Source organism: Haliotis cracherodii, unplaced genomic scaffold, assembly GCF_022045235.1.
Source record: "Haliotis cracherodii isolate W230 unplaced genomic scaffold, xgHalCrac1.p SCAF_21, whole genome shotgun sequence".
NCBI lineage: Eukaryota > Metazoa > Mollusca > Gastropoda > Lepetellida > Haliotidae > Haliotis > Haliotis cracherodii.
The window spans coordinates 5449704-5593882 of NW_027266277.1; the positions used below are offsets into that span (position 1 = coordinate 5449704).

General features: G+C 43.2%; 7 protein-coding genes, 1 long non-coding RNA gene and 1 pseudogene across 9 annotated transcripts; 6 read left to right on the plus strand and 3 right to left on the minus strand.

Annotated features, from left to right (window-relative positions):
* Nucleotides 1-11551: 11551 nt before the first annotated feature.
* On the plus strand, nucleotides 11552-13858 carry LOC139470840 (cholinesterase-like; annotated as a pseudogene).
* A 4887-nt stretch (nucleotides 13859-18745) lies between these two features.
* Nucleotides 18746-21294, plus strand: LOC139470780 (cholinesterase-like). Its single transcript, XM_071253071.1, has 2 exons — nucleotides 18746-20291; nucleotides 20946-21294. Exons 1-2 carry the CDS (start codon nucleotides 18799-18801, stop codon nucleotides 21172-21174), a joined length of 1722 nt encoding a protein of 573 aa, XP_071109172.1. The 5' UTR covers nucleotides 18746-18798; the 3' UTR covers nucleotides 21175-21294.
* Nucleotides 21295-23730: 2436 nt separating this feature from the next.
* On the minus strand, nucleotides 23731-27821 carry LOC139470766 (uncharacterized). Its single transcript, XR_011653782.1, has 3 exons — nucleotides 27679-27821; nucleotides 25826-25920; nucleotides 23731-24095 (listed from the first exon to the last, which is right to left on the minus strand). It is a non-coding gene; the product is annotated as an uncharacterized lncRNA (long non-coding RNA).
* Nucleotides 25893-33629, plus strand: LOC139470765 (cornifelin homolog). Of its 2 annotated transcripts, none has more exons than XM_071253053.1 (4): nucleotides 25893-26148; nucleotides 30736-30981; nucleotides 31531-31667; nucleotides 32531-33629. In XM_071253053.1, the coding sequence occupies exons 1-4, from the start codon at nucleotides 26142-26144 to the stop codon at nucleotides 32621-32623; spliced, it is 483 nt and encodes a 160-aa protein (XP_071109154.1). In that variant the 5' UTR covers nucleotides 25893-26141; the 3' UTR covers nucleotides 32624-33629. The 2 variants fall into 2 exon arrangements, with proteins under 2 accessions (XP_071109154.1, XP_071109153.1); XM_071253052.1 differs by lacking the exon at nucleotides 25893-26148 and adding an exon at nucleotides 27270-27921.
* Nucleotides 33630-38895: 5266 nt separating this feature from the next.
* On the plus strand, nucleotides 38896-41196 carry LOC139470909 (pyrethroid hydrolase Ces2e-like). Its single transcript, XM_071253236.1, has 2 exons — nucleotides 38896-40489; nucleotides 40658-41196. Exons 1-2 carry the CDS (start codon nucleotides 38943-38945, stop codon nucleotides 41037-41039), a joined length of 1929 nt encoding a protein of 642 aa, XP_071109337.1. The 5' UTR covers nucleotides 38896-38942; the 3' UTR covers nucleotides 41040-41196.
* Nucleotides 41197-42885: 1689 nt separating this feature from the next.
* Nucleotides 42886-45658, plus strand: LOC139470869 (pyrethroid hydrolase Ces2a-like). The gene is made up of 2 exons (XM_071253188.1): nucleotides 42886-44671; nucleotides 44904-45658. The coding sequence occupies exons 1-2, from the start codon at nucleotides 43128-43130 to the stop codon at nucleotides 45283-45285; spliced, it is 1926 nt and encodes a 641-aa protein (XP_071109289.1). The 5' UTR covers nucleotides 42886-43127; the 3' UTR covers nucleotides 45286-45658.
* A 2454-nt stretch (nucleotides 45659-48112) lies between these two features.
* LOC139470712 (cholinesterase-like) lies at nucleotides 48113-51331 on the minus strand. The gene is made up of 2 exons (XM_071252977.1): nucleotides 49703-51331; nucleotides 48113-49423 (listed from the first exon to the last, which is right to left on the minus strand). Exons 1-2 carry the CDS (start codon nucleotides 51208-51210, stop codon nucleotides 49354-49356), a joined length of 1578 nt encoding a protein of 525 aa, XP_071109078.1. The 5' UTR covers nucleotides 51211-51331; the 3' UTR covers nucleotides 48113-49353.
* Nucleotides 51332-66085: 14754 nt separating this feature from the next.
* Nucleotides 66086-85572, plus strand: LOC139470710 (vigilin-like). The gene is made up of 25 exons (XM_071252974.1): nucleotides 66086-66143; nucleotides 66227-66299; nucleotides 67813-68028; nucleotides 68375-68483; nucleotides 68626-68741; nucleotides 68933-69139; nucleotides 70034-70249; nucleotides 70418-70624; nucleotides 71604-71711; nucleotides 72700-72804; nucleotides 73719-73797; nucleotides 73906-74045; nucleotides 74246-74464; nucleotides 74699-74785; nucleotides 74984-75115; nucleotides 75642-75860; nucleotides 75979-76065; nucleotides 76575-76709; nucleotides 77105-77323; nucleotides 78219-78360; nucleotides 79286-79440; nucleotides 81330-81569; nucleotides 81790-82011; nucleotides 83067-83285; nucleotides 84237-85572. Exons 3-25 carry the CDS (start codon nucleotides 67861-67863, stop codon nucleotides 84462-84464), a joined length of 3759 nt encoding a protein of 1252 aa, XP_071109075.1. The 5' UTR covers nucleotides 66086-66143; nucleotides 66227-66299; nucleotides 67813-67860; the 3' UTR covers nucleotides 84465-85572.
* A 2924-nt stretch (nucleotides 85573-88496) lies between these two features.
* LOC139470713 (galactokinase-like) lies at nucleotides 88497-108485 on the minus strand. The gene is made up of 7 exons (XM_071252978.1): nucleotides 108226-108485; nucleotides 104291-104480; nucleotides 98026-98287; nucleotides 96254-96444; nucleotides 94600-94750; nucleotides 91294-91456; nucleotides 88497-90606 (listed from the first exon to the last, which is right to left on the minus strand). Exons 1-7 carry the CDS (start codon nucleotides 108385-108387, stop codon nucleotides 90535-90537), a joined length of 1191 nt encoding a protein of 396 aa, XP_071109079.1. The 5' UTR covers nucleotides 108388-108485; the 3' UTR covers nucleotides 88497-90534.
* Between the last annotated feature and the right edge of the window lie 35694 nt (nucleotides 108486-144179).

The window sequence follows — 144179 nt, forward strand, 5'->3', positions numbered from 1 at the left end:
TTATCAAATGATGTACTTTATCATCTGAAAAATAAAATATGGTATTTGAATCTATAGCCTTCGTCTCCGTGAACTTTATGCCCATTTTTTAATATTTCGTGAAGATAGGTACAGTTACGTAACATTTGCATATATAGTCATATTCAGATATTGTCTCTACATATATGTAAGGGCAAGCTTCTTCCCTTTGTTTAGTCAGTATGTAGCTGTCCCCCTGGCTATGAATGTGGGACACAGGCTTTAGGGTTATATATGAATCTTGTTATCATTGTATTTTAATGCGATTTGAATATTATTATTTTCTATCGTACTTACTTATTGTTTTAAATGAGACGTTTAGATTTAGATGTCACCACAAATTACAATTATTGCTTGTACGTTCAACACAATTGACAAATACTCTAAAATATATGACTAGTAAACCATTAAAGTACGTTGAACAATATTATAATGTAAATGCCAAATTGATGTATCCAGGATCAAGTAGAAGATATATGAACAGCAGCGCTGGGAATTTATTCAACAGGCCCGTGAAAAAAACACTGCTTTAGCTCAATGTTTACCTCTCCTGGCGGCCATTATGCGACGGCCGTCTTACACAAAACCCGCGCTCACGTCTACAGGTCTCTTCCGGTGGTACAGTAATTAGTATAGCCCTCTCCCTCAAGTGTATCCTCCAGGATATATATATATTCTACTCTCATTAATTAAATGCTGCCCTTTCCCAGCGTCAAGGCCATGGAGCTGAGACGAAGAGGCCCAACCATCATAAAGTAATTAGGGTCCAATAAAAACAATGCTCCACCAAACCTCATAAACATGATCACTGAAAGTCGAACTACAGACGTTTAATGTCAAATCACAAAAAAAACATTTGAATAGAAATAACATGTAACAGGATCATGTATTCTCTTTACACCATTTTTCGTCAGGAAATCAAAAGTTATCTCCTTGTTACCACATCAAGGTTCAGCTGGACATGCCCATGGGTCTCCTTTTGGTCAAAAGTTTGTTCCCCCTCTAATGAGTGTGACACGCGTTGCACACGGTATCACACGCGTGGCGTATGGGTTCCACACGAGTGACCAACGGGGTGCACACGGGTTGCGTAACGCCTTGCCCATGCGTGTAAGACTTTTTTTAAGAAAACTAATTCCTGTAAAGAAAAGTACACCTTTATATATGATATACGGCGAAACAGGCCGAAAACCTCTGTATATTACTGTCATGACCAGAATCATCACTTTTTGGGGAAGATTGCTATCTGGAAAAGCCACCAAACTTCCATTAATTGTGTATAAAAATTTGTATTATAACTACACTGTAAATAATCAACACCAAAATTGGTTACAGTTTGTTAAACATATTCTTGTTATGACAGGTAATAACAATGTTTGGATAAATCAGTCATTTTCATCAGTTGATTGGCTTACAATGTACATTTGTGATTAGAACTTGTTTGGAAGATCAGTTTATACAACGGTGGAATTCTGATGTCACAAATTCAAATAAAGGAAAATTTTATAAAGTCATTAAAGATAATATCTCACTGGAAACATATCTGTGCAGTTTACCAAAACGAATGTACATGTACATACCACTACTACTTTTCAGAACTTCTTGCCATTATTTACCGATTGAATGTGGAAGCTGGAATCACACCCCTTTATTAGATGGAAAGTGTACTGTTTGTAAAAGCCAAGACATTGCGGATGAATATCATTATATTTTTAAATGTGAATATTTAAATGTGAAGACAATTATACATACCAAAGACTCTTATTGTACATCCATCTATGTTTAAACTTCAACAGATGTTTCATTGTAAAAATAATATCTTCTTCAAAAAATTATCAAAATATTGTAAAATAGTAATGGCTACATTTAAATAACTATTAAAGCTGACATCACTATTATACGTCGCATCTCCTGTTAAACCTCAACATGCTACTTTTTGTAGCCTTTGCCGTAATAAAGTTCTGTTCTGTTCTGTTCTAAGGGGAATGAACTTCTAGGCAGTGTGTGTTTGTTTGTGTGTGCGTGTGTGTGTGTGTGTGTGTGTGTGCGTGCGTGCGTGTGTGTGTGTGTGTGTGTGTGTGTGTGTGTGTGTGTGTGTGTGTGTGTGTGTGTGTGTGTGTGTGTGTGTGTGTGTGTGTGTGTGTGTGTGTGTGTGTGTGTGTGTGTGTGTGTGTGTGTGTGTGTGTGTGTTGGGGGTGTGTGTTGGGGGTGTGTGTTGGGGGTGTTGTGTTTGGTTGGGGGGGTGGGATTGGGTTAGGGTCCGTTTCCAAAATGTTGTATGCGAGCAACAAACTGTTCAACTGCGACTTATGGATACACACTCATTTAGTATTTTTAGGCATCAAATGACTGACCCAGGGCAGACTGACCCTGTATTACAGCAGCTGACCAGGAACGCTCCACATGGGCTACAACTGCATCATCCACATCCGCAACTATTCCAGGATTGCCAAGAATATCTTACCAGCCGGTATGGAAACGGCTTCTAGAGCTAGAGTCAGAGGTTTAGTATTCACGCAACGATATCGTCAAATTAAGCAATCACGATGTATGCTTCATCGAACTGATAGGGCTGAGTGGTGGTTCTGGCTGTACTAATTCCAACTTTACAAGAGTGTAACAAAGGAATCTTCTTTTCTAAACATTCATTGAGACTTTAAATATACAGTAAGTCTTATCCACACCAGTAATTTGGTTATGCCTTTCTTTTAGTGAGGAAACTGTATAAAACTGTTAATGCTGAGCTGTACCCGCTCTACATACATGTACCACTAACATCATCAGCCCTACACACCACTCACTACACCAAGGTGATTGCTGTACCCGCCCTACACACCACTCACTACACCAAGGTGATTGCTGTACCCGCCCCAAAACACCACTCACTGCATCAAGGTGATTGCTATACCCGCCCTACACACCACTCACTACACCAAGGTGATTGCTGTACCCGCCCTACACACAACTCACTACACCAAGGTGATTGCTGTACCCGCCCTACACACCACTCACTACACCAAAGTGATTGCTGTACCCGCCCTACACACCACTCACTACACCGAGGTGATTGCTGTACCCGCCCTACACACAACACTCACAACATTAAGGTGATTGCTGTACCCACCCTACACAATACTCACTACACAAAAGTGATTGCTGTACCCGCCCTACAAAGAACTCACTACATCATTGTGATTGCTGTACCCGCCCTACACACCACTCACTACACCAAGGTGATTGCTGTACCCACCCTACAAACAACTCACTACATCAAGGTAAATTCTGTACCCGCTCTACAGTCAATTCACTACATCAATTTGATTGCTGTACCCGCCCCAAAACTCCACTCACTACATCAATGTGATTGCTGTAACCGCCCTACACACCACTCACTACACCAATTTGATTACTGTACCCGCCCTACACACCACTCACTACACCAAGGTGATTGCTGTACCCGCCCTACACACAACTCACTACATCAAGGCGATTCCTGTACCCGCCCCAAAACACCACTCACTACACCAAGGTGATTTCTGTACCCGCCCCAAAACACCACTCACTGCATCAAGGTGATTGCTATACCCGCCCTACACACCACTCACTACATCAATGTGATTGCTGTAACCGCCCTACACACCACTCACTACACCAATTTGATTACTGTACCCGCCCTACACACCACTCACTACACCAAGGTGATTGCTGTACCTACCCTACACACAACTCACTACATCAAGGCGATTCCTGTACCCGCCCCAAAACACCACTCACTACACCAAGGTGATTTCTGTACCCGCCCTACACACCACTCACTACATCAAGGTGATTGCTGTACCCGCCCTACACACCACTCACTACACCAAGGTGATTGCTGTACCCGCCCTACACACCACTCACTGCACCGAGGTAATTGCTGTACCTACCCTACACACCACTCACTACATCAAGGTGATTGCTGTAACCGCCCTACACACAACTCACTACACCAAGGTGATTGCTGTACCAGCCCTACACACCACTCACTGCAAAGAGGTGATTGCTGTACCAGCCCTACACACGACTCACTGCACCGAGGTGATTGTTGTACCCGCCCTACACACAACACTCACTACGTCAAGGTGATTGCTGTACCCGCCCCAAAACACCACTCACTACACCAAGGTGATTGCTGTACCCGCCCTACAAAGAACTCACTACACCAAGGTGATTGCTGTACCTACCCTACACACCACTCACTACATCAAGGTGATTACTGTACCCACCCTACACACCACTCACTACATCAAGGTGATTGTTGTACCCGCCCTACAAACAACTCACTACATCAAGGCGATTGCTGTACCCGCCCTACACACCAGTCACTACACCAAGGTGATTCCTGTACCCGCCCTACAAACAACACTCACTACACCAAGGTGATTGCTGTACCCGCACTACACACCACTCACTCCACCAAGGTGATTGCTGTACCCGCCCTACACACCACTCACTACACCAATTTGATTCCTGTACCTACCCTACACACCACTCACTACACCAAGGTGATTGCTGTAACCGCCCTACACACCACTCACTGCAAAGAGGTGATTGCTGTACCCGCCCTACACACGACTCACTGCACCGAGGTGATTGTTGTACCCGCCCTACACACCACTCACTACACCAAGGTGATTGCTGTACCCACCCTACAAACAACTCACTACATCAAGGTGATTGCTGTACCCGCCCCAAAACACCACTCACTACATCAAGGTGATTGTTGTACCCGCCCTGCACACCACTCACAACATCAAGGTGATTTCTGTACCCGCCCTACACACCACTCACAACATCAATTTGATTGCTGTACCCGCCCTACACACCACTCACAACATCAAGGTGATTGCTGTACCTACCCTACACACCACTCACTACATCAAGGTGATTCCTGTACCTACCCTACACACCACTCACTACATCAAGGTGATTGCTGTACCCACCCTACACACCACTCACTACATCAAGGTGATTGTTGTACCCGCCCTACAAACAACTCACTACATCAAGGCGATTGCTGTACCCGCCCTACACACCACTCACTACACCAAGGTGATTCCTGTACCCGCCCTACAAACAACACTCACTACATCAATTCGATTGCTGTACCCGCACTACACACCACTCACTCCACCAAGGTGATTGCTGTACCCGCCCTACACACCACTCACTACACCAATTTCATTCCTGTACCTACCCTACACACCACTCACTACACCAAGGTGATTGCTGTAACCGCCCTACACACCACTCACTGCAAAGAGGTGATTGCTGTACCCGCCCTACACACGACTCACTGCACCGAGGTGATTGTTGTACCCGCCCTACACACCACTCACTACATCAAGGTGATTGCTGTACCCGCCCTACACACCACTCACTACATCAAGGTGATTACTGTACCCGCCCTACAAAGAACTCACTACACCAAGGTGATTGCTGTACCTACCCTACACACCACTCACTACATCAAGGTGATTGCTGTACCCACCCTACACACCACTCACTACGTCAAGGTGATTGCTCTACCCACCCTACAAACCACTCACTACATCAATGTGATTGCTGTACCCACCCTACACACCACTCACTACATCAAGTTGATTGTTGTACCCGCCCTACAAACAACTCACTACATCAAGGCGATTGCTGTACCCGCCCTACACACCACTCACTACACCAAGGTGATTCCTGTACCTGCCCTACAAACAACACTCACTACATCAAGGTGATTGCTGTACCCGCACTACACACCACTCACTACACCAAGGTGATTGCTGTACCCGCCCTACACACCACTCACTACACCAATTTGATTGCTGTACCCACCCTAAACACCACTCACTACACCAAGGTGATTGCTGTACCCGCCTTACACACCACTCACTACATCAAGGTGATTGCTGTACCCGCCTTACACACCACTCACTACATCAAGGTGATTTCTGTACCCGCTCTACACACCACTCATTACACCAATTTGATTGCTGTGCCCACCCTACACAACACTCACTACACCAAGGTGATTGCTATACCCGCCCTACACACCACTCACTACACCAAGGTGATTGCTGTACCCGCCCTACACACAACTCACTACACCAAGGTGATTGCTGTACCCGCCCTACACACCACTCACTACACCAAAGTGATTGCTGTACCCGCCCTACACACCACTCACTACACCGAGGTGATTGCTGTACCCGCCCTACACACAACACTCACAACATTAAGGTGATTGCTGTACCCACCCTACACAATACTCACTACACAAAAGTGATTGCTGTACCCGCCCTACAAAGAACTCACTACATCATTGTGATTGCTGTACCCGCCCTACACACCACTCACTACACCAAGGTGATTGCTGTACCCACCCTACAAACAACTCACTACATCAAGGTAAATTCTGTACCCGCTCTACAGTCAATTCACTACATCAATTTGATTGCTGTACCCGCCCCAAAACTCCACTCACTACATCAATGTGATTGCTGTAACCGCCCTACACACCACTCACTACACCAATTTGATTACTGTACCCGCCCTACACACCACTCACTACACCAAGGTGATTGCTGTACCTACCCTACACACAACTCACTACATCAAGGCGATTCCTGTACCCGCCCCAAAACACCACTCACTACATCAAGGTGATTGCTGTACCCACCCTACACACCACTCACTGCATCAAGGTGATTGCTCTACCCACCCTACAAACCACTCACTACATCAATGTGATTGCTGTACCCACCCTACACACCACTCACTACATCAAGTTGATTGTTGTACCCGCCCTACAAACAACTCACTACATCAAGGCGATTGCTGTACCCGCCCTACACACCACTCACTACACCAAGGTGATTCCTGTACCTGCCCTACAAACAACACTCACTACATCAAGGTGATTGCTGTACCCGCACTACACACCACTCACTACACCAAGGTGATTGCTGTACCCGCCCTACACACCACTCACTACACCAATTTGATTGCTGTACCCACCCTAAACACCACTCACTACACCAAGGTGATTGCTGTACCCGCCTTACACACCACTCACTACATCAAGGTGATTGCTGTACCCGCCTTACACACCACTCACTACATCAAGGTGATTTCTGTACCCGCTCTACACACCACTCATTACACCAATTTGATTGCTGTGCCCACCCTACACAACACTCACTACACCAAGGTGATTGCTGTACCCGCCCCAAAACACCACTCACTACATCAAGTCGATTGCTGTACCCGCCCTACAAACAACACTCACTACACCAAGGTGATTTCTGTCCCCGACCTACACACCACTCACTACATCAAGGTGATTGCTGTACCCGCCCTACAAAGAACTCACTACACCAAGGTGATTGCTGTACCTACCCTACACACCACTCACTACATCAAGGTGATTGCTGTACCCACCCTACACACCACTCACTACGTCAAGGTGATTGCTCTACCCACCCTACAAACCACTCACTACATCAATGTGATTGCTGTACCCACCCTACACACCACTCACTACATCAAGTTGATTGCTGTACCCGCCCTACAAACAACTCACTACATCAAGGCGATTGCTGTACCCACCCTACACACCACTCACTACACCAAGGTGATTCCTGTACCTGCCCTACAAACAACACTCACTACATCAAGGTGATTGCTCTACCCGCACTACTTACCACTCACTACACCAAGGTGATTGCTGTACCCGCCGTACACACCACTCACTACACCAATTTGATTCCTGTACCCAACCTAAACACCACTCACTACACCAAGGTGATTGCTGTACCCGCCTTACACACCACTCACTACATCAAGGTGATTGCTGTACCCGCCTTACACACCACTCACTACATCAAGGTGATTTCTGTACCCGCTCTACACACCACTCATTACACCAATTTGATTGCTGTGCCCACCCTACACAACACTCACTACACCAAGGTGATTGCTGTACCCGCCCCAAAACACCACTCACTACATCAAGTCGATTGCTGTACCCGCCCTACAAACAACACTCACTACACCAAGGTGATTTCTGTCCCCGACCTACACACCACTCACTACATCAAGGTGATTGTTGTACCCGCCCTACACACCACTCACTACACCAAGGTGATTGCTGTACCCACCCTACAAACAACTCACTACATCAAGGTGATTGCTGTACCCGCCCCAAAACACCACTCACTACATCAAGGTGATTGCTGTACCCGCCCTGCACACCACTCACAACATCAAGGTGATTGCTGTGCCCGCCCTACACACCACTCACAACATCAAGGTGATTGCTGTACCCGCCCTACACACCTCTTACTACACCGAGGTGATTGCTGTACCTACGCTACACACAACTCACTACATCAAGGTGATTGCTGTACCCGCCCTACACAACACTCACTACATCAAGGTGATTGCTGTACCCGCCCTACACACGACTCACTACACCAAGGTGATTGCTGTACCCGCTCTACACACAACTCACTACACCAAGGTGATTGCTGTAACCGCCCTACACACAACTCACTACACCAAGGTGATTGCTGTACCCGCCCTACACACCACTCACTGCACCGAGGTAATTGCTGTACCTACCCTACACACCACTCACTACATCAAGGTGATTGCTGTAACCGCCCTACACACAACTCACTACACCAAGGAGATTGCTGTACCAGCCCTACACACCACTCACTGCAAAGAGGTGATTGCTGTACCCGCCCTACACACGACTCACTGCACCGAGGTGATTGTTGTACCCGCCCTACACACAACACTCACTACATCAAGGTGATTGCTGTACCCGCCCTACACACCACTCACTACACCAAGGTGATTGCTGTACCTGCCCTTCACACCACTCACTACATCAAGGTGATTGCTGTACCCGTCCTACAAAGAACTCACTAAACCAATGTGATTGCTGTACCTACCCTACACACCACTCACTACATCAAGGTGATTGCTGTACCTACCCTACACACCACTCACTACATCAAGGTGATTGCTGTACCCACCCTACACACCACTCACTACATCAAGTTGATTGTTGTACCCGCCCTACAAACAACTCACTACATCAAGGCGATTGCTGTACCCGCCCTACACACCAGTCACTACACCAAGGTGATTGTTGTACCCGCCCTACAAACAACACTCACTACATCAAGGTGATTGCTGTACCCGCACTACACACCACTCACTCCACCAAGGTGATTGCTGTACCCGCCCTACACACCACTCACTACACCAATTTGATTCCTGTACCTACCCTACACACAACTCACTACATCAAGGTGATTGCTGTACCCACCCTACACACCACTCACTACGTCAAGGTGATTGCTGTACCGACCCTACACACCACTCACTACATCAAGGTGATTGCTGTACCCACCCTACACACCACTCACTACATCAAGTTGATTGTTGTACCCGCCCTACAAACAAGTCACTACATCAAGGTGATTGCTGTACCCGCCCAAAAAAACACCACTCACTACACCAAGGTGATTTCTGTACCCGCCCTACACACCACTCACTACATCAAGGTGATCGCTGTACCCACCCTACACAACACTCAGTACATCAATTTGATTGCTGTACCGGCCCCAAAACACCACTCACTACACCAAGGTGATTGCTGTACCCATCCAACACACCACTCACTACGTCAATGTATTTTCTGTACCCACCTACACACCACTCACTACGTCAATGTGATTTCTGTACCCGCCCTACACACAACTCACTACACCAAGGTGATTGCTGTACCCGCCCTACACACCACTCACTACACCAAGGTGATTGCTGTACCCACCCTACACACCACTCACTGCACCGAGGTGATTGTTGTACCCGCCCTACACACCACTCACTACATCAAGGTGATTGATGTACCCACCCTACACACCACTCACTACATCAAGTTGATTGTTGTACCCGCCCTACAAACAAGTCACTACATCAAGGCGATTGCTGTACCCGCCCTACACACCAGTCACTACACCAAGGTGATTCCTGTACCCGCCCTACACACCACTCACTACATCAAGTTGATTGTTCTACCCGCCCTACAAACAAGTCACTACATCAAGGCGATTGCTGTACCCGCCCTACACACCAGTCACTACACCAAGGTGATTGATGTACCCACCCTACACACCACTCACTACATCAAGTTGATTGTTGTACCCGCCCTACAAACAAGTCACTACATCAAGGCGATTGCTGTACCCGCCCAAAAAAACACCACTCACTACACCAAGGTGATTTCTGTACCCGCCCTACACACCACTCACTACACCAAGGTGATTGCTGTACCCACCCTACACAACACTCACTACATCAATTTGATTGCTGTACCCGCCCCAAAACACCACTCACTACACCAAGGTGATTGCTGTACCCATCCTACACACCACTCACTACGTCAATGTATTTTCTGTACCCACCTACACACCACTCACTACGTCAATGTGATTTCTGTACCCACCTACACACCACTCACTACGTCAATGTGATTACTGTACCAGCCCTACACACCACTCACTACACCAAGGTGATTGCTGTTCAATTTAATTCACGTAAAAGCAAGCGAACACCGCTCGCATTCTCGCATAGTCATTTAACCGTAGACACAGGGTTTTACCTAACTTGAACTACAAAGATCTACAGCCCATCGCAGAGGGTGGAATGCAGGAATGTACGGAATAAACAACCAGCTCTGTGACTTATCGTGACAGTCAACAGCAGTCTGTGCATTTACTTTACATGTATTCCACAAGTCACGTTCAGTGACAACAATGGGAAGAACTCTACTGTTGCCTTTGTTTGCGTGTCTCCTGTTGCGTATTACAGTGTTAATGAATGTAGATGATTTGTGGGGTAATTCTGAACAGGAGTTTTCATATCTTATAATATTAGTCAAGTCCACAAATATTGAAACTGGAGACTACATACGGTATTTGGGCATACACACGTTTATATTATCTCTCACTTAAGACACTTTCCCCAAGTATGAGTTCCGTGGAGTGTGAACCTTCTGACGTACGGACCTCCCCCTATGAAGCTCACAGTGTAATGAGCTGAAGCAGTGGAGTCAGTTTTTACACAAAGGCTGCAGATGTTACGTCTATTATCTGAAATGAAAATATGATTGTTGTTGTTATTTAGCATATAATGCACAATAAACTGGAGAAGTCTAGACTGGCCAAAGTATTGTAGAGTTGCTTGGGGATTTTCAGATATGTTTGTTCCAGGTTCTAGATGAGAGACTTGTTTTTTAATCTTATTAGAAAGACAAAGTCTGTTTTTTCAAGAGGATCGTGTGAGCAATAAATTCTACAAATATCAGAATACTCCTCCCCTAGATACATATTCCGCTGAACTATGATTGAGCACATTTTGTTGGAGTAAGATAAGAAACGTCACCGGTACTGATAGGTTATCAGCAGAGAGCGGTACCATTCAGGTGTGTGTCGTACACATATCTCGAGAATGACACAGTGTATTCTATATCTTCTCCTCTTTCTCTGTTATGCTGAGGCTGCTCCTCTTATTTCAAGCCCCTGGGGTAAGATTCAAGGAGTCACCCAAACCTCACCGACCGGCAAGACGTACAACGCCTATTATGCCATACCTTATGCTCTCTCTCCAACTGGAAAACTTCGGTTCCGACCGCCAAGTCCACATCCAGATGTTATAGAAGTCTGGCAGGCCACACAGTATGGCCCAGTTTGTAGTCAGCAAGGTTTTGGCTTTGAATATTCCTTCGAGCGAGGACTGTCTGACGTTAGGCGTCCATGTACCAACATCCGGAGGTTCTGGAAAGTCTGTTATGGTTTGGATCCATGATGGATCGTTTACGACGGGCGGTGCTCCACTGTATGATTCGTGGAAGCTGGTGACAGAGGAGGACGTCATCGTTGTGGTTGTCCAGTACAGACTGGGTGTGTTCGGATTCCTCTCAACAGGCAACGCTGAAGCTCCGGGTAACTTTGGGTTACTTGACCAGGTTCTCGCATTGAAATGGGTTCAGAAAAATATTGGATCATTTGGAGGAGATCCTGACAGTGTCACCATTGTCGGGGAGTCTGCGGGGTCAGCTAGCGTGTCCCTCCATACCCTGTCTCCTGTGTCCAAGGGACTCTTCAAAAGAGCTATAATGCAGAGTGGAGCTGCCACAGCATATTGGGCGAATGACAAAAGATACAGAGAGAAGCTTGACCAAATTTCCTCAGCCGTGAATTGTTCTGGGATGGCGACAGACAAGCAGACCGTTGCCTGTCTAAGAGGCCTACCTGCTAGTGTTCTTCTCACGGCGACGGATGGAATGGATTCCGAGCCTGTTGTTGATGGATATTTCATGCCAGCTGATCCTGCTACCTTGATCCAGAACGTAACGTACCTCACAGATCTAGGGTTTTATTGCATGGACGCATTGGTTGGTGTCAATAACAACGAGGGCGGGCTACTGCTTGAGAACGCTAGATCTTCCGATGCTCGAGATAACACGTCCACTGCTGAAACACTGAATTCAACATACGTTTACGACAAAATACTCATTCCCAATATTTTAAAGTCAACCCATTTGTATAACGCCATTTTGGCTGACATCTTATCATACGAGTACACGTCACCGCGAACAGAGAACCAGAAAACCCTCGATATCAATGATGTTCTCCACACCTAAGGTGATGTCACATTCGTCGCCCCTGCAGTCGCGTATGCCCGGCGACACTCCGACAACAGAAAAAATGGCGGGAGGGGCAAAACCTATTTCTACTATTTCAATCATTACACATCATTCTCTGCAGGAAGTGGCACACAGGGAATGTACCATGGATTTGATGTATATATATGTTTGGCCTCAGTACAAAATCGATATCTTTCTTCAGACTCTTCGGACTCATCACAAAAGATGAAGAGACCCTGTCAAACACATTTGTAAACTTCCTGACGCCGTTTGCTAAAACAGGGTAGGTACATGAAGAATTACAGACAGTTATGCACTAGTTACACATTGATTGATCCTCTTAATTTATTTCTTCACATCAGTACATGCTTACTGAAATATATTTCAAACTGATAATATATATATATCGATTTTGTGGTGGGGTGGGGTGTTCAAGCAAGATGTTTCGGAATGTCGTGTTCGTGGAGAATACTGTTCACACAAATGTGTCGGATTTCAGGAACACTGAACTCTGTTTAGGAATACCTAGAGAATTTAAATATGGGACGGACAGCGACGAAATAATTATTTGTGAAGCTTGAGGTCAATATTCCATTCATAACCCGCACAAGACATGTAGGCCATGGTGTTATTCTTAACTTAACTTACACTTACAGCTGTAATCAATAATATCTTATCACTGGTATTTTACACATGTTTGTATTTTCAGCTTCTCTGATCAATTTTTAAACTTTCTCAATATTCGGCAAAAGATAATGGTATCATTTCGAAAATGTAATTCGTTGACACCGGTAATAAGGTCGACGATGACAAATCAACGTAACACAAGTATACATGGGGTGGTTTGGTAGTAGAAATTCCAGTTCAGCCGTGCAGCTTCCCCTGGGTGGTACATGGAAACAGTTTGACGGCCAGGATGAAGCCTACCTCTCCTTCACCACCAACATGACCCTGGAGCATCACCTGCAGGCTAAACATGTCTCCTTCTGGCTCCATCTGATGCCGGAGCTCTTTCAGCTCGAGCGGGCTAAACTCACGGCTCCAGGCATCGGACACCAAGGCACAGACATGATGGTGGGGTGACCGCGACCATTCAATAATAAAACCGCTGAATGACTTCATGCCGTGTAGGTTTGTTTACGATCAATTTATATCCAAATCAGGATCTTGTAGTTCACGAGGAACTGTATTAAAATTATAACGAAGGGCACGGTGTTTGGTCATACATAGTAATAACATGCATAGTTAATACCTCTTACAAGGCATGATTATTAACACAAGGGACTTCTCTCATCTACCCAATACACTCTACAATCGACAACTTGTGACGACAGAGGATAACTTACACAAATGATGTGTCATTAATTATATTCATGCAGACATGTTGCTCTTCGTGAGTTGGAATCTCTGTCTAGATTCCATAAAAGAGTAATATACTATACTTCTATATACTGCCTGAAGCTGACCTACCACAAGTCAACGCTGGGTGAGTGAAGGTCTATCATTTATAAATACATTCCGCCGATATCCCCGCTGAGCATTAGACATGTTTCGGTTTCCTGAAACTATCAGCTGGATTTACATAATGTCCTTTTGGTATGTTATCCTTACCGAATGAATTCCTTATGACTTTCAAGGCCTTTCTCTCAGAAACGTCAAACTCTGATCAAGAATGCATATCCCGTTTAAACCAAACAAAATCCGAAAATGCCCAAGCAAGTCCACAATAAATTTGCAAGTCTAGATTCCTTCAGTTCTGCAAAATTATAACATTCTCTTGGCTCCGTTTCGTAAACTAGTGAAATGTTGGTCCAATGAAATACCGCCCGTGTCTGAATAATGCAGACATTCTTCACAGTGTCAGACAGGAGATTGTAGGAGCGCTTCACAATACCCGTCTTTCTCAGTGCAGTTGTTCAATGTGAGTCAAACCGTCTATTGAACTGTCACCAATTAAAGCGAGTGGCTCCGATGGTTTATCAACGAATGGACACTTAAATTGAACTCCCCGCAAACGTCAGTGTTTAGGGTGTCCTTCACCCACGTTATTTGTATTTTCATTATCTCTCCACCAGTGTTGCTGAACTAAACCATGTTAGAAGTTCCGTGTGCCTACATGAGCGTACTTATGTACATCACAGTTTATTTTCAAGTCGTGTCACGGCGATGACACCAGCATTGTTTGTGTTGACAAGGAAGGCATATCGAAGTTCTTGTGAATTTTCACTCTTTGAAATGTAGCATGTTTACATAATTATGTACACATGATAATACCATTCAAAAGACCCATAATAGCGGATACTTTCAATGTGTTCAGCGGATGTTGATTATTTGTTTCAAACACACACTGCTTGCATGTTGTGCTGGGATAACACCAACCAATTTTAAACAGAGAAATGGTATCTTTCACATGACAATAGACCTTACCTTACGTCTACGTGCTTGATACCTGTGTGAGATCGAAATGGCCGCACGTTTTTTCTTTTAGGGTTATATTTTAGTATGACCAGAAATCTTCTGAATATATTGAATATTGGCTGTCCGTTATTATCAAACGATCTGCACTTGTGGGAGGAGAAATGATAGAACCCCAAAAGAAAGTTAATGATAATAATGTATTACAAAGTGAAAGAAAACAAAAACGGATTTTTAATTACATAAACCAATGCTAATACTACTGATACTAAATTAATACTAAACTAATACTTATGCAACTATTACACGACAACTAAAATACTACACTTTTAATACTACTATTAACTCTCCACTGCTAATACTAAGACTAACCACTATTACTATCCACTAAACTACACACTAACCTCTACTCTAATACTACTAATTATAAATATATTACATATCTACACATACAAATTCCAGTACAATACAGGATACAGTTCAGGTATCACACATTCATCTGTTAATTCAAGTCACAATTCAACTGATGATGTTCACATACACAGTATGACACAGAAGACACATACAAAGTATTTTGCGTGAAAACAAAATGTAATGGGGTCCATAATAGCGACATTAGCAGGTTCAGGACAATAGGTACTCATTCACCTGTCTTTTCTGTCCAGTCATGATTATCACAATTGTCCTCCATGACAAAAGAGTTCACTGGCGTAGGTGGTTAACGTCTATTATCATCCAAAACTGGCTCCCACGGGAGATATCGGTTGGATGAGACCAAGCGATATCTACACTGTAGATATCGCTGCAATGAAATTACACCACAATGCTTTGCAGACCATTGTGACGTCACTGGTTACCATGACGTCACAATCAATTGACATCACTAATGGCTCTGCTACTGAAGCTGCTTGAAGTACTTTTTACACTGAAGACACTGCTAATTACTATCTACAAATTGAAAAAGTTGAAAGAATGATGTTGGATGATAAATAAAATCTCACCCTCGTGTCTTTTGATATCAAATATATCAATACTCGTTGATAAAAGTGGCAAAAACCCTCGGCAAGCCTCGGAATTTTTCCACTTTTATCAACTCGTGTTGAAATATTTGATATCAAAAGACACTCGGGTGAGATTCTCTATTTACAGTTCATGTTGAGGAGATATAGTATTCCCCGCAACACTTTTATACTCCACCACGATTGGAGTTTCGTATTTGTCTCCCCCCAGACGGTCCCCCTCTGTATACCTGTGTGGCTCTCCGTTTATCCCCAGCGTGAGACGAACTGGGGTGGTCCGAGTATCATGGTGTGGGGTGGAATGGGTCCTGCACAGAGGGACGGCCCTGTGGTCTTGAAGAACATCGGTCCAGGGAGACGCAATGGTGACACAGCAGCTCGGTACATTGATCAAGTCTTGAGACCACACGCCATACCTCATTTGACACGTCGCCGCAAGTCGCCGCAACCACGAGTTTCAGCATGATAATGCCCATGCCCATACTGCGAGATCAACACGAGACTTCCTCCAGCAGAATGGCATGAGAACCATGCAGTGGCCTGTCCTCAGACCCGATTTAAATCCCATTGAGCACCTGTCGGGCGAGATTCAAAGACGGCTGAATGACGTCCGACCAAGGTCGACAACTGCAACTGAACTGCGTCAGGCGTTCCTCAGAGTGTTGGCACAAGTACCTATAGCCTTCATCAACCGCCTCATACATTCCATGTATCGACGTTGCATTGCAGTCATCAATGCACATGGCGGACACACGAGACACTGACTTGTGATGTCATTTTCTCAGAGACTAGTGTTTCACTTTAAGAACATTTGACACTTTCATTTCAACCTTAGTGATCAGTTTTGATTAGTTTGATCTTTTTAATATGTCTCAAAGTATGTTTACAGTGTTTGTACAAATAAGGTTTCTCATAAATCTATCCATGGTGACGTTTCTTTTGCGGTTCAGTGTACATTATATATATAGAGATCTCTGTTATGAATGCATCATAGTAAAAGCTGAAAAATATTATAACGCTTTGTTACAATTTTACTCCACAATTACCTTTACAATACTCGCATAATTTCAGTATTTACTACACAATTACCATATGAATAAACTACACGATTCTACAATACACGAAAAGAGTTTGTTTGTATGTTGTTAAACGCTGCACCCACTAATATTACAGCTATATGAAGGCCGTCTCTAAATAATCTAGTCTTGACTAGATAATACAGTGATTGACATCATGAGCATCGATCTACGCAATTCGGATACGATGGCATGCGGCAACTAAGTCAGCCGATTCCGTTAATCGCCTCTTATGACAAGCATTGGCTAGATGGATACAAGTTTATACAAGCATTTATATTTTAAATAAATATGATCACTTAACTACTTTTAATTTAATTCAGTGTTTTGGCAATGTTAGTTGTTTATTGTCTGTCATTTGGCCTTTTTCGTATTTGACTACACACTGAGGTCATTTCCAATTTTCACCGCTAAAATGTAAACACAAACTGAAAATTGTAAGTTCAGTGCTTCATAGGATGATGATGAGTATTGGTGTGATGATTCTTTTGATAGTTTTATACTCTTTTTATAGAGTGATTCTAACCCCTTCATATTCACGTTTTTTTATGTAATCTCGAAACGTAGATGAAAGTGTCATCTGTAAACGTAGATGAAAGTGTCATCTGTAAACGTAGATGAAAGTGTCATCTGTAAACGTAGATGAAAGTGTTATCTGTAAACGTAGATGAAAGTGTCATCTCGAAACGTGGATGAAAGTGTCATCTGTAAACGTAGATGAAAGTGTCATCTGTAAACGTAGATGAAAGTGTCATCTGTAAACGTAGATGAAAGTGTCATCTGGAAACGTAGATGAAAGTGTCATCTGGAAACGTAGATGAAAGTGTCATCTGTAAACGTAGATGAAAGTGTAATTTGTAAACGTAGATGAAAGTGTAATCTGTAAACGTAGATGATACTTTCACCTACGTAGATGGTACTAGTATTTTATGGGCGTCCAAGTCAAAGGATACCGCACTGGGACTTAGTGCCAAAACGTCAACAATACTTATTCCACTAGTGACAACACTTTAAAATACTCCCCGTTGCGTTGATTGAAGCCAATGACATACAATGTAAATGATTTCTGGAGAAATTCTGGACAGAAACGTTCACCTCTTTATGATGTTTGTTAAATCTACAAATAATGTTACTCGTGACTGAAAGGCATTTGAGCATACATGCGTCCACATTATCTCTCACTCGCACTATATGAAAGAGTGTTATAACGAAACATTCCTTGTAGTGTGAACCGTCCGACGTACGGACCTCGCTCTGTGAAGGTTAGCAGTGTAATGAGCTGACCCATTGGAGTCAGTTTTTACATAAAGGCTGAACATGTTAAGTATATTATCTGAAATGAAAGTGGGTCGTGCACACAGTAGTATTAGAATATTCCTTCCCTAGATACATATTCCGCTGAACTATGATTGAGCACATTTTGTTGGAGTAAGATAAGAAACGTCACCGGTACTGATAGGTTATCAGCGGAGAGCAGTAGAATTCAGGTGTGTGTCGTACACATATCTCGAGAATGACACAGTGTATTCTATATCTTCTCCTCTTTCTCTGTTATGCTGAGGCTGCTCCTCTTATTTCAAGCCCCTGGGGTAAGATTCAAGGAGTCACCCAAACCTCACCGACCGGCAAGACGTACAACGCCTATTATGCCATACCTTATGCTCTCTCTCCAACTGGCAAACTCCGGTTCCGACCGCCAAGTCCACATCCAGGTGTTATAGAAGTCTGGCAGGCCACACAGTATGGCCCAGTTTGTAGTCAGCAAGGTTTTGGCTTCGGCATTTTGAATATTCCTTCGAGCGAGGACTGTCTGACGTTAGGCGTCCATGTACCAACATCCGGAGGTTCTGGAAAGTCTGTTATGGTTTGGATCCATGGTGGATCGTTTAAGACGGGCGGTGCTCCACTGTATGAGCCGTGGAAGCTGGTGACAGAGGAGGACGTCATCGTTGTGGTTGTCCAGTACAGACTGGGTGTGTTCGGATTCCTCTCAACACGCAACGCTGAAGCTCCGGGTAACTTTGGGTTACTTGACCAGGTTCTCGCATTGGAATGGGTTCAGAAAAATATTGGATCATTTGGAGGAGATCCTGACAGTGTCACCATTGTCGGGGAGTCTGCGGGGTCAGCTAGCGTGTCCCTCCATACCCTGTCTCCTGTGTCCAAGGGACTCTTCAAAAGAGCTATAATGCAGAGTGGAGCTGCCACAGCGTATTGGGCGAATGACAAAAGATACAGAGAGAAGCTTGACCAAATTTCCTCAGCCGTGAATTGTTCTGGGATGGCGACAGACAAGCAGACCGTTGCCTGTCTAAGAGGCCTACCTGCTAGTGTTCTTCTCACGGCGACGGATGGAATGGATTCCGAGCCTGTTGTTGATGGATATTTCATGCCAGCTGATCCTGCTACCTTGATCCAGAACGTAACGTACCTCACAGATCTAGGGTTTTATTGCATGGACGCATTGGTTGGTGTCAATAACAACGAGGGCGGGCTACTGCTTGAGAACGCTAGATCTTCCGATGCTCGAGATAACACGTCCACTGCTGAAACACTGAATTCAACATACGTCTATGACAAAACACTCGTTCCCAATATCTTAAAGTCAACTTATGGACAGTATGACGCCATTTTGGCTGACGTCATATCATACGAGTACACGTCACCGCGAACAGAGAACCAGAAAACCCTCGATATCAATGATGTTCTCCACACTTACGGTGATGTCACATTCGTCGCCCCTGCAGTCGCGTATGCCCGGCGACACTCCGACAACAGAAAAAATGGCGGGAGGGGCAAAACCTATTTCTATTATTTCAATCATTACCCATCATTCTCTGCAGGAAGTGGCACACAGGGAATGTACCATGCATTCGACCTTCCATATATGTTTGGCCTCAGTTCAACATCAGTATCCCTCTTCGGACTTTTCGGACCCATCACAAAGGATGAACAGACCCTGTCAAACACATTTGTAAACTTCCTGACGGCGTTTGCTAAAACAGGGTAGGTACATAAAGAATTACAGACAGTTATGCACTAGTTACACATTGATTGATCCTCTTAATTATTTGTTCAAATTTATTTCCTAAAATATATTTTAAACATAATATACAAACTCTCTTTCCGTTTCACACACATTGACAATTTAGTAGCGAATCAATATTGACAAGGGCAACACATTTTACATCGATTACAGGGAGTCCAGCAAGATGTTTCGGAATGACGTGATCGTGGAGTTAAGTGTTGACAGAAATGTGGTAGGAATACTGAACTCCTCTGTTTAGGGATCTCTAGTGAATTTAAATATAGGACGGACATGGCGAACAAAATATTTGCGAAGCTTGTGGTTAATATTTCAGACAAAACCCACACAAGGCATGTAGGCCATGATGTGATTCTGCAGAAGGGACATAACTCACAGCTGTCATCAATAATATCGTATCACTGGTATTTTACACATGTTTGTATTACCGGGTTCTTTCAGAAAATGTCCAACTTTCTCAATATTCGGCAAAAGATAATGGTATCAATCGAAAATGTAATTCATTGACTCCGGTAATAAATTCGGCGATAAATAATCAACTTAACAATAATCGTAACAGTGATATATTATGACAGCGGATATATCCTGGTATACAGGGGGTGGTTTGGTTGTAGAAATCCCAGTTCAGCCGTGCAGCTTCCCCTGGGTGGTACATGGGAACAGTTTGACGGCCAGGATGAAGCCTACCTCTCCTTCACCACCAACATGACCCTGGAGCATCACCTGCAGGCTAAACGTGTCTCCTTCTGGCTCCATCTGATGCCGGAGCTCTTTCAGCTCGAGCGGGCTAAACTCACGGCTCCAGGCATCGGACACCAAGGCACAGACATGCTGGTGGGGTGACCGCAACCATTCAATAATAAAACCGCTGAATGACTTCATGCCGTGTAGGTTTGTTTACGATCAATTTATATCCAAATCAGGATCTTGTAGTTCACGAGGAACTGTATTAAAATTATAACGAAGGGCACGGTGTTTGGTCCATCTTGTGTGTGGTCATACATAGTAATAACATGCATAGTTAATACCTCTTACAAGGTATTATTGTTAACACAAGGGACTTCTCTCATCTACCCAATACACTCTACAGTCGACAACTTGTGACGACAGAGGATAACTTACACAAATGATGTGTCATTAATTATATTCATGCAGACATGTTGCTCTTCGTGAGTTGGAAGATTCCATAATATACTATACTTCTATATACTGCCTGAAGCTGACATACCACAAGTCAATGCTGGGTTAATGGAGGTCTCTCATTTATAAATACATTCCGACGATATCCCCGCTGAGCATTAGACATGTTTCGGTCTACTGAAAAAAAGACAATTTCTTGAAAGTTTAAACGGCTTCAAACGAAGAGCAATGTCACTTTTCAGTTAGAATCAAATCGGAATTTTGACGGTTATCCAGTCAAAGCGAATAAAACGAGGTCAGCCTGTCTGACCTACCGATTGTGTATATTAACACCTGTCTTTACTCAGGGGGTAAGACAACAGCACAGACACATGCCCTCTCACAGTGACAAATAGGGTATGGATATGTAAACATTACCTAACTCTCTCTAAAACTCGGATCCAGTGTTAGTCCATCAAATAAGCCAAACAAGATCCCTAAATCCGAAATTCCGAAAATACCCAAGCAAGTCCACAATATTCGTGCAAGTCCAGATTTCATCACTTCTGGAAAAGATGGGATTCTTTGGGCTCCTTTTAGTAAACTATTGAAATGTTAGTCTAACGAAATACCGCCCGTGTCTGTATAATGCAGACATTCTTCACAGTGTCAGACAGGAGATTGTAGGAGCGCTTCACAATACCCGTCTTTCTCAGTGCAGTTGTTCAAGGTGAGTCAAACCGTCTACTGACCTGTCACTGAGCGAGTGGCTGTGATGTTAAACAACGTGTGTACACTTAAATTGACCGCCCTTAAATGTCAGTGTTTTGGGTGTCCTAGCTATACCCATGTACGTCTTCGCTTGCTCATGATCTTTCAACCGATGTTGGGAAACGAAACTGATAGAAGTTGCGTGTGACTGTCAGGAGACATATCAGAGGAACTAAAGTTGTATCCATTGCTGAGTCCACAGACATTCTGCACCTGTATAAGATATGATAAAATAAATGCGAGTGTAAATATACATACACCCACTAGGGGTACAGAAGCAAATTAAACTCATTATACAGTATAACAGTCAGAAATATATGATACAGTAATCAAAATAAGTAAAGCAATGTCAGAGTGTGTAGTAATGACACTGTGCTGGAACTCACACAGTTAGGGATCTCACCGCATTTCAAACATACTGTGTTTTGAGTGGGCTGAGAGGGATGAACAAGATGGGCTTAGTGGGGATTCTAAAACAGTGATTCCTTTTGGAGTTATGAGCTGGAAATAATAACTTAAGCTTAAAGTAGTGTTGAGAGAGCAGTTAGGCAGACGTGGTGTTCATCTTCAGCCTCTCCTGGGTGGCACAGCTTCCACTTGATGGGCACTGAGAGGCTGTTTGATCAAAGCCTGCCCATGGTTCTTGTTTCTGACTGAACTAACATCAGATATAATTTCAATAATGTGTTACTATTTGTTCCCACAATTCTCAGCAAGTGTGTTTTGTCGTGTGCTGTAGATTGCGATGTACCATTATAGTAGATGTCAATATATGTGTTGTGCAATAATTCATTTATCTTGAGTTTTAACATGCCATTCTTGTCAGACTGATAATGCATAATCGTTGTCATTTTGTGCTGACACGAACGTTTTGAGTTGGTCCCCTGAAACGACACTTCCTCCGTCATAGCAGCATATACATGTTTGCTATTATTAAATTGTTTCATCAGGATATAATATTTTAAACATTGTGGTGAAGATATTTATCGTAAGGGGAAATAGTCCTTTTTCACTCAATGTTGCTTGTTCATCTTGACACTTTATGACGAGTCTTTGGAATCTTCATAAGGGTATTATTACATAGCAACTTGTTCCGTATGCCTGTATTAATGGAGATCTGCTCTCCCCGTACTTCACATTCATATGTGGCAGGTGGCATCACCAAGGCCCTGTATATTAATAGTAAAGACTCTGCTTGTAATTGAGTATCTGTTGTCAAGCTATTTGGACAGTCAACCAACCATGCCTGACGTCTCCTCTCACGTTAGCTTGTTTGAGGGATCCATTCCGGTGAAGTGATACCCCTAAAATATGTAAGACTTAAACAAGTCAATACAACAATTTAGGTTTGCTGAGGTTAATATTCAACTTCCTGTCATCACCGAAGATTAAAGGATTGTCAACACTAGTTTATTGACATTTTGTAGAATGTGATAACAATACAAGATCACCAGCATATAGTAAGTAGGCAACATCTTTACCATTTAATTGAAGATTTGAAAAGGCACAGAAGGATAGATAATCTTGCAGGTGATTCAAATAAAGATGTGTGGGACTACACACACATATTGCTATCCTCTTGTGTATGATTGGATGGATTCAATCACACCCTTCTTTTTTTGACAGAATAGCTAATTTCAGAGTGCATACTAAGACATTGAAGATATTTCCATTTAAACCATAATTAAGTGATTTATGTCTAAACCATCTTTTCAATTTGAGCCAATAGCTTTGGAAAAGTCCACAAAAAGGCATTAAATTTCTTCGTAGTTTCTTTGCGTCGACATCAGTGTATTGAGATTGAAGCGTTCATTCGTAGGACGGTGACAAGTGATCTTTCACTAATCCCTCACTGCGACGTCTTGCGAATTTTTCTGAAAATCATGCAAAATTATTTACTATTTCCTTTCCCGGATTAAACAAATAAGTGCATTTAATTGTCAATACATATGCTTTTCTTTACGCTCTCAGTGGTCGGGTATTTCAATGTGCGTTGTTTCTGTTGTTGGATTATAAGCATGCAATCAAACTGAGGGGTAGTCCACATGGAACGAACAATTTCAAGGGTACTTACAAAGACATCACTGTCAGATATAAATCGTATTTCGATCATTCAAACGCCTCATTTTAAAACGCAGAACATATTCCGAGTTGATTTGTTTTTTTCAGTCAATTCGTGTTCGACAATGACACCAGCATTGTTTGTGTTGACAAAGGAGAGCGTAAAGTTTGAAAAAGGAGCATGTTAACACCTGTTGCACATGCTAATATCATTCAAAAGATTAATAATAGTTGATATTAAAAAATATTAAGAGTTTTTAGTGAATCCGAAACAGAATTATTCAGAGACTTAAAGTGATCTTCCCATTCAGCCACTGGAATATCTTGTATATCTGTCACACCGCTTGCTGGCTGCTGTACTTCACAACACAAATTCTACATGTTAGAAGAATAATGGAATTCTTTGATCACGAGTAACACGATACGTTTATATACAGAACAAAACTACATTGAAATAGGGCAATTCCGCAACACTGTCATATTGCATTGCAGGGTAATTATGAACACATGGGAAAACACACTTGTGGGCCGCCGGGGGGCAGACAGACTAGCAACAGACAACCACGTGAGGAAGGTGGAATCAGACATATGTTCCAGATTCCAGAAATGTCTGACATATCGCACGTATGCTGTGCTTTGTTTGTTAATAGGAAACATCAATGTTGCATCGCCGCGTAAGTAATGTAAAGCACTGAAACAGTATAAGTATCTGAGATCATCAGTTCCAATATTATGTCTGCCTTGTGCCACTTTATAAGAGAACATTAGTAGAGTAAGGGACCAACAACGCATTTCCGCCGTACTTTATTTCACAGGAACAGGTTTTAATCGGTTTGGACCACCCGGGTTCAGCTACTGCTCACTCTGTGTAACGTGTTTCAAATTCATGTGTGGTATAATAACGGTCTTTTTGCAAGATGGCATCGTGTCTTTAGACTCTCTGAAATGACAATTCTTACAGAAAACACAGCTGCTAAATGTTGTCAGTGAAATGTAAAAACAAGGAGCTCAGAGACTCTCTTCATTTTCAGAAGACTGCAGTGAGGGGGAGGGGTGGGCGGGTTGAGAGAGAGAGAGAGAGAAGAGAGTAGCCAGCAACCTAAATGCCTTCAATCGTCTTCATTCCTCAAAACAGATATTATAAGATATTGTATGCAACTTCTAACACGGTCTTTATCTGCCTAGATTTTAGTTTAGCAACATTCGGTGACAAGATAATGGAAACATAAATACGAACATGGGTATAAGGCACCCAAAACATTGACATTCCTCTTTGGTGGAGGGCCGCCCTACTAGAACCAACACACTGGGGTCTTTCATTCATGACAACCAAGTACATCATTATGTACAGCAACATCTGAGCGGCGTTAGCGGACAATCTTGATAAATGGGAACCATCCAAATATGTCGGATAGATAAAATAGTTCAAAGATAAGCACCGCGGCTACTGTGACGAGTCTTGTTTGAGAACATAACACCTCCCTCATTAACGCCCGACCAACCTACAGAGGAACATTTTCACACACCGGGGTGCAATACATACCAGCCTTCTCATATGTACTGAGGTGTACCCAATGGCTGGCGCACGCGCTCACGTGCGAGGCAATCGCAGACTCTCCTTCCGGTTGCTGGTATGTTCTGAACTGGGCCAAAGTAATTGAGACGATTTTAGTGTGCGTGAAGCTTCGAAACTGTGGCAGTATCAAGTACTTCACCTAATTTACCCTCTACCACAACGCTAGCCTTATGAGAGGGTTCTGACCAGTAACTAACCGCAGACAAAAAGGTTCTAAAGCAGGACGCTTAAAGGAATTGTACATCAAAAGCTGGATCCGTAATTTGAGGAATTTATACAAGAAATGAGTGGTAAGACATATATTCTTCTCACTAGTGGTTCAGTGCGTGCCCACTGCCCACAGCGGACGTGTATTTCTATGCGGTGATGGGGCAGGATGTACACACGAACAGTTCTCAGTGATTCTACCACAGGGAGAGGGGCCAACATTTCGCACCCATGTGTGTTTCGCCTCGTTCATTTGATGTGTGTTTTGACATTAATACAAATATTGTATGATTTATTGGACAGCTGTGTGTGTGCTGGCACTGCCTCGGGTCTGTCGTCGCCTGCACTTAGCGGCAACACAGAACGGCCTGATTTGGGGTTAAGAAGAAAGAATGTTGAGTTAGCAAGCCGTCCATATTCAGAAAGATAATACGACAATCGGTTGTATCAGTTTAATACTCTAATGAAGATGTTATTAAGATGTGTGTTTATTAGAGATGACGATACGTGTCAACAACAAAAGAAATACACGAATGCTGTGTCAGTAAAACCAGTACTATTTATATACTGGTAAGATAAGATAAGATAAGATAAGAAAAATTCCATTACGGGACAGATGCATTTTTTTAAAATGACAAAACATTATGATTCATATATACATATATACAGACATACATACATGTTTGATGATATTATACATAAATGTCATCGGTTCATTACGATCAAGGGGTATATATTGCTTGAAGTGATACACATAAAAACAAGTGCAATTGATGGCTTCAATATTTTAGAGAATGTAGTGAAATAATTTGTTTTCATGACTGTGGGTGGACATTTACATTTTGTGTGGATACTTTTCCAAAGAGTATATGTCTTGAGTGTGTTTGGTGCAGTGAAGTGTGTTGTGTTTTTCGTCATCAATGATTGAACATGTAGAGCATAGTCCCTGATGTAGTGGGGTTGGTGGCTTTGTATGTCCTCCACGTTCAATATTTAATTTATGGTTACTTAATCTTAGCCTAGAAAACTGCTCTCGATATTTTCTTATTTCACAGTAACTGAGATAGGGTTCTTATTTTATTTCATTTTTAACTATCCTGTATGCCCTGTGTGTTATTATCTTTTCATCATCCTCTCTTATAAAGTATCTGGAATGAAGTTGAGTCTTCTTCTTTGCAAATGTGTTCGTTTGTGTATAATTATGTATCTGCATTGCCACTGAAGAAAATGCACATTTCATGATATAACTGATCCAAATGCGGGAATACTTTTATTAATTTAATAGTATACATTCAATTATATAATGATAGATATTTTCACATGGATTAACACATGCACAATATGTTTCTTTCTTCAAACAAACTTTAATCATAGTATAATGAAACCCAATTGTGTCGTAAAATTAAATTTTATGGACTTATGTCCAACATCTTGTCTGATTCCTGACATGAAGAAGGCAGAGTGTGCAAGTTTATATACTATATACTATATTTATGACAATGTAAATAGTAAAATAGGTTTTTATGTTTGGTCGAATAATAATGCTTTAAAGTTTATTAAACGAATACAGAAATCTTCGGGTGAATAAGTAGGTAATAAGAATGTCAAATTACCTCAACACCAGGCGACATTCACTGATCCCCGACGCTACTGTAGTGGACAGTGACGTCATTGCATCTCCTAGCACCACTCAGAACAGCGTGCGCTATCAGTTTAACGCCTATCAGCCGCGATGGGAGCTTAAGTTGACAACAACCATGACCTCATGCAGAATATATACTAAATGACACTGTACACTATATCAATGCTGGTTTTGGAGCTGCTTCACGGGGATATGTGTCACTCTATGGATAGCGGTATGTGTTGGGATCAAACCACATCCTGCATGTCGTACAACTGGACAGAATCCCGACTGTTTTAGGGGCGTCATAACACACATGATAAATGTCGGATTGTGTCCAATGTGAAGCTGATTCGGTCTGCCATGTGATCTTTCATAAAATGTCATGCATCCCTTCTTAAAGTTCAAAAATGGATTTAATCATCAAATGATAGCCCATGACCTATGGTATAATAGTAGTTTCAGCAACGGTGAATATATTTGTTTCGTTTTGTCCGGTTCGACACTTCCCATTTAACAAAGTGATGTGTGTGCTTCTGGGTCATCGTCCCGAGCAACTGGAGTACTGTCGCCAGGGCAACCGGAATCGGTCAGTATTAAGCTAAGGGGGGCTTGGGGTATGTTATGGGGTTCATGTACACTTTTTGTAGATAGATAATGAATTACATGTGAGCAAACGTACGAACACGCGTGTGTTATTGATTGTTTTCTGTCACACAAAAGCTTAATCAATTAATTTCCGTTAATGGCAATGTTATATCGTTACATACTGCGGTATGTTTATGTGTCCATTTCTACTACAAGAAATTGGAACAATACCTTGGCACATTTATACCTCCGCGTTCCTGAAACAGATTCTACTACGCATGATCCGTGTGTGTGATGCCTTTACCACGCGCGTTGGCGAGAAGGTGCACGGTGACTTAGCTCTCAGTACGGAATGTCAGACTAAATACCATGTTGAAAGTGTGTGCACACTCGGGAAAATAAGTTCTATTTCTTTGCTAGAGGCAGTTTCGTGTTGATGACGCAGAACAACAGTGAATAGCTTCGTCTTAAGATCTTATCTATGTAGTTGCCATAGAAACGGGTGTATTTTATTTGCACTCGCTTCCTTTCGTCCATTGCTCATTTCCAATCAGTGCTAATTTACCTCCTAGCCTCTAGCATCTCTGTATCCTAGCATTCATTCACCCAGTGAAGGAGTAAGTATACTCCGAAACGTTGTGTTCCTCATAATAGAGAAGTTGACATCCATAAAATTTCTCTCTTGTGGTTATCACTTCTAAATGCCATTTAAAGACTTGAAACAACATACATAAACACGGAATCATAATGACTTTAACATCATTGGTTGCCCCAGATCTGTATTCTGAAAGATATTCAGCAACAATGTATTTCCGCATTATTTATCGAAATTTAGCATTTCTATGCGAAATATTCGGAAGGTGAGAATTTTTTTATTTCGTCCCTATTTTTAAAAGCGTTGGGGCTTGACTCCCAGCATGGCGTGAGACGGCGATAAGCTTGCATCCGCCGCGCTCTCATGTAATATTGGGCAACAAGCACACTGACTGCTTTGAGGCAAGGATCAAAGGCCAAGTTGATTTTCAGATGACTTACAGTGTTTTGCCGGTGTCAGATGACTGTTAGCACCGTGGGTATTTATGGGTGATGAAGGCCGGTGCTTGTCGTTGTGGGAAGTTCAGTGAGAAGGAGGCGGCCATTTGTTGACTACAGCTGACCGGGAAGCGACATGCCAGGTGACGGTTGCACAGAAGTAGTTACGTCTCTGTGAAATACAGTAACTCACAAAAATATGTTACCTGCCATGACAACATGTTATTTGGTCGTGAAAGTAAACGTTATGATAGTTTACACATCGTGTTTCATTTTTGGGGGTGGACTCTTCCCCCCATCCCACAACCCCACCCCACTGAAGGTACAAGTGCCCACCCCCTCCTCTTTTAAATCATGAATCCGCCCCTGGAATAACAACACCTGTCTGTCCATTTGTCTGTTATTAAGATTTTATAAGCAAAATCATGACACTGAAATGCAAATATTTAAACTTTCCTTAGTTCCAGTGCCTTTTCATACAAGAAGCTCAAGGAATGTTAGTAGCGTGCTGTTTTCAAGAGGGTGGCTCTAATCGTTTTTCGCAAACAAGCGACAGCTTTAACTCCTCTGGTTGTGGGTTGGTAGCACATCCCGTAGGACGCCATATGCTAAAGGTTTAGTGCTGTCCAAAACTAATACAGTAATAATCTCTTTTGGGCTGAGCATGCAGATTCATTGTTTTCCATTAGTCGGAACTGTCCAGTAGCGTTATCTGCATCCCTGGTCGCGTCTTGGAGCACAAGTCTTCACTCCTCCCCACCTGCCTTGGGACTAGTCAACGTCCGCCGCACCCGGTATGCAGGTCGTGGATCATTTGCCTTCCAATGCATGCAGTTTAAAAGTACCTCATTGTTATATGTTATATGTGTCTTCACACAATACGTATATGGCATACACATCATATTGATAGGTTAATATTCATTTTAGGTGATATTCCTGAACTCCATACACTGGTTGGAACCTAGTCCTGCACCATGACTGTGAAATATATTTAATTTATGAGAAAAAAACACAGTCTGAAAACGTATACAAATGTCTACCCAACTCTAGCTAGCTCTATTCCACAATCAGCATGGGGATTTTTTTTAATGTTTAGAGTCAAGAAGGGTTTTGTGTAATATAAGATTTCATAGACTAAATGTTAGTCCAGCTGGTACCATGAAAGCTCGATATCTGTCTGTCCCTGCTACCACCCAGAGAGCCATGAAAAACACATATCTTACATTCTGATGGAAGATATCAGACATACTCATCTTGATGTCAAATTAACAGTTGTGAAGTGTGTGACCGCGACCTCTGGACTTCTGTCACTTTATCTCATATCATGTGAACGTTTACCCAGCTGCGGCCTCATTCCTTTACAACAACTATTTTTATCGAGTTTTTACTAAATTTTTAATTTTTTTATTTTTGGTGTTATTGTGTGCAGTGGATGGTCGAGCTTCCCCAGAGGCCTGGAACCAAAGTCGAACCCCGACTGAAGTCGACAATGATCTCGACGAGAGGTCTACCGCTACTCCAACCACCCCCGACCAAACTTCCATTGTGACGTCACAGCCCCGACCAACGCCGAAGAAACTGACCCGTGTCCAGTTGTTGATGCCCGCGGACGATTCCTGCAGTGAACGGGAATGGACGTCAGGGCTGTGCCAGTGCAGCAAAGGCAGACGGAACTGTACGCAGCCTTTCCACTTGTCTGTCTTTCAGTGCCTGAACCATATTATTTTCGCTTCCGCCCACCCCGTTCTGTAATGCAAAAGCCCTAAGTGAAGCATGTCTAGATTATCTTCAGGTTCTGTATCACCCTGGGGCTCCTTTTCAGTTTAAATGGGGTTATTTGTTTCTATCAAAATTATATGTTTTCAGAGACCAAACGTTAGTGTACCTTTCCGCGTATCAGCAGTAGCTGTCAGAACTGCATCAAACAGTTGATCAAACAGAACTGCGTCAAACACTTTTCTGGATTTGGAACTTTTCTGGCCTGTGAAAAATGTCGAAAAGCACCAAATAAAAGTGGAATAATTAAAATGCTGTTCCTCATATCATAACCATGCATCTAAATACCACATTTAAGGGCGGAAGGCTACCCGAGTGGTTGGCCCGACATGCTGAAGACCTGGGTTGGATTCCCCAAATGTAAAAGTGATATTCCTTGGATATAGCTTAATGCGACGTAAACACATTACTGACTAACAAGACTGTACGAGCCCATGATCTGTTGCAGGCTGCATGATGAGCTGCTGCTGGGTGTATCACCGGTACATCATCGCCACCAGGGTCGGGGAGACCCCCTTCATGTCACTCATCCCTTGCGCAGCCTTCGCCCTCAGAGTCAAAGTCAGAACGCTCTTCAGCATCAAAGTAAGCGCTAATGCATTTTGCTTTCCGTAGTATTCTATTCAGTAGCTGCTACTTGACTTACGCCACGTGCTTCTGTATTTAGCGTCGACCCCGGCGCTGTGGGATTGTCTGAGTCCTCACAAACTGTCTTGGTCGCACCCAGATTATGTCGCCAACAACGGTAGTCTAATGAAACAATCTTAGTTATGCAAACAGTAAATATAAAATAGATACACATCGGAACCGGAAGCAGAATATATTACACACTGTCTGAAATCAACAATAATGACCAGGGCCCTTTCACAAAGCGATCTTAGCGCTACGATGATTAAAACCAATGTTGAAGTATGGGTGTGTCGATCACCTTAGGGCTTAGCTCGCTGTGTAGAATGGGATCAAGCTTTGGATTTGTTTGTCGCCTTACGCCGCACTCAACAACATTCCAGCTATTTGACGGCGGTCTGTAAATAATCAAGTCCAGAGGTTGACATCATGCGCATCGATCTAGGCAGTTGGGATACGATGACATACGAGTCAGTGAACCTGACCATCTCGTTAGTCAACTCTTATGATAAGTTATGTCATAGTAGCCTTTTTCAGTAAGCATGGGTTGCTGAAGGCCCATTCAACCCCGGATCTTCACGGGTTCAAGCTTTAGAAGAGTGATTGAAATGTGTTTAGGTTCTCCACGTCACAGTTTTGTTTTGTCGGAAAGTTTTGTTTTATGGTATTGAAGTGAGTGAAAGAGAAAAAGGGTGATGTCAGTAACTGCCTCACTCACCCTCATGTTCATTAATTCATGCTCACATTGTCTCTCTATTCTCAGGGCCTCACTCACTCCTCATGTTCATTAAGTCATGCTCACATTGTCTCTCTATTCCCAGGGCTCAATTCTTCAGGATTTTTGGACAGCTTTATGTTGTGAACCGTGTGCAGTATGCCAGATGACGAGGGAGCTTGATGACGTCGGACTATGACGTCATCAACTAAGCATCCAATGAAAGTGTTTTTTTAAGATCATTCAATCACTTGTAAAGTATGCAATGCCAGCATGGAGCTTTCTGAAAGAAGTTTGTACAGGGACTAACGCCAAGGGCACATATATGCCTGTTGCTGGCTTGGTACTTCCACTGAGGCTATGCGAGAGACTAACACCAGCGAGCGTCAAAATGTCGACAAGAAGACGACAGTACTCGAGAAATCCGTAATTCAACAGTGTCCGTCAATATCACCGCATAGTTGGAGAGTAGTTATGTAAGCTCGCTCTCTCTCAAGAACATGTGACATTTTACTTCCATTTGCATTGTACATTCATTGTTAAAGATATACAAATGTGACGTTTGAAACATACTTCACCCTATAGAAAATTTAGAACCGTCACGTCATGACTTCCACTTGTTCAATGGCATCAACGGCGCATCTGACTTCTTAAATAGATCAAGCAGAAACAGAACTTGCTTAATTACCTTCGAATGAGATAACTAAAAAAAGACCTGTGTGAGTGTCAGTAAGTTCGGCTAATGCTATGAAAGCAGCTCAGAGTTTTGCTTATCTTGTATGAGTGGTCAAACTACGCTTGGTCTTTTACGGTTTCGAATAATTCGGGGACAGTTGATGACGCGTTAAGACATAATCAGCGTCCGTGTCACCGATACCGCACATTACCGCTGTCATCTGACGAATGTAGCTATGGAACAGTTGTACGAGGAACAGTTTTCCACGCTACATTTACACTGTCAGTATTTGTTCCGGGTGGAACTACTTCCACATGGAACTGATGATCGTTGACAGCTGCACCATGGAAGCTGTACGCATCGTCAGACTCGCCTCCTTTTGTCATTGCTTCAAGTAGACATTATAAATATTAAATGATTGTAATCAATTACTATATGCAAATTTCAAACAATTAGCTCAATTTAAAACGTCATTCCCCATATTATTCGATGTTATTATTTATTGTACAAGATCTCTTCAGTGTCTGTAGACAAAATTTAGATAATAAATATACACTTTTCAAATAAAGTGTGAAACAAATCAAGTATTGTCTGTTTTGTTAAACATATTCCATGCTGGGATCGTGAGTAACTTCCTGTACATTGTGTTCGCTGTGATGTCAGCAACGCAAGCTGCGTATATAAGTATCCATCAGCTTTCCGCCTAACCATGAGATTAAACTAGTCACATTCGATTGCTGTACAGTTATGTTTGTGTCAATTATATTAAGAAGATGGCTTTAAGGTTCGAAAATCATAGGGAAGGGAAGTAACTCCTTTGAGTCTGAGGCAGTTGAAGTCAGCAGCCATATAATGAGATATGTTGAGAAATGAAAAGTCGTCGGACCGCGTTCTGTTTTGTAAACATCATAGGGGACCACGTACGGGGTTGGCTGAATGGACCTGAGCCGAAGGATGTCTGGTACACCTTTTACAGCTCATATGTGTTATAAGTACAGTTTTCTCCATGTTTACGTGCTGCATTTCAATCAAATACACAACTAGGCAGTATATTTCAGCAGGCTTCACAATTACTAGGTATTTTCTATTGATGATAGGCACACAGTTTTCAGCAGAAGTACCAGAATTAGTGAGTCATTACTGTTATTTCCATCACTGCTTGGTATGAGTTCGTTTATTGTTATTTCTTCGCGATCAGTTTTCTCCTCACTGAATAGCCTTCTATAACTGTTTCTTAATTTGCAATATTGAGATAATTCGTTAATATCCCCACTTCTCGTTAAATTGTTCACATGCCTCGTCACACCATACAGCTTGATCATCCTGTGTAGCATTGCAATGCTTAACTTGTAGGCCACTTGCCTCGTCACACCATACAGCTTGGTCATACCGTGTAGCATTGCAATGCTTAACTTGTAGGACACTTGCCTTGTCACACCATACAGCTTGGTCATACCGTGTAGCATTGCAATGCTTAACTTATGGGCCACTTGCCTCGTCACACCATACAGCTTGTTCATCCCGTGTAGCATTGCAATGCTTAACTTATAGGCCACTTGCCTCGTCACACCATACAGCTTGGTCATACCGTGTAGCATTGCAATGCTTAACTTATGGGCCACTTGCCTCGTCACACCATACAGCTTGTTCATCTCGTGTAGCATTGCAATGCTTAACTTGTAGGCCACTTGCCTCGTCACACCATACAGCTTGGTCATCCCTTGTAGCATTGCAATGCTTAACTTGGAGGCCACTTGCCTCGTCACACCATACAGCTTGGTCATCCCGTGTAGCATTGCAATGCTTAACTTATAGGCCACTTGCCTCGTCACACCATACAGCTTGGTCATCCCGTGTAGCATTGCAATGCTTAACTTATAGGCCACTTGCCTCGTCACACCATACAGCTTGTTCATCCCGTGTAGCATTGCAATGCTTAACTTATAGGCCACTTGCCTCGTCACACCATACAGCTTGGTCATCCCGTGTAGCATTGCAATGATTAACTTGTAGGCCACTTGCCTCGTCACACCATACAGCTTGGTCATCCCGTGTAGCATTGCAATGCTTAACTTGTAGGCCACTTGCCTCGTCACACCATACAGCTTGGTCATCCCGTGTAGCATTGCAATGCTTAACTTATAGGCCACTTGCCTCGTCACACCATACAGCTTGGTCATACCGTGTAGCATTGCAATGCTTAACTTATAGGCCACTTGCCTCGTCACACCATACAGCTTGTTCATCCCGTGTAGCATTGCAATGCTTAACTTATAGGCCACTTGCCTCGTCACACCATACAGCTTGGTCATCCCGTGTAGCATTGCAATGATTAACTTGTAGACCGCATGCATCGTCACACCATACAGCCACATGCCGAAGCGCAGGTTTGTAATGTCTCGGTAATTGACAGCGAGATCGACGTTCGCTGTCAACAACTGAGAACACTGATCAAGGCTAAAGGCAGACAGCAAATCAAACATCTCAGCATTGAAAATAACACTAATGTGATTTTTCCATCTAAATCTTGGTATGTTCATGTCTCTTCTTTGCGGTCCTTATTTACATTTCTGTCAACACTGTTTAACACTTTTTGGAAATTGTATCAAAACCATGCACATTATTAATACAAAATAAAGTCAACCACACTTGTACCATTTTCCTTAACACGTGTAATGTACCTTCCATATCTCCAGGGAATCTACCATATAGCATTTGAATTTACAGCATAAGACTATGCGGTCCTTCATGTAGTCATTCCATACATCACCTCAAGAAATGTACAAGTGTTATAGTTCATATTTCCAAACCTGAAATAAATCTATTGTTATCGTTCAAACTATAATCATAAGCGCCAATGATGAGCGCACTCCGACTGCCACGCCTCCTCTGCAGTTAAAATATCCGGGACTCGAATAAATGGAGATACCCGGGAATGCAGACTCAATGTTCCCATTTCGAACAGCTGCTTATGATTTCGTGAGGTCCACAAAATGTCAAAACAATGGCAAATAATAAATCCATTATCAGGTGTCAATGCTTGGATTGCATCGAATCCGGGTCACCTTTCGGATTTTTGGGGTCTGTACTTGTCAGCTGTAGCTGATGCTCTTCACCTGATTTGTCTTTTGGTACAGGGCTGGACTCCACCCCAGCTCGCAACAACAAGAATACGATAAATACCGTGATACGTGTAGCCATGTAGACATGGCAGCCCTCTGACTTATTTTTTTTGTTTGTTTGATGTTTAACTTCACACTCCAACTATATGACAGCGGTCTGTAAATAATCCAGTCTGGACCAGACAATCCAGTGATTGATATTATGAGCATGATCTACGCAAACTGGGATACCATGGTGTGCATCAACCATGTCAGCTAGCCTGACCACTCGATCCCTTTAGTCGCCTATAATGACAAGCATAGTCGCCTATTACGGCAAGCATGGGGTGCTGAAGACCTATTGCAACCCGGATCTTCACGGGTCCCGACTTATTTGACACAATTCCACCACTAGTGCTGTAAAGCTGCAAAACACCCAAGCTTTGCACGAAACTGTTCCGTGCAATTCCCACTGCACATTCGTTTGAAAGATAATACTTTAAACGTGTTAGGTGGGAAATCCACGGAATTACATACCATGTCACCTCATCAATGGGAAGATATGATAATGGACGATCGATGACTTACCACACGTCACATAGCCAACACAGCATGTATCTCTCGAAGAGTGGCTGGATATGACGCGAGGTATATGACGTCAGTAGAACTACTGGGTTTGACGCTCAGTATATAACGTCAGTAGAACTGCTGGGTATGACGATCAGTATATAACGTCAGTAGAACTGCTGGGTATGACGCTCAGTATATAACGTCAGTAGAACTACTGGGTATGACGCTCAGTATATGACGTCAGTAGAACTGCTGGGTATGATGCTCAGTATATAACGTCAGTAGAACTGCTGGGTATGATGCTCAGTATATAACGTCAGTAGAACTGATGGGTATGACGCTCAGTATATAACGTCAGTAGAACTGCTGGGTATGACGCTCAGTATATGACGTCAGTAGAACTGCTGGGTATGACACTCAGTATATAACGTCAGTAGAACTGCTGGGTATGACGCTCAGTATATGACGTTAGTAGAACCACTGGGTATGACGCTCAATATATAACGTCAGTAGAACTGCTGGGTATGACGCTCAGTATATAACGTCAGTAAAACTGCTGGGTATGACGATCAGTAGAACTGCTGGGTATGACGTTCAGTATATAACGTCAGTAGAACTACTGGGTATGACGCTCAGTATATAACGACAGTAGAACTACTGGGTATGACGCTCAGTATATAACGTCAGTAGAACTACTGGGTATGACGCTCAGTATATGACGTCAGTAGAACTGCTGGGTATGATGCTCAGTATATAACGTCAGTAGAACTGATGGGTATGATGCTCAGTATATAACGTCAGTAGAACTGCTGGGTATGACGCTCAGTATATAACGTCAGTAGAACTGCTGGGTATGACGCTCAGTATATGACGTCAGTAGAACTGCTGGGTATGACGCTCAGTATATAACGTGAGTAGAACTGCTGGGTATGACGCTCAGTATATGACGTCAGTAGAACTGCTGGGTATGACGCTCAATATATAACGTCAGTAGAACTCCTGGGTATGACGCTCAGTATATAACGTCAGTAGAACTACTGGGTATGACGCTCAGTATATAACGTCAGTAGAACTGCTGGGTATGACGATCAGTATATAACGTCAGTAGAAGAGCTGGGTATGACGATCAGTAGAACTGCTGGGTATGACGTTCAGTATATAACGTCAGTAGAAGAGCTGGGTATGACGATCAGTAGAACTGCTGGGTATGACGATCAGTATATAACGTCAGTAGAAGAGCTGGGTATGACGATCAGTAGAACTACTGGGTATGACGCTCAGTATATAACGTCAGTAGAACTGCTGGGTATGACGTTCAGTATATAACGTCAGTAGAACTACTGGGTATGACGCTCAGTATATAACGTCAGTAGAACTACTGGGTATGACGCTCAGTATATAACGTCAGTAGGACTGCTGGGTATGACGTTCAGTATATAACGTCAGTAGAACTACTGGGTATGACGCTCAGTATATAACGACAGTAGAACTACTGGGTATGACGCTCAGTATATAACGTCAGTAGAACTGCTGGGTATGACGTTCAGTATATAACGTCAGTAGAACTACTGGGTATGACGCTCAGTATATAACGTCAGTAGAACTACTGGGTATGACGCTCAGTATATAACGTCAGTAGAACTGCTGGGTATGACACAAGGCATGTGACGTCCGTAGAACGACTGGTTGAGGCGTCACATTTAAAACACCGGGAGGGCAGCCAACCCCAACCGGTATCAATCGACAGGCTGTGTTTATGATAAAGATAACGATAAAAAGGTCAATATTTACTAATACTTTGGACTTCAGGCTGGAAAGGACGCTCCGCCCACCATGTGTCCAGAGACGATATCTCACGTACACTTCCTGCCAGATTACAAGTCACCTGACTCTCCCGTATACACACGCATGGTACACACCACCCACGCACGCATGATACAGGGCCGTGAGAGTAGATTGTGCGGACTGTGTACAGTGCGAGCATAGGTCATTATATGAATACAAGTTTCACATCTAAATCCCTGCAACACCTTACTCTCGTATACGTTACATTATAAATTTTCCGAACAGTGATTACAGAAAACGACATTTCGCAATAGTCAAGATCAGGGTCAAGAAGCACAGGCGAGGAGCGACGGGATAGTAACTGATGAAAGTCAGTTTGTTGTTCGATGTACCAAACTTTTCATATGGATCAGCTGATTATTGTGGCCTTGTTGATCCTCCCTGTGATGGGGAGGGAGGCACCAGTGATAAATGCAACCTGGGGACGTATACAGGGCGTCACGAGAACCAGTAGAGACGGACTACCTTACTTTGGCTACTACGGAATCCCGTACGCGACACCTCCAGTGGGAGATTTCAGATTCAGAAAACCCAAAGCACATCCAGGAGTTTCTGACATATTTAATGCTTCCAGCTATGGACTGCCATGTCTTCAGCAATCACCAATGCTCCCTCTGAACATCTCCTTTCCAGCCATGAGTGAAGACTGTCTCACCCTGAATGTGTTTCTGCCCAACACAACTGAGGTATCGTCCAGCGTGCCTGTGATGGTCTGGATCCACGGGGGAGGGTTTGTGTATGGAGCTGCTTCTTTGTACGAGCCTTGGCAATTGGTGACAAAAGGTGACGTCATCGTCGTCACCATCCAGTACAGGCTGGGGATATTCGGATTTTTCAGTACCGAAAATGACGTCGCACCTGGTAACTACGGATTATGGGATCAGCACCTGGCACTCCAGTGGGTCAAGGACAATATTGAAGCGTTTGGTGGTGACAGTAGCAACATCACCATCATTGGAGAATCTGCAGGGGCGGCGAGTGTCGCGTATCACGTGCTGTACCCTGAGTCAAAGGGGTTGTTCCAGAGGGCAGTTCTACAGAGTGGAGCTGCCACGTCTCTCTGGGCGATCAACAGACATGTCAGATTTCAAGCGTCGTATATGGGATACATCTTAGGGTGTGATAAAATAAGTAACCAACGAGCAATGGTAGACTGTATGAGGAAGAACGATAGTGCGTCAATTTTAGGTTATTCCTACTTTGGAGGGACACCAGCCTACGAACTAATGCAGTACACGTGGGTCCCGACCATTGATGGAACCTTTGTCAAAGACGATCCACAGGTATTAATGAGAGACATCACTTTCTTAAATACCACATGTATCAAGGACATCGACGTAATGGTAGGGGCTAACAACAACGAAGGGGGACTTCTGCTGACGACAGCTCTAGCATTCGACAAGGCGTATGGCTACACATACGCAACCGATATCTTCAAGCAGAAGGAGTTTGATACAGATATTCTTCCAACAGTTACATCATTGGCATTAGCAGCTTTCCCTCCATCCATCAATGATATCGTCAGTGTGGAGTACACATACCCGCGACCACCATCTGACGAGCCCCTGCCTCAACAACAAGTGCTTTCAACCTACGGTGACCCCAGCTTTCTGATACCGGGACTGCTCTTTGCCAGGACGCACGCATCGTTAAACACCAACAGGAGTTGTTATTTCTACCTGTTTAATCACTACCCATCTTTCGCCAGAGAGAGCCCTGTGAAAGGTATGAGCCATGGAACGGACACCTTGTATCTGTTTGACCTGGACCCGTCCACAGTCAAGATACTTGGCTACACAGGGAACCTGACGTCAGAGGAGTATGAGCTGGCAGAAACATTTGTCTCTTTCATTGCTGACTTTGCCAAGACAGGGTACGTAACTGGTCTTAAGTAAAACATGATCCTTTTTGCACCATGACAATGGAATAACAAATGACCTTGTACTTATGCATACCCCAATATTGTTACATTCCCTCAATTGCGAGGAATGAACAGTCCTTTATTCATCTGTATTTCAAAGTATTGACTTTATTTTCACAGTGACCCCAGTCCTACCTTTGAAGAAAAACTTGGGCAGGCATGGCCCGAGTACAAGATGTACGACCAGCGTTATCTGTCCTTCACAACAAACATGTCACTAGGTGACCACGTGTACCCCAGGCGAGTGACCCTGTGGCTGGACATCATCCCGAACCTCGTGAACATCCCGACTACATCTACAGCTTCCACGTCATCTACATCCACTACAACAACATCTACATCTGCCCCTACATGGTTCGGGCTAGACCCTCACACGGCCGAAGTGACTATCCTGGCCCTCATCGTAACTCTGTGTGTCGTCGGCATGTTGCTGGTTACATTAGCAGTGTGCTGCTGTTTGAAGCGGAGGAAACACGGAGTGGAAGGATATGCACTAACATGAGACCAACAGATCTCAGGGGTATTTACAGCTTTGTGTCAAGTTTAGATCATGAGGCCGATAATCAGTTGACGATCATGCTTATAATAATATTACTGGACTACATTCAACGAGATGGTGGGATTGTAGCAACTTGATAATTCATTCTGTCAAGCATATAAAGGAAATACAATAAATCTAGCGTGTTTTTCATCAACCAACAAAAGACGTCATTATATCAACTCTAATTTGGCCAATAACATTGATGTAAAGTGTTCCTGGTCGACGTGTCAATAATAAATAGCGACAATGTTGTTTCTTTTGGGGAGGGTTCCCAAACAGTCAGAATTAGACATCAGTATGCAGTCAAGTCGTGCCCCTGGAACATGTACAGGCTATTTTACAGGCAATGACGCTGGTCCTGGGGAAGGAATGGGGCGAGGCACACAGAGCCGTCCTAGATATATAAATGTTCATTGTCTCACCTCGTGCCAGATTCGTTCACTGCTCTATATAACAGCATCCGCTTATGTTACACAGTAACAGCTGTACCTATGGCATCTCTCGGCAAGTTTTACAATATTAGCAAAGGTACACCAAAATGAACTTCACACACTGTAGGGTACCCCATGCACTGAACGCTAGGTATATGACGTCAGTTGAATTCCTGGGCATGGCGCTAGGTATATGACGTCAGTAGAACACCTGGGCATGACGCTAGGTACATGACGTCACTAGAACTCCTGGACACGACGCTCGGTACATGACGTCAGTTGAACTCCTGGTTATGATGCTTTGTATGTGACGCTACGTGTACGAAGTCGGCAGAACTAATGGAGATGACGTCAATAGACCCCCTGAGCATATCGCTAGTTACATGGCGCCTTAGGAGAACTCCTGGGTAAGACGCTAGGTATATGACATCAGTAGAGCTGATGGGCATGGATCTAGGAATATGACGTCAGGAGAACTGATGGGCATGACGCTAGTTATATGACGTCAGTTGAGCTGCTGGGTATGAAGCCAGGTATATGACGTCAGCAGAACCAGTTAGTATAACAGTAGATATATGACGCCAGGAGAACTACTAGATATGGCGCTAGGTATATGACGACAGGAAAACTGATGGGTATAATGCTAGGCATATGACGTCAGGTGAGCTCCTGGGCATGACGCTAGATATATGCCGTCAGGAAAACTGCTGGATATGAGGCTCGGTATATGACGTCAGGAGAACTACTGAGCATGATGCTGGGTATATGACGTCTGGAAAACTGCCGGTTATGAGGCTGGGTATATTACGCTAGGACAACTTTTGTGTTTGAGGCTTGGTATATGACTTCAAGACGACTGCTGGGTATGAGGCTCGGTATATGACGTCAGGACAGCTTCTGGGTATGACGCTGGGTATATGACGCAAGGAAAACTGCTGGGTAGGAGGCTTGGTATATGACGTCAGGAGAACCGCTGGGTATATGACGTCAGGACAGCTAATGGGTATGAGGCTTGGTATATTACTCTAGGACAACTGCTGGTTCTGAGTATGGTTCTATGTATATTACGTCAGGACAACTGCTGGGTATGAGACTCGGTATATTACGTCAGGAGAACTGCTGGGTATGGCTCTAGGTATATGGCGTCAGGAGAACTGCTGGGTATGCGCTAGGCTTGTACTGCTTGTATGTGTACAGGCTGTGTTTCTTAATCCGGAAACAGATAAAGGCTGGTCAATAAAGGACCATCCCCGCACACCGTGTGTCAAGAGACGATGTCACGTACAAGCACCTCTAAGATTACAGGTCACGTGACTTTATTCACATACAAGACAAACACCAACCACACCGTGTATAATACAGTGCCGCATTCACAGTGTAGATTGACGTGGCTGTGTTCAGTACCAGTATAGCTCATGATATGAAAGTAAGGTACACATCTAAATCCCCGGAACGCCTCACTCCCGCATCCGTTATCAGTTTGTGTGAACAGTGAGTACAGAAAGCGACGAAATGTCGTAATGAACAGTAAACATCTGGGTCAAGAAGCACAGGCGAGGAGCGACGAGGAAGGTTACTGATAAATCCCAGTTTATTGTTCGATGTAGCGGATGATCAAATGGATCAGCTGATTATTGTGGCCTTGTTGATCCTCCCTGTGATGGGGAGGGAGGCACCAGTGATAAATGCAACCTGGGGACGTATACAGGGCGTCACGAGAACCAGTAGAGACGGACTACCTTACTTTGGCTACTACGGAATCCCGTACGCGACACCTCCAGTGGGAGATTTCAGATTCAGAAAACCCAAAGCACATCCAGGAGTTTCTGACATATTTAATGCTTCCAGCTATGGACTGCCATGTCTTCAGCAATCACCAATGCTCCCTCTGAACATCTCCTTTCCAGCCATGAGTGAAGACTGTCTCACCCTGAATGTGTTTCTGCCCAACACAACTGAGGTATCGTCCAGCGTGCCTGTGATGGTCTGGATCCACGGGGGAGGGTTTGTGTATGGAGCCGCTTCTTTGTACGAGCCTTGGCAATTGGTGACAAAAGGTGACGTCATCGTCGTCACCATCCAGTACAGGCTGGGGATATTCGGATTTTTCAGTACCGAAAATGACGTCGCACCTGGTAACTACGGATTATGGGATCAGCACCTGGCACTCCAGTGGGTCAAGGACAATATTGAAGCGTTTGGTGGTGACAGTAGCAACATCACCATCATTGGAGAATCTGCAGGGGCGGCGAGTGTCGCGTATCACGTGCTGTACCCTGAGTCAAAGGGGTTGTTCCAGAGAGCAGTTCTACAGAGTGGAGCTGCCACGTCTCTCTGGGCGATCAACAGACATGTCACGTTTTTGTCAATGTTTGTTGGAAGCAGTTTAGGTTGCCTCGGTGATGGCCCTGATATAATGAGTAGACAACAAGCAATGGTAGACTGTATGAGGAAGAACGATAGTATGAGAGTGTTAGCCTTTTCGTATGTTGGAGGGACACCAGCCTACGAGCTAATGCAGTACACGTGGGTCCCGACCATTGATGGAACCTTTGTCAAAGACGATCCACAGGTATTAATGAGAGACATCACTTTCTTAAATACCACATGTATCAAGGACATCGACGTAATGGTAGGGGCTAACAACAACGAAGGGGGACTTCTGCTGACGACAGCTCTAGCATTCGACAAGGCGTATGGCTACACATACGCAACCGATATCTTCAAGCAGAAGGAGTTTGATACAGATATTCTTCCAACAGTTACATCATTGGCATTAGCAGCTTTCCCTCCATCCATCAATGATATCGTCAGTGTGGAGTACACATACCCGCGACCACCATCTGACGAGCCCCTGCCTCAACAACAAGTGCTTTCAACCTACGGTGACCCCAGCTTTCTGATACCGGGACTGCTCTTTGCCAGGACGCACGCATTGTTTAACACCAGCAGGAGTTGTTATTTCTACCTGTTTAATCACTACCCATCTTTCGCCAGAGAGAGCCCTGTGAAAGGTATGAGCCATGGAACGGACACCTTGTATCTGTTTGACCTGGACCCGTCCACAGTCAAGATACTTGGCTACACAGGGAACCTGACGTCAGAGGAGTATGAGCTGGCAGATACATTTGTCTCTTTCATTGCTGACTTTGCCAAGACAGGGTACGTAACTGGCCTTATGATGATGTCATGGTTTCATTTCCATAATCATCATGTAGGATATGTCATCAGCCGACACTTATTAAGTAAAACATGAACTGTTTTTTCCATCACAATGGAATAACAAATGACCTTGTACTTATAAATACCGCAGTATTTTTACATTCCCTCAATTGCGAGGAATTAACAGTCCTTTATTCATCTGTATTTCAAAGTATTGACTTTATTTTCACAGTGACCCCAGTCCTACCTTTGAAGAAAAGCTTGGGCAGGCATGGCCCGAGTACAAGATGTACGACCAGCGTTATCTGTCCTTCACAACAAACATGTCAGTAGGTGACCACGTGTACCCCAGGCGAGTGACCCTGTGGCTGGACATCATCCCGAACCTCGTGAACATCCCGACTACATCTACAGCTTCCACGTCATCTACATCCACTACAACAGCATCTACATCTGCCCCTACATGGTTCGGGCTAGACCCTCACACGGCCGAAGTGACTATCCTGGCCCTCATCGTAACTCTGTGTGTCGTCGGCATGTTGCTGGTTACATTAGCAGTGTGCTGCTGTTTGAAGCGGAGGAAACACGGAGTGGAAGGATATACAGTAACATGAGACCAACAGATCTCAGGGGTATTTATAATTGAGCTTCAAGTTTTTATCACAGCCAAATAATCAGTTGACGATCATGCTTATGGTGATAATAATGCACTCCATCACCTATATATCCCACTGAGCTATGCTACCCCAGATGAAAGTACACGATTTTGTGTACATCAAATTGATTTCTTTAATCACATACCAACAGAATAAAAACTCATATTAGTGAAAAACTTAATATATTTGTCGAAAACCTCAAGCACCACTGGGTCTAAAGATGTAAGGATCGACAACAGAATGATAGGCATTGCTTCCATGCATCAGTAGCTGTGACATCCCAGATACAGTCGTCGGTTGCAGCATCAGGTGAGACATCGGATGGACCATATGGGAGCCTATTGAATGACTCGAAGTTCGTTGTATTGTTCTTTGGGTTTGGGGGGGGGGGGGGGGGGGGGGGTATTTGAAGAGAATGCGCAGTTAATTTCCATCTCTACGTAAGCTATAGCTCAGGGCCTGTTTTCGGAAGGTTCGAGATAATCAGCAAGAATAATACCGGCATGTCATCGGTAGACAACTTTGTAAAATCATACGGTAATCAGAAGATTAACGAATAAACTTAATCGTCCCCTTGATGTGGATTTACCGTTATCTGGGGAGAGTGACAACCGTTCTGGGTACAACGTTTGCCAGGGCGCTGTGTCCATTGATGATGCGACTGAGGTGATCACAGAATGTTTCCAACGGTGCAAGTCAACCTCACCGGCGAACTTCCTCAAAGACATGGGGATCATAGTCGTCACTCATGTTGACAAATACTTGAATATATCGACCTGTTTGTGTACCTCAATGCTTTTCTTTATCGGGAACGTGTTGTGGTTGAATTTCTGAAGCTCCATACGCACTCTTTATGTCCCACTGTAGCGTATCTACATTTTCTTATAATACATACCCTTGACACATTTGTATTTTTCACTGTGGAATGTCGTGAAACAGGCATCTCTCTGTTTAAGAGTTCGGAATAGTGTTGGATTCTGGCAGGAATTTGGGTTTTAGGTAAGTATCCCATCCGCAAGTCAGGATGTAAAATGCCTCGAATCGCCGTCCTGGTGTTTTTGTATAGGTACAGGCAGCCTTCTAGAAACTGCCCCATCCCGAAACTTCTAGAACGTCAAGAAGTCAAGCATACACGGTATAATATTCATTAAATATTCCTTCGCTGACAAAGTTATCTATCACGAGGTACAATCTTGTCATGCAGTCCTTCAGCTACATATACTGCACAGTAAACAAGACTGTGAGGTGCATACACAATAAAGATTCAAGGACTGAAAACAACCTCACATAATTGACAATTTGAAATGATCCATCTTCACTCATCAATCGATCATTAATAAAATCTACTGCATGCCCTCTTTTCACAAATGCGTATATCGATGTTCACGAGGTCAATCATTGGAGTGTCTGGTCCAGACTCGATTATTAACTGACCTCCGTCATGAGTGAGCGAGTGAGTGAGTGAGGTTTTACGCCGCTTTTAGCAATATTCCAGCAATATCACGGCGGGGGACACCAGAAATGGGCTTCACACATTGTACCCATGTCGGGAATCGAACCCGGGTCTTCGGCGTGACGAGCTAACGCTTTAACCACTAGGCTACCCGACCGCCCCTCCTCCGTCATGAAGCTGGAATATTGCTAAGTGTGACTTAAACAACAAACAAACATCATGGTTCGACCTTTATAGTCTTTTCAGAACACCAGTGCAAAAATATAGAGAGTACCAATCACTTTCAAGCTACTCACTTTAACCATTTCACACAAAAGATTTAGCATCTACATACCATAGTTATTGTCGCCATTTGAATCTGTTGAAAATGATCCACAGATGATGCTGGAGTAGCTGGTAGTTTGGAGAAAACATTGAACATTTCAAAATGTACACGTGTTATCTTGATGAACAATATGCATTCGAATGAAGTCAGTGGAGCAACAGGGGTTGTTGACTCCGTAGATTTGTTCATGTACATTATGATCAAATGTATAATAAAGTGCAAAGACCATGTTATCATATCACTTGATGACATGCATTCGCCTTTATTCTTGGCTGTTTCCGTGCATTTTCCACATGTTTATTTTTGTGCCAGGAACTGCTGCCATTTCATACGATTTACTTTCCTTAAACTACAGCTATCATATGCAACTGGGGCTTATAATAAATATTGTTTATTATTTATGCAAGCCTTGTCTTATTTGTGGTAAATATAATCATTCAGCTTCATGCCTTTTGTTTCTGCCATGCAGAAGCTCCGTGTCTCAGGTACATTTTCTCCCGTTAACTTTGCCCTGCATTAAATAGTAACGTCATAATTATGCATTTCTGTGTCATCACATATGGTGGGGAATTTTGACGATCTGCGTCAATGTGTTCTTGTAATCCCAAAGGTTAATCTATCTGCATATTGTTATGAGGACGCCATTTTAATTTGTCTGGGAATGACTTGGGACGTTGCTCGTTATATCCAGCACTGGTGTGTCCTGTCTAGACTCGATTACAGTCAAACACCTTTGTGTCTAAATTACAGTTGTCTCGAAGTTAAAGTTTGGTCCCTACGAATTCCTTCTTTATTCATCATTTTCGGGTGTGCTGAATCTCGGATAACTCGAAGTATTTACGTGTCAACATCAACACAACGGTGTTCGACTGTATGTGCAGGCCTCAGTATAGAACAACAAACATAATAAATAAAACTTTCATAATCTTGTTGACACACGTTAACCTCTCGTTGTACATGATGTTGCCTCTTGAATGTCTCTTACAGAGGAGGGAGAACCAACCCGTCGTTCTTACAAGCCTGACTTGATAGTCGCCCTGGCCCAGATCATTGGTGACATGAGGATGAAGTGAGGGTCATGATTGTTATTTCATACAAATAACAAGAAGTGCCTCATTGTCAGTCCTAGAGAAGTTTTGAAGTTAAAAACTGTATGTGATTATAAATTTGAGGACGACGAGTGGAAGTTGTTTATCGCACCATACAACACAGCATCTCAGGGTTTATTCTCCCTGCAGTGTTTTATTGTACGATCAACAACTCGTCGTTTATTTCTTTAATGAGATATAAACATTAGGTACAGGCTGTTTAAGGATGTTAGGAAAACGTACACGGTTGAAACATATTTGCCCGTATTTAAATAATGATGACGATAATGTGACGACACCTCACCTATGCAGGCATTCTCAAGGCGCCCAGGACTTCGGTCTCTTGAAACAATTACTGTTCCTGGGTTGGCCAGGTGGATCCCCGTGTAGACATGGGCTAAATCAAGACCTGCTGGGATGCTCGTTAACTCTGTGACATCACTGACATTGACACCTGAGCTGGATATACTGCTAGAAGAGTTGCCCAGCGCAGGAATGTTCGCTCACTCTTGTACGACATGTTTTGTGATATGCACGTATCCATTTTACCAAATTCCTACAGCTACTCCCCACTCTTTTATCGACTCTTTCATTCCACCTACGGTCAAAATCATTTGACATACATAAAACTTTTAGTGGTTTTAATTACCTTCATAAATATTCAGTGCATTTGCCTATGCTTGGATACTTTACTGTACTTCAATTTACCGTTCGACCACAATATCCACGTTAATTATATCAGAGATTCTATCATGAATGGGCCATCAGAGAATTTTTACAAGGATAGTCTCTAAGGTTTCAAAGGGAAATGCTAGTTTTAGTTCCACAATATCCACGGCTGCCGGCGATATGTTCATTCAGTAGAGAGAGAAGCTCTGTTGGTCGTGAGAGGAACGACTCTTGATGCAAAAGCACGTTACAGTTACAACCAGCACAGGGGTCAACGCGCCGGGTGAGGAGCCCATCACTATGACTGCAACTCTTGAGTTGTCAGGGCACCCTGGTGACGGTGGTGACGATGTTGGGGCGGATGAATGCGTTGTTGGTTGCAAAACTGGCGATGGCCCTTCATTCAGCCTTGGGACAAGATCAAGCCAAAGCGAGGCTCTTTTGGAGTAAAGGTGACGTCCGATTGACATATTGACGTTGAAAGACAGATATTATTCATTTGAGACGTCAAACTCAGGCCATGGCATAGCTAACTGTGTCTCCAGCACTGAATTGGGATCACTGAAACAAAAACAACTTTAAGTAAGAGAGTAATTATTCACTGCACAAATATACAAACATGTCACAAATAATGATTAAAGAGGTTTGTTTCATTATCAGCCACCACAAAACATGGTGTATTCTTTTATTGCCCGGGAGGTTAGCTAGATAGATACATTCTATAATTCCCGGATTCTGTATCTTACATGCCTATCTGAATTATTTAGGAAGTGTATACAAACAAATACACATCTCAAGCAATAATCATTTCAGGACAATAGCAAAGCTGCACACACTCACCCCGATTTTGCAAAGGCCCCGATGAATGCTGTGAAGTTGTCCGCCAGCTGATACTCCTCACTGGTGATGTTTGTATTGTTTGGGTCCAGCTGACCAAACAGATACCGGATGTCCATACCGTGCACCATCCCTTTCACTGGAGAGTCTCTTGTGAACGACGGGTAATGGTCAAATAAATACAAGTAGGTTTTCTTGTCTGCCTTGAATATGTAATGAACTCTGGAAAACAATATGGCTGGCACGTAAAATGCCGGATCTCCGTAGGTCTCGAAGACCTGGTACTGTGGTAGACTCATAGTAGCATTAGGGCGTGGATAGGTGTATGTAAATCCAATGACATCATCGACGTGTGGGCCGTGATGTCCTAACGTCAGATTAGTTACCATTGGCAGGACGTCTGTGTCGTATGGCGCTGGTTGGAATAGCTGTTTGACATATGTTGTGTTCAGTAACCTGTCAAACATAACAGCAACATCATACAGGATCCCCCCTTCGTTGTTATTGACGCCTACTAGGACGTCAACGTCTTTCAGGACGGTACTGGACAGAAACGTGTGGTTCAACATGAGTTTCGCTGGTTCATCATGTATAAACTTTCCATCCTTTGTTGGCAGCCATGACAGGACCAACAGGTTATGGGCCATTGAACCGTTTATCACAGAAGAACGAAGAAGTTTGTCCACGGATTGTGTTCGCAAACATTTCATTATGTTGCTCGGCTTAGCAAAGGAATCGGTCATACAACCAGCAGCCTTGGCGACAAGCATCAGCGTCGCCATTGGGTTTCTTTTGTACGCCCAGACAGGCGTGGCAGCTCCACTCTGTAGAACTGCTCTCTGGAACAGTCCCCCTGACTCTGGGTACAGCACGTGATACGCGACACTCGCCGCCCCTGCAGATTCTCCAATGATAGTGATGTTGCTACTGTCACCACCAAAAGCTTCAATATTGTTCTTGACCCACTGGAGTGCCAGGTGCTGATCCCATAATCCGTAGTTACCAGGTGCGACGTCATTTCCGGTACTGATGAACCCGAATATTCCCAGCCTGTACTGGATGGTGACGACGATGACCCCGGTCTCAGTCACCAGTTTCCATGGCTCATACTCTACAGCAGCGCCAGACATAAACCCTCCTCCGTGTATCCACACCATCACAGGCGTTTGAGTCGACCACACAGTGGAATTGGGCAGGAATACATTCAACGTGAGACAGTCCTCATCTGAGAGGTTTAAGTTCATATATTTGAATGATGGACACGCATAACCATACGCTGTTGCATTGAACACATCGTTTACTCCAGGGTGACGTTCCGGTTTGTTGAACCTCAGATTGCCTGTTGGGGGTTTCGCGTATGGTATTCCATAGTAACCAAAGTACGGAAGTCCATCTTTGCTAACTTTATCCACACCTTGTATCTGTCCCCACGTAGCGTTGACCTCTGGCGCGGACAGCACAGACCACGGGACGCAGCCTAGAACCAGAAGCCAGAGAACTGAGAGTCTCATTGTGGAACCTGGAAAACTGTTGACTAAAACTTGTACGCTGTCCTCACACACGTCCTCACACACGTCCTCACACACGTCAATCTAATTTGTGAAACATTTTGCGTTAAACATTACAAAAGACCTGAATGTAGAATCCGTAAGCGGTAGGTGTGGATAACAGCGGTCTATACCTTTCACGTATCGCTAGTGCAATGTACTTGGCGCACCTACAACCATGTGACGGTTATCAGAAATGTGATACAGCTTGCTCGGAGGTATTGTCTTACTGAAATGATTGTGGCTGAGGTCACCTTATATACTGCTATAGTATCTATACACAACACTTATAAAGAGAACTGAAGGCGTTTGTGAAGAAAAAATACAAAATATTACTGCAATGTGAGTGTCTAAAGAATATCATATTAGGCATCAGTTTAGTTCTTAGTACATACGACGATATCGTTTATCAGTAGATAATATAAGGCCAAGACAAATTGATTGCTTGATCGTTTAAACTGTTACTTTTCTTTAAATACAAATATCTTAGTATTGTTCTTTATGAGATTCGTTGATCTACAAAACTACCTCAGTTGGAAGGAATCCACTGAATGAAGGTCGAAGGAATCTACTCAACCAATGGGGAAGGAATCCACTGAAACAAGGTGAGTGCATCACTCCGTTTCTAGCTGATTTAAATAAAGGGCATTCAATGAACAAATGATATGAATTTTCACATGGGCTATCATATCGGCATTTTGGATCCTCGTTTAAACCCTTTCTAAATAAGTCAATTTTTAATTCATTGCCATCATATCTTAATTGTGTATGCATTATGTAAGACCATAGGAGAAATATGATGGATCTGTAGATTTATCTATTCTTAAACTGGATTTAAATCGAGAGAAGGTTTCAATATGCCTTTGCTGTATGGGTGATGTATTCCACAATTTGATAGCGGATGGTATAAACGAGGATTCAGGTAACTTACTACTAATAAAGGCATAGTTATATTGTGAGCGGTTCTGGTTGTATGTTACGTTTGTCCCGACAGAGTGAGGTACTAGATCAGGGGCAGTGTGTGGGTAATGACAGTGTAGGGATAGTGGGTGTGTGGGTAATGACAGTGTAGGGATAGTGGGTGTGTGGGTGATGAGTGTGTAGGGGTAGTGGGTGGGTGGGTGATGAGTGTGTAGGGGTAGCGGGTGTGGGGGTAATGACAGTGTAGGGGTAGTGGGTGTGTGGGTAATGACAGTGTAGGGGTAGTGGGTGTGTGGGTGATGAGTGTGTAGGGGTAGTGGGTGTGTGGGTGATGACAGTGTAGGGGTAGTGGGTGTGTGGGTAATGACAGTGTAGGGGTAGTGGGTGTGTGGGTGATTAGTGTGTAGGGGTAGCGGGTGTGTGGGTAATGGCAGTGTAGTGGTAGTGTGTGTGTGGGTAATGAGAGTGTAGGGGTAGTGTGTGCGTGGGTAATGACAGTGTAAGGGTAGTGGGTGTGTGGGTAATGACAGTGTAGGGGTAGTGGGTGTGTGGGTGATGGCAGTGTAGGGGTAGTGGGTGTGTGGGTGATGAGTGTGTAGGGGTAGCGGGTGTGTGGGTGATGGCAGTGTGGGGAAGTGGCTGTGTGGGTAATGACAGTGTAGGGAAGTGGCTGTGTGGGTAATGACAGTGTAGGGAAGTGGCTGTGTGGGTAATGACAGTGTAGGGAAGTGGCTGTGTGGGTAATGACAGTGTAGGGGTAGCGGGTGTGTGAATGATGAGAGTGTAGGGTAGTGGGTGTGTGGGTAATGAAGGTGTAGGGGTAGTGGGTGTGTGGGTAATGACAGTGTAGGGAAGTAGCTGTGTGGGTGATGAGGGTGTAGGGAAGTGGGTGTGTGGGTGATGGCAGTGTAGGGGTAGTTGGTGTGTGGGTAATGAGGGTGTAGGGGTAGCGGGTGTGTAGGTGATGGCAGTGTGGGGAAGTGGCTGTGTGGGTAATGACAGTGTAGGGAAGTGGCTGTGTGGGTAATGACAGTGTAGGGGTAGCGGGTGTGTGAATGATGAGAGTGTAGGGTAGTGGGTGTGTGGGTAATGAAGGTGTAGGGGTAGTGGGTGTGTGGGTAATGACAGTGTAGGGAAGTGGCTGTGTGGGTAATGACAGTGTAGGGGTAGCGGGTGTGTGAATGATGAGAGTGTAGGGTAGTGGGTGTGTGGGTAATGAAGGTGTAGGGGTAGTGGGTGTGTGGGTAATGACAGTGTAGGGAAGTAGCTGTGTGGGTAATGACAGTGTAGGGAAGTGGCTGTGTGGGTGATGACAGTGTAGGGAAGTAGCTGTGTGGGTAATGACAGTGTAGGGAAGTGGGTGTGTGGGTGATGAGTGTGTAGGGGTAGCGGGTGTGTGAATGATGAGAGTGTAGGGAAGTGGGTGTGTGGGTAATGACAGTGTAGGGGTAGTGGGTGTGTGGGTAATGACAGTGTAGGGAAGTAGCTGTGTGGGTAATGAGAGTGTAGGGAAGTGGCTGTGTGGGTGATGAGGGTGTAGGGGTAGCGGGTGTGTGGGTAATGAGGGTGTAGGGGTAGCGGGTGTGTCGGTAATGAGTGTGTATGGGTAGCGGGTGTGTGGGTGATTAGTGTGTAGGGAAGTGGATGTGTGGGTGATGAGGGTGTAGGGAAGTGGGTGTGTGGGTGATGGCAGTGTAGGGGTAGTTGGTGTGTGGGTAATGAGGGTGTAGGGGTAGCGGGTGTGTGGGTAATGACAGTGTAGGGAAGTGGCTGTGTGGGTAACGAAAGTGTAGGGGTAGTGGGTGTGTGGGTGATGAGTGTGTAGGGGTAGCGGGTGTGTGGGTGATGGCAGTGTGGGGAAGTGGCTGTGTGGGTAATGACAGTGTAGGGAAGTGGCTGTGTGGGTAATGACAGTGTAGGGAAGTGGCTGTGTGGGTAATGACAGTGTAGGGAAGTGGCTGTGTGGGTAATGACAGTGTAGGGGTAGCGGGTGTGTGAATGATGAGAGTGTAGGGTAGTGGGTGTGTGGGTAATGAAGGTGTAGGGGTAGTGGGTGTGTGGGTAATGACAGTGTAGGGAAGTAGCTGTGTGGGTAATGACAGTGTAGGGAAGTGGCTGTGTGGGTGATGACAGTGTAGGGAAGTAGCTGTGTGGGTAATGACAGTGTAGGGAAGTGGGTGTGTGGGTGATGAGTGTGTAGGGGTAGTGGGTGTGTAGGTGATGGCAGTGTGGGGAAGTGGCTGTGTGGGTAATGAGAGTGTAGGGAAGTGGCTGTGTGGGTAATGACAGTGTAGGGGTAGTGGGTGTGTGGGTAATGACAGTGTAGGGAAGTAGCTGTGTGGGTAATGAGAGTGTAGGGAAGTGGCTGTGTGGGTGATGAGGGTGTAGGGGTAGCGGGTGTGTGGGTAATGAGGGTGTAGGGGTAGCGGGTGTGTCGGTAATGAGTGTGTATGGGTAGCGGGTGTGTGGGTGATTAGTGTGTAGGGAAGTGGATGTGTGGGTGATGAGGGTGTAGGGAAGTGGGTGTGTGGGTGATGGCAGTGTAGGGGTAGTTGGTGTGTGGGTAATGAGGGTGTAGGGGTAGCGGGTGTGTGGGTAATGACAGTGTAGGGAAGTGGCTGTGTGGGTAACGAAAGTGTAGGGAAGTGGGTGTGTGGGTGATGAGGGTGTAGGGGTAGTGGGTGTGGGTGTGGGTGTAATGAGAGTGTAAAGGTAGTGGATATGTGGGTAATGAGAGTGTAGAGTTGTGGGCGTGTGGGTAATGAGAGTGTAGGGGTGATGGGTGTGGGGGTAATGAGGGTGTAGGGGTAGTGGGTGTGGGGAGGGTGGGTATTGAGAGTGTAGAGTTGTCGGGGTGTGAGTAATGAGAGTGTAGGCGTAATGGGTGTACCTGCCAATGCTTACATGCTTTTAAGCAAGGCTCCTTTGTCTTTGAACATGCATTAACTGACCGAATCGTTCGTTTCACACCAATTGGCAATGTCAGAACTATATTTACCCATTATCATTTACGTTGATGATAGAACAATTTTACGAAACAAGTGGGATTCGAACTGACACTGCAACATAGAATATATAATGTGGAATAAACAATTACATATTTACTGTCAAGATTATTAGTAAATCCGCTTGTGAACGGGGCTATGTGTGATTTTTTCTGAATGTTTTTACAATGAACGTACGGGAGATTTGGTAGTTCTCCGATATAATTACTGTGTTCTGGGTCATGTACTTGATCTTCTTCATGTTTATTCAGAACTGGGCAATTAATAATTAAGTGATTGATAAAGTGGTTGTGTTGATGCTCTGTGAATTGTATACGTTCCCCGGCACGTGCATTTCATAACCAGAGTCGCCAAAAAGCGAGGTGCACGCGCAGAGAGTTCAGGGAACATATTTCACGTGCATCACGCAGGACTGACTCACGCAGTGTCCTGGGAAGCACAAATGTCCTGAATATCTATTTAAATGCAGTTAGGCTCGGACACATTCTATCCAAGGGGAGGAGACAGGTAGGGCTTTTTGTTGAAAACGTTATGGGGGAGGATCAATAATTTGTTTCTCACCAAGAAAACAAACAAAATGTTGTTTTAGAAGTTACGGCTCTTTGAAAGTTGATAACACGCATGTAATGTGTTTTTACTGGCAATGTTCAGTGTACATGTAGATGTCATTGATTTTACAGTCGCTTCGACTAATAAATCAGGCGACAGCTTTGTCCAATACATACGAATTGTACTGGTTTCTTTGAGACTTGACGCGCTATCCGTTCAGCATTATGATGCATGGAGGCGGTCATGTAGTTTGTGTTGTATTTATACTTTACAATCTACAATGTGATGTAATTTCCATTTGTATATAAATGTGAAACTGACAAACGTAAAGCGAGCACCACTGCACACATCTATCCAATGGCTGTAGGTATACTTCGTGTACATTACGGCTGATTTCACCAGGGATCATCTACAGGTAAAGCAAACGACAAAGAAAGCCTTCCAGAAATCTATATAACTGGCAACTCGTAAATCTATGTATGTGTTGGATAGGTAGTATTACCTGTAGGTATTGAAACCGTTTGAAAATTTAAGAACATGTATCGATTATCAAAGTATTATTCTACTCATTTGTTTAACTTGTGTAGTAGCGGGTATAGGGAAGATGTTGGTTGGGCACACACAACACGAAGCTACTTGTAGGTTCAGATGACAACCATGTTTATTCAAAGTGCATGATATTAATTAATAAGCCCAGAAAATGTGATAATAACGTAAATCTTTTGTCAAAAAAGCATAATGTAGCTTTCGTATAGATTACACACAATTACATGACTTCGTATTATTAGCTAGCACATTAGCACTAGCATGAATAAATATTTCAATATAAATAGCAGGTTGTAAACTATTTCTGAATACTATGTGAATTCACAACATTAGTTTAGAAGGATAACTATATACTAGTTATTAGTTTGACCAAAAGGTATATATATATATATATATAAGCATGAAGATACATATAAATCAATTCCATGATTACACATAAGTATCTCAATACCAAGTAGATACAAATAGTAGCCATGATGTATGAATAGTTATAATTTATGGTTCACGTCAACAAGTCTTTCCATAAAGAAATATTAATGAATATAAATAATAAAATATGTAACGATACATATAAACAAATATATTCCCCACTTTCCACCGTGTGGCAATGAGCTCACTAGGTGCGCATGCGCAGTCAAGTTCAGGGGTAAAGGTCACATGACGTCATTCTACAAAGGTTGAAATAAGACCTTGACAATACTAATAATGGTCATATAGAATAAGTAATAATAAAAACAACAGATGTCCCATACATACGTTCTTATTCCATACCGCATTCATACAGTTATAGGTTTAGGAAATGTTTAAATATTAATTCAGTTTAGTTAATTATACTGGTATTACTGTATTTAACTAGATACAATACTGTATTGATGCAAAACGATACAGTTTAGATTTAAATGGATCAAATAATTCCGCAAACAAACAACTGTACTGGTGTTTGAAATACGTACTTTACTTTAACCACCAGTTAAAGGGGCACTGATCTAAAGCAATTCCCCTGGACTGGTTGTTGCCTTTGTTATTGTTTTTTCCCGTGAGTACCCGGATGATATAGCAGAAACCTAGACTAGTTCGCAACCTGTGCTGCGCAATTCGTAAGCGCATTTGTCACTTTTAGTGATAGTATAAGGGCGTATGGTCACATGGCAACAAAATGAAATACAGTTTTCGAAATGATAAGGAAATGTAGGTATCTTTGTGGTGACGAAGTTTTGATAAGTCACTTGCTTGGTAATTGTGCGATTTTCGTTTACACTATTTTGACTTACAACACAAAGTAAATAGTTCTCCTGAGCATTGCTTATTTTATCGTTTTTATATTTTTACAATCAAAATGTGCAAAATTTTCACTTATGTAATTTATTACACCCCTGAATATTCAGCTATTTTACTAATTGACTGAAAAATATGTCCATCTGTATTATTATGACAACGAATTCAAAACATTTTTATGTTTAATATCATCACCAAGAGACTGAAAATGTTACGATGAAAAGTACATTTCTATATTGTTTGGCTTCTAATCCTACATAATAATCTATTGTGATGTTTTTAGGCCCTATTGATCGTCTTAATCAATTTTGGTCAATCTGTTAAAGAAATGGACAGATTTTTCAGTCAAAATGACTAAAATATTTACACGTTTTATAACTGAGAGAACACATTTTACGAATTGACTGTAATATACAAAGGAAAACACTTGTGAAAACAACGTCTATCGCGCATCGAAGAATTTACAAGACGTAGAGGAACAAGAATGAATCTGTCCAATGCTACTGCAAATGAAGGAAAACAAAATGCGAATATCATAATTACAACCTACCAAATGTATGTGTATAATTTTAGGCAGCTTCCTTGTTCGAGTAATGTATCCGTGAATATCCACACAAAGGAACAATATCCCAAACGTCTGCAGCTGTACAAAGAAACGTATTCTATGTCACGTGTCTCTGTAACAATCAAATATTTTAAAATGTATATATCGTTTCGGGATATTATAACCCGTGTTCGTTTCTCAACTGATCACTTAGATTGTTTCAGGTGTTTCACATAGGTGACAAGTCTCAAAGGTTGGCTGAGAAAGCCCACGTGACAACTATTTTCATAACGTCCACGGTTCCTAAAAAAATCCATTGAGTTAGATAGCAATGAGCAATTAATCAACGTATTATCGGTTAACCCCTATGAACAAAGTATGTTGTTTTTACATCGGCACTTCACGCAAGGATGTGAGTGTCTTCCCTTTGTTTTAGTAAACCTAGACATGTAATTAACATCTGATTAATCTATCTCTACATCTTACCGATATTGTATATATTTTCATGTTCATGTATGGAACAGTTCTACTATACTCACACGCAAAAGAAACGCAAGTCGAATATGCAGTATACATGTTATTTATTTTCAACAGTAAAGACAAGAAATACTAATAGGGCAAGATTGACAAATTTGACTGAAGACAGTTTAATGACTTAAAAGGCAGATGACATAATTGGGTTTTTTCGAATGTTAAGGGTTTACACAGTTTCGGGTCAATACCCAAAATGTCAGTCAATACCTGGTGTGACCACCATTAGCATTGATCACTGCCACACATCTCCTGTACATTGAGTGGATCAGACGATTTGTGAAGGCCCTAGGGATCCTCATGCACACATCCAGAGCAGTTGTGCGTAGTTCATCGGCAGTTGTAGAACACGGATGTTGTGTTGTTGCAGAAAGGCCATGGTAGCTCTGGCAACTTGGGGACGAGCGTTGTCCTGCTGGAAAATGTGTTGTTGATGTTGTGCAAAAAATGGAACAACGTGGGGTCTGATCACTTGGTCGATATACCGCTGAGCAGTGTCCCCGACCGTGACCAACATTCAGAAAGCACATGGGTCCAAGTCTCGCATTAAATCCATGCCCATATCATGACGCTAGGTCCACCCAATGGATACCTTTCCACAACGTACGTTTCTGTCAGCGAAACGATCACCTCGACGCCGCCAAATTCTGACTCTTCCGTCTGCATGGGAGACACAAAAGCGACTTTCATCAGAGAAGATGACACGCCTCCACTCACAATGACGCCGATTGCGATGACCCTGTGCCCACTGAAGTCGTGCTTGTCGATGCTGTGGTTGGAGAATAGGACGACGTGCTGGTCGGCGACATCTGAGGTTGTTGGAACGGAACTAATGTGTCGATTATGTGTTCCTAGATGGTAGTCATAATATGTGAATACATTTGATTCATGTCAACATTTCTTTCCGTAAAGAAATATAACCAATATAAATGATAAAATATGTAGCGATCGATATATACAAATATATTCCCCACTTTCCACCGTGTGGCAATGAGCTCACAAGGTGCACATGCGCAGTCAAGTTCAAGGGTAAAGGTCACGTCATTCTTTCAAAGTTGAAATAATACCTTGACAATACTAATAATGACCATGCAAAATAAGTTATAATAAAAACAGATGTCCCCTGCATAGGTCCCTATTCCATACAGTTAGGAAATGTTTAAATATTGATTTAATTTAGTTAAGTTTATACTGGTATTATTTAACTAGAAAACATACTATATGATAGATTATAGATTTAAATTACTTAAAATTCACAAACAACCAACTGCACTGATGGTTGAAATATACTGAGAGGCACAAATAACGCATACTCAAATTTAAGTGTCAATTTTTTACTGAAATGAAATATACAAATGACAATCAATACAAATGACTAATTAAAGATTACACTGATGAATTTCATGAACAGTTACTGTGTGACAATGAATTAACGTCTATGAAATTGACGTCAAAGGCGAGTGGTGTTAATAACGAGTGTGTCCTTGTGCAGCAATGCACGCTTGAAGCCTGAGAGACAGTCGATGAATTGCAGCCTGAGGAATACGTCTCCAATGGTGCAGGAGAGCTTGAGTCAGTTCTGGAACCATCTGTGGAGGATTTTGTTGACGTCTGGCACGGCGGCCAAGTTCATCCCACAAATGTTCTATAGGGTTCAAATCTGGGGACCTTGAAGGCCACTTCAACACATTAACGTTGTTCTGTTGCAAGAAGGCATTTGTTATCCTGGCAGTGTGAGGCCTTGCATTGTCATGTTGAAAGACATGGCGACGTAAACCACGTTGAGTCAGTAATGGCAGCAGAACAGGCTGTAGAACGTTGTCGATGTAACGTCTGGCATTAAGGTTCCCCTGAATAACAAGATCCGAGCGGAAATTTGCATTGATTGTTCCCCAAACCATAATACCTCCACCTTCAAACCGATCACGTTCAATAACACATGGTTGTGTAAATCGTTCATGTTGGCGTCGGTATACACGTAAACGTCCATCAGGGTAGCTGACTGTGAAACGTGATTCATCAGAAAAAAAACAACTTTTCTCCAATCTCTACTACCGAGATTACCTCCACCAGCTGCCCATCGCTGCCGTGCTAGGCTGTGTGCCTGAGTCAAGATTTGTCCACACCTCAAATTCCTGGCAGCAAGACGACGACGCACTGTACGGTCACTGATGTGTCTTCCACGGAGACCAATGGTTGCATTTGCCATTGACCTGGCAGACGTGAAGCGATTTCTGAGGTGGCTGTTAACGATTTGACGATCTTGTCTATGTGACGTCACAGGCGGTGCACCTGGTCGAGGACGGTCCCTTACGCTGCCTGTGGTTCCCAACCTCTCATGTAATCTCGATATTGTCGTTTGATGGCAATGGAAATGAGCAGCAACTTGTTCTTAGGTACGACCAGCATTTAACATCCCCATTGCTTCATTACGCTGATCTTGCGTTAACCGTGGCATTGTGTAGGCAAATGATGGCAAAATGCCATGGTGTGCATTTATAGGGCCTATCTTTTGAGGTTTGCACGTGCATCATGCCTTTCACAAAATGTGCATCGATAGCAGCATTCCTAGGGGTGTGTTGCGTTTTGGTGATTGGCTTCGTTTCCAGAAACAGTTTTTGTTTGCAACCCATATGACATGTTTACAGTTATAACCAACAATGGACAGTGTCAACAAGGTAAAATGTAAACGGACCTCATATGTTCTTAAAAAATTATATCTTAAAATTGAGTATGCGTTTCTAATGCCTCTCTGTATACATACTTTACTTTAACCACCAGTTATAAGTTTAATTATACACCGATGCATTAATCTAACACATCTTAAGAAATATAATACATATACAATATATGAAATACACAAATCAAATAAACTAAACTGGATAATGAAATCCTCAAAACACAATCACTGACTTCCAAGAATACATACAATATTCCAAATCCAAAATCAGCAAGGGGCCGATTTAAAAAAGAAAATGATCAATTAATGTGACCTCCTGAAACACATGTGTAAGACTGCCAACGAGATATGCCAGACAGAAGTTCTCTTACACTAAATACACAATAGATAGTAAGCTGACCGGGGAAACTAAAGCAGAAAGACAGAAGACAGTTGTGCAGAGTGCAAGCGCGTGGGTCAGAACCTGGCGTGACCCAGTCAGGTGGCTAGTGTTAAGTGCAGGGTGCAGGGCTATAGGCTTATTGTTTTGGGGGGTTGTATAACTCAAAGGGTTTGTAGTGTACTGTATGTAAAGTTAAAAGCTGAAATGAAACATCTAAAATATCTAACTAATATATACTCTTCAAAAGAAGACACTTGACACTGACTTTCAAAATGTAATATAATGCGAGTGTTTCAAAATAGGACACAGAAACCATAATTGAAACACTGTTTGAAGATCAATGTACACAATGTTCAAAACATTAATCGTGTCACCTAGACGGACACACGTACACGATGCAGTTAATGTCACAGGGGTACAGAAAATGTCAGTATCGGTTGTGCCCACCACGTGCAACAATCACCGCTTGACACCGACGACCCATAGATGCAATCAAGTTGTCAATAACACGCTGTTGGATGTGCTGCCATTCATGCTGAAGTGCATCAAGAAGCGCCGGAAGTGTTTGGGGCGGTGGATTCCTTCTGCGAACGCGTCAATCCAACTCGTCCCACAGATGCTCAATCGGGGACAAATCTGGTGACCGGGCTGGCCAAGGTAATGTCTGGATGTTGTTGTGCTGTAAGAAGTCCTGACAAACACGTGCAATATGCGGTCGAGCGTTGTCCTGCTGGAACTGTCCGCAATGAACGTTGACGTGAGGAAGAACGTAAGGCTGTAGGATCAAGTCTCTAACGCACACCTGTCAATGCACCTGCCACATGCACGAGAGGCGTCCTACCACCGTGATGAATTCCAGCCCATACCATGACACTCCCGCCGACAAATGGGACAACCTGCTGCACACAGTTGGGGGCGTAACGTTCACCCCGACGTCTGTAGACACGTGCGCGCCCATCAGCACGTGTGAGTAGGAAACGGGACTCGTCAGTAAACAGTACATTTCTCCACCTTGCACGTGCCCATCTAACCCTCTGTTGGCACCAAAGCAGACGGTCCGCCAAATGACGTGTTGTCAATACATGACGTCGAACAGGTCCTCGTGCAAAAAGTCCAGCCTCCCTCAGTCTGTTGCGTACCGTTTGATCTGATATTCTGCGTACCCCAGGGATCTGTGCGGTTGTAGACGTGGCTGTGGTAGTGCGGTCTCGGAGGTGTCGCAGCCGGATGTATCGATCTTGTGCTTGGGTTGTCACCCTTGGTCTGTCGTCAACTCTGTTGGTGTTGTTGTATCGGGTCCACAGTGCGGAGATTGTCTGTCTGGATACGCCAAAGTGCCTGGCCACTTCTTGCTGAGTTGCTCCAGCTTGTAATCTCCCAATGGCGTTGTTCCGTTGAGCTGCATTCAGTCTTGGCATTCTGTCCCCGCCTCTACTGCCGTTATAAGGACTGTATGAACAGCCGTTGATGTGGATTTTTATACCCACTCAGCAGGGGGGCCTGCATGCCTAAATGTAGGATCCTGTGCTGCACGTTTTTTTACAGGCGGTTGCGTTTGGATGAAGCTGTAAAATTGATCCCCAAACGCCACGTTTATGTGCTTTGCATGTGTTTTCGCGAATTATAGACACATCATCTTTCTGTTTGACTTATTTAGTTCTCATTTAATGTAATTATTTTAGATATTTGGCAAAAAGTGGTTTTACATCTATGTCAAGTTTCTTTTTTTCAAGAGTATATATGAATACGTAAAACTTGACTTGGCCACACTTGAATAAAGAGAATGTGTGATGTGTAAGTGTAATATGATAATTACATATCCGGAAATTCGTTTATCCGGGCGATTCTTTGAAAAGTGCAAGTGTCCGGATAAGTGGGGTTCGACTGTACAAATGAATCTCGTTCCTCTGGAGTTTGTTTTGAGGTTTCACAGTTTTACATCACAACGTCACGAAGGATGTTCACCTGAGTGGCGTCGATAGCCTCCGGTGTCTGGTAGTCGAGCGTCTGCCCGGGAAGCGGAGGGTCGGGGACTCGATCACCGGCCGCGTCATACTAATGGACGTTTAACGATGGTACGTTTTGTTTCCCTGGCGCTCGACTATTAGGGGATAAAACAATGACTAGTCGGCTCGGAGGTGGTATGCTGTGTCTGAGTGGGGTATTCATGTTAAACTGCGTATTTTCAGTGGGCTTATAGCATTGTAAACTCGGCATTAGTTGTTCAGTCGCATTTCATTCACAGCCACCTTGCTAACATAACGAGTTACTGCCCTGTATAACACGATATGCATGTAGTAATGCTAACAGTCCAGTTTGGAACGACAGCAGAATTTGGCATAAAATTGGAAATTTTCATCCATGTGAAGATAAATTTGTACTGAGAAACAGATGAGGTTACGTTGAACCCTTAACACGGAACACAGTGGGCATGAAAAAACGACACAATTCTATTTTCTTTTCAAATAAAAAATATAAATCTGGACATTATTTAGGGATTGCTAATTTACTATAGGGAGCGGAATCATTAAAAAATATTTTATGTAATTGGGAGGCCGTGAATTTTTTTTATATAAAATAGGGGGGTGCAAAATAATGATACAGTCCTAAAACCAATCTCAACACGCCCCACCTTCCATAATTAATGACCAGTCGCTAAAAGAACCGATCTCCTGATGACATCCCGTGGATATAGCGGGTAATGAGGCGATATTATACGTCATAGTGTCAGCAATATATATACATTGATGTACTTGAATTTTGAATTGTTTGCCTGTGGATGGTTTAAACGCTCACAGTTACAGGGTGAATTTAGTTAGGGCACTGCACCTTGCGAACTGTGTTAAACTGTAGTTCCACGCGTATCAAATTGTATCTAATGACATATATCAAACAACAGGCAACTCTGTGGATAGTTGATGACATATTATGACATAATTGTCCAGTCGGCCCGAAACTCATAAATCTGCCACAGATGTCTCCTAGGCGGCATGGATGAAGGGGGCTTAAACTAGTCACGTGTTAAACGGCAGTCATGATTCCAAATACAGTTATATCGCCAGGGGTAGTCTCTGCACATTGTATTTGATAGGGAAAGTGGGAGGGGCAGCAGTAGAGTCTCTGTGTGTGTGTGTGGGGGGGGGGGGGGGGGGGGGGGGGGAATGAAAGTGAAAGTTGCAGCACTAATTAAGTCAGACTGTCGCCTCCCTGCCTTAGGCAAAATGGATGTAGACGTGTACACACTACGTACGTACTACGCACACTTGCCTCCAGACATGTTCCATGAAAATACTGTCTTTTGTTTCACAATCCCTCCATTGTTATGAGTTTATTTCCATCATGGTCGGTGACGATATCGAAACTAATAACATACATTCTCGTTTGAGCAAGGATCTGTGTAGTAAAAGATGAGAGTTTATTTAGACAATTAGAAACGTATCGCTGTAGTGTTGCAAGCATATCACTAAATGTGTTGTTAGTAATAATTGAACCAGAGACCATAAAATAAAGTGTCAGCCAATTTTCTCTCATCAGAAACTGATATCAATTCGAGTAATATCTAGGATATCCATGCATATGAAACTCAGAAATAACTTTATGTATGTTTCTTGATAGAACAATACGTATTGGGTATATGCATTACTGTATAATATAATATACTGCAAACTTTTTAACACATCACATCTGACCAGAAGAACTTAGTTTCAATACGACGCACAGTCCCAGTTTATAAATGTGTCGAAGAAGTTCATTCTCATAATAATGCACTCAATGATTTTACGCTCAAAAACATTCAAAACAATTGAATACAATGCAATGTTATTTTCCGGCGAAGATCTGAAGTTTAACTGCCACAGAATTGACTTCCTTCTGCATGTCTGCACGTGGGAAAATGGGCGTGGCATGTTTTAACGGAGCGGAGGCCGAATACGTGGTACATGACTGAGATAGGTTCTTACACATGTTAATTTATACATACTGTCAAGACGACAGTGAAAATTTCACACGATTTAAGATTTTAGATTTTTTTAGTGTCATTCTCAAATGTCCAGTCGTGCTATTTTGATAAGAGTTTTGCGTCAAAGTGACCTACTACATGTATGAATATGAACTTTGAACCCATGTCATTCATTTGTTTATGATGATAAAATAGTGCGCCGATCAGAATAAAATATGGATGATGTCATTTGGTCACGCTTCATTATCACAACACATTGCATTGTTTGTGTGTGGAACAACTGACACTATTAGATAATTCTAAATGAACAGCCTACTTCTCATGCGTGTCAGTGACGCCACTTGCTGCGCTAATATGAAAGCTTAGTTGCGATTCGTTGAAAATACCGGAAGTACAGGTGCCCGATGAGAACCGACCAATCAAAACAACTGTCTGATGGTGTATCAGTCGGCGTATGAATACCTCCGCAGGTCACATAAGGCATAGATCCTCTCTCTACGTGGTTGGTAAGTGTGGCATCAGTCTGTAAGAATTCCTCGCGAAATGGTTTTCTGAGGCTTCAAGTAATTATCTCATTTGGTAATTTCAGATTAAAACGCAGCCACATTGGAGCCAGACGAAGGTTACCCTAAACACTAGGACGGATAAACGGACGCAGTACGGTAAGAAAGCTCTAACAAATGCGACACGTCGACCCGTCTGTCAAGATGGGTGCAAAGTGTTTACGTGGACAAGGACATCGGACACATTTTGCCATATTTTCACTAATCCACCAAAATATCAAGCAGCCTGTCTCTTATTTACAGTCAGATCGTATTTATGGTTGAACTACAGTGCTGTTTGATAGCAATGCGGTTCAATTATTCATGAGTTTGTTTCGTGGGCATACGTGTCAGGTACGGGGGTATATCAATATAGGCTAAGCTTTGGTTGGAAAAGCCGGTAGGTGATGGTATGCGTGTACTCAAGCTAAAGCTTTTCAGTCCACAACTCTATATACTTAAAACAGAACTGACATTTTCATACCTTGTTACAACATATGTTGGGTTTAATTTTTTACCCGTTCTGCACCGAAACTACAGGTTGACGAATGGCTTGTAATGCATACTGATACACATCATTCTTTGGTTATCGGTCCCTGTCGTTCACTTGTTGAACTCCAGATCACGTGAATCCCACAGAACATGTCATAGTAAATCAGATTCCTGATAGTATAGGTTACACTAATTTTACTAGAGGAATGTAAAATTTGAGGGAAAGGTGTACTTTAGCGTTCAATATTTGTTAGTGATCTTTATGCTTACCAGATTTTGTTTTATCGAACTGAAAAGTATGTCGTGTGAACACATACTTTTTAAGTATGGATATCAAAATCAAAGATACTCAAATGCCTATTGACAGCACAAGGAATATATTGTACCAAGTCTTTTAAGGCAGTGGCATGCATATGTAACTTCAACACGTACAAGGGAAATGTCAAGCCCAAAGACATCTTTCTGGTGTATCGACCAATCATTTGTATAAAATCATTCTTTAAAGTAGTTTTAACTACAATTTATCAGGGAAATACTGAAACTAATTTGTTCCAGTCAACATGGGAAATAACATGTAGTGGGCAAGTTACCCGGAGTTTGACCAGAATTATTTAATTTCTTCTCCAATCCTGTATGCTTGTGGCCTTACATATTAGCAGCCAAGACATTTACCTGAAAGTTGTTAGTCTGAATAGTGATTAAAATATATGGACACCTATGTTATTACAGCTTTGCAGGGGTGACATGCATTGCAGAACCTGACCAATGAACAAAAACAGACTTCAATAGTTTTACGTGTTTGTATTAATTGAACTGATAAAATACCCATGAATTTAAGAAATTACAGGTTTTAAAGAACAAACTTTTGGATATTTTAAACTACAGCTAGTGTTGGGTCTAGATAAATCCATGATAATTCATCTGAGTGCATCTGTAATGTGTCCATGTTTGTCTGTTTTCCCAAAAATATTAGCATTTTCATAATATTACTATTTATCACATTTCAACGTTCTTTTATTCTCATATTTTTATTATCGTATTGGTCTAATGCCAATTGTTTGCTGTCATTGAGCATCAAACAGACAAAGATGTTTACTTTGATATGTTGTCATTTGGTTGAGCCATTGTTTTGTACTTGCAGCAAGTACTGTACGACTCGGCTCTGTCTACTGACTACTGAGTATAGAACATGGCAACGAACTCTGAGGCGGTGCCGAATGTGGAGGATGAGGCCTTTGAGCCTCCAACTTACGATGAGGCCTTCCCAGCCCTCAAGGCGGAAGTGCGTGAACCAACTCCTATCACTGATGACTTTACATGGCAGCCCAAGTTTCTGAACCGATCTAAATGTACTCAGGTGGGTGACGTTTTCCAATAGCTTGTTACTCAATAAGGCACCAATCATTGACACACTGGGAAAATATCAGTCATTAGTTGGAGTGAATGTAACCATTGGTAATACTCAAGTCAAACTTTTCTTCGAGAGAATGGAAACATTTACCACTATTTCTGAGGCATTCCTGTTTTTCGTAGACTTCAAACAAAAAGCTGATAAACATGATAAGGTATTCAAAATAAGTAAACTCCTTTTTGAAGGAGCAAGTCTTTTTTCATTGATGTTCAGGGATGTGCCACTTTTTGACAAATGTCTTCAACATGTGTTTGATTACCACCTAGCAGGGAATGTGTGATGTGTTGTGCAGGTCTTCACAGTACCCCTAGAAGAAAGAAGGTTCAAGGAGATGAAGGAGACTCAGTTTGGAGAAGAGAGTGAACAAGCCAAGATCTGCAAGGAAATCATGAATAAAACTGGTAAGGACATTCTGTTGTAGATTAAAACATGCTTTAGGATGCTCATTGAAATGGATATTTTTTTACACAATTATGGAATATATAAGCTTTACCCTGCTTTCTAGTTGGAGACAGAATGTGACCTAATAAAGCTTTATTTCAGATGTCTCAATTGAAATCAGCTTGGCCAAGGACCAAAGTTTGACAGTAGTGATTCATGGCAAGGCACAGGATGTGATCAAGGCAAGGCGTGAAGTTCTTACAAGGCTGCAGACTCAGGTGGGATATACAATGATGCCCAAGCATTCAACAACACAAGAATTAGTATGTGCGGCCACGCACACATGCATGCACAAGGCTATATAGCTGCAATAGTTTGAAAGCAATGTTGGGTCCCACCTTGTCACGCTTGATTTGTCCACTGTTGACTTGTTTGTTGAATTTCCTATCATTGTACTTCTTATTTTCAGGCCAACATTCAAATCAAGATTCCCCGTGAACACCACCGATTCCTCTTGGGCAAGAGTGGCAAGAAACTGCAAGACCTTGAACTTGCAACAGCTACTAAGATCTACCTGCCTCGTGCTGACGAGAACTCGGACATCGTTCGTATTGTTGGAACTAAGGATGGTATCGACAAGGCCCGACATGAGATTCAGATCATTTCCGACGAACAGGTGAGATTCTAGCTTTGTGCTTCACTATACATTGCAGGTGATGCTAGCACTATAATTGATCATCAAACCTCGCTTCACATCAGATGTAGCCAAGTGTATGAAGTAGACTTGCCAGGTGTAGTGATGTTACAATTGTGACGTTGGCCACCCTTGAGTCTGTGGGAGTCGGGGCGGGTGTCCAGACATGTCCTTGCTCCTTGTAGTGGTCATCTTCCAGAGGCAAGAGAGTTAACTGACTTTAAAAGTCCAGTTTCCACCCTTGCCGAACTAGGCTGGAATTACTGGGCTCAATCGTAGCGCCACCAGTGGCTATTAACAGTTATGTCCCTTTTAAGCCTGTCCTATGGACCAATCAGATTCCATCGCTTAAGTTTGCTTCACACAAAATGTTGGCGCCCAGTCAGGACGATCTGATAGATAATCAAGATCTATATTGTGATAAAACGGGTCTTACATCGCGAAATGCATCAAATCACGAAAGCATGAAAAGATTCGGAAAATATCTGCTGACAGCAGGTTGACGGTGCACATGCTTTGCAAATCCTGCAATCGATTGAAATCTGCATGACAGTTTACGAACCGGATTTCGATTTTGGTGCACAATTTTGATTGGACTATGCAAAGACTCGTTAGTCCAGCCAAAATGTAACTCCATAATACCAGCCTAGTTCGGCAAGGGTGGAAACTGGACTTAAGCAGTCAGTTAACTCTCTGCCACGGGAAGATGTGTGGTGGTGGACCCAGTAGTTTACTACTTGCTTATGTTGGCACCAGGAAGTAGGCACAGGTGATTTTATACTGATGGGGATTGTTTCTCACACTACTGATTTTCATTTCACGAATAAACTCATCCATGACAGAAGTAGTGATTTTTATTTTAAATTTTACTTTCAGGCTAAGCTGGCGTTCGAGCGTCTCCCAGTACCGAAGGTGTTCCATCCATTTGTTTGTGGCCCCAACAACTCGAATATCAAACAGTTGATGGAGGAGACTGGTGCAAAGATCAATGTGCCCCCACCCAGTGTGATGAAGGATGAGATCGTTGTGTCTGGAGAGAAGGAAGGGGTGATGAAGTGCAAGGCTACTATCATGCAGATCTGTGAGGAAAAGGTAGGCATCTCTTCACATTGTAGTACCCTTTTGTGCCAAACTCTACAAGGAAAAAGGAAGCCAGATAACAATTACAATGAATTTAGAATTGAATAAATGTACTATTTGAGAAACAGTTTAGTTATGTTATGGCAGGCCTCGAAGTAACTGTGGACTCCCTATTTTCAGCGTAGGAAATGTCAAACGGTATCAGTGGAGGTCCGCAAGTCTCAACACAAGTACATCATCGGACCCCGTGGTGCCGGCATAGCGGAGATCCTCGCTAACTGCGGGGTCTCTGTGGAAGTCCCTGCCCTCGACAGCTCCTCAGAGACCATCACACTGCGCGGCGAGCAGGACAAGCTCGGCCCCGCCCTCACTATGGTGTACTCCAAGGTAAGTGTATGGAATACCTAACAAGAATTAGTAACATGATTCAGTTTGGACTCCCTAGATAAATCCCTATGTGAACTGGGATGACAAATTACGGAGAAATAATAACTTTTGTTCAATATTGGGATTCAATGCAGAAAAGTAATCGAAACATTAAAACCTTTTTGTTTTTTGGTCCTGTTCTCCATGAAATGCAAGTTACCTCTCTAAAGCAAAAACATGAAATTTTACTTTAATACCATGGCAATTTTTTATTTCAAATTGGAAGTGTTACTGACATTTGCTTCAGCCTTGGGCTGAATACTGGCCTCTTAGCAAATCTAGATAAATTCCAATGGCTGTTAATGATGTATCAATTTATTCATAGCAATTATCAGTTATTGTATGTCGATTAATGATTTAGTGGATAATCACCTTTTATGAGTTAATTGCATGCCATCATAGCGGCATCCATCAAGATCAGGGTTAGAATTTCTTTTGCAACACATGCTTGTCGTAAGAGGCATTGAACAGGATTGGGTGTTCAGATTCGCTGACTTAATTCATGCATGTCATATTGAATCGATGTGCATGTCGTCAATCACTGGATTTGCAGGTCCAGACACGGTTATTTACAGACCATACAGCTGGAATATTGCTGAGTAATAAGTAATGTGTGAGGAAAGTTACCTCCCCTGGACTGTGTCCTAGTCCCATGCCACATGTTGGGATGGGATCTGCCACAGGCTAGGGAAAGTAATGGTGAAGTCGTGAGACCTAGTGACTTCAGATATGTCACTGGGTTCGAACTCCTTCATACAAGCATTGTAAGGGAAAATAGTGTCTGCAGGAAACATAACCTGACTTTGAATTATTTCTTTGTTCTTGATACTTATTTTATGTCAAATTCCTGAGATAAACAATGCAGTATGAAAAGTGGAATGGGTTATCTGCCTGTCATGTAGAGTGATTGTCCAGTGTTCAATGGTGTTTTGTTTTACAGGCTAACAGTGTCGTATTTGCCGATGTTGTCGCTCCATCTTGGCTCCATCGATTTATCATTGGTAAGAAGGGAGCTAACATCAGGAACATCACGGAGGAATACACAAAGGTACAAACATTTCTGCACTTTTTATCCAAACTCGCGTCACTATAGAGGTGAAGTAATCTTGAACACGGTTTGATCACTTACTTTATCAAAACTATTTTATATCACTGGATGTTTTTTTATTGACTCTTTACCATAACTAATAAACCATGGTAAAAAACAGGACAGTCTGAGAGCTGACAGACAGAAATGGTTGAAATAGATAACTTTTAGATTTCTTTTGTTCGTCAAAACAGCCCCAAAAGTCTTACCGCTGATGTTCTGCTTTGAATCAGCTAAAGTTGACGTAAATAATGTCAGTGATTCACACTGTTTCACATGGAGACTAACAGTTTAAAATTGAAGAAAGTGACGGGTAGAAAATTCAATAAACCTGGCTTCATGACTGCACATAGTTGCAGCATAACGCAGTTGATCAAATACTGTGATATGTCAGCTCAGTATGAATCATGGGAAATCATTTTCAATGACTTCATTCAAAGTTTGAGAAAGTTTATTTTCAAGAGCCATGGTAACGACAGTGATCACAAACAACCTGTTGAGGATGAACATGTGTAATTTGATTTGTTGCTGCAAATCATCATGTCACATCTGAGAAACAAGCCATGCAAAACGTTGTCCATTACTAACATTACTTGTGGTCAGCGATTCTCCATCACTAACCTATGTATCGGGTTTTAAGTTTCATATGATCTCCCAAAGTGTGACCCCCCTTATGTATTGAAAATGACCCCTTGTTTTTTATGTTGAAGGGGCCACTGGTCCAACTTGTTACATTTCCTGACAGAACAGTGTGTCAGATAACTCAAGAAGACAGGTGCCAGAACACACCAGTGTGTTATTGTCTCACATTCTGAACTATCAATAAAGTCCATCCACAGACAATCTCTGCTGTGTCATTATAACCAGCATCCTGAAAATGTACACAGCATCCACTTGGTCTTTGTTTGGGTGCCTGAATTTCACACCCAATGTATTGTCATATTTTCAGGTCCATATCGAATTCACGGATGGCCAGGACAAGATCACAGTTGAAGGACCACCTGAGGAGGTTGATTTGGCTGTCAAGGCCTTGGAGAGCGTCGTTAAAGATCTGGTCAGTGTGACAACTTAGTGTTACTGTTTTGGTCTGGGTTGTAGATCCTACAAACGGAGTGTTCCATGTGTACACTGGGTCTCCTGTCTTGTTCAAGAGCCATGTCAGATGTTGGCATGGTGTCTGTCATAGGCCAGGTATAACAAAAGAGAGAGGACGCCAGGCTTCAGTTAATGCTGTGGCCCTGATCCATCTCCCCTACACTTACTCTCAGTTCATTACAAGGGCTTGTGCACAGGTACTGTTATGCATCTCCCTACAGAATTCTTTGATTCAAATGTCACGCTGACTGAATCAGCAAGATGAAAGTTACGAGTGGAAGAGAAATTTGTTGCTTCCTACCAAACAAACAAAAATTAGGCACAACAGTGAATGTTTTTTGAAAAGTGTTTACCATTAAAAAGATTACATGGATTTGAACATCTGTTGTATAAGACTACAGTGATAGATTCATATGTACAGACTACAGAATCACTACGATGAAAGTTTTCTCTTGTTTCATCAATCCCTAATGGATATGTGAAAATAGTACACTGGTATGGTTGATAATGTAGTGCTTTGAACATTTAGTGTGCGGATTTGGCGCGTTATGAATTTGCACATTATTATTGTTAGTTGTAGAATGCTACAGCTATCATCAGCCTTTGTTTACCAACTTTCAGGTTGCTGTGAGTAGAGTTACCTCCCCTGGACTGTGTCCTAGTCCCATGCCACATGTTGGGATGGGATCTGCCACAGGCTAGGGAAAGTAATGGTGAAGTCGTGAGACCTGGTGACTTCAAATCTGTCACTGGGTTCGAACTCATTCATACAAATATAAAATGCATTAGAAATATAGCAATATTTATTGTTTTGACTTTATTGTATTTTAACATGCATAATTTGAGTCCTGCATTTTTTTCTGTGTACTTCAGAAAAGTCGGATGGATTTTGCAGAAGTTCTCATTGACCAACGTTTCCACAAGCATATCATCGGTAAAAATGGATCAAACAGTAAGTTTTTATAAATTATTTTGAAAATATTCCAGTGAATTTTCCAAATAAGTTTGTAAACTGTGTGCCATTCAGATTAAGAAATAATGCTGTCTTGTCAACTTCTAGTTACAAGAATCAAGAATGAAACTGGTGTGGCGATAAGGATCCCAAATGACAGCGAGCACAGCAAGGTGATTCGTATTGAGGGGGACCCAGCAGGTGTTGTTCAGGCCAAGAAAGAGCTCCAGGAGATGGCCCAGAGAATGGTGAGAGCAACCCTGTAACGTTATAGGAACTTAAGTTTTAAAGTTTTTCTGAGTTTGAAGTTGAATGATTTGATGTAACTAAAAACACCAGTTGAGCATTTTGAAGAATGTGAAAATTTGTGCCGATCACTGTGATATGAGATAGATGTGATTTGTCGTTTAATTAGAAATAGAAGTACAAGATAATTACATTTCAACAGGAAAATGAAAAAACCAAGGACATCATAATTGAACAACGTTTCCACAAGAGTATAATCGGAGCGAAGGGAGAGAAAATCCGGGAGATCCGAGACAGATTCAACCAAGTTCAGATCACCTTCCCTGACCCCGGCAAGAAGAGCGATGTTGTGACGCTCCGTGGCCCCAAGAATGATGTTGACAAGGCCTTCAAGTATATGCAGAAGATGCATGAGGAGTTGGTAGGCACAGCACCACTGATTGTCCCACAATTCTTGCAGCAGTTGTAGATATACACACATTAAGCTGGTTTCTAAGAAAACATGAAATAGCAGCCTTCTGTTCATGGTAGATTTACAGTCCGGGCACAAGTTACGCTTTTGTAATATCCTGGCCCTGTCTTGGAACTCCTTTCTTCTGAAAACTAAACTTCCCCGTTTGATTGTTTACAGCATTTTCTGTTATTAATGTTTCAGATTGAAAGTAATCATCAAGCTCAAGTTCATATCTTCAAAGGATTCCACAAGAACATTATTGGCAAAGGTGGTGCCAATATCAGGAAGGTGGGAATATTTTCCTTATGTTTTCATAAGTGCAAAACCGTTGAATCAGTTTGATAATCAATGTCAAGTTTCTTTATATTTTCTGAATATACGATCACAACAAACACTTACCATCACTATACTGTTGTATATGAGTATAGGGAACATTTATAGTTGAGTCTGGTGTGTATGTGATGATGGTTTTATTATTTACTTCAGATCCGAGATGAAACCGACACAAGGATTGATCTGCCAAGTGAAATCAGTGACTCTGATGTGATAACCATCACTGGAAAGAAAGCAAACGTTGAACAGGCCAAAGTTAAGATCGAGTTAATTCAGAAGGAACTGGTATGTTGATGTTGTCTCCTTTTTAGGTTTACTGTTGAATTGTTCCTCTCATGTTGACTTATGAATTAAAGGTATGAATCTGTTTCCACTTTATGTATCAATACACAAAACATGTGACATAATTTAGTTAGATTCACTATTATTCTAAATCCTGTAAATCTGGAAAGTTTTACACTATGAAGCTATTGCGAGTCGCTAACTAAAACCTTAACTGCACCTGGAAAGTGATGTGATTAATGCATGTCTATTTAAGGAAACACGGGATGTGAGGGATTATGTTTTTCATGTTACACTGACTGGTTTGACTGACAGTGGGTGGAAGTGAATAACTGCCTCCTTACATATTTGTTTGTTGTTGGTCTTAAATAACTGTGTGATGAAGCTATTTCGAATGTGTCACTCGCCTTTTCCACAGTACTTTCCTGTTTGCAAAACTTTCCAAATTATTAGGCTGTACCAATTTAGTAGGCTGCATGTAACCTCGCTGTTGCATGAGACTCTAAAAGCTCTTGATACATGTTTCCAGGCCAACATCAAGGAGATCACCATAGAAATCCCCCACAAGCTTCACAACTCCATCATCGGTGCCAAGGGGCGGCTGATCCGAGCCATCATGGACGAGTGTGGGGGTGTGATCATTCGCTTCCCCAGCGAGGGCAGCACCAGTGACAAGGTGACCATCAGGGGGCCAAAGGACGATGTGGAGAGTGCCAAGAAACAGCTGCAGGAACTCACCAGTGAGAAGGTAAAACTCTGCCCACTAGGTTCTCATTTATTCATAGTAAATAGGAGGAAAGTCTCCAGCTGTAAAGTAGTATTTGCATACATTCTGTTGTGTAAATTCAATTATGTTGCAATTTCAGCAAATGTCAAGCTTCACGAACGAGATCAAGGCCAAGGCACAGTACCACAAATTCCTGATCGGAAGAGGAGGTGCTAATATCAGGAAGGCAAGGACATTTTAAGATATAAAATTTAATTACAATTTTATAAACATGTTGATTTCAAATGAAAATGTTGGGATAATGAATACTCAATATCCTGCATATACCAGAGACCCGTAAATATCTGGGGGGAGAAAAGGTCTTCAGCAACCAATGCTTGTTGTAAAAAGGCCACAATGCTTGTCGTAAGAGGTGACTTACAGATTGGGTGGTCAGGCTCGCTGACTTGGTTGATGCATGTCATCGTATCCCAATCATGATGTCAATCACTGGATTGTCTGTTCCGGAATCAATGATTCATAGACCGCCATCATACAGCTGGAATATTGCTGAGTGCGGCGTTAAACTACAAACGAACAAAGCATATACCCGAGTGCATTGTGTATCTCGTAACTGTGAGTATATTTGGATAGAGAGGTAGATGGCTAGGCAACATAGAAAGGATGGTTGCCATGTGCAGTCCATAAAATCTGTTGTTTCCTTATCTCATTTCTTTGCATTTGGATCTGCTGCAGGTTCGTGAAAGCACAGGTGCCCGTATCATCTTCCCAGCAAATAATGATCCAGATCAGGAGACGATTGTTGTGGTGGGGACGCAAGACTCTGTGAACAAGGCCACCAAGGAACTGGAGGCACTCATTAACAATCTGGTATGTTGAGTCAGAAAGAATGAACATAACAGTGATAGAAATTGGCACTAGTTCCTTGGTCCTTGCCAAACTGCCAAATAGTTATGGTATCATTAGGGCCAGTTGAAAATTGCCATTTTTAAGGGTTTTGCTATATGTTATAAGGAAATGTTAGTTTCTGTCACAGCATCATGCTCTGCATTTATCAGTTATAAGTTCTTATTCAAACAGCTGTAGAATTGTTTGTCAGCAATGCCACTTGCTTGACCAGAGGTATAAGAATCTATGCCGATACACTTCTGTTACAGTAGTTGTTATCCATAAACTCTTTTGTCTACTTTGAAAAACACTGTAGTTGTGTGTGCTTTGTCTTTTACCAGAAGAAGTTCTTGTGATAGATTTGCTCTCCGTTACAGGACAATATTGTTGAGATCGATACAAATGTAGACCCCAAGCATCATCGCTATTTTGTTGCTCGTCGGGGTGAAGTGCTGAGACAGATTGCTGATGAGTATGGTGGGGTGACTGTGAGTTTCCCTCGTAGTGGAGTGAAGAGTGACAAGGTCATTATAAAAGGTGCTAAAGATTGTGTTGAGGGAGCAAAGAAAAAAATACAAGACATTGTGGCAGATTTGGTGAGTATTTGTAATGATTGGTTAGTTATTGATGACCCAATTCGGATGTGTAGTTGGTAGCAATAGTGTTGTGATTGTTCACGTCCCTGTAGGATCAAAACCGGTTACCAATAGTCAGAACAGGAAACTAGCCCGCCAGCCTGTCTGAAATGCTAGAAGAATGCTCTCAGGCTTTTTTTAATAGATAGGGCTATCAAAATGTAATATATCAAAATAATGCAAATTTACCTAATCTAGCCTATCCTAACTGACACTGTGATAAGCCTAGAAAGGTACTTTTACAGGTAAAATTATAAACTTATAAAGTATTTGTGTGTTGTTATGCACCTGACAGCTGTCCTGAGGTGATGGCCTCCCACAGGCCCATGCATTCGCACAGACTACAATATGATTGTAACAGAGTTGCGTTTCCATATTTCTAAAAAGACCAGAATTATCATCAATGGGAAGAAATATTAACGATTAACGATTATCGATATGAAATTGTTGTCATTTATAATAACTTACATAAACTATTGTGATGAAATAAAGTTGAGTTTTACTGATACAGACTTATTATTGTCAATAGTGTTAATTGTCGAAGACGGAAAGCAACTGGTTTTGTTATGTCAAATGTCCACAAAGTTATCAATGCATAAATGTGTCACTCCTCACCGGTGGTATGAGATATTTGCTTTAAGTTACTTCTCCGATATTTATTGATAACTAATCGATATTTAGTTCGCAATTAACAATCTCTATGATCTATGTTGATAGCAAGCCCTAAATTGTCTGATGTAAATTTCCTAACCTTTGATGCAAAGTATTCATTGTTGACGATGGAAGTGGACATTGACTTGTCAATGTGGTTTTGTTGGAGTGAATCCCATGCTGATGAGACTGTGTGATGTTGTAGGATGCCCAGGTGACAGTGGAGTGCATCATCATCCAGCAGCATCACCGCACCGTCATGGGGGCCAGTGGCTACAACATCAAGGAGATCACCAAGAACTTTGAGGTGGGAATCAAGTTCCCCGACAAGCCCACTGCTAATGGAGGTAAGTCAAGTTGTGCATTTTACTCATCAGAGCACAACATTGTTACAACATATCCAATAAGAAACAGCTTACTGTTCAGGTGCTATTTTCCTCAATTAAATCCAACCCATTGATTCTGAAAAGGAAAAGAAAATCTGGAAAAAACACTAAAGGCAGTCTTATGTCTTTAAAAGAATACATTACATGAATAAGATATGTTCAACTTGAATGTATAATTGTCCCCCGTCGTGCGAAAGAGCAGAGCTGGGGACATAGTATTCACGACCGTACGTACGTACGTACGTACGTACGTACATCCCACCTGTTTGTTGCCGCAATATCTGAAGAACTAATAGCTGGATTGTCTTCATATTTGGAGCTATGGTGTATATACAGACACCGCAGACACCAGTCGATTTTGGTGACCTTGACCCCATTTTCAAGGTCACAGCAGGCAAATCTGCTTTTGGAGTTGGAAAACGGTGTTGCCGCAATATCTCAAGAACTAATCAATGGATTCTCTTCATATTTGGTACTATGGTGTATATACAGACTCTGCAGACACCAGTCGATTTTGGTGACCTTAACTTAATTTTCAAGGTAACAGCAGGGAAATCTGTTATTCGAGATGGAAAACAGTGTTCCTGTGATATCTGCGATAACTAATTTCTGGATTCCTTCATGTTTGATGATATTGGCTTTTGGAGTTGGAAAACGGGTGTTGCCTCGATATATATTCAAAATTTACGACAAATAGTTCCATGGAGGTATCTAACACAGAAAATAATATTATTCAAAAGGAATAAAATATTTGGAAAAAAAAACACATTGTGACAAATACTTGTTTGTAATAGTGACAATGTCTGCTCAACTATGCACAGAAACACATTCATATGCAACTGTTTGAAGAAACCCCAATACAAATGTTTTATTATTCTTATTAAAGCTGCCAAACCAGCAGAAGCAGGTGCCGATGAGGAACCTTTGGTGAATGGCGACTCGGGAAGCACAGATGGGGATGGAGAGAAAACAAATAAAAAAGACATAATCATCATCACTGGCAAACCTGAGAACTGTCAACAAGCCAAGGATGCCCTGCTGGTAAGTGATTTGCTAATGTTCCAATGAAGACAGTCTGTCACATCTAGGGTGTACTCTTTCTGATTACAGGGACACTAGTGGCCGAGTCGTCTAGGGAGCTGCATACCCCAGCCCACAGTTCGTTCCTTGGGAATGCCAGAAATATATGGTCATGGGTTCAAATCCTGGTTCGACCTGATCATGTTTCTAGATTTGTCAGCACCTTACATGTGCTTGTGGGTTTTGCCAAAGTGGACAACATCTAAGAACTGCATCACTTAGGTCTTTCCTTCCATATTAAGCTGACATACTGTGATACGACTGGAATACTGTTAAAAGCAGCATTAAACCCAACCCTCTCACTCCTGATTTCCTGCACAGGAGTAGATTAGCAAGGATAGGCTGCATATATATTTTAAATTGATACAGTAAACTACGCTTATATCGATCTGACGGATATAATGAACTGATTGCTGTATATTTCTCATAGAAAATTGATGGATTTATCAACAAACACGCTTTTAAGGAAATAACAGATATAGCAAACTCACCTTGCAGTCCAGTGTGTACTCTGTCGTCGATAAGGTTTAAGTGTATAACAAACTGTTAATCGGTGAGCTCCTCCTGTGTCACCAGTCTGCCTTTCAAAACATCCGCGGCCAAGGGCTGCTGTTCAAAGTGGCAATGAACAATTGAAGGCAATATATTTACTCTTAAGTACTAACACCTTGTCCTCAAATTACATCCTCAATTGACCGCCTCTGTGGTCTAGTGGTAGAGAGTCCGCCCAGAGAGCAGAAGGCCAGGGGTTCGATCCCCAGCCGCCTCATACCAAAAGGACCCGTGAAGATTCCGGGGTAGAAAAGGTCTTCAGCAACCCATTCTTGCCTTAAAAGGCGACTATGCTTGTCGTAAAAGACGACTAACGGGATTGGGTGGTCAAGCTTGCTGACTTGGTTGATGCATGTCATCGATCCCAATTGCGTGGATCGACGCTTATGATGTCAATCACTGGATTGTCTGATCCAGACTCGATTATTTACAGACCGTCCTCATATAGCTGGAATATTGCTGAGTGTGCCGTTAAACATCAGACAAACAAAACAAACAAATCATACCTAAAGACGTTAAAAGATGGTAACGCTTGGCGTTAAGGAGCTAAAACAAGGACAAGTATACTGTCTGAGTGTGGTATTCATGTTTGACTTCGGCATGGCTTCTCAGTGAGCTAGCACTATAAATCGGCATCAGTCAGGACTAGTGCACGCACAGATGCTGCTATATAAGTGGAATAATCTTGGACACAATGTGAAACCCCATTTCAACTCACCTCACCTCACCTCACCTCACATTCTCAATTAACAGTATTATTTAGGCTATTAGCCTTTGATGTGGACATATTCTGTGTATAAAATGCGATGACTAGAGTGAGGAAATCCGTCTTTCAACAAATGCTCCAAGCAAAATTACAGAAACAAGTTTTTATTTATGTTATGTATGATGAATAAACAGTCAAGTACAGTACACACTTTTGGTATTTATCAAGTAACATGACGTGGTCACTTGAATTGATCCAAGATGTCTGATGGTCAAAATGCATATAACAAACGATGGATATAACAAACTAAAATTAGTAGTCCCTTTGAGTTTGTTATAACCGGTTTACTGTATCTATTTCTATTTAATATTTTCATACTCCTTAGGAAATGATGTAAAATCTTATATTTAATATCAATGAAATTGAAATTTATTTTTTTACTAAAAAAGGCAAGGAATGCAATGTATCAGACGATGCATGTGATGAGCAAGACAACCACATTATATTGATACAAGAAGCTTCCCAAGTCACATTGTTGTTTTCAACACATCACCATTTTAAGAAATTTACTTAATCATTTTGTCAATTCCAGGCTCTGGTGCCAATCACCGAGGAGATGCCGATCCCATTTGATTTCCATCGCTTCATCATCGGCCAGAAGGGGCGTGACGTGCGCAAGATGATGCAGGACTACAATGTGAACATCTCCATCCCACCTATGGAAGAGAAGAGTGACATTGTCCGCATCTCTGGCCCCAAGACCAATGTGGAGAGGGCCAAGGCAGGCCTGATGGAGAAGGTCGAACAGCTGGAGAAGGAGAGAGAGGATAGGGTGAGAAATGGGGGATCTGTCCAATCAATTATATCCTAATCAACCAGTTCTTATGGCTTTGCCTTCTTCAACTTTTGATGTTCTTTCTGGAGTAGAGTATTCAAACTAATCTTGTTGAATAATTGTCAAAATTGTTACGATGTCTTGAAATGTAATGTGTGTGACTAGATTAATGACATTTGAAAACAGCACTTGAACTTTCTGTCCTCTATTTTTGTAGGAACTGCAGAGCTTTGAACTGACAGTAGAAGTGGACCCAATGCACCACCCAAAGATCATTGGGCGCAAAGGGCTAGTTGTGAAGAAAATCCGAGAGGATCACGGTTGTCGCATCCAGTTCCCGGAGAAAGGAGATGAGAATCAGAATGTCATCACCATTGTGGGTTACGAAGATAAGACTCACCTAGCTAAGGAGGACATTCTCAAGATTGTCAAGGAACTGGTATGTGTGTGTCTGTTTCATTCTAAACATAGCAAGTTATGTGTACAGGTCCAGCCACAGTTACTTTTGATTACAGTTCAATCAGCAATCCTAGTTCAGGTGGCCAGCATGACATGTTGTAATTCTATAAATTAAGAGACTGCCTCCATGGCCTGGTGGTAGAGCATCTGCCTGGAGAGCGGAAGGTCTGGGTTCGATCACTGGCAGTGTCATACCAAAATACGTCAATAGATGGTACTTGATGTTAACCATCACTAAGGGACTAAAACTAGGACTGGTCGGCTAGGAGTTGGTTACCTGTGTCTGAGTAGGGTATTCATGTTAAACTGCGGCATGGTATCTCAGTGGACTAGCACTATTTGATAGGCATTCATCCCGGACTAGTACAAGCAGCCCCATGCACATACCCGTGAAGGTACGTTGCTACATAAGTGCAATAAGTCTAAAGAAAAATAAGTCTTCATCCTCAGGCACTGTCCACATCATCATAAAGTCTACCGCACATTTCATTTTTTTATTTCCATTTTCGTGAAAATTAAAAAATTCTAATACTTGAAATATAAGCAATGAGATCCAATACTGCACGCAGTTACTTCCCTTTACATGTGCACTACTTTACTGCGCTTCTGCATCTTGTGTAATGGTCACCTCATGTTTATGATGCAGATAATGTCTGTAATGTCTCTTAAACTGTCACCTTCTGAAAGAACTTTAGAAACAGTGTGTGAATATGATGCTAGGGTGAACCACCCCAATTATGGTACATATTGCCAAATGATTTTTAAGGGTTTGATTGGCCTTAATATAAGTAATTCCTGCTTCACTCATTTGCGTATTTATCAGCTTGGGAGCTCAGATAATTGGATTGCTTTCTCTTTAAAATCTGATGTGTATTTCATAAACTACGTTTATATATTTGCACTGTGAAACATTAATGTTTACAATAAAGAAACTTGGAGTAATATTTAGAGATTTAGGATCATTTCATTAACTAAACATTGCTAAAGCATTCTGCATCTTTTGTGAAAATGTTCAGTATTGTGATGTTTTTGCAGGAAGATATGGTCACCATTGAGGTACGAGTGGATCATCGCATCCACCCCAGGATCATTGGCTTCAAGGGGCGCGCGGTGAGGAAGGTGATGGACGATTACCAGGTGGACATCCGCTTCCCTAGGCCGGAGGATGGCGACCCAGACATTGTCACCATCACTGGTATGGACGACAATGTGTACGAGTGCCAGGACCACTTGCTCAATCTGCAGGAGGAATTTGTAAGTACTTACATTGAAGTATGTTGTGTTCACTTTATGTAGAAAAAAATGTGTTTGATGTTGCAGTTTAAAATCACATTTACGTGGTGTGAACTTCAGCATCATGCTGTAACACAGTTGACGTTTTGATATCACAAGTAGCATGGAACTCTTTCTGGTTCCTTTTTAAATGGTCTCCCTTTAATTGCAGCTGTTTACATTTCTTTATTTGTTTTTGTCCTGGCATATGTACATATATATGCACAAATGAGAATCATGGATTTCAAGTACATTGTACTGAAAAGGTTTCAAGGTGCTGTACACAAGCATCCTGTTCATAAGATCCCAAACACCCAACAGTCGATGCACATAACTAATTTGTCAATACGAGTTCACATATTTTGTCTTGGTGAATTGGTGAGTGACAAGTAAATCAATAATACTCTGGCCAGATGCTCAGTGTGGTAACTAAGGTGTGTCGATGCTCATGATATCAATCACTGGATTGTCTGGTCCAGACTCAATTATTTACAGACCGCCGTCATTTAGCTGGAATATTGCTGAGTGCAACGTTAAACAAACAACAAACCAAAAAAACTAAGGTGTGTACTGATGCGACAGTCCAAAAAGTAGTGTCAGTACAGGTCAAACAGCCAACTTAAAGGGGCTTTTACAAGACTGACTGCCGAATAACAATGACAGACCCCTGCAGTTGTGGTTATAAGCTCTTTCAGTGAAAACCGCTATCGCCAGTTCTGTATTTTCTGTGTGCTTTGAGCATGCTGCAACCGTGTGGTATAGAAATACAGCAGTTATTGTTGTTGTTGTTGTTGTTATTATTATCCATGGTAACATAGACAGGCTCTATAGTGAGTCCTGATTACATTAATTCCCTTTCCGTCAGTAAGATAATCCAAGCATCTGGCTTGACTGTAGAAATATTTCTGATTTCATGCAACCTGGTTGTTCCAGCTTCAAGATGTTATTGACCAGGAATACATCAAGCAGCTTCAGCGTCCTCCCAGCAAGCAGGATGGGGACAACCGCGGGGGGCCGCCGGATCAGCGGGGCTTTGTTGTGAAGGATGCTCCATGGGACAAGACTCCGGACACTGCCAGTACCGAGGAGTTTCCTGCATTCGGTGCTGTGGTGGCGCCCAAATCCAGTCACGCTTGGGGCCCATTAAAGCGCAAGAACTAAACTCACCACATGTTAGCTTGCGACATAGTAACTTCTGTCAATCTTTGGAGGGTTTCTATTAAGCTAAAGCCTGCTTTTAGTTTGTTTTTCTGCTGTTATATATAAATGAGACCCGAAGAAATATTTTAGACATTTCTTCATTTTGTAGTTGTGATCTACCCCTTGGGCATTTATTGATGCTGTTATGGATTTCTATCAACCATGGCACCAAGTAAATATTGTACTTCTAAGGAGAAATGGCAAAGTGATGATGATAACTTGCTAGTTTAAGTTTAACTGTTATGTTTTTAACTTCTGTTTGTTCCACACATGTCTCTGAATCCACAAGTATAATTACAAACTGTGTGCGTTAGTATTGTTATATAAAAAAATAGGATGACTACCAAAGAGTTTCAGGGATGTGTGTTAAACATTCAGACATGTTTAAGATGTTATTCTTTTATGGGATTTTTCTTGACATATCGGGGTCTGTGGGATAGGTAATCTTAGTTCCTGTTACATTTCAGACCACTTGTACAAAGCCTTGTTTTAACTTTTATTGTACTAGTCATGGAAATGACGTGGGAAAAACACTTGTGGCTGTACAAGTCAAACTGTGAAAATTGTAAATAGCCACTTAAATAGTAGCTGCAATATTTTTGTCACAAAATTAAATTATGCAATATTAGCTTATGTGAACGGAACAAGAAGAAACCTATTTTAATCCTTCCATGCTCTGTTCCATTCCAAGCCACAAGGTCTGAATGATTATGCATGTTAATTTTATCATGTGATGTTGCCATGGCAACCATTCTAAAAGGGTTCTGCAAAGACATTGTGGAAGCTTGTAGTCATGTGATAGTAACCATGGCAATCACCTCAGCAGCTGTTTCCACGGAAACAATAAGATTAATATTTCAGTGGAACTACGGAAGTTTGGGTGATGGTCATTTGTTTGTTTTCCATGCATATATATTCATTGAATCATTGAACCCCGGCGTACATGATGCCGCCGCTCATGTAATATATGTAAGAATTTCTGTGCACAGAATGAGCCATTGCATCTACTGTGCGTAACTATCATGATGATTTATCATGAGTAATAATAAAGAAATTTGAGCCAATGTTACATACGTTTGTATTTACTGTATGATGGCTATGGTTCATCTGTATTTATTCAGGGTTTATTCAGGCAGTATTATGTGATCAAGGTGTTGACACTTGCAGGATTTCGTTACTTTGATGAGTAGTTAGACACCCTGGTCAGGAGTAGTCGATAGTTGTATCCTATGTGTGTCAGAAATCTGGGGCTGGAATCGAATCCCAGTGAATTATGTTTTGGGGTTTGTAAGCACCACACCTGATTTAAATCCAAGCTCTGCATCTCCTTCAGCTTTTTCTCCCACATCAACCTGACCGTTGTGAGTGAAATACTGTTCCAAGTACTTACTCATTCCAGACTGCCTCTGTGGTCTAGTGGTAGAGCATCTGCCTGGAGAGCGGAAGGTCTGGAGTTCGATTAAAAGATGGTACTTGTTACACCACTCCGACACAGGGTATCTCAGTGGGCTTGCGTTATTAAAATCGGCATCATCCCCGACCAGTAGAAGCAGCCACACGCAGTAACCTTGAACTGGACGTTTAACACCATTTTACCTTAACCACCAGACATTGTATCTATTGTGGCCTGGTGTCTCAAACATGGGGTGAAATGGCTTGAACCAGGCCAAAGTATGTTTTTAACAGAACTGTATTGTTGCGGATTATTTCAACTGCAGTCGGAAAAGGCAGTCCCTCGCTTGCTTCTTCCCAAACGTCACTGTGCCCCAGGTCAGGATTCTCACAATTCTTTGTAATTAGCGCCTGTCATCCCCAGAGGAAGGGAGACAACTCGTGTCAGATTGTCATGTGATAAACCAGGCATCTCTGATATTAGACAGTAGACATTACCCGTTTACATTCAAAGTGAATCAAAGACAAATTGAAGATATAACCCAAAACTTAGCAAGATCGATAAGATCACTGACGATATAGGTCCGTGATTGTACTATATATCCTTTTATTTCGCACTGATGTGACAGCTATACCTTGCTATTTTGTGCCATTACAAACCCGTGGTAGACACAATATCTTGAAACATCTGGATATTTTGTATATTCGAGTGAAAGAACAACAATTTGACGGGGCACCAGGAATGTCATCTTTAACATCCAATAACATTAATAATGCTGTCCTATGTCCATAGTTAGAAGATTTTAAACAGTATACCCCCGCATACATTAATGACGACGAATTCATTCTTCGTGTATTTTGCTTCCAGCTTATTGATACCAGACGTTCATTGCATATTGCGGTAATACATGACACAAAGCATTACCAAGTGTGGTTAACACAAAATACAAAATGTTTCAATCCGCAATGTTTCCTCTTGAGCTAACACTACATTTCAAGAAAACAATTTGATGCCAAAAATATTTTATAAAGATACTCAAACGAATTATTTCGAAATAACAGTACAAACATGCAGTACACTGAAAGGACGCTGTCGTATAACTATCGGCAGAATACAGGAATTGCTAATGGAATATTAAGGTACTAAATATTCGGGTTTTATACAACCTAAATGGGTGATGTACATATATTCTGGCTTATTAAACATGCAAGGGACTCTTATAGTATCACAATTTCTTCACTGAAATACCAGCTATACCAAAGTTGTGATATTTTATATCCAGCATATATTTTCTATTCAGCTACATGTCTTTACTTCCCTACAGCGTACATATCGCGACTTGACCAGGCCAACCAGTGATTGACACTGTGAGCAACGATCCACGCCGTTGAGGTTCGATGTCACGCTATCATCCTATTCACCGAACCTGACCACCCCACCCATAACGACAAGCACAGGTTTCTTGGCAGTCCCCACAGGGTTTGAATATTATTGTGATCTTACTATACTGTTTGTGTGTATTTAGAAATACTTCTATACATCTCGGAATAAAACGTCGCGCAGAATGTCGTTGCGTAATGCCGGAAACAGACAAAAACCTATAGAACCGCTTTCCGTGCAATCGATTTGAAGTTATTTACTGAAACGATATGTAAAATATACAAAGGAATGAGTTACGTATGTAATTATCTAGTTATCTAGTACGATTATTTTTGCGCCCCGCTTACCACACTGCTGAATCCCGAATACCCTGTAAATATACCCCCAAATCCCACGTACCATTTTTGAGGTAAACTTTCTGACAAATTACATGCTTTTGTGTGTGTGTGTTGGTTGTTTAACACCGCACTCAACAATATTCCAGCTATATGATAGCGGTCTGTAAAATAATCGAGTCTGGACCAGACAATCCAGTGATTGACATCATGAGCATCGATCCACGCAATTGGCATCGATGACATGCATCAACCAAGTAAGCGAGTCTGACCACCCGAACACGCTCTCACCTATTGCTTCCAAAACGTAGGGAATGTGTACCTGTTGGAATCTTTTGTTTGTTGGTACCGTCTCCTCGCACGACCAGCAGAGGTTGCTGGGGGCCAGTTCTAACCAGGCATTCCCACAGGCTGTTTGAATTATTTAGACATATTTTGTAACACATTGCCAACATCAAATCATAACATTCCAAGTATAGCTTCAAAGCTATTGTTTACTGTTCATTAGGCCCCAGTGCCCAACGTGGTAGCGAGGTGACAATTATTAGCGAAAGGACATGCGATGTGTAAGGGGTTGAATCATATTTGGGGAAAATATATTAAGAACATGTACTCAGAAAGCACGTCCCTGAGATGTGACATAATGTCCCAGGGAATGTATGCAAGGACGACCTGAAGGATGTATAACTTGGTCGTAGACGGCGATACTGGCACGCTGCACTCCTAGACGCGACCGGGCTGTTGCAGCAAGTACCTGCCTGTCTGCTTGTGGACAGGTGCAGGGAAATGGCGATCTTCACGTATGGATGCACACCAGCGTCCTATGATGCCATGCGGCAGTAAACTGCATTAATTACTCATATATCAATGAAACAACAACCTTGCAACTATTACACGTTGTTTATTAACACCATAACCTGCTCAGTAACAAGTCAGTAAAATATGCATTTAATGCATCACCATTGGAATAAATCTTTCTCTATATATATAAGTATAGCTGTGTGTCACAACTGCCCGACTCGTCACCACCCCTGGTGCATGCTAGTGCGGACAAAATAGCTGCCTTCTGTTTCCATGTTGAGATATCGTCCTCTATCGCCTGGTAATAAATATCAGTGTTGAAGAGATACTGTCGGTTATACAATCAGTCGTTGTTACGGAACCCCTTCTAGAAAGTCTACAGGAGTAATACCCTTGTGCACCTAGACCAAATGACGGAGACTGGCACAGACATGTCATTTGTACTAAGACAATATGAATGGTAGCGGTGGTGATCGATTTATGGTTATGATAAGTATGACAAATTAATAATACTGACTGAACTGCAAGTGAGTGTTTACTCAGGACAACACGGCGATATTTACAAGTTGGAACTTGGTGTGCACACATTGCTGAAGTAAAGCCCGTGCTTTCAAAATAAATCTAAACTACATTTATAGGCAGGGCTCGGAATATGCGCTTGCCTGTAAGCCAGCATCTTCCCGAGGCAAGAGAGTAAACTGATTATAAAAGTCCAGTTTCCGCGAGAAGATGGTAAGCTAGTGGCAGATGGATCTCGTGTACGGCCTAATTCCAATATAAATCTGCGTGTCGATTTATTTATTACATTAAGCTGCAGTTTAAAATAAAATATTCATTTTTCGTGAGTGTGTGAGTATGGTTTTACGCTGCCTTTAGCAATATTACAGCAATATCAAGGCGGGGGGACACCAGAAATGGGCTTCACACATTGCACCCATGTCGGGAATCGAACCCGGGTCTTCGGCGTGACGAGCGAACGCTATAACCACTAGGCTGTCCGACCGCCCCTCGTTTTTCATGAAAGAATGTACAAACAAGTCCTCAACGCTCCTTTCTTTTTAGTTTTAGGTACCGTATTAGCATATATACTCTAATGTCATGACAAATCTGCACGTGGCTATTTGTGGAAGGCATCGTGCCTCCGAAATAAACAATCAACTGAAGGTATGTTGCTGAAACAACGGACTTTAGGAAAAGAACTTTTCAGAAAAATTGGGTGATTATTGATAGATAACGTTCGTGGCTGTTTGACGGTAACAGCACGTTTTGTAGCACATGCAGATGCGCGATGCATTGATTTATCACTGCCATTTTGTACAATTTTTAATGTATCAAGTAACATAAATTTTCAGGTTCATTTCCATTCTTTATTTTAAATTCAAAGCAAAAATTATGTTTCATTCAACTTTGACTCAAATACTGAGGGGATGAAGAGTTTTGTCAGGACCCGCAGCTTCTGAAATTTAGCATTTTTTTCTTCAGTTCAAACACTGTTACTAGGACGAATGTGCTTCGTTCACACACTAGCTGACCTTGGAACTTGAAACCAATCAATTCAAACATAAGGCGTTGATCTATTGTCTATGACATGCTACACCGGGAACGCTATAGATGGCCGCAACTCTCCGTGGCATGTCAAGCCTTTGTTTCTATAGTCTGCAGGAGACTTGAACATGAATAATAAACTTGCTGCTGAAGCCACTTCCATCAGCAAAATCAATCCTGCATATAAAGTTAAAGACTCAAAAGTGCATGCATCAATTTTTATATACCACCGACAGAGAAATTGACATTTGTATTTGCAAGCCTTTTACTTGCATGTGTAGCTGAGAATAAATTCGGATATATCAAAAGAAAAATCAAATTTGATATCTTATGAAACCACGACAGTATCTCTTGAAACGACTGACTTCAGGATATACACCTTCCACTCCCCTCTATCACACAAACACCAAACAAGCATGAGTACATTATTTCTGAGACAAACCATTTACTCCTTTGAGTATTTGTCAGCTGAGAGTTCCCCTGCAATCATGTCACTATATATTAACTCTAGGCTATGCTCCGTGTGGCGGGCTGGGCCCTGGTTTTCTAGTGTTTACAGTTGCCATCTGACCACTCGTCATAGCTGGAGTGGTCGCGCGCCGTCAGACGCCGGGCAGACGTAGAACGTCGCTGTACCTTTGTAGCGGTTCTGAAACAACAAAACTCGTATAATATATTTCTCTTAATACCGGGCAATGTTTTGTATGTTTGTCTGCTGTTTAACGCCACACTCAGCAATATTTCATTTGACTAGCTGTCTGTGTCGACCAGACAATCCAGTGATTGACATTATGTATCAACTAAGTCAGCGAGCATGACTACCCGATTCCGTTAGTCGCCTCTTTTGACAAACATGGGTTGCTGAAGACCAGTACTAACCCGGATCTTCACGGGACTACGGGGTAATGAGTAAAGTTTTAGGCCGCTGTACACACTATTGTGAAAACGGGAGAGAATCCTCTCCGTAACTTGAAACAAAGATCTCTATAGCTGCTTTCTTGCTTGGACACAAACGTGCAGAATATGAGTCAGAGGGTTCTTAATAATTGTAAAGCACTACTTGATTTATTTCTCTACAACAGAACATCTTGTCATCTATGGGACCTTGGGGGTGACATAATTCGTCCCCAGTAGATTATGTAAGATCCGATTAAAACTGGGGTCGATAATCGGACGCTGCGACTTGGCTCACGGTTTCATAGCATCAATTCTATGGATGATGCTGTCACTGACTGGGCTGGGCTGGACTGTAGGAGCCGCCGTGATTGGAATCACTGGCTGTGGTGTTAAACATTGACGGATTAACGTAATGGTGTGACCCAATCTGTGTATTTACCTCAATATTTTGTATACACCTGGTGACAGCGTCTCTTTTCAACAGTGTCACGGTGCACCCTCCGAACCCACCGCCCGTCATGCGAGAACCGAACACGCCCTCTACCTCCATGGCTGCTTCTACCAGCTGGTCCACCTCGGAACATGACACCTCGTAGTCGTCCCTGTGTGGAGAATACAAATCAGATTTAATTGATCATGAGTGTACAAGTATGCGTTACGTAAATTATAAAAGCTAGTTTTCTGAGCAAAAGAGAAGTCTGACAAAGAGACTTTATTGGTGTGTACGTGTTTGTGTGTGTTCAGAGGGGGTTGGGGGTGTCTTTGGACTTTCATATTTTATGTTCACTTTTACACGTAATGTCATTGGTAAAATCAGAACTGTCATTTCCTGGCTTTTCCTGAACCAAGGCACGTGATTACGTCTATTCAAAGATATTTTATACCGGCGAGTTTTGCCACGTGAATTGGTATTGTTTCAGTATCGGTGCACTAAGTATTTCACTTACAACAGCCCTGCAAACGCTATTTCACCGTGGTGATGTTCCCCCCTACACACAACAGTATCTCGTATCGCACATTGCGGGAAATGTCACTTCCCTAAATCACGTGACACATCCAGGTTTTATTTCCGAGAAGTCTTCCTCCATCGTAGAGTGTCGCTTTGTGACAAAATTATTACCATTTTGAGCCGGCGAATAAAGGCGTGTTACATTGCTGAATACAGCCTGGGACACAGAAACTCGATGATAGCGTGTATAGTATGATATATTCGTACAGAAAACAACCTCTTTACATATATGTATGGAGGGGTGTGATTTTTATATGAATATATACTGAACCGCAAAAGAAACGTCACCCCAAGAAACATTTCATGAAAAGTTAACATTTAAATATCTGGGTAATTTTTGTCAAAGATACTAAAATTTAACATCACTTTGTCCGGAGAACTGAAATTTGATGATAAAAAAACAAAGTATATGACAATGAAACCGTTCGCCCATACCCATCACATTAACGGCCATGGTAACCCGATGCACGTGAATTCCGTGCAAATTGAAATGCACATGCGTTCCCCCATTTCTTGTCCTATAAAAATCCACCCAGATCGGATAACATTCATTCGTTACAGAATTGCTACCACGTGCCAAGATTGACAAGAAATCAGCGACACCAAGCCCTTGAACGATTGCAAGCTGGACAAACCGCCCGGCAAGTAGCCAATGCATTTCAAGTCCACGTGAGGACCATATACATGCTCCAGCAACGGTACCAGACCACCAACACTACAGATGACCGACCACGTAGTGGAAGACCAAAGGTCACCACCCGACGTCAGGATCGTCAGATTGTGCGACAGCATCATCAAGATCGCTTTGTCACTGCTGCGGAAACTGTTCGACAGACCATGGGGACACACCAGAGACGCATTAGTGCGGACACCGTGCGTCGACGGTTGACGAGCAGACACTGTCACAGGCCACACCGAGGACCCATTCTGACACCACGTCATCGCCGGGACCGTCTTCAGTGGGCAACACAGCACCAGCATTGGTGCCACCAGCAGTGGAGAAGAGCCCTCTTCTCAGACGAGAGCCGTTACTGTATCTCAACAGCAGATGGGCAGAGAGAGAGTCTGGCGACGCCGTGGGGAACGTTAGTCGGATGACAGTGTTGTTGAGAGAGACTCGTGGGGTGGTCCGAGCATCATGGTGTGGGGTGAAATTGGTCTTGCACAGAGAGTCGGCCCTGTGGTCTTGAAGAACATCGGTCCAGGGTGAGGCAATGTCGTCACAGCAGCTCAGTACATTGATCAATGCTTGAAACCACACGCCATACCTCATTTGGAACGCCGCAACCACGAGTTTCAGCATGATAACGCCCATGCCCACACTGCGAGAGCAACAAGAGACTTCCTCCAGCAGAATGGCATCAGAACCATGCAGTGGTCTGCCCTCAGTCCCGATTTAAATCCCATTGAGCACCTGTGAGACCTATTGAGCCCAGGAGTCCATTCACACGGTGCAACAAATTGTATACAACTAGTTGTACCGTGTGAATGTCCCTTAAGCAGAGGTCCCACTGTAACCAACCGTGACCAACCCAGACAATGTATCACTTGACCTGAGTGAATAAACCTGTAGTAGTCGGTCAAAGTGTGATGTCTGACGGACTATCGTCCGTACTTATCGTCCGTACCTATCCTAGCTACTACAAATCTTAATTTCTGATTTAAAAAATGGCGAAAAAGTTGTTTTGGTTTTGGTAAACTAGTCCCGCTATCTCGACAAAATTATATATTCAAATTTGACTGAAACACTAATGATAAATTTGTTTGTTTGTTTTACGCCGCCCTCAGCAATATTCCAGCTATATAACGGCGGTCTGGACCAGACAGTCCACGGATTGACATCATGAGCATCGATCCACGCAATTGGGATCGATGACATGCATCAACCAAGTCAGAGCCTGACCACCGATCCCGTTTGTAGCCTCTTACGCCAAGCATAGTCGCCTTTAACGGCAAACATGGGTTGCTGAAGACCTATTCTATCCCGGATCTTCACGTCCATTAATTATAAAGGTATGTACGGGTGAAGTTTGGTATAAGAAAAAACACCTGACTGTTTGCTTGTATGACACCGTCGCAATGTACGTGGGACGTGTGATTTCATCAGTTGCTGTATGCCACCGTCGCAATGTACGTGGGACGATGGGCGTAGCCAGAATTACAGATAAGATGTTGACATCTTAATTTGTTTGCCCAACTGTCTCTGACCATTACCAAAAGAGATACTGGCCCTAGACTAGTACCGAGAAGCGCATTATCACTTTGACCCACGGCAGTCTGGAGGTTTAAAATATATGTATCGAAATACTATATTTGTTCATTTTTCCAATGTTACTATATTTACCATGTGCTAGTCGTGTGATTGTTAATACCTGAGCGAAGCCGGTCCATTATTTTAACGTGTATCAAGAACAGATTGCAAGAACGTTGCGCCTGTCTGTCTTACCGCCCCTGAACCATATTATTTCCCCCTTCGCCCAGCCCTTTCTGTAATGCAAAATTCCCCAAATAAAGCAAGTCTAGATTTTCATCAGGTTCTCAATCTCCGACCTCAATGGGACTCCTTTTCAGCTGAATAGAGTCATTTGTTTCCATCAAAATTATATATTTTGCATAGACTAATAAGTATGCTTTAATCAGGACTCGAACGCCTACATGACCGGCAACAGTTTGACCAGGAGGCTACGGCCCACCCAACTGGTCATTGGTCAATATGGACATCATTACAAGGCGTACCTTAATGAGTTATGGCTCGCTACCATAAGCTGACCAAACTTCTTGTAATCTCCATTCTCCAACACATCAGCAGCCTCTTCTGTTCTCTGAATCTCTGTGATCACGTGACGTATTCTCCGGAATGTCTCGCCGTCCAGTTTATCCTGGAAATCTGCAGACAGACATATTGAACAATTTAATAGTGCATCTTGTAGCAGGTGCTATAGGCGTGTTATGATCGACGTCATACTGTATAAAATTTCTTATTCTTGGAGACACATTGTGCAAATAATTCCAAACGCGCATGCCCATATGTGTCTTCATGTATGCTCGACATCGACTATCTGAATCAATAAGACACTTAAACAGACAGTCTGTGATGTGGCCAGTGCGGGGGACAAGACGACGATATGCTTGTAGGGGTACTTACACCATCCATAACATAAACTGAGTATTTAAGCCTATCCATGCACTGACGACACTACTGCTAATTATGGCGTAATGCCAAATTAGAAAAGTTGATATCCTCGAAATTACTCATTAACAAAACTATCTTTAATGTTACAGCCCTAAATGTCAAACAGCCCGTCTGTCTGTGTCAGTCTTCGGGAGTTTTTCGGTTTCAAAAGTAGGCGACTTTGCTTGTCGTAAGAGGCGACTAACGGGATCGGTGGACAGCCGCTGACTTGGTTGATGCATGTCACCATATACCAATTGTGTGGATCGATGCTCATGATATCAATCACTGGATTGTCTGGTCCCGACTAGATTATTTACAGACCGATGGCATATAGCTGGAATGGTGCCGAATGCAGCGTTTAATAACAAACAACAACAACAACGGTCAGTTTACCAGTCTCTATAACATATATCCGATTTGGACGTTTTTCACACAATCTCTGCTATGTTTTTGCTTGAGTTGGTTGTTGGTTTGTTGTTTAACGCCGCACTCAGCGATATTCCAGCTATATGACGGCGGTCTGTAAATAATCGAGTCTGGACCAGACAATCCAGTGATTAATACCATGAGCATCGATCCACGCAATTGGAATCGATGACATGCATCAACCAAGTCAGCGAGCCTGACCACCCGATCCCGTTAGTCGCCTTTTACGACAAGCATAGTCGCGTTTTACGGCAAGCATGGTTTTTGCTTGGGTAGAATATGTGATTATTGGTATGTATAATATTTACATTTCACCTTTAAAGGCCGTGTAATTTCGCTGCTGTTCAGCATTGACCAATTATAGCATTTAATGAAGAGTTTGGTCAGAGTGGAGCTGACTGCAGAGAAGGAAGTGTGCGTACATTTGTACCTTTCTGCTGTCGACTGCTGAAGAACACTACCGTAGATCGTGTTTCACCTAATAATATCGATTTGTTTTGTACTGATGCCGAAATGTATCGGTTGTTGTCGATAAGGAGTATTCCAATTACTAGGGATGTCATACAAGAGTATGTGAGACGAGAAGGACTGGTGTTCAAACGTACATACACTCCCCTCACATCCCTTCACCAGCTGCCCGCTCCCAGCTTCGAGTGCAGGGCAAACGCTGGCTTCAGTCAGCGAGAAAAAAACAGCATTTTCAGGACGCTTGATGACGTAGTTTCGCTTCTCGGGTTTGTTGTGTGCCTGAGTTACTGACATTCGTTCTGTCACGTGACTACCACCTACCTGCCAACTGGTCTGATGTTAAGTCGGCGGCTTCTCTGAGACTTTTCTTGCCCATCGTCATGGACGCTGTTTGACACTGTCGTCTGCGCGTTGGGTACTCTGACCCATTCAGTTCGTGCTTGACGTTAGAGTTTGTTACCATGACGACCACGTCGGGGTCTGTCATGGGCACTAGTCGGCTTTCAAGTGACCTGAAAAACAAAATGAGGTTACCATGGAAACGGATTGAAGGCTTAACTTGATCACCCAACTCATTTTGGTTGGCGAAGTACTTATTAAAGTATGGGTATACAATTACTTAGAAGGTGACATTGCCTTGTCTAACCCTGCAGCCATATCACCGCTGCACGGGTCCTCGGCGTGACGGGACAACACATTAACCACAAGCTAGGCTAACTCACCGCCCCACCAACACTTGAGTGCGGTGTGTGAGTGAGTAGGTTAACTGTCACGCCAATTAGAACTTTACTTCAGTTATATTAAGTCGTGTGGTGAAGTTCGTAGACATTACCATCTTGGTGAAACCCACGTGCACGGGTGGTGCTGAAATACCAAGGGCAACAACCAGGACAAACCCCTGATCAGCAGATCCTGGTGCGGCTACGGAACACAACCCAGCACGATGTTATCCGCCTAGAACGACTAGGGCAGTCGTGACCCATCAGTGTGACGTAATAACCCAAATATGTTGATAGTCACTCCCGACTGATTTGACGTTAGATGTCTCAGTGTACTGCCACAGTATCAATTGTATGTAAGGTTTCATCTTCCCGAGTCAAGGGAATTAACTTGGTTGGTTGGTTGGTTTGTTGTTTAACGCTGCACTCAGCCTTATTCCAGCTATATGACGGCGGTCTGTAAATAATCGAGTCTGGACCAGACAATCCAGTGATTGATATCATGAGCATCGATCCACCCAACAGGGATCGATGACATGCATCAACCAAGTCAGCGAGCCTGACCACCCGATCCCGTTAGTCGCCTTTCACGACAAGCATAGTCACCTTTTACGGCAAACATGGGTTGCTGAAGACCTATTCTACCCCGGAATCTTCACGGGTCGGGAATTAACTGACTGCTAAAGTCCAGTTTCCACCCTTGCCGAACTAGGCTGGACTTATGGAGTTATATTTTTGCTGGACTAACGAGTCTATGCATTGTCCAATCAAACTCGCGTTACGAAATCGACATCCGGTTCGTAAACTGCCGTGCAGATTTCGGTTGGTTGCAGGATTGATTGCAGTTGATACTTTCCAAATATCTTCATGTTTTTAATCAAGGTGCTCACTTGATTTGATGCAATTCGCTAAGTAAGACACGTTTTATCACAACATAGATTTTGATTATCGATCAGATCGTCTTGACTGGGCGCCGTCATTTTGTTTAAAACCAAGGCTTGCGATATAAGAGGGCAAATCTGATTGGTCAACAGCAGGTACATAGCTCGTAATTGCCACTTCAGGTGCTTCGATCGATCCCAGAAATTCCTGCCTTGTTCGACAAGGGTGGAAATTGGACTTTTACAGTCAGTCAACTTCCCTGCCTAGAGAAGATGTCTCTGCACCTGCCATGCTTGTTGTAAGAGGCGACTGACGGGATCGGGTGGTCACGCTCGCTGACTTGGTTGATGCATGTCATCGTATCCCAATTGCGTAGATAGGTGTTCATGAGATCAGTAACTGGATTGTCTGGCCCAGATTCGATTATTTACAGACCGGCGTCATATAGATGGAATATTGCTGAGTGCGGCGTTAATAAAAAAACAAACAAACCTGCAGTCGATCAGAAGTGCATGTGACGCCTTGCCCATGGTTGATATGTACTGGTCCATGATGCCACATGGCACGGCGGCAAAGTCATGCTCGGCCTTCTGACACGCCAACACCTTCTGCATGGTCTTGACGTTCTGCCCATCGCCTGGACAGAGCTGCTGCAGGAAAGTGAACGTGGCCACCTCTAACGCCGCGGAGCTAGACACACCGCCCCCTACCGGCACTGTAGACACTATCACGGCGTCGAAAGCCGGTACCGTACCTGAAACACAGCAACACGCTTTCGTTGAACGCACACTTGTTTCTCCGTTACTATGTGACTCGAGCGCTGAATGTAGGGCTGGGTGGGTGTCAGCCTGGTTCCATACTAATCTCTCACTGCAAATAGCCGATAACACAATCACCCCCATTCCATTCTGATCCCTTTTCAGCTGTAGCAGCTGCAACCTGTACTCTCCCCATTATCTGACATTACTGTGAGGTGAGGTGAGTGTAGCAGCTGCAACCCGTACTCTCCCCATTATCTGACATTACTGTGAGGTGAGGTGAGTGTAGCAGCTGCAACCTGTACTCTCCCCATTATCTGACATTACTGTGAGGTGAGGTGAGTGTAGCAGCTGCAACCTGTACTCTCCCCATTATCTGACATTACTGTGAGGTGAGGTGAGTGTAGCAGCTGCAACCTGTACTCTCCCCATTATCTGACATTACTGTGAGGTGAGGTGAGTGTAGCAGCTGCAACCTGTACTCTCCCCATTATCTGACATTACTGTGAGGTGAGGTGAGTGTAGCAGCTGCAACCTGTACTCTCCCCATTATCTGACATTACTGTGAGGTGAGGTGAGTGTAGCAGCTGCAACCAGTACTCTCCCCATTATCTGACATTACTGTGAGGTGAGGTGAGTGTAGCAGCTGCAACCTGTACTCTCCCCATTATCTGACATTACTGTGAGGTGAGGTGAGTGTAGCAGCTGCAACCTGTACTCTCCCCATTATCTGACATTACTGTGAGGAGAGGTGAGGTGAGGTGAGGTGAGGTGAGGTGAAATGGGTTTAACGTCGCGACTAAGATTATTGCACTTACATAGCGACGTGCATGCACGTGTGACGTTACTATGAAGGTCTTGGCGGTTTCTCAATACTCGAGCGTTCCCTTAGGGAATTATACGAGCCACACAAAGAAACTGTGCAGATAGGACATCAATATATATATCGGAACTACATGTGTGCACAGATACAGATATAAACACAGTAATTAGTGAATTGAACATGCGTGTGCTACGTTTCGTGACGTCAGTGATTTCGGCAGGTCCACGTGCAACACGTTTGTGCATGTGCATCCCGATACACTTCGTGGAGCACATGAATGTCTAAGACTGCTGTCGATTTAGGAAACTTAATTGTTTGACGCTTGATCGTTTAAAAAAATAAACTGCCAATGAACCGCACATCATGCCACGACTCATGACTGCACAATGTCATCAGGCTATTGGCATGGTCCGTGGGAGAATGTCTCAAAGTCAGGTGGCAGCACATTTCCATTGCCACCGAGACACCATTTCAGCACTGTTGAGACGTTATCAGAACAATAATGAAGTTGAGGATCGCCCACGTGCAGGACGTCCACGCGTCACAACGCCAAGACAGGACAGATGGATACAAATTCACCGGATCTCTCCCGTATAGAGCATGTGTGGGATGAAATAGAACGACGTCTACGCTGTGTACCAAATCCGTCAGATAACGTTCGTGATTTGGCAGCAGAGTTGCAGAGAATACGGCAAGCCATTCCACAAGCCTTCCATGCCCACTTGATAGACTCCATGCGTCGGCGATGCACTGCTGTTATCACTGATGACGGTAGGCATACCGTCATTAAGGTTGTGACATTGTTGCTTGACCCCTGCCCCGCATTTGGACGTCAATGTTATAGACAATAAATATGCTGTTCTGCCATCTTCTTATCATCTCAGTATGTATACACCAATTAAAGTTTACATGATTTTTTTTATTGTTGTTATATTTTCAAATTTAGAAAGAGATTTAACAATGCATGGTTTCTTTTTGTGGCTAGTATAGTTTATTTAACATTAAAGATAACTTTATATCAGACACAACATGTTAGTCAGGGTACTTTACGTATATGATGCCATCCTCCCCACATTAAGATACCTATGATGCTATACACATAACGGTACATTCCATATGACGGTGGTCTGTAAATAATCGAGTCTCGACCAGACATTCCAGTGATTGACATCATGTATCAACCAAGTCAGCGAGCCTGACCACCCGATCCCGTCTGTCGTCTCTTTCGAAAAGCGTGGGTTGATAAAGACCAGTACTAACCCGGATCTTCACGGGTCTACGGGTCAATGAGTAAAGTTTTATGCCGCTTTACACACTATTGTGAAAACGGGACTTCGAATCCTCCCCGCAATTTGACACAAAGATCTCTATAACTGCTTCCCTGCTTGAGGTGGGTGAGTTCGGTTTTAGGCCGCTTTTAGCAATATTCCAGCAATATCACGGCGGGGGACACCAGAAATGGGCTTCACACATTGTACCAATGTCGGGAATCGAACCCGGGTCTTCGGCGTGACGAGCGAACGCTTTAACCACCAGGCCACCCGACCGCCCCTTCCCTGCTTGAACCAAGAAAGTGAAGATTATTGGTCAGAAGGTTCTTAATAATTGTAAAGCACTACTTGATTTATTTCTCTACAACTGAACATCTTCTCATCTACGGGACCTTGGGGGTGACATAATTCGCTTCACAGAGACGACCTCTTCGATTTATGAAGGCTAGAATGTATGAAATTAATAAAATTCGAACTCGAGTCATGGAGGCGAGGCGCATCGTGGATTGTGGTCACACATATTGGGACCTCATTATTGTATAATCTAATCTATCAATCTGAAAGACGCTGCATCAATGCACACGAGAGTGTACTCAGGCATAAAGATAGGCCTCGCGTTTCGCCAAGCAGTCTGACTTGAACATGTCAGTTTGATAGCTATTGGTGTCTAAGCGAACAATCGTAGTAGTATACAAGTATAGGATAGTACTCGACCTAGGTCACAACACGACCAGGTATGTCACACTACACGACCAGGTGTGTCACAAGGTGTCACTACATGACCAGGTATGTCACACAGTGTCACACTACACGACCAGGTATGTCACACAGTGTCACTTCACGACCAGGTGTGTCACACTACACGACCAGGTATGTCACACAGTGTCACACTACACGACCAGGTGTGTCACAGTGCCACTACATGACCAGGTATGTCACACAGTGTCACACTACACGACCAGGTATGTCACACAGTCTCACTTCACGACCAGGTGTGTCACACTACACGACCAGGTATGTCACATAGTGTCACACTACACGACCAGGTGTGTCACACAGTGCCACTACACGACCAGGTATGTCACACAATGTCACACTACACGACCAGGTATGTCACACAATGTCACACTACACGACCAGGTGTGTCACACAGTGTCACACTACACCAGCAGGTATGTCATACAGTGTCACAATAAAGACCAGGTATGTCACACAGTGCCCCTACACGACCAGGTATGTCACACAGTGTCACACTACACGACCAGGTATGTCACACAGTGTCACACTACACGACCAGGTATACCATACAGTGTCACACTACACGACCAGGTGTGTCACACAGTGCCACTGCACGACCAGGTATGTCACACAGTGTCACACTACATGACTAGGTATGTCACACAGTGTCACTACACGACCAGGTTGTCACACAGTGTCACACTTCACGACCAGGTGTGTCACACAGTGTCACACTACACCAGCAGGTGTGTCACACAGTGCCACTACACCAGCAGGTATGTCATACAGTGTCACACTATACGACCAGGTATGTCACACAGTGTCACAATACACCAGACGGTATGCCACACAGTGTCACTACACGACCAGGTATGTCACACTACACCAGCAGGTGTGTCACACAGTGCCACTCTCCACGACCAGGTGTGTCACACTACACCAGCAGGTGTGTCAGACAGTGCCACTACACGACCAGGTGTGTCACACAGTGTCACACTACACCAGCGGGTATGTCACACAATGTCACTACACGACCAGGTGTGTCACACTACACAACCAGGTGTGTCACACTACACCAGCAGGTGTGTCACACAGTGCCACTACACGACCAGGTATGTCACACAGTGTCACACTACACCAGCAGGTATGTCACACAGTGTCACTACACGACCAGGTGTGTCACACAGTGTCACAAACCCACGACCAGGTATGTCACACAGTGTCACACTACACCAGCAGGTATGTCACACTGTGCCACTTCACGACCACGTATGTCATACAGTGTCACACAGTGCCACTACACGACCAGGTATGTCATACAGTGTCACACTACACGACCAGGTATGTCATACAGTGTCACACTACACGACCAGGTGTGTCACACAGTGCCACTACACGACCAGATATGCCTTACAGTGTCACACTACACCACCAGGTATATCACACAGTGTCACACTACACCACCAGGTATGTCACACAGTGTCACACTACACGACCAGGTATGTCACACTTCACGACCACGTATGTCATACAGTGTCACACAGTGCCACTACACGACCACGTATGTCATACAGTGTCACACTACACGACCAGGTATGTCAAACAGTCACACTACACCACCAGGTATGTTACACAGTGTCAAACTACACCACCAGGTATGTCACACAGTGTCACACTACACGACCAGGTATGTCACACTACACGACCAGGTATGCCATACAGTGTCATACTACACTACCAGGTATGTCACACAGTGTCACACTACACGACCAGGTATGTCACACAGTGTCACACAATGTCACTACGACTTGAGCCTTGTATGTACAGCTCTCCCGGAGATCATTACTCAAACACAAAGCAGCAGTCATGATCGGCTGTGTTTACTCACGTTCTGCACGTCGAGTATGCTAATAGTCATATTACCTGCCTGAGAGGGATATACCAAGCGAGGCACCTAGTATGTTTCACCACCGTGTCAACACGAAATCCTTAATGAGAGTATACATTTCATATTCTCGCCCCGTCTATAGGAGTGATATCAATTAAAGACTAATATTTTTTTTCCAGTGCCTCATGATGTCATCTATCTCACGCTAGTTATGCTGAGGTGTTCTGGCATTAATGTTGTGACTCAATTTTACAAAACTCTCCTGACAGACACAGTCCCATAACTGCCGTCTCACGCAGACAGGGTGGGCCCACGGCCATTTCACGGCGTATATTTTCCACACAACTTTCAATGTAATATATATTTTATATAGTTTATTTCTGCATAACACTTGATAAAACCCATGATATCACCCAGGCGAATGTAACTTTATTCTCCCCTAATGAGACTGCACCCCTGAGTGATATTTTTTTTCTCGGAGCCTGCACCACGACATCAACATTTCATCTCAACGTGATAATTAGCGTTTTTCATGTCTTATATTATTGATATAACAATCGATGATTCAGTCTTCACAGCCGTGTCTCCAGTGCGGATGCCTGACCAAGGAAGAGACTGTCAATAAGTGTCAAGCTTTGGTTAAATCTAGTATCATCATCACTGCAACCACAGTTAAAGTTAAGGTATAAATAATATTTCCACGACCAAAGAAATGTATTTTTATATGTTGGCTTTGTTCTTTTAACCAGGCAAACTACATCACCTATGTGTCAGGCTACCCATTTCAAGGGATGTCATGGCTGTGACGTGCCAGTAGTTGAATCATTGCCGACTTGTGTTTGTAGAGGTCAGAACATGTGACTGCTCCAGGTGGGTATTAATCACTCTTTACGTCAGGTTTCAAATTCAATTCAGCGATAAACTTTATACAGGTCAATAAACAGTCAATGTGTAAAATGACTGAAATTTTCACTTGGGCAATTTACAAAACCGTTTAACGTAAAAATACTTCAGCCATTTAAGTATTATTTTTCCATTTATTATATCATGATAACGAATTCCAAACACTTCCATACTCTATTTCATCATCCAGTGACTGGAAATGATGAGTTTAAAAGAAACCGAAGATCTATCTATCTATCTATCTATCTATCTATCTATCTATCTATCTATCTATCTATCTATCTATCTATCTATCTATCTATCTATCTTGTGCGTTTCCTCATTAATATGTATGTTTACACAGTACTTAAGAATATAGTGTAAGTCCACAACAAACCTGGGAAGTTGGCAATGACTCCTTTGAAATAGTTCGCCCATTTGGGAGTTCCGGGGGAGAGGGGGGTTGTCTCAGAATGGGGAAGGAATTCTATGAAATACGGAGCATCAACTCCGTCAGCCTTTGTCAATACCCGGCATTTACCGGCATCACTCTTGCTTCCGACCACCACTGTTACCATTGGCAACGCCTGCAACAAGGAATGATAGTTCGTGAAAACAGAAACATATAAATATACACGCACGCACGCACGCACGCACGCACGCACGCACGCACATGCACATGCACACAGTTCGGGTGGTCAGACTCTGTGATCCGATTGAATCCGATTCCTCGGACCCCGACGATATGGGGCGTTGCCCAGGATATTACTGGTTTGTCCGGTCCAGACTCTACCACATACAGTCCGCTGCTGTCATATATGTGCTATCAACTTAGAACAATATCCTCACTACTGAAACACAACAAAATATCGTGTGTATTTTTCTAAGTCAGACTTGGTGACCATAAACCTAACACAGACATACAAAACTGCTCAACATGCCCGACAGTAGACGATGAAACGCATCTTATTCATTTTATAAAACACATAGCAAAGAAAGAAAGATACTATATGATGAATTAGTTAATAAAGTACTTAGGTGAAGATTGTCTGTTCAACTTTATGATCGCTAATAATGATATCATCTCAACCACACGTGTTTTCATAGAATTTACAATTTCAACCAAAACATCATTATAAATAAACATATCCATCATTTAATTTCAAGACTTCCTTTATTTTCGCGCCATACTTGTCTTTCATGTATCCCGTGTGTGTGTAGATGTACACTGTAGCTGTGGTGTACACTGCATCTGGTCTTTCATGGAATGTATGGCAACAACTACTTGTGGAATGTGGTACATGTACTCTCACACATACACAGATGTTGACACTGATGCACCCATTCCTCCCTTGTGAATGCGTGGTCACCGTGACATTTTATCCCGGCACAGATACCAGGAATAACCGTGATGATCGAAGTGGATACAGGTGAGGTGAAATGGTGTTTAACGTCGCGTCCAAGATTATTGTACTTATAAAGCGACTGCATGTACGTGTGTGCGTTTGTGTGGCTTCTTGTACTTGTCCAGACTACTGCTAGCTCACTGAGATACCATGCCGCAGTTTAACATGAATACCCCACTCAGACACAGTGTACTGACTCCGAGCCGACCAGTCCTTGTTTAGCCCCTTAATGCCGAGCGCCAGACAGGTCAACAACAAGTACCATCTTTTAACGTATTTTGGTATGACGCGGCCGGGGATCGAACCCCGGACCTTCCGCTCTCCGGGCGGACGCTCTACCACTAGACCACGGGGGCGGACGCTCTACCACTAGACCACGGAGGCGGTCCGGAAGTGGAAACAGAACAATAGTATGCGGGGGAATGTTTGAGACTGTAGATAATGTTACACGTATACATGCAGAGGATGTCTGGATGATGCTAGACACGTACTTTTTTGTTATTAGGGCTCTAGACACTGTTGATAATGTTACGCCAGTATAAGGAGCGCCAGTATAAGGAGTGAGTAAGTGAGTATGATTTTACGCCGCTTTTAGCAATATTCCAGCAATATCACGGCGGGGGACACCAGAAATGGGCTTCACACATTGTACCCATGTCGGGAATCGAACCCGGGTCTTCGGCGTGACGAGCGAACGCTTTAACCACTAGGCTACCCGACCGCCCCGGCTGTCTGGATGATATGAGAAACGCCAATCCGTGACGTACTCTTCTACCATGCATGACGTGTTCCAGTCGATAGGCATGCATACACACTTATGATTATAACTGTTGAATAGTCCACGTCATTGAAATAAATACCGGCAACATACACATAACCGTCTTTTTGGTTGACAGTCGTTCAGTTTTGAGAGGTTGCATAGAGTCGGGAGTTGACATTCCAGCAGTGTATTGTTATTTTCTGAGAATTAACATTAAACAGTAATATTCTTAAACCTTTTGTTAATTGTGTTCGTTGGTCTAGAAAATTCTGGACTGGCAACATATCCTCTGGTCTGAAAACTTTGTTGCCAGTCCGGTTGTCTGGCTGAAAACGTGGGGACTTTTATAGGCTGTTACCCTACTCAGTGTATTCGTTATGAGGGTGCCAACACACCCATCCCGTTGAATCCCGAATACCCATATATATAATTGTTCACTCTTGAATCTCGAATATACTACTGAACACAATCCTCAAAAGCATTTCGAAAATGGTGCACTTTGAAGTTAAATTGCTGAAACAATACCGAAATATAGTATATTATATAAAAAGCAAACCGTCCCCTTCACCATTATGTTTTTGTTATGTTTAATCTGAGTGCCAAATACGATCTTATCTGCGCCCCGCATACTCCACAGCTGAGTAACGGTAATACCGTCTCAATAGACCAACGAATCCCGCCAAACAAAAGGGGGGTTGGAAGCCTCGGTAATATCACCACTGCCTTCGTCACTATATATAGTGTCTCCCAGACCCAGAAAAAAAGATGAGATCAACTCAAGTCCAGAATGATTGATTTGGCGAATCTCGATTGCCCCCCACCCCCCCCCCCACCCCCCCAAAAAAAAATCACGATTGCCTCAGCTCCAAAATTAAGTGGGCTCCATTTAGATTTAATTACTTTAATTTGTGTGTGTATATAGAGTCTATACATAAATAAGATATGTTTATTTCTGGGACTAAATGTCAGTCTTGCGTCACAATAGTACGACAAGTCTATATATAATTCTTGCATAAACCCCTTGTTACAATTAATGGGCAAAAGGGATCCATCCTCGATGCTCTAGTGTATGATAGTTTTCTCCTCATTTATCATATAACGATAAGAGAATCATAACGTGTTAATGTTTTCTTCTGGGGGAATCTTGTGGTCAAGTTCAATCGTTAAGCTAAAACCCAGGTACGACGCTGACGGTTACCCCCCAAACATGTGACGCTGTCGGAGGGTGGAGTGTTCATATACCCCCCAAACATGTGACGCTGTCGGAGGGTGGAGTGTTCATAGACTACGCAAGTCCAGTAAATCATGCGTGCAGACTGCCGCGTCTTGTTTTAGTTGGTGTGTCACGAATGAGAGGCGATCAGCCAATCAGCGTTTAAAGGTGTGTAAATATGAGCCAATCACTGACGAGTTGAATCGTCTGCATTGCATCATCAGGACTATGCGCGAGAGATCGCCTTCTCGAGTTGAATCAGTTCATGTTAACTGACGTTTCATGAATTACATCGGACGCATGACAGGGTTGGGTATACTGCACCTGGTAGCGGTATTAATATATAAGCCGCTTGTGAATGTCAGCGAACAATAATGTTCCGGAAGATACCCTGCATATGATCGACCTCGCTCGGGTTGTGTATCACAATGTCATTCATCTTTGTATTCTCATGTCCAGCACACACCCCAGCTTATGTATTTTGGCAATAGCGGTTAGCTCGAGGGTCGCAACGATAAAGTACAACTGGCAACCGTATCTCAAACATTTCTCCTGATCTATATTCTGGCTATATTCCTTACAAAACGTGCTTTTCGTTTAATTAGACTTCGCTTTGTTCATGATTATAATATTTACCACGGATCAGAATATGTAGGTCCGTGTATTTCCCCTCCTACAATCAGAATGTATCTATGTATATAGGCCAACACAACGCTTGAGCAGCCAAGCAGAGACAACATATATCGTGGCGGTCGGGCTCAAACAAATATTATTATAAACCAGGATTCTTGACGAAAACCAACCTGAACTCGCTCAGCGGACAAAAATAACTATCGTGTGTTAACATGAATGACAAATATAAAAATGAACACCACTGTTTTCACAGCTGTTATTGACATTTCCCATGTGTACGACTTCTACATGAACATTGTATGAGATGCATGTTCACTTACCATTGGGAACACAAACCCTTCGTTATAATCCGTATGTTCGCCGATCAGATTCACTCGACCAGGCGCGCATGCTGCTAAATTCGGATCACTGCCAAATTTATCTCTGAAAACTGCAGCCGCTTGCTTCAGAGTACTTTCCACGGTTGGGATTTCACATGCCATGTCCGTTTAATGTCTGTGGGGGTAAGAACAAGATGACAGTTGAATTGGTTACGTGTCCCTTCTTTCAGCGACTCGCTCGATACAGTTGTTTGAGCAGTTGCCGGCTTCCGGCTATGTGCGCAACATAGGTTACAGGTCACACGTGGTTCAAGGTCACCAGTCGTGCTTGACGTCAATTGTAAAGAATACATATTTTACAGAAAGCTTGCTTGCTTAACTTCATTGACATTTATTCGTTTACTTAAAGTAAAAGAATTATAAATGCTACAAAATCACATGGTGATTTCGCTAATATCGATCACCACAATGAGCATCAGTAGACATTAGCGCATGGGGTTAACAAGACAGCATAACTTATTGATTTATTTCAATCATTGGTATCTGTTGCTTGGATCCCTCGGTCTGTCAGCATGAGTATAATTATGCCAGCAAAGGAACTACACATTTTATACTAAATGATATATGTATCTATCTATTTGTGTCTGTGTCGACGATGTATTAAAGTGAATTGGGAATTGACGGAAACTTGTATAACGTGTTTTCAAATTCAAAATCAATTAATAGAGCTACACAAATTTCAGCAATAAATTTCCTGTTTCTGTGCTAATCTGATTCTGAGTGACTTAAGGGTGGATTTTCCACATGCGTAGACAATAATAGCACTTGATATTAATATCCCACCATGGTACATGCTATAATGTAACCACAGCAGCTGTGGATGGATGCTTAGTGAACGTCGGCTCTAGTTTCACCCTGGATCCTGTGCGAGGAGATCGATGTACGTTCGTGTGTGTCTGCAAAAGACGCGTGTAACTGATATTAATCTATGTCAGACATGGGAATTATTTATGTAAAAATAAACTGCAATACTGAAAAGAATATTTCTCAATAAACAATTAAAAACGGCTCTAATTATTTCATTATAACGAGCCGAACGTTTCTATATAAACAATCATCGTCTTATTAAAAAAAAAACGACACCGCTATCTACCACACTTATTCATCGTCATCAAGTATGGGTGGATATTCTCAGAATAAACTTGAACAGGATTACAGGTCATTGATTATTTAAAGGGGTCGGACGGGTAGCCTAGTGGTTAAAGTGTTAGCTCGTCACGCCGAAGACCCGATTCGATTCCCGACATGGGTACAATGCGCGAAGCCCATTTCTGGTGTCCCCTGCCGTGATATTGCTAGAATATTGCTAAAGGCGGCGTAAAACCATAGTCAGTCACTAATCAATTAAAGCATCGGTATTACATAAATGATCACAGGTAAAATCTAAATATTACACAAACTATTTTCTTCAAATTCGGCGTTCCAGACAAAATAATACCGTTACGGAGGTTCGCTGACGTCAGAACATAACACCTGCTCAGTTCATCTTGTATTTGAATACGCGTATCACAGCTCGACATCAGCGAACGGGAGTCTTGTACCTGAAACAGGTCAGTTCAGCTCTTTACCGCGTCTCGTAACCCTGCATCCCGGTTTCCAAATTTGACACTTTTGTGATGATCTGGTCAAGGGATATCAGTGTATCAACATTTTAATTACGTTGCGAGGACGCTTAAAAAATCATCGTGGGCAACAATGAGTGAGTGAGTGAGTTGGTTTTAATGCCGCTTTTAACAGTATTCCAGTTATATCACGGCGTGTCAGTTTAATGTGGGAGGAAAGCCCGAAGTCATGCAGATATGATGGTTTGACACTTTCGTATTCAAATCGTCACAATATCTAGAATTAGCCTTGGGGAATTAGCTCTTGAGCGGGCACCACCTTCAAAGAAACCAAACAAAGTGTCTACGACCAGCTCCTTTATTGGGGATTTCTCGACAGTCGATTCACATTTAAAATAAGAAATATTTTTACATATAAAGTACAAAGTCATATTGAACATTTACAGTTTCCATAAAGAAGCAGTTATCACAATAGTGCGTGATATTAAACAACGATTATATATAAGAGTGTAAATGTCATGATATACAAATGTATCATGGGCTAAGTGATAAAACAACCAATTACAAATAACAATATTAAAGTCAGTCTACAAAGATACCTGTGAACAAAGCTTACATAATCTTAGGTGATACTTATTTTCAGCCACTCCTAATTAGGATTACGCCTTGCTAAATGGGACTGCCATAAGGTATGTCTTATTTACGTATAAACCTAGTTAAACCCAATATCGGTATCGATGTGCGCAGATTTAAATATAAATAACAACCAGCGTTGGCTGTACTTCTGAGCATATATCATTCATTGTTTTATTCTGGTATATGTTATACTTGAAGGCCATATCTGTCGTTTATCTAAACTACCGCAGCAAACAAACTGTATCTGATAGCATCCACATACACTGAGTTAACGGGCCCATTAACCCATGTCCTTTCACTTTACTGAATGGTATAATAAATGGATATATGTACATTTTAGGCATTGCTCGTAATGTAGACATGTTTGCTGATGCTGTGTTACAAATGTATTATGCTCAGACCTAAGTACAAGAGAGTTACCTATCTTATTTGTACATCGCTAACAGATTAACTAAATGATTACATGGATATTATTACTGAATTTAGCTCTGGCTAAGTTGTGCTATTAGCATAAATATGTGTGATGTGAATACATCATATATTAGCTACAGAAATTAACGTTTTCTGCCAGGCTAGTTCCATCAAATAACTCTAATAAAAAATTATTTAAAATAGTCTGGATTCTGTTTATGAACAAGTAATACGTGCAATGTATGGTTCATCATAGAATCCTTACCTTAAAAGATAATGTACATACCTCGTGTGATATAAAAGGTCTGATCAAAGTGAGGTAGTTCGTCTGCATTTACACGACGTTTTCACATTTACAAAATAACTGAATAGATACAACCCACTTAATATATTTGCCCTTATACATGGTCAATAACATAAGATTAAATACCTTTACAGCTGATAATATTGCTCCACATGCGATACAAATTATAAATAGTAAAGTGAACAAGACTTACCTTCAAAGAAACCAAACAAAGTGTCTATGGCCAGCTCCTTTATTGGGGATTTCTCGACAGTGAGGTACCCCCGGGGCTAGCCAGTATATATACTCTAGACACCTTGAATGGTCACGAATTTACTGCATGTTCAATTATCAGCTTGATAAGAAAATTGGAGTTCGTGCGACGAAAATAGGGAGTAAGACTTCCTTAGAAGTTTGACCAAGCGATGTCCACATAAGTTGAATAATAATTGATGAAGTAGTCCGAAAATATTGATATGAGTTGGACGTATCAGCAAACGTGTGACAAGCGGTCATTGCGATGGAGGCTGAGACACGTACAGAGAGATAATACTGACCATGCTCCAAGGATGTTATGCAATTTTCTAGATAGCTGCGACCTTCACATGTGAGACTGATTGAATACAGCACCATACATTTAACTTAATATAACACAATAAAGACTATTACCACAGTTAGCTATTATATAAATACTGTGAAAAAAGAACCAATTTTACAACTATGACAGATATCAGACGTTTACCACTCCGGTGAAACCCACGAGCACGGGTATGGTGCTGACAAACCTAGAAACTTAATCGGCGCGAACCGGGATTCGAACCCACGATCACATGTTTCTGGCGTGCCTAAGAGACGCAGCTCTGCACAGCGAATCGCGGTGTTTTAGACGACTGGGCCCCCCGGGCTGCAATGAAATCAGTATATCAACAGAATCATGTTTGCTATGCAAGTGTTTGTTTGGTAACATATCCGTTGAACTAGACCTGAATCAGATCTGTAGTTTTTGTAACTAACTTGTTTCATTAAGAGTGGGTGCACACAGTTTTGTTTTTAAGGGTATAAAAGTGTTGAGTTATTACGACCGTGGGTGAGTGAGTTTGATTTTACTCCGCTTTTAGCAATATTCCAATAATGTCACGGCGGGCGGAGACCAGAAATGGGCTTCACAAATTGTACCCATGTCGAGAATCGAACCCGGGTCTTCGGTGTGGCGATCGAACGCTTTAACCACTAGGCTACCCGACCGCCCCTCATTACGACAGATACCTCCAGCTATCTTATGTCATGTTTTCAGGCTTTTCCTTTCTAGATGGTTTCGTCAAGTACAAACCGATGCCTCGCTAAAGGGACACTGGCTATTACCAGTGATGACCTCGGACTGATGATGCAGTCAGTTAGAAACTGCTTCAAAGCGAATTCATACAATATTCAAATGTACAGGTTATCTGGAATTGGTGATGTTCTTTACACAAACACAGTTGAGCAATTTTCATCAATCAAAGACAAAGTATATACTATCTTTCTAAACATGTTTCGTAATGTACCGCTTTCAACGTGAACTTTGATCCCATCCGTTCTGAATATCATACTAAGGGTATTTAATGTTTGTATTTTAATTTTGAGAGCAAGAAAATTTCCTCTTTTGCCACCAAGGTGTGCATACACTCCCCAACTGGTTGTTCATTAACTGACAGGCAAAAGAAAGCATGCATTTGAGAATTGGACTTGACCAAGAAATTACAATCGTGATCAAAACGTTACAAGACGGAGTGTTCGGTGTCTGCTTCACTGTCGAATCACCATTATGTTTCTTCGTTTTTAGCCAACGTCAAAAAGCCAAAAGCTTACAATGCAATATGGTTCCTGACACGGTTTCCTCCGCGAGTCTGACGGGATTAGCTCATGGGCAGTCGTGTTCTCAGTAGTCGTGACCTTTACACACGTTTCCCCGAAGTGTGAGATGTGGCTGGCTAGCACCTGTGTGTCATTGAGAGTGAGAAGCCACTGGCTTCAGGGTTGTTGGCAGACTTCAGACACGTGGGGTTGGAGCACGCCTTCATTCGCAATGCATGCTTACAGCTATATTCTAAAGTGATACCCTCCTCTGTCAAACCTACGAAATATGAAATGAAATAGTTGTATCAGTGTATCAATGCCGGTCATAGAATACAGGTTGTATGTATATCATTTGGTTGGTTGGTTTCGGTGTAGATCCTAACACCTTTATCAAGCAGGTGATGGATAGTGCTGAACAACATAGGTATATATACCTATCACTTGCTAAATATAAAGATGTTAGGATCTACACCGAAACGTCGCACTAATTGTAATAAAGAAGTTGTTCATCCATAGTACTCGTCTTTCTTCATCACACCAACTTCTAAATGCCACTGAAAGAAAATACTGCTTCGTATGGTATGCCTAGAACATTGTATACATCATGTCACAGACTAAAGCACTGTATGAGGAAATGCAGACTATGATGGGTTAGTTTTACTTTGAAACCTACAATTTAGTTCAAGAAATTTCCGCAATGGTTATTAAAGGTAAATAGCTGTGGACGTGTTTGAAACATACTCCTCGTGGCACAGCTTAAAACGAGCTGTAGCATGGATCCTGAAATTAAAAAAGAATTCTCTATAATAAGACTCACGACAAAACACAATCTAATCACTGAGCTTGATAGTGTGCTCAGTGTATTGGAGCTGAAGAATGCTGAGACGGCGATAGTTCAAGTGTCACAGAGGACACATGTGTACAGGAGTTCACGTGTCACAGAGGACACATGTGTACAGGAGTTGAAAGGTCACAGAGGACACATATGTACAGGAGTTCACGTGTCACAGAAGACACATATGTACAGGAGCTCACATGTCACAGAGGATACATATGTACAGGAGTTCACGTGTCACAGAGGACACATATGTACAGGAGTTTCACGTGTCACAGAGAACACATATGTACAGGAGTTTCACGTGTCACAGAGAACACATATGTACCTGAGTTCAAGTGTCACAGAGGACACATATGTACAGGAGTTTCACGTGTCACAGAGGACACATATGTACAGGATTTCAAGTGTCACAGAGGACACATATGTACAGGAGTTTCACGTGTCACAGAGGACACATATGTACAGGATTTCAAGTGTCACAGAGGACACATATGTACAGGAGTTGAAGTGTTACAGAGGACACATATGTACAGGATTTTACCTGTCACAGAGGACACATATGTACAGGAGTTCACGTATCACAGAGGACACATATGTACAGGAGTTCATGTGTCACAGAGGACACATATGTACAGGATTTTACCTGTCACAGAGGACACATATGTACAGGAGTTCACGTATCACAGAGGACACATGTGTACAGGAGTTGAAGTGTCACAGAGGACACATATGTACAGGAGTTGAAGTGTCACAGAGGACACATATGTACAGGAGTTCACGTGTCACAGAGGACACATGTGTACAGGAGTTCAAGTGTCACAGAGGACACATATGTACAGCAGTTGAAGTGTCACAGAGGACACATATGTACAGGAGTTCACGTGTCACAGAGGACACATGTGTACAGGAGTTCAAATGTCACAGAGGACACATATGTACAGGAGTTCACGTGTCACAGAGGACACATGTGTACAGGAGTTCAAGTGTCACAGAGGACACATATGTACAGCAGTTGAAGTGTCACAGAGGACACATATGTACAGGAGTTCACGTGTCACAGAGGACACATGTGTACAGGAGTTCAAATGTCACAGAGGACACATATGTACAGCAGTTGAAGTGTCACAGAGGACACATATGTGCAGGAGTTCACGTGTCACAGAGGACACATATGTGCAGGAGTTCACGTGTCACAGAGGACACATGTGTACAGGAGTTCAAATGTCACAGAGGACACTTATGTACAGGAGTTCACGTGTCACAGAGGACACATGTGTACAGGAGTTCAAATGTCACAGAGGACACTTATGTACAGGAGTTCACGTGTCACAGAGGACACATGTGTACAGGAGTTCAAATGTCACAGAGGACACTTATGTACAGGAGTTCACGTGTCACAGAGGACACATGTGTACAGGAGTTCAAATGTCACAGAGGACACTTATGTACAGGAGTTCACGTGTCACAGAGGACACATGTGTACAGGAGTTCAAATGTCACAGAGGACACATATGTACAGGAGTTCAAGAAAAAGACGACAGAAGTCGCCGAGTAACCAGAGGATGGCGGACTTGCCTAGAGACAAGCAGAGTGACTCCAGGAGATCCACCATTCACCAGTGTCGGGTTCGACTGCTTTGGGCCATTTATGGTGAAACGGGGCCGGTCTGAGGTCAAACGTTATGGATGCATCTTCACATGTTTGACGACAAGGGCAATACATCTAGTAAAGTTGGATGGATGGGATACTTTCTTGAATTGATTTGTGAGATTCTTATCTCGCCGAGGATGTCAAAAGAGAGTTCGATCAGACACTAGCACAAATTTCCGTGGTGAATTGACACGAGCTATTGATTCCTGGAATTTGAAGAGAATTGGAGAGTTCATGAGCAGAAAAGAAATCTGTGGGATGTTTAACCCTCCTGCAGCGTCTCACATGGGGGTGCTGGGGGAGACTCATAAGGACAGTTCGTAAAGTCATGAATGCTTTGATGGACTTCATACTCTCTTTTGCGAGACTGAGTCGATTGTGAATGGCCGAGTGATATACAGTGGTATCAGATGATCACAAAGATGCTGAACCTCTGACTCCTAACAATCTTCTTTCACTTAGAGCAGGTCCAAATATATTTTGGAAACGCTGGAACATATGCCTTCACTACAATGTATAATGACTACAATGTATACCAGGAAGAAGTGTTGAACTGATCCACCGCAGGTAAAGGGGTGCGAAACAATGGGCGGACATACCCCAGGAGAGAGAGTTCAAACCACTTGACTGATCCATCCCAAAAGAAAAGGTTTAAAACACATGACTGATCCACCCCAGGAGAAAGATATAAAAACACTGGGCGGATATACCCCAGGAGAGAGAGTTCAAACCACTTGACTGATCCATCTCAAAAGAAAAGGTTTAAAACACATGACTGATCCACCCCAGGAGAAAGATATGAAAACACTGGGCGGACATACCCCAGGAGAGAGAGTTCAAACTACCTGACTGACCCACCCCAGGAGAAAGGGTTCAACAGACTTGACTGATCCATCCCAGGAGAAAATTATGAAAACACTGGGTGGATATCCCCAGGAGAAAGAGTTCAACACACACGACCTATCCACCCCAGGAGAAAGATATGAAAACACTGGGCGGACATACCCCAGGAGAGAGAGAGTTCAAACCACTTGACTGATCCATACACAAAGAAAGGGTTCAACACACATGACCTATCCACCCCAGGAAAAAAATATAAAAACACTGGGCGGATATACCCCAGGAGAGAGAATTCAAACCACTTGACTGACCCACCCCAGGAGAAAGGGTTCAAAACACATAACTGATCCACCCCAGGAGAAAGATATAAAAACACTGGGCGGATATACCCCAGGAGAGAGAGAGTTCAAACCACTTGACTGATCCATCCCCAAAGAAAAGGTTAAAAAAACATGACTGATCCACCCCAGGTGAAAGATATGAAAACACTGGGTGGATATCCCCAGGAGAAAGGGTTCAAAACACATAACTGATCCACCCCAGGAGAAAGATATAAAAACACTGGGCGGATATACCCCAGGAGAGAGAGAGTTCAAACCACTTGACTGATCCATCCCCAAAGAAAAGGTTAAAAAAACATGACTGATCCACCCCAGGTGAAAGATATGAAAACACTGGGTGGATATCCCCAGGAGAAAGAGTTCAAACCACATAACTGATCCACCCCAGGAGAAAGATATAAAAACACTGGGCGGATATACCCCAGGAGAGAGAGAGTTCAAACCACTTGACTGATCCATCCCCAAAGAAAAGGTTAAAAAAACATGACTGATCCACCCCAGGTGAAAGATATGAAAACACTGGGTGGATATCCCCAGGAGAAAGAGTTCAAACCACATAACTGATCCACCCCAGGAGAAAGATATAAAAACACTGGGCGGATATACCCCAGGAGAGAGAGTTCAAACTACTTGACTGACCCACCCCAGGAGAAAGGGTTCAACAGACTTGACTGATCCATCCCAGGAGAAAATTATGAAAACACTGGGTGGATATCCCCAGGAGAAAGAGTTCAAACCACTTGACTGACCCACCCCAGGAGAAAGGGTTCAACACACACGACCTATCCACCCCAGGAGAAAGATATGAAAACACTGGGTGGATATCCCCAGGAGAACGAGTTCAAATCACTTGACTGACCCACCCCAGGAGAAAGGGTTCAATACACGTGACTGACCCACCCCAGGAGAAAGGGTTCAACAGACTTGACTGATCCATCCCAAGAGAAAGATATGAAAACATTGGATGGATATACCCCAGGAGAGAGAGTTCAAACCACTTGACTGACCCACCCCAGGAAAAAGGGTTCAACATACTTGACTGACCCACCCCAGGAGAAAGGGTTCAACACACTTGACTGACCCACCCCAGGAGAAAGGGTTCAACACACTTGACTGACCCACCCCAGGAGAAAGGGTTAAACACACTTGACTGATCCACCCCAGGAGAAAGATATGAAAACACTGGGCGGACATACCCCAGGAGAGAGAGAGTTCAAACCACTTGACTGATCCATACACAAAGAAAGGGTTCAACACACATGACCTATCCACCCCAGGAAAAAAATATAAAAACACTGGGCGGATATACCCCAGGAGAGAGAATTCAAACCACTTGACTGACCCACCCCAGGAGAAAGGGTTCAAAACACATAACTGATCCACCCCAGGAGAAAGATATAAAAACACTGGGCGGATATACCCCAGGAGAGAGAGAGTTCAAACCACTTGACTGATCCATCCCCAAAGAAAAGGTTAAAAAAACATGACTGATCCACCCCAGGTGAAAGATATGAAAACACTGGGTGGATATCCCCAGGAGAAAGGGTTCAAAACACATAACTGATCCACCCCAGGAGAAAGATATAAAAACACTGGGCGGATATACCCCAGGAGAGAGAGAGTTCAAACCACTTGACTGATCCATCCCCAAAGAAAAGGTTAAAAAAACATGACTGATCCACCCCAGGTGAAAGATATGAAAACACTGGGTGGATATCCCCAGGAGAAAGAGTTCAAACCACATAACTGATCCACCCCAGGAGAAAGATATAAAAACACTGGGCGGATATACCCCAGGAGAGAGAGAGTTCAAACCACTTGACTGATCCATCCCCAAAGAAAAGGTTAAAAAAACATGACTGATCCACCCCAGGTGAAAGATATGAAAACACTGGGTGGATATCCCCAGGAGAAAGAGTTCAAACCACATAACTGATCCACCCCAGGAGAAAGATATAAAAACACTGGGCGGATATACCCCAGGAGAGAGAGTTCAAACTACTTGACTGACCCACCCCAGGAGAAAGGGTTCAACAGACTTGACTGATCCATCCCAGGAGAAAATTATGAAAACACTGGGTGGATATCCCCAGGAGAAAGAGTTCAAACCACTTGACTGACCCACCCCAGGAGAAAGGGTTCAACACACACGACCTATCCACCCCAGGAGAAAGATATGAAAACACTGGGTGGATATCCCCAGGAGAACGAGTTCAAATCACTTGACTGACCCACCCCAGGAGAAAGGGTTCAATACACGTGACTGACCCACCCCAGGAGAAAGGGTTCAACACACTTGACTGATCCATCCCAAGAGAAAGATATGAAAACATTGGATGGATATACCCCAGGAGAGAGAGTTCAAACCACTTGACTGACCCACCCCAGGAGAAAGGGTTCAACATACTTGACTGACCCACCCCAGGAGAAAGGGTTCAACACACTTGACTGACCCACCCCAGGAGAAAGGGTTCAACACACTTGACTGACCCACCCCAGGAGAAAGGGTTAAACACACTTGACTGATCCACCCCAGGAGAAAGATATGAAAACACTGGGCGGACATACCCCAGGAGAGAGAGAGTTCAAACCACTTGACTGATCCATACACAAAGAAAGGGTTCAACACACATGACCTATCCACCCCAGGAAAAAAATATAAAAACACTGGGCGGATATACCCCAGGAGAGAGAATTCAAACCACTTGACTGACCCACCCCAGGAGAAAGGGTTCAAAACACATAACTGATCCACCCCAGGAGAAAGATATAAAAACACTGGGCGGATATACCCCAGGAGAGAGAGAGTTCAAACCACTTGACTGATCCATCCCCAAAGAAAAGGTTAAAAAAACATGACTGATCCACCCCAGGTGAAAGATATGAAAACACTGGGTGGATATCCCCAGGAGAAAGGGTTCAAAACACATAACTGATCCACCCCAGGAGAAAGATATAAAAACACTGGGCGGATATACCCCAGGAGAGAGAGAGTTCAAACCACTTGACTGATCCATCCCCAAAGAAAAGGTTAAAAAAACATGACTGATCCACCCCAGGTGAAAGATATGAAAACACTGGGTGGATATCCCCAGGAGAAAGAGTTCAAACCACATAACTGATCCACCCCAGGAGAAAGATATAAAAACACTGGGCGGATATACCCCAGGAGAGAGAGAGTTCAAACCACTTGACTGATCCATCCCCAAAGAAAAGGTTAAAAAAACATGACTGATCCACCCCAGGTGAAAGATATGAAAACACTGGGTGAATATCCCCAGGAGAAAGAGTTCAAACCACATAACTGATCCACCCCAGGAGAAAGATATAAAAACACTGGGCGGATATACCCCAGGAGAGAGAGTTCAAACTACTTGACTGACCCACCCCAGGAGAAAGGGTTCAACAGACTTGACTGATCCATCCCAGGAGAAAATTATGAAAACACTGGGTGGATATCCCCAGGAGAAAGAGTTCAAACCACTTGACTGACCCACCCCAGGAGAAAGGGTTCAACACACACGACCTATCCACCCCAGGAGAAAGATATGAAAACACTGGGTGGATATCCCCAGGAGAACGAGTTCAAATCACTTGACTGACCCACCCCAGGAGAAAGGGTTCAATACACGTGACTGACCCACCCCAGGAGAAAGGGTTCAACACACTTGACTGATCCATCCCAAGAGAAAGATATGAAAACATTGGATGGATATACCCCAGGAGAGAGAGTTCAAACCACTTGACTGACCCACCCCAGGAGAAAGGGTTCAACATACTTGACTGACCCACCCCAGGAGAAAGGGTTCAACACACTTGACTGACCCACCCCAGGAGAAAGGGTTCAACACACTTGACTGACCCACCCCAGGAGAAAGGGTTAAACACACTTGACTGATCCACCCCAGGAGAAAGGGTTCAACACACTTGACTGACCACCCCAGGAGAAAGGGTTCAACACACTTGACTGATCCATCCCAGGAGAAAGATATGAAAACACTGGGTGCATATACTCCAGGAGAGAGAGTTCAAACCACTTGACTGACCCACCCCAGGAGAAAGGGTTCAACACACTTGACTGATCCATCACAGGAGAAAGATATGAAAACACTGGGTGGATATACCCCAGGAGAAAGTGTTCAAACCACTTGACTGATCTACCCCAGGAGAAAGGGTTCAACACACTTGACTGATCCATCACAGGAGAAAGATGTGAAAACACTGGGTGGATATCCCCCAGGAGAAAGAGTTCAAACCACTTGACTGACCCACCCCAGGAGAAAGGGTTCAACACACTTGACTGATCCATCACAGGAGAAAGATATGAAAACATTGGGTGGATAGGGCGGAGGGATGGTACTCTTCCTTGGTGTTTCTGTGATGACCTGTGCCGTTGTCTGCTCATTGCTATCCTTCCCTGTCACTGTAGTAGGGCAGTCAATGTGAAATGTTGACGTACGCACGCTACGTGTGTGAGACGTTTATTCCACCAATAGTATATAAGTGCGTGATAACTTTTTTACACCCTGAAATATATGAAAAGGAATAATATTTTGTAAAAAGAATAGTACACATAATCCATAGTCCTCAACATCGAAGAAGTACATTTCAGTGACATGACAAAATGTCTTACTTTTATATTTGCTTGTACAGGTAGATGGATAATTATTCTAAGTGTAATGCGATACTTATACTTATCTAATAATAGTTTACATGATAATTATGGAGTGGCATACTTCATGTTACACAAAATAAAACAGGCTCTACATGCAATAACCTGTGTGTGAGACTGGGGTGTCTTCCTGACCACAGTGCTGAAACATATCCACAATAACATCTTAATATAACATATACATTTTGTTACCAGGAGTCCTACGTCATGGTAACAAAATGCATATATATATATCCGTATTTTACATACAGTACACTACTCAGAACTAATCACAAAAGCATTAAAAACATAGCATATTCAGTCATACAAGTACAAAGAGAGGTAATACTTCCTGCCGAAGGTCCGGGATTCGATCCCCGGCCGCGTCATAGTAAATGACGTTTAAAGATGTTGTTACCCTGTCTGGTGCTCGGCATATAAGGGGCTAAAACAAGGATCTCTTGAATAAAACCAAGAATCAAACTTCAACACTTGACAAACTCACACAAAAAATCATGTCAGACAATAGTTCCCACCACCTTGCTCTTCCTTTAATCGCTTATATTTACCAATGACAATGGGAGGGTGTGGTTTGATTAACGTGGAGGTTTTTCATGATAGAATTGTATTGTGCACTTTTGCACACGTTTATTTGTTTGATGATCGTCTTGTGAAGCATGTCAAAACTCATGAAGAAAACAAGGCATTCCAGAGTTATCTCAGCGCCAAGATGTGGGACATAATCCCAATGACAATGTTGATTTTGTTGATAGCGGTACAGATCTGAGTGTCAACCAAGCGAAGTGCCATATCAAATCTGCGCTGACTCTGAACGATCACTGCATCGACTTTATGTGCAGTTTGTTGAGAGGAGCAGCAACCTTGAAGAGTTTTTTGTTTGGATGAAGTCGGCTAGCCTGAAAAGTGAAACAGAAGGTTTCTGTTTGCTACTCAGGGCAGTCAATTCCGACTTGAAACCGTCGATGTGTGATTTTGCATGTAAACATGAAAAGTAGATTATGCAATGAATTTATTGAGACTGTCCAACACATGGTCAGTGGCTTTGGTACAAACACAGTATCTTAAGCGACTGATGGTGTAGTTCAATCATTTTATTTCCGTCTTCGCCATGCTTATGGTTATTATACAGAGGAACCTTTATGAGCATGAACCTTTATGCAATTCAACTGTCCCACATGCTCCCTCTATATAGTGTCATCTACAACCGAAAGATGAAGTTTGACTGGCATTATCATACCTACACACACCGATGGAGTGCGCGCAGAACCACGTTTAACACTGAAAAGGTCTGAGTCTAAGAAGACTGTTAAGTGCATCCACAACATTTTGGATGTATTGTGTACAATACTTGAACCAAATAGACAACAAGGCAGCATGTTGCTGCAGGCTTCAAAGTGATTATGTGTTCACTGTCGATGTGCCAGATTGGCTATTGCACTGCCATCAAGTACATGCAACTGAAGAGACAACTCCAACGACGTCTCTTCTGAAGAAGGTAAAGTCTGCTTCCGTTCTACGGGATTCCGAGAAAAAAGGTACTCTTTATAAGTATTAACACACATGCATCTCTCTTCGTTAATTAATCGTCGCGACATTTCGTGATGTTGTATCAAGTGGCGAGGACTACAGTATTTTTGTCCCCGTCTATGCCCACACGATCTTAATGTTGGATAATTCTAAGAGTGATGTATTTAATGTTGGTGTAAATATCCTTTGCGATTGTCTCTAGGATGCGATTGTGTAACGGTACACATTCTCCCGCCAGGTTGGCTGATGGCCACCTGGGTGTAGACTGAGCATTTTACGACCTCTTTGTAACATTCCGCATGTAGACGAGGGCAGCGACACAAGGTACATCCCGTTTAGGGCGAAACATATTGATAGAATGGGACAAAACATTGTTCTGAGTAACGTAGCTTGAAAAAAATAAACAGAAGTATTTGTAGTCGGTATTTGTACTGGATGTGTCGTCCTTGCGCGGTGCACGTGGAAAGGCTTTTATGCTGCTTGTGCACGTCAAGCTCTAGACTAACGCTTTGTCTCTGGAACCGGGTATTCCTGTTGAACTGTGGCATAGTATCTCATGGGGTTGGCACAACGAAGCCGGCACTGGTCGCTGGCAGCACATGCCTCATCACTTTTGTGTAAGAAGTAAACATAGTTCCGTCAACTTCCAAAGTATATAACTTGAAATCTCGATTATAGATAATCATCTTAAAGAGTGCATAACATGAATAATTGTAGATTACAGATAATCATATTCATGAGGAAATTACTTAAAGTGTAGGTTATAGATGATATTATTGTATCAAATAGCACACTACTTGAAATGTCATACCCTCCAGTGTACGCACGGTGTCTATTGGGCATTCATCTAGTTATATACCCTACAGTGTATCCGTGGTGTCTATGGGACATTCATCTAGTCATGTACCCTACAGTGTATCCATGGTGTCTATGAGACATGCATCTAGTTATATACCCTACAGTGTATCCGTGGTATCTATGGGACATTCATCTAGTCATGTACCCTACAGTGTATCCGTGGTGTCTATGGGACATTCATCTAGTCATATACCCTACAGTGTATCCGTGGTGTCTATGGGACATTCATCTAGTCATATACCCTACAGTGTATCCGTGGTGTCTATGGGACATTCATCTAGTCATGTACCCTACAGTGTATCCATGGTGTCTATGGGACATTCATCTAGTCATGTACCCTACAGTGTATCCATGGTGTCTATGGGACATTCATCTAGTCATGTACCCTACAGTGTATCCATGGTGTCTATGGGACATTCATCTAGTCATATACCCTTCAGTGTATCCATGGTGTCTATGAGACATGCATCTAGTCATGTACCCTACAGTGTATCCATGGTGTCTATGGGACATTCATCTAGTCATATACCCTACAGTGTATCCATGGTGTCTATGAGACATGCATCTAGTCATGTATCCTACAGTGTATCCATGGTGTCTGTGACACATGCATCTAGGCATGTACCCTACAGTGTATCCATGGTGTCTGTGACACATTCATCTAGTCATGTACCCTACAGTGTATCCATGGTGTCTGTGACACATTCATCTAGTCATGTACCCTACAGATTATCCATGGTGTCTGTGACACATGCATCTAGTCATGTACCCTACAGTGTATCCATAGTGTCTGTGACACATTCATCTAGTCATGTATCCTACAGTGTATCCATGGTGTCTGTGACACATGCATCTAGTCATGTACCCTACAGTGTATCCATGGTGTCTGTGACACATTCATCTAGTCATGTACCCTACAGTGTATCCATGGTGTCTGTGACACATTCATCTAGTCATGTACCCTACAGTGTATCCATGGTGTCTGTGACACATTCATCTAGTCATGTACCCTACAGAGTATCCATGGTGTCTGTGACACATTCATCTAGTCATGTACCCTACAGATTATCGATGGTGTCTGTGACACATTCATCTAGTCATGTACCCTACAGTGTATCCATGGTGTCTGTGACACATTCATCTAGTCATGTACCCTACAGTGTATCCATGGTGTCTGTGACACATGCATCTAGTCTTGTACCCTACAGTGTATCCATGGTGTCTATGAGACATGCATCTAGTCATGTACCCTACAGTGTATCCGTGGTGTCTGTGACACATTCATCTAGTCATGTACCCTACAGTGTATCCATGGTGTCTGTGACACATTCATCTAGTCATGTACCCTACAGTGTATCCATGGTGTCTGTGACACATTCATCTAGTCATGTACCCTACAGTGTATCCATGGTGTCTATGAGACATGCATCTAGTCATGTACCCTACAGTGTATTCATGGTGTCTGTGACACATTCATCTAGTCATGTACCCTACAGTGTATCCATGGTGTCTGTGACACATTCATCTAGTCATGTACCCTACAGATTATCCATGGTGTCTGTGACACATGCATCTAGTCATGTACCCTACAGTGTATCCATAGTGTCTGTGACACATTCATCTAGTCATGTACCCTACAGTGTATCCATGGTGTCTATGAGACATGCATCTAGTCATGTACTCTACAGAGTATCCATGGTGTCTGTGACTCATTCATCTAGTCATGTACCCTACAGTGTATCCATGGTGTCTGTGACACATTCATCTAGTCATGTACCCTACAGTGTATCCATGGTGTCTGTGACACATTCATCTAGTCATGTACCCTACAGTGTATCCATGGTGTCTGTGACACATGCATCTAGTCATGTACCCTACAGTGTATCCATGGTGTCTATGAGACATTTATCTAGTCATTTACCCTACAGTGTATCCATGGTGTCTGTGACACATTCATCTAGTCATGTACCCTACATAGTATCCATGGTGTCTATGAGACATTTATCTAGTCATGTACCCTACAGTGTATCCATGGTGTCTGTGACACATTCATCTAGTCATGTACCCTACAGTGTATCCATGGTGTCTATGAGACATGCATCTATTCATGTACCCTACAGTGTATCCATGGTGTGTATGAGACATGCATCTAGTCATGTACCCTACAGTGTATTCATGGTGTCTGTGACACATGCATCTAGTCTTGTACCCTACAGTGTATCCATGGTGTCTATGAGACATGCATCTAGTCATGTACCCTACAGTGTATCCATGGTGTCTGTGACACATTCATCTAGTCATGTACCCTACAGTGTATCCATGGTGTCTGTGACACATTCATCTAGTCATGTACCCTACAGAGTATCCATGGTGTCTATGAGACATGCATCTAGTCATGTACCCTACAGTGTATCCATGGTGTCTGTGACACATTTATCTAGTCATGTACCCTACAGTGTATCCATGGTGTCTATGAGACATGCATCTAGTCATGTACCCTACAGTGTATCCATGGTGTCTGTGACACATTCATCTAGTCATGTACCCTACAGTGTATCCATGGTGTCTATGAGACATGCATCTAGTTATGTACCCTACAGAGTATCCATGGTGTCTGTGACACATTCATCTAGTCATGTACCCTACAGTGTATCCATGGTGTCTATGAGACATGCATCTAGTCATGTACCCTACAAAGTATCCATGGTGTGTATGAGACATGCATCTAGTCATGTACCCTACAGTGTATTCATGGTGTCTGTGACACATGCATCTAGTCTTGTACCCTACAGTGTATCCATGGTGTCTATGAGACATGCATCTAGTCATGTACCCTACAGTGTATCCATGGTGCCTGTGACACATTCATCTAGTCATGTACCCTACAGTGTATCCATGGTGTCTGTGACACATTCATCTAGTCATGTACCCTACAGAGTATCCATGGTGTCTATGAGACATGCATCTAGTCATGTACCCTACAGTGTATCCATGGTGTCTGTGACACATTTATCTAGTCATGTACCCTACAGTGTATCCATGGTGTCTATGAGACATGCATCTAGTCATGTACCCTACAGTGTATCCATGGTGTCTGTGACACATTCATCTAGTCATGTACCCTACAGTGTATCCATGGTGTCTATGAGACATGCATCTAGTTATGTACCCTACAGAGTATCCATGGTGTCTGTGACACATTCATCTAGTCATGTACCCTACAGTGTATCCATGGTGTCTATGAGACATGCATCTAGTCATGTACCCTACAGAGTATCCATGGTGTCTATGAGACATGCATCTAGTCATGTACCCTACAGTGTATCCATGGTGTCTATGAGACATGCATCTAGTCATGTACCCTACAGTGTATCCATGGTGTCTATGAGACATGCATCTAGTCATATACCCTACAGAGTCAACAGGTGTCAATTCCATCTGGTGGTGTACCCATCGCTGTACCACAGGTGTCTTGGGCATTCATCTAGTACTGTATCTCCCAGTGTACACATAGTGTTTATTTGGCCTTCATCATAGACTATGTAGTCGTTATCTGTTGATGTTTATAGTCAACTGGCTAACTGGTATCGTCTTTCACCAGCGAGTTCTTTGAATCGTAAAGGGTGACAATAATACCTGGAAGAACGTTAACAATCAATCGGTGTTCATTGTTACTTTATTCTTTGATTTAGAGTATCCTGATAATAACAACCTCAACCACTGAAGCAGGTGATAATGTTGCTTCGCTTTGTTTTGAAATAACTGAGGAAATATGGTGGAGCGTGACTCAATGTGGCTTTGGCCTGAGGCGACATGTCATGCCTAAGTGTATGAAGCGTACGTAAAATACACTCGGAACCTTGCTGGCTGGCTGGACAGTGTACACATGTGAGTTCTCAGACAACATCGACTTGTGTTTGTGAAACCACTCCGAGATATCGGTTGCCCGTGGTCTTCCTTACCTGCTACCTTCTGTCCATAGGCTGTATAATAACAAGCAGAACCGAGGAGTTTTTGTTTCCAGCTAACGACAAGTAATGATCTAACGTGTCCGACAGCATAAATCGACAAAATATGTCAAATGTCGAGCAAAGCAAACATTTGCGTGTTTTGTCCCCCAAGAAGTAGGTCAGACGGTTAGAACACTGCAGAAGGACTTGACAAGCGCCTAGTTAATTTTGCGCGCGCATCGCGTGTTTCTAGTGTCAACAACCAGCGCGTAGTTATTTCTTATAAATAATCTGGAAGACACATCAGAATGGAGTCAGATGCGATTGCTCATTTCAGTTTATTAAAAGAACCAAAAAAAAAGACCTCAAATAATAATTCCTCAAAGTTTAAAAACATGTCTTCAAAATCTTTACTCCTATGCGTAATTCCTCAGAGGCCGCCGTGGCAAGCAAATAAATATTCAGGTGTGAGAGGTTGCATAGTTAGTGGAGAAGACAAATATCATTGCAATGTTTGTAAATACCTACGAAAGCCTAATAGTGCCACTTTGGTAGCATACTTTTATTATTTTTAAAACAAAATTTCTTGTTATTTCAATTATTTTCACGAAATGATCTACTACTTATTTATAAAATTTTGAAAATTACACCTGATGCCACGCATATTGTTGAACCCGGCATTAAAGGTAATTACATGAATATCAGACATCCCCGAAACAGTCAATGAAGTCACAGTAGGTTTCAAAGGACGTTGTAACTATCACTTTCTGACTTCTCTCACTTGCCGTGTGTAAAGTCATGTCAGCAACCCCGAACTACAAAAACACCGTGTTATCTATTTCCGACCAGGCTGGTCGTCTCAATGGGTCTCTCTCATTGAAGCGTTTTGCCCCAATGAATTAAATTGTACTGCCATATTGCAAAAGGAGTAAAGATGTTTAAGATCCAGTAATCAGTTGTCGGTTGAAATGTGGATATCACAAGCTGCGATGTTTAACCCCTGTCATGTCATATTTGTAAGGGCAGTCGGTTTAAAAGAAACTTAATGAATCTGAGACACGGAATTAAGGGAATTGATGTTTTGCATCACGACACGCTGCCGTGAAAGTAAGAGAGGTTAATCAGAGCTCTCGTGGATCCCTCGGGAGCTAAATATTGGCTCTTCAAATAGTTTTTATCTGTTTGGATTTTTGGTGGGACTTTATCAATTACATTCCCTTGAAAAATCTCATGCTGAGTTTATATTACTTCTATTTGATACAATTCTAAATCCCAGAACACGTTTCAAAATTCTGTTGCGTAGATTGGATTAAACATTTCAACGGAAAAGTGAGGCAGTGTTGGGTTGATTTTGAAATAGATTTGTACCTAACATAGAAATGGCGATGGGTGTGTGGGGTTGTAATGTAGGTGTGTAGGCGGTAGGGTGGCAGCGGGGGTGTATGGGGCTGTGATAAGGGGAAATAGGCTCTCTCTCTGAGTGTGTGTGTGTGTGTGGGGGGGGGGGGGGGGGGGCGGGCTGTGAAATGGGTATATAGGTTGTTCGGTGGCGGTTCTGTGTGTCTGTGTGTCTGTGTGTCTGTGTGCACGTAAGTATGTGTGCTTGTGTGTGTTTGTGTGTGGCTGTGGAGATTAGGTAAACAGGCGGCAGAATGTTTGCGTGCGAGGACGTGGGAGTAGGGGTGGGAGTGGCGGATGGTGGCTGATGGGTGTGAAGTTGACAAAGTGATGGTGGTTTGTGTGTGTGGCTGTAGTATTGTTATAGACGCGGCGGGGCGGTGTTGGTGGTTTGTGTGTGTGTGTGTGTGTGGGGTGGGGGGGGGGTGGTGGGGGGGGGGGGGGGAATAGAGCGGGTGGTGCAAAGGCGGCGGGGCGGTGTTGGCGGCGGGGCGGTGTTGGTGGTTTGTGTGTGTGACCGTGGTATTGTTGTAGAGGCGGCGGGGCGGGTGTTGGTGGTTTGTGTGTGTGACTGTGGTATTTGTTGTAGAGGCGGCGGGGCGGTGTTGGTGGTTTGTGTGTGTGACCGTGGTATTGTTGTAGAGGCGGCGGGGCGGGTGTTGGTGGTTTGTGTGTGTGATCGTGGTATTGTTGTAGAGGCGGCGGGGCGGGTGTTGGTGGTTTGTGTGTGTGACTGTGGTATTGTTGTGGAGGCGGCGGGGCGGTGTTGGTGGTTTGTGTGTGTGACTGTGGTATTGTTGTAGAGGCGGCGGGGCGGTGTTGATGGTTTGTGTGTGTGACTGTGGTATTGTTGTAGAGGCGGCGGGGCGGGTCTTAGTGGTTTGTGTGTGTGACTGTGGTATTGTTGTAGAGGCGGCGGGGCGAAGTTCGTGGTTTGTATGTGTGACTGTGGTATTGTTGTAGAGGCGGCGGGGCGGGTCTTAGTGATTTGTGTGTGTGACTGTAGTATTGTTGCAGAGGCGGCGGGGCGGGTGTTTTTGGTTGGTGTGTGTGACTGTGGTATTGTTGTAGAGGCGGAGGGGCGGGTGTTAGTGGTTGGTGTGTGTGACTGTGGTATTGTTGTGGAGGCGGCGGGGCGGTGTTGGTGGTTTGTGTGTGTGACTGTGGTATTTGTTGTGGAAGCGGCGGGGCGGTGTTTGTGGTTTGTGTGTGTGGGAGTATAGCACGGCTGCAGAGGCGGCGGGGCGGTGTTGGTGGTTTGTGTGTGTGACTGTGGTATTGTTGTGGAGGCGGCGGGGCGGTGTTGGTGGTTTGTGTGTGTGACTGTGGTATTGTTGTAGAGGCGGCGGGGCGGGTCTTAGTGGTTTGTGTGTGTGACTGTGGTATTGTTGTAGAGGCGGCGGGGCGGGTCTTAGTGGTTTGTGTGTGTGACTGTGGTATTGTTGTAGAGGCGGCGGGGCGAAGTTCGTGGTTTGTATGTGTGACTGTGGTATTGTTGTAGAGGCGGCGGGGCGGGTCTTAGTGATTTGTGTGTGTGACTGTAGTATTGTTGCAGAGGCGGCGGGGCGGGTGTTTTTGGTTGGTGTGTGTGACTGTGGTATTGTTGTAGAGGCGGAGGGGCGGTGTTAGTGGTTGGTGTGTGTGACTGTGGTATTGTTGTGGAGGCGGCGGGGCGGTGTTGGTGGTTTGTGTGTGTGACTGTGGTATTTGTTGTGGAAGCGGCGGGGCGGTGTTTGTGGTTTGTGTGTGTGGGAGTATAGCACGGCTGCAGAGGCGGCGGGGCGGTGTTGGTGGTTTGTGTGTGTGACTGTGGTATTTGTTGTGGAGGCGGCGGGGCGGGTGTTGGTGGTTTGTGTGTGTGACTGTGGTATTGTTGTAGAGGCGGCGGGGCGGGTCTTAGTGATTTGTGTGTGTGACTGTGGTACTGTTGTAGAGGCGGTGGGGCGGTGTTGGTGGTTTGAGTGTGTGACTGTGGTATTGTTGTAGAGGCGGTGGGGCGGGTGTTGGTGGTTTGTGTGTGTGGGAGTATAGCACGGGTGCAGAGGCGGCGGGGCGGTGTTGGTGGTTTGTGTGTGTGTGACTGTGGTATTGTTGTAGAGGCGGCGAGGCGATGTTGATGGTTTGAGTGTGTGACTGTGGTATTGTTGTGGAGGCAGCGGGGCTGTATTGGTGGTTTGTGTGTGTGACTGTGGTATTTGTTGCAGAGGCGGCGGGGCGGTGTTGGTGGTTTGTGTGTGTGACTGTGGTATTTGTTGTGGTGGCGGCGGGGCGGTGTTGGTGGTTTGTGTGTGTGACTGTGGTATTTGTTGTGGAGGCGGCGGGGCGGTGTTGGTGGTTTGTGTGTGTGACTGTGGTATTTGTTGTGGTGGCGGCGGGGCGGTGTTGGTGGTTTGTGTGTGTGACTGTGGTATTTGTTGTGGAAGCGGCGGGGCGGTGTTTGTGGTTTGTGTGTGTGGGAGTATAGCACGGCTGCAGAGGCGGCGGGGCGGTGTTGGTGGTTTGAGTGTGTGACTGTTGTATTGTTGTGGAGGCGGCGAGGCGATGTTGATGGTTTGAGTGTGTGACTGTGGTATTGTTGTGGAGGCGGCGGGGCTGTATTGGTGGTTTGTGTGTGTGACTGTGGTATTTGTTGTGGAGGCGGCGGGGCGGGTGTTGGTGGTTTGTGTGTGTGACTGTGGTATTGTTGTAGAGGCGGCGGGGCGGGTGCTAGTGGTTTGTCTGTGTTTGACTGTGGTATTTGTTGTGTAGGCGGCGGGGCGGTGTTGGTGGTTTGCGTGTGTGACTGTGGTATTTGTTGTGTAGGCGGCGGGGCGGTGTTGGTGGTTTGTGTGTGTGACTGTGGTATTTGTTGTGGTGGCGGCGGGGCGGTGTTGGTGGTTTGTGTGTGTGACTGTGGTATTTGTTGTGGAGGCGGCGGGGCGGGTGTTGGTGGTTTGTGTGTGTGACTGTGGTATTGTTGTAGAGGCGGCGGGGCGGGTCTTAGTGATTTGTGTGTGTGACTGTGGTATTGTTGTAGAGGCGGTGGGGCGGTGTTGGTGGTTTGAGTGTGTGACTGTGGTATTGTTGTAGAGGCGGTGGGGCGGTGTTGGTGGTTTGTGTGTGTGGGAGTATAGCACGGGTGCAGAGGCGGCTGGGCGGTGTTGGTGGTTTGTGTGTGTGTGACTGTTGTATTGTTGTAGAGGCGGCGAGGCGATGTTGATGGTTTGAGTGTGTGACTGTGGTTTTTGTTGTAGAGGCGGCGGGGCTGTGTTGGTGGTTTGTGTGTGTGACTGTGGTATTTGTTGTGGTGGCGGCGGGGCGGTGTTGGTGGTTTGTGTGTGTGACTGTGGTATTTGTTGTGTAGGCGGCGGGGCGGTGTTGGTGGTTTGTGTGTGTGACTGTGGTATTTGTTGTGTAGGCGGCGGGGCGGTGTTGGTGGTTTGTGTGTGTGGCTGTAGTATTGTTGTAGAGGCGGCGGGGCGGTTTTGGTGGTTTGTGTGTGTGGGTGTGTGTGGGTGTGTGTGTGTGTGTGTTGGGGGGGGGGGGTGCTAGTGGTTGGTGTGTGTGTGACTGTGGTATTGATGTAGAGACGGCGGGTGTTAGTGGTTGATGTGTTTGTGACTGTGGTATTGATGTAGGGACGGCGGGGCGGGTGTTAGTGGTTGGTGTGTGTGTGACTGTGGTATTGATGTAGAGACGGCGGGGCGGGTGTTAGTGGTTGGTGTGTGTGTGACTGTGGTATTGATGTAGGGGCGGCTGGGCGGGTGTTAGTGGTTGGTGTGTGTGTGTGACTGTGGTATTGATGTAGAGACGGCGGGGCAGGTGTTAGTGGTTGGTGTGTGTGTGACTGTGGTATTGATGTAGAGACGGCGGGGCGGGTGTTAGTGGTTTGTCTGTGTTTGACTGTGGTATTTGTTGTGTAGGCGGCGGGGCGGGTGTTAGTGGTTGGTGTGTGTGTGACTGTGGTATTGATGTAGGGGCGGCGGGGTGGGTGTTAGTGGTTGGTGTGTGTGTGACTGTGGTATTGATGTAGAGACGGCCGGGCGGGTGTTAGTGGTTGGTGTGTGTGTGACTGTGGTATTGATGTAGGGGCGGCGGGGCGGGTGTTAGTGGTTGGTGTGTGTGTGACTGTGGTATTGATGTAGAGACGGCGGGGCGGGTGTTAGTGGTTGGTGTGTGTGTGACTGTGGTATTGATGTAGAGACGGCCGGGCGGGTGTTAGTGGTTGGTGTGTGTGTGACTGTGGTATTGATGTAGGGGCGGCGGGGCGGGTGTTAGTGGTTGGTGTGTGTGTGACTGTGGTATTGATGTAGGGGCGGCGGGGCGGGTGTTAGTTGTTGTTGTTTGTGTGACTGTGGTATTGATGTAGGGGCGGCGGGGCGGGTGTTAGTTGTTGTTGTTTGTGTGACTGTGGTATTGATGTAGGGACGGCGGGGCGGGTGTTAGTTGTTGTTGTTTGTGTGACTGTGGTATTGATGTAGGGACGGCTGGGCGGGTGTTAGTTGTTGTTGTTTGTGTGACTGTGGTATTGATGTAGAGACGGCGGAGCAGGTGTTAGTGGTTGGTGTGTGTGTGACTGTGGTATTGATGTAGAGACGGCGGGGCGGGTGGTAGTGGTTGGTGTGTGTGTGTGACTGTGGTATTGATGTAGGGACGGCGGGGCGGGTGTTAGTGGTTGGTGTGTGCGGCGGGCGAGAGAAGTCCCTCATCCGGAAATGGATTTTCTCAATGGGCGATCTCTTTTATGAAACCTTCCAAAGATAAATATCGTTGTGTACAAGGTGAAAACAACAACTTGAAAAGCAACTAAAGTTTAGACCATCATTCGGCAAATTTTATGGTTGCAGGCTATTTTCAAACTGGCCGTCACTCTCCCCTGTCCATGTCCCGACATTACATGAAATGTACTCGCTGTGACGAAGACGTTTTGAAAACAGTATGGTAGCGAAGGTATATGTATCTTTGGAATAGGTAATGCAGTTTTGTGTTACACTGGTAATCAATAACATGAATGACACCACTGTGAGTGGGAAGAACATGTCCAATAGGAGGCCGGCTGATGGAAGGAGGATGCCTTCTCGCTGCTCCTCCTTGCCTGCTGCTGTCGTACGTGCATGTATCTTTTATCATTAACAGTAACCCGAGTTGCCCAGTACAGTAGCTGGGCATGTGTGACGGTGGGAGACGCGTGGTGAACATGGGTTGGGGACAGCAATTACCTTATATCAGTAGTACAGCCGGGGGCTATAACACGTGTTTTGGGGAAATGGGGTCGTATCGGAAGTCCCAAGATGATTGCCTTGACATAAGTCAAAGACATAGGTCAAATTACTAGTTTCTAGAAGGCACTCACAGAAGTAATACCCTGAGCATCTCAAAGCCGCATTTGAAAGTTTGGGAAACATTCTGCGCACACTTCGGCCGGCTTAAATGCATGCGTGTGGACATTTTATTTGAACTTGTTGTTACACTTGTTTTGTATTGATATTACCGTCCAGGGTCTGCTCTTTCCGCAGATACCATACTGACAGGGGGTTTCTATATTGGTCGTGAAGGGTAAGAAGGGGTTTCTGCTAGAAAGTGAAGAATCACCGAAACTGTTGATGCTTTCATAACTCCAATAGGCAATAAATTCATTATTTTGGTTCATTTTGGTGATACTGTCGATTACACATTTCCACGACCTTTCCATATATCTTTAACATTTGGTGTGGCTGCCTATAGGGGTCACGTGACAAGTCCATAATGCATTATGGTCGGAAATTACGTTTTAACCCAGTTTGGACGTGCAGAGGGTATCACAGTTCGGCCTGTGTTAATGTTCATGCTGCGAAACTAATATTGTGTGGGCAACTTCTTGTTTTAGCATCGTTAATACCTGGATAAGTAACTGTCTTTCATCTGTGGGCGTCACGCGCTCTGATACTGAGTCGCGACACGCCGTACGCTGTTTTGTTATGTAAGCCGTAGGTGGTGCTTTCAGGGTAGCATTTGGCAATCAGGTTATAGGAATATATCACTGTCGTGGAAAGTACCGTAAAGTATTAAACAAACGTTATACAGAGTAGTTCCGAGAGAGACATCTCGTCTGTAGGTCTGAAAATATTCTGGACTAGACAATCCAGTGATTGATGTCATGAGCATCGATCCACGCAATTGGGAAACCATGGCATGTCTGAACCCGATCCCGTTAGTCGCATCTTATGACAAGGATGGGTTGCAGATATTAACAGGTCTAATCACAACCAGTAAGTGGTGAAGCAGTTAATATAAAACACACATTTTCCTCCATCACTTTAGACCACCTTTAACATCCTTGGCTTCATTTGTTAACATATCATTTCCTAATCCCACCCACATTCTGTGATGTCCGAGTATCGTCATGACGAACATGAAATTGAGAAAGCATATCACCAGTGGTATTTTTTCGCTTGATTTTGGAACAAAACGGTACATTATCAAAATGTCAAACCATTTAGTCATTTGGAGACAATAAATTTATTTTCTCGCATGAACAACCAAGCATGGTTTTACGCCATTTCACTGCAAAGGAAACACGCCGTTCTTCAAGTCGTAAAGCGTCCTTTGTGTATCATTTTAATATTTAAATATTGCTCTGGTTATCCTCGGTGCACAGAATGAGATGTTTAGTTTATGTCAATGGTAACCTCATTAGCTGAGTGCTTTGGGTGATGGTCGGACTTACACGTATTTCTAAATACACATAATTGACTTTGTTTTTGTTTTGAGAAGATGTTTTTAGTTTCATGTCACGAACAAAAACATGCTTTATCACAATGAGATTTAAAGCCATCCTTTTCTCTACAATCTTGGTATCCTCTCATCTCTCCGGGACACAGGCACTGAGCATGCGATCTGTTTCTGTTTCCTAGCATCTCACTCGACAGCAGCTTTCAGGGTCAATGAAACTGAAGCTGAAGGGAGAAAGCAAACGTATTTGAATTATTCTAAAAATACAATATATGATTACCATACCCCCGGGATACATCTCCCTGTGGTTACATCTCCCAGTGGTTACGTATCCCCATGGTTACATCTCCCCATTGTTACATCTCCTCATGGTTATATCTCCCTATGTTACATCTCCCAGTGGTTACATACACCCATGGTTACATCTCCCTATGTTACATCTCCCCATGGTTACATACACCCATGGTTACATCTCCCCATGGTTACATCCCCTCATGGTTACATCTCCCTATGTTACATCTCCCCATGGTTACATACACCCATGGTGACATCTCCCCATGGTTACATCTCCCCATGGTTACATCCCCGCATGATTACATCCTCTCATGGTTACATCTCCTCATGGTTACATCCCCTCATGGTTACATCTCCCCATGATTACATTCCCTCATGGTTACATCTCCCAGTGGTTACATACACCCATGGTGACATCTCCCCATGGTTGCATCTCCTCATGGTTACATCCCGGCATGATTACATCCCCTCATGGTTACATCCCCTCATGGTTACATCTCCCCATGGTTACATCTCCTCATGGTTACATCCCCTCATGGTTACATTTCCCCATGGTTACATCCCCCCATGGTTACATCTCCTCATGGTTACTCCCCCTCATGGTTACATCTCCTCATGGTTACATTCCCTCATGGTTACATCTCCCCATGGTTACATCCCCTCATGGTTACATCTCCTCATGGTTACATCTACCCATAGTTACATCCCCTCATGGTTACATCCCCTCATGGTTACATATCCCCATGGCTACATCCCCTCATGGTTATATCTCATCATGGTTACAAACCCCCATAGTTACATACACCCATGGTTATATCTCCCCATGGTTACATACCCCCATGGTTACATCCCCTCATGGTTACATCTCCTCATGGTTACATCCCCTCATGGTAACATCTCCTCATGGTTACATCTCCCCATGGTTACATCCCCTCGTGGTTACATCTTCCCATGGTTACATTCCCTCATGGTTACATCTCCCCATGGTGACATCTCCCCATGGTTACATCCCCTCATGGTGACATCTTCCCATGATGACATCTCCCCATGGTTACATCCCCTCATGGTTACATCTCCTCGTGGTAACATCCCCTCATGGTAACATCTCCCCGTGGTAACATCCCCTCATGATTACATCCCCTCATGTTACATCTCCTCATGGTTACATCCCCCCATGGTTACATCTCCTCATTGTTACATCTCCCCATGGTTACATCTCCTCATGGTTACTCCCCCTCATGGTTACATCTCCTCATGGTTACATCCCCTCATGGTTACATCTCCTCATGGTTACATCTCCCCATGGTTACATACACCCATGGTTACATCTCCTCATGGTTACTCCCCCTCATGGTTACATCTCCTCATTGTTACCCCCCTCATGGTTACATCTCCTCATGGTTACTCCCCCTCATGGTTACATCTCCTCATGGTTACATCCCCTCATGGTTACATCTCCTCATGGTTACATCTCCCCATGGTTACATACACCCATGGTTACATCTCCTCATGGTTACTCCCCCTCATGGTTACATCTCCTCATTGTTACCCCCCTCATGGTTACATCTCCTCATGGTTACTCCCCCTCATGGTTACATCTCCTCATGGTTACATCTCCCCATGGTTACATACACCCATGGTTACATCTCCTCATGGTTACTCCCCCTCATGGTTACATCTCCTCATTGTTACCCCCCTCATGGTTACATCTCCTCATGGTTACTCCCCCTCATGGTTACATCTCCTCATGGTTACATCCCCTCATGGTTACATCTCCTCATGGTTACATCTCCCCATGGTTACATACACCCATGGTTACATCTCCTCATGGTTACTCCCCCTCATGGTTACATCTCCTCATTGTTACCCCCCTCATGGTTACATCTCCTCATGGTTACTCCCCCTCATGGTTACATCTCCTCATGGTTACTCCCCCTCATGGTTACATCTCCTCATTGTTACCCCCCTCATGGTTACATCTCCTCATGGTTACTCCCCCTCATGGTTACATCTCCTCATGAGGAGATGTCCTGAGGGGACAGAGAAAATAAATCTAAAGCAAGTATGTGACTGAGTATTATATGCATGTATGCATGTTAAACTGCGGCATGGAATCTCAGATGGTGAACGCTGTGCAACGAGCAGAAGTTCGGACTGGTACCAGCAGTCACATACACATGCATGCACGTCGCCATACCAATGTAATATTTGAAGGCGACGTTAAACCCCATTTCATCTCACACCTCACCATGGTTATATATTCCTGTGATTGCACCGGTTCTCGGTGACTTCCGAGATTACATTGTTATTTGCAGGTTTGTCCTATTTAATTCACAGTCACGGTTGCAGAGATATGATTGTGTCATCCAGGTATACCACACTACACTCACCTGAAACAGGAACGCAGATCAGGTGCCGCGGAATCCTTCAAGAACAATGTATATTGCAATCTAAGAAACTGTTTGGTTTCCCCGATGGTGTAACTCAAACTCTCTTCACATTGACCCGTCATGGCGTGACGGCTGATAGGAAGGCATATTGTCGCGAGAGCGATACTCTCGCCCAAATGGACATTTTTCTGTCGAGCCTATGTCGCTCTCGGGAAAAGGTACTCAGCTCGGCAATCTAAACTGGATTATCTGTGATCCAAGAACCTGTCTAATCCTTTAACACGTTTAGTAACTGGATGAAGCAACATCGGATGCATCTACTGTAATGAGCCGACCCGTGAAGACCCAGGGTAGAATAGGTCTTCGGCAACCCATGCTTGCTGTAAAGGGCGACAATGCTTGTGAGGAAAGGCGACTAACGGGATCGGGTGGTCAGGCTCGCTGACTTAGTTGATGCATGTCATCGGATACCAATTGCGCAGATTGATGCTCATGATGTCAAATACTGGATTGTCTGGTCCAGACTCGATTATTTACATACCGCCATCATATAGTTGGAATATTGCTGGCGTTATGGCGTTAAACAACAAACAAACTGCAATGCACTGATTCTAAGTGATTTAGACACTCGACTTCTCCGCACGAGAAAAAGGTAATACTATCTCTGACATTTTAATCCTGGCCATCAACACACAGTAACGAGAATAATTATTCTTACACATGGCATGTTTCTTTCAATTGTCAAGATTTTCGAGATCGTTGTGCCGTTAATTAATGAAATGACGTCTTGTCGTTTTATTGTTGTTTAGTTAACATAACATCTTCTCGAAATCATTGTGTTGTTGAATAATAACAAAACGTCTGATCGAGATCGTTGTGTTGTTGGTTAATACCATCGGGCATACATCAGATCGTTGTGAGGTTTATTAACAACATAGCATCTTCCACAGGTCGTTATGCTGGTGAAGGACAACAGCAGACCTTCCCTAAATCATGTCTCTGTTGATTAATAACAGAACGCCTTCACTTAATCGTTGTGCTGTTAACTGATGACATAACGTCTCTGCTAGATCGTTGTGCTATTAACTGATGACATAACGTCTCAGCTAGATCGTTGTGGTGTTAACTGATGACGTAAAGTCTTCACTAGATCGTTATGCTAATAACTGATGACGCAACGTCTCCGCTAGATCGTTGTGCTGTTAACTGATGGCATAACGTCTCCGCTAGATCGTTGCGCTGTTGGCTAAGAATATAACACCGACACTAGAGCAATGTTTTGTGGATTAATAACATAACGCCTAAATTAGATCGCTGTGATGTCAGGTATCGTTGTACAATGTTGAAGGATGTAGGTTTGAAAGAGGAGACAGACATGGTTCGAGGACATTTGTGTACTTCATCCCTGGGTATTGTCTTAGAGCTGGAAAACATCATACTAAGTTCAGTCAGAATATCAATTACTTATTGCTGCAGAAATCAATTACTTGACAACAATACAAGCATTATGTGTTTTATATGTATTATTTAGTTATACTCATACACTGTATGTATCATGTGTATCATGTAATACTCCTACTGCACAATGAACGTATTTGAAAGTACAAAAAATTAATTCAGTCGAAATTGCATCCTCAGTACATAGCATTCTACGCAAGGGAGAAAACGTCCTTTATCACGGAGGAATTGTCACTGTGTCTGCCCGGATGCGACAGGTGATTTCGGGTCACACAAGAAGGCTGGTAAATGCCATTCGTAACGGTACATATATGTCAATATGATAAGTCATTTCCACTGACAAATCCTTCTGTAATGCATAGTGAACCACGAGGAAAGTAGTTTTCTCAACTTGGAAAATACTCTCGTTTAATCTTTAAAACCCGACCAAACCACAACCCGCCAGTCTCCAAGACAATGAAACATACCATTGAAGTAATACACTAGTCTGATTTATAGCGTACGGTGACATCGTGTGATTCATGCTCCAATGAAGTAAGCATCTCACAAAGAACGTTACTAACATAGTGTGCGTGTGCGTGCGTGTGCGCGTGCGTGCGTGCGTGCGATTGTGTGAATAATGTCGCAGTGATTCATTTTCATAATACGCGGATACAAATGAGGCAAAGCCAGTGTCATGTTACGTGTATCTGCATGTGTGTGTTGTGTTTGACTGTGTCCCTGCCGCACTCCTGATCAGACCTGGGACATGGCTACTATATATCCATATTGTACCTGGACTGGAGGAGTTACACCGGTGCTTGATGGTGGCAAAATGACAAAGAACAGAAATGGCTTTTCGTTAGTATTAATGTTTTTGATACGAGTGTTACATCACAGTTGTGTTTTTTGACCTAACGTTTGCGTGGTTTCGGTGAATGTTTTCAGCCTAGTAACGTTTCGATATCGTTTGTAATTTTTTTTTGTCAAATCCAAATTTTCAAGTGTATTATTTCTTTTGCCCGAAAGTGTATTTTTTGGCTGTACACTTGCACAACAAAGGTTATGTGTGATGTGTGTCCACAAGCGTTAGGCCATACCAGTATGTTAGGCCAGACTGTGTTCAATCTTACTACACTTATTTAATTATTACTAAATATATATGGTTTATATATTGATATTATATTGATCACCTCCCCAATGAACAGTTATATGCCATTAAAATGTCACCTATTGTCCACTTAACAGTCACTTGCTCTGAAACAGTCACGTCTTGCCCACATAGTACAGTCACTTGCCCTGAAACAGTTTTCACTTGCCCACTTTACAGTCACGTCCTCTGAAACAGCCACCATTTGCCCATTACACAGTCACCACTTGCCCTTTAAAAAGTCACCACTTAACCATTAAACAGTCACTTGCTCTGAAACAGTTTCCACTTGCCCTTTAAATAGTCACTTGCTTTGAAACAGTCACCACTTGCCAATTAAACAGTCACTTGCTCTAATGGGCACTTGCCCATTAAACAGTCACTTACTCTGAAACAATCACCACTTGCCCATAAAACAGTCACTTGCTCTGAAACAGTCACCACTTGCCCATTAAACAGTCACTTGCTCTGAAACAGTCACCACTTGCCCATTAAACAGTCACTTGTTTTGAAATAGTCATAACTTGCCAAATAAAGAGTCACATGCTTTGAAACAATCACCACTTGCCGATTAAACAGTCACTTGCTCTGAAACAGTCACCACTTGCCCACTTTAAAGTCACTTGCTCTGAAACAGTCACCACTTGCCAATTAAACAGTCACCACTTGCCCTTTAAAAAGTCACCACTTAACCATTAAACAGTCACTTGCTCTGAAACAGTTTCCACTTGCCCATTAAATAGTCACTTGCTTTGAAACAGTCACCACGTGTCCATTAAACAGTCACTTTCTCTGAAACAGTCACCACTTGCCGATTAAACAGTAACTTGCTCTGCAACTATCACCACTTGCCCATTAAACAGTCACATGCTCTGAAACAATCACCACTTGCCCATTAAACATTCACTTGCTCTGAAACAGTCACCACTTGCCCATTAAACAGCCACTTTCTCTGAAACAGTCACCACTTGCCGATTAAACAGTCACTTGCTCTGAAACAGTCACCACTTGCCGATTAAACAGTCACGTGCTCTGAAACAGTCACCACTTGCCCATTAAACAGTCACCACTTGCCCTTTAAAAAGTCACCACTTAACCATTAAACAGTCACTTGCTCTGTAACAGTTTCCACTTGCCCATTAAATAGTCACTTGCTTTGAAACAGTCACCACGTGTCCATTAAACAGTCACTTTCTCTGAAACAGTCACCACTTGCCGATTAAACAGTCACTTGCTCTGAAACAGTCACCACTAGCCCATTAAACAGTCACTTGCTCAGAAAAAGTCACCACTTGCCCACTTTACAGTCACGTCCTCTGAAACAGTCACCACTTGCCCACTAAACATTCACTTGCACTGAAACTGTTTTTCACTTACCCACTTAACAGTCACTTGCTCTGAAACAGTCACCGTTTGCCCATTAAACAATCACTTCCTCTGAAACAGTCACCACTTGCCTATTAAACAGTGACTTGCTCTGAAACTGTCAGGACTTGCCGATTAAACAGTCACTTGCTCTGAAAAGTTTCCCCTTGCTCACTTTACACTCACCTGCTCTGAAACAGTCACCTCTTACCAATTAAACAGTCAGGTGCCCTGAAACAGTCAGCACTTGTCCATTAAACGGCCACTTGCTCTGAAACTGTCACCACTTGCCCATTAAAGAATCACTTGCTCTGAAACAGTCACCTCGTGCCAATTAAACAGTCACTTGCTCTGAAACAGTCACCTCTGGACAATGAAACAGTCACTTGCTCTGAAACAGTGACCACTTGCCCATTTAACAGTCAATTGCTCTGAAACAGTTACCACTTGCCCATTAAACAGTCACTTGCTCTGAAACAGTTACCATTTGCCTATCTAACAATCACCTTCTCTGAAACAGTTACCAATTGCCAATTAAACAGTCACGTGCCCTGAAACAGTCACCACTTGTCCATTAAACAGTCACTTGCTCTGAAACATTCACCACTTGCCCATTAAACAGTCACTAGCTCTGAAACAGTCACCACTTGTCCACTTTACAGTCACGTGCCCTGAAACAGTCACCACTTGTCCATTAAACAGTCACTTGCTCTGATACATTCACCACTTGCCCATCAAACAGTCACTAGCTCTGAAACAGTCACCACTTGTCCACTTTACAGCCACTTGCTCTGAAACACTCACCACTTTCCAATTAAACAGTCACTTGCTCTGAAACTGTCACCTCTTGGCAATTAAACAGTCACGTGCCCTGAAACACTCAGCACTTGTCCATTAAACGGTCACTTGCTCTGAAACTGTCACCACTTGCCTATTAAACAGTTACTTGCTCTGAAACAGTCACCACTTGCCTATTAAACAGTGACTTGCTCTGAAACTGTCAGGACTTGCCGATTAAACAGTCACTTGCTCTGAAAAGTTTCGCCTTGCCCACCTTACACTCACCTGCTCTGAAACAGTCACCTCTTACCAATTAAACAGTCACGTGCCCTGAAACAGTCACCACTTGTCCATTAAACGGTCACTTGCTCTGAAACTGTCACCACTTGCCCATTAAACAGTCACTTGCTCTGAAACAGTCACCACTTGTCCACTTTACAGTCACTTGCTCTGAAACAGTCACCACTTGCCCTTTAAAAAGTCACCACTCAACCATTAAACAGTCACTTGCTCTGAAACTGTTTCAACTTGCCCATTAAACAGTCACTTGCTTTGAAACAGTCACCAATTGCCCATCAAACAGTCACTTGCTCTGAAACAGTCACCACTTGCCCATTAAACAGTCACTTGCTCTAAAACTAACACCATTTGCCCATTAAACAGTCACTTGCTCTGAAACAGTCACCACTTGCCCACTTTACACTCACTTGCTCTGAAACATTCACCACTTGCCAATTGAACGGCCACTTGCTCTGAAACATTCAGCACTTGTCCATTAAACGGTCACTTGCTCTGAAACTGCCACCACTTGCCCACCAAACAGTTACTTGCTCTGAAACAGTCACCTCTTGCCAATTAAACAGTCACTTGCTCTGAAACAGTCACCTCTTGCCCATTAAACAGTCACTTGCTCTGAAACAGTGACCACTTGCCCATTTAACAGTCACTTGCTCTGAAACAGTTAACACTTGCCCAGTAAACAGTCA

Coding starts and splice junctions, on each gene's coding strand:
- LOC139470869 (XM_071253188.1), top strand. CDS start 43,128: ATGGATCAGCTGATTATTGTGGCCTTGTTGATCCTCCCTGTGATGGGG. Junction 44,672..44,903: donor GCTGACTTTGCCAAGACAGG/GTACGTAACTGG, acceptor TTATTTTCACAG/TGACCCCAGTCCTACCTTTG.
- LOC139470765 (XM_071253052.1), top strand. CDS start 27,849: ATGACACTGTACACTATATCAATGCTGGTTTTGGAGCTGCTTCACGGG. Junction 27,922..30,735: donor GTGTCACTCTATGGATAGCG/GTATGTGTTGGG, acceptor TATTGTGTGCAG/TGGATGGTCGAGCTTCCCCA. Junction 30,982..31,530: donor CAGCAAAGGCAGACGGAACT/GTACGCAGCCTT, acceptor GATCTGTTGCAG/GCTGCATGATGAGCTGCTGC.
- LOC139470909 (XM_071253236.1), top strand. CDS start 38,943: ATGTACCAAACTTTTCATATGGATCAGCTGATTATTGTGGCCTTGTTG. Junction 40,490..40,657: donor GCTGACTTTGCCAAGACAGG/GTACGTAACTGG, acceptor TTATTTTCACAG/TGACCCCAGTCCTACCTTTG.
- LOC139470712 (XM_071252977.1), bottom strand. CDS start 51,210: ATGAGACTCTCAGTTCTCTGGCTTCTGGTTCTAGGCTGCGTCCCGTGG. Junction 49,424..49,702: donor GGGGCCTTTGCAAAATCGGG/GTGAGTGTGTGC, acceptor TTTTTGTTTCAG/TGATCCCAATTCAGTGCTGG.
- LOC139470710 (XM_071252974.1), top strand. CDS start 67,861: ATGGCAACGAACTCTGAGGCGGTGCCGAATGTGGAGGATGAGGCCTTT. Junction 70,250..70,417: donor TGCAGATCTGTGAGGAAAAG/GTAGGCATCTCT, acceptor CCCTATTTTCAG/CGTAGGAAATGTCAAACGGT. Junction 75,861..75,978: donor AGGAACTCACCAGTGAGAAG/GTAAAACTCTGC, acceptor TTGCAATTTCAG/CAAATGTCAAGCTTCACGAA.
- LOC139470713 (XM_071252978.1), bottom strand. CDS start 108,387: ATGGCATGTGAAATCCCAACCGTGGAAAGTACTCTGAAGCAAGCGGCT. Junction 104,481..108,225: donor AAGGGTTTGTGTTCCCAATG/GTAAGTGAACAT, acceptor TCCTTGTTGCAG/GCGTTGCCAATGGTAACAGT. Junction 94,751..96,253: donor AACATCAGACCAGTTGGCAG/GTAGGTGGTAGT, acceptor GTCTGTCTGCAG/ATTTCCAGGATAAACTGGAC.
- LOC139470780 (XM_071253071.1), top strand. CDS start 18,799: ATGACACAGTGTATTCTATATCTTCTCCTCTTTCTCTGTTATGCTGAG. Junction 20,292..20,945: donor ACGGCGTTTGCTAAAACAGG/GTAGGTACATAA, acceptor GTTTGGTTGTAG/AAATCCCAGTTCAGCCGTGC.